This window comes from Phyllostomus discolor, chromosome 10, assembly GCF_004126475.2.
Source record: "Phyllostomus discolor isolate MPI-MPIP mPhyDis1 chromosome 10, mPhyDis1.pri.v3, whole genome shotgun sequence".
NCBI lineage: Eukaryota > Metazoa > Chordata > Mammalia > Chiroptera > Phyllostomidae > Phyllostomus > Phyllostomus discolor.
The window spans coordinates 69,466,942-69,611,120 of record NC_040912.2 but is presented as its reverse complement, the minus strand read 5'-3'; the positions used below and the strand labels follow the sequence as shown (position 1 = coordinate 69,611,120).

The 144,179-nt window shown below is 37.8% G+C and overlaps 1 protein-coding gene across 4 annotated transcripts; it reads left to right on the top strand.

The window, feature by feature from the left end:
* The first annotated feature begins 36,243 nt into the window (after positions 1 to 36,243).
* On the top strand, positions 36,244 to 102,349 carry AASS (aminoadipate-semialdehyde synthase). 4 transcript variants are annotated; one of them, XM_028525742.2, is made up of 24 exons: positions 36,244 to 36,349; positions 44,534 to 44,758; positions 50,695 to 50,871; positions 53,801 to 53,885; positions 56,974 to 57,041; positions 57,143 to 57,289; positions 58,161 to 58,239; positions 58,364 to 58,491; positions 59,899 to 60,047; positions 61,268 to 61,390; positions 62,000 to 62,111; positions 69,523 to 69,582; positions 69,765 to 69,832; positions 72,595 to 72,716; positions 72,890 to 73,016; positions 78,179 to 78,289; positions 78,382 to 78,490; positions 79,526 to 79,666; positions 85,415 to 85,582; positions 89,524 to 89,619; positions 97,492 to 97,607; positions 98,205 to 98,293; positions 98,726 to 98,902; positions 100,330 to 102,349. In XM_028525742.2, exons 2-24 carry the CDS (start codon positions 44,549 to 44,551, stop codon positions 100,446 to 100,448), a joined length of 2,781 nt encoding a protein of 926 aa, XP_028381543.1. In that variant the 5' UTR covers positions 36,244 to 36,349; positions 44,534 to 44,548; the 3' UTR covers positions 100,449 to 102,349. The 4 variants fall into 4 exon arrangements, with proteins under 4 accessions (XP_028381543.1, XP_035866747.1, XP_028381542.1 ...); XM_036010854.1 differs by having other exon boundaries at positions 36,250 to 36,349; positions 44,541 to 44,758; XM_028525741.2 differs by lacking the exon at positions 36,244 to 36,349 and having other exon boundaries at positions 41,762 to 44,758.
* Positions 102,350 to 144,179: the final 41,830 nt, after the last annotated feature.

Genomic DNA, 144,179 nt, shown 5'->3' with positions numbered 1-144,179 from the left:
GGCTATCATCTTGAGATGGCCGCGGCAGCTCTTCCTTCTCATTCCCCCCTGAAGAGGCCAGGGACATCTGTTTTCGGTAACTTCTGTGGCATTCTGTGAACTCATGAGGAATGGATGAACTTGGGTCACATGCCTATCACGCCTAAACCACACTTCATAGTTACTGAGATGAAATTGTAATAACTGGGTTCATGAACCAGCCACTGAGATAAAAGGAAGCTGGTATTCTGATACTGCTTTTTCTCTCTCTTCATTAAAAAAAGATTTTTAAAAATTGAGGTATAATTGACATATAATATTCGATCAGTTTAAGGTGTACAACATAATGATTTGATATTTGTATAAATTATGAAATGATCACCATAATAATTCTGTCCCTTTACATAGTTAAAAAACTTTTCTCTTGTGATGAGAACTTTTAAGATTTCTTTTCTTAGCAACTTCCAAATGTATAATACAATATTATTATCTATACTCACCATGTTGTATATTGCATTACCATGACTTATTTATTTTACGACGGCAAATTTGTACCTTTATGTCCCCTTCAGCTATTTCTCCCTACCCTCCACTTTCTTATTCCCACCTCTGGTGACTACCAATCTCTTCTTTGTATCTATGAGCTCAGTTTTTTCAAAACAGATTTTATTTATTTTTTTTAGAGAACAGGGAAAGGAAGGGAGAAAGAGAGGGAGAGAAACATCAGTGTGTGGTTGCCTCTCATGTGCCCCCCACTGGGGACCTGGCCTGAAACCCAGGCATGTACCCTGACTGGGAATTGAACTGGCGACCCTTTGGTTCATAGGCCAGCACTCAGTCCACTGAGCCACACCAGCGAGGGCTTAGTTTTGTTTTTATATTCCTCATGTGAAATCATACAACATTTCATTTTTATGGTTGAATAATATTCTAATATACATATCACATTTTCTTTTTCCATTTGTGCATCAATGGACACTCAGTATGTTTCTGTATCTTGGCTATTGTAAATAATGTTGCAGTGGGTTGTATATATATATATTTTGAGTTAGTGTTTTCATTTTTTTTGGATAAATACCCAAAAGTGGAATTTCTAGATCATATGGTAGTTTTATTTTTAATTTTTTGAGAAACCTCCATATTGTTTTCTATACTGGCTGCACCAATTTACTTTCCCTCCAACAGTGCACTAGGGTCCTCTTTTCTCCACATCTTCACGAAGACTTGTTATTTCTTGTTGTTTTGATAATAGTCACTCTGACAGGTTTGAAGTGATACCTCTTTGTGGCTTTACTTTGCATTTTCCTGTTAATTAGTAATTTTGAATATCTTTTTATGTACCTGTTAGGTATCTGTATGTCTTCTTTAGAAAAATGCCTATTTAAGTACTCTGCCCATTTTTTAAATCAGATTTTTTTTGTTACTCAATTGCATAAGTTCTTTGTATGTTTTAGGTATTAACCTCTTATCAGATTTATGATTTGACAAGATTTTCTCTGATTCAGTAACTTACCATTTTTTTGATGGTTTCCTTTGCTATGCAGAAGATTTTAAGTTTCATGTAGTCCCATTTATTCGATTTTGCTTTTGGTGTCAGATTTAAAAAATCATCACCAAGACCTAGGTCAAGAAGTATACCACCTATAGTTTTCTCTAGGGGTTTTATAAATTCAGGTCTTATAGTCAAGTCTTTAATTTATTTTGAATAAATCTTTGTGTATGGTTTAAGATAGTGATCCAGTTTCATGGGGGTTTTTTTGCATATGACTGTCCAGTTTTCCTAGCACCATTTATTGAAGAGACTATTCTTTTCTCCATTGTGTATTCTTTTTTTTTTTTTTTTTTGTAGTGTGATTGACTATATATGTGTGAATTTACTTCTAGGCTCTTCATTCTGTTCCACTGATCTATGTGTATGTTTGTATGTCAATACGATGCTGCTTTAATGACTATAGCTTTGTAATAAACTTTGAAATCAGAGCACAGGATGCCTCCAGCTTTGTTTATTCTCAAGATTATTTTGGTTATTTGAGGTCTTTTGTAGGTCCACGCCAATTTTAGGATTGTTCTCTTTCTGTGGAAAATGCCACTGGAATTTTGATAGGATTGCACTGAATCTGTAGATTGCTTTAGTTAGTATGGACATTTTAACAAATGTAATTCTTCTAATCCATGAGCAAGAAACATCTTTCCATTTATTTGTTATCCTTCAATGTCTTTCAATTAATGTCTTATATAATAGGTTTTAGCATACATGTCTTTCACTTCCTTGGTTAAATTTATTCCTAGATGTTTTATTCTTTTCTGATGTAGTTGTAAATGAAATTGTTTTTTAAATTTCTTTTTCTGATAGTCCATTATTAGCGTCTAGAAATACAACACATTTTTATGTATTGATTTTGTATCCTACAATTTTACTGAATTCTTTTATTAGTTCTAACAGTTTTTGATGGAGTCTCCAGGGTTTTCTTTACATAACATAGTGTCATCTGCAGATAATGACATTTTTACTTCTTCTTTTCCAATGTAGATATCTTTTTTTTTTTTGCCTAATTTCTGAAGCTAGGACTTCCAAACCTATTCTAATAGGTTTGATATGAATAACATTGAAATCCCTGGAACTTGAAGTTGGGCACCATCTTAGCTTCCTGGACTAACAGTGGGAAAAGTTGAGCTCAACAAACGCAGTTGAAATGATGTTCTTGGAACCATGGGAAATGTGTATGAGATGGCAAAACATAACTAATTGAAACTCAGGCATTGATTCTTTTCCTGCCTTATATTTCCTCATTGGTCTTCATTTACAAGTCATATATTCCATCATTTTTCTCCCTTCATCTAAATAACTACAATGGACAAAATAGGGTGTTCTATGGGATTCTGTGCAAGGGCTTGAATGCCTGTCTTGGGCTGTCACTTTTAATGTAATAAATTTATATTTGGTGTCTTTCTATAGGACATTGTATTAGTTTATGTGACTATGGAACAAGAAGACCCATAAATCCTACTTTTTACGCATGATAAGCATTTATCTGTTGGTAACATAATAATAATCATGTGAGGAAAGTGTTTCTAGTTGGCTTTCACTCAAGCAATGAATCAGGAAGCCAGACTGCTTCCATCTTGAGACATCACCTTCCCAGTGACTAATGCAAATTTAGCTGACAGAAGTTAAAAAACAGAAGACACAGGTGCTTCTTAAAAGTCTGGTGCCCCAAGTAAGGCTCTTCCACTTGCATTTCATTGGTAAGAGCTAGTCACATGGCCACGTGTAAGTGCCAGGGGGATTGGGAAGTATAGTTCCTACCCATCTCAGCCATAGGCACTGCACAAGCTACAGTGTGAAAAAATGTGAAAGAGACCAACTGATTTTTTTTAGAAGGGGAAGTTGATTTCTATAGACACAACTATAGCATATTGCAGGTAATAAAATATCATAAAAGGGTCGAATGATCATGGAAACTCAGAGGAGGGAGAAATATTCATTCTGAAAAGCTGAGCGTTTTGATATTGTTTCAGATTTTAACTTCCTGAGTGCTGGGTGTTAACTGTATTGAAATTTCTCATCATACTGCCAGTCCTCAAACTTTGCATACACTGAAGCTTAGTACATTATGCTTGAAGGTGATGCAGTTCTGCTTGCTTAGGGCAGGTACTGTTTCCTTTGAAATTCCCTACATGTCTGGTACAATTGCCTGCTCACAATAGGTATATAGGAACACTTGATGAGGTACACCTGAGACAGATTACCTCCATAATCTTAACCTCTTAAAGTTTGCTTCCTGACGTTTTCCTTTCTCATCTCCTGGAGCTGTTCTTGGTCTTCATCATGAGCCTTGCACCTCCTTATTCACAAGACTATCACTCCTACTCTGGTTTCACTTTTCTTCTTCTCAGAGCAGTCATTCAATGATACATATAGTACCCCACTCAGATCCACCACTCCCTTGAATAAACCTTAGTAGCAAGACAATATTGCCTACATATTATTTTGAATTGTAATGGAGTGTAGGCTTAACAGGGTGTAGGATGAGAGGCCCCAGGGTCCCCACCCCTACCCAACAAGACTAGCTTGGGGGCTGGGGAAATCAGCAGCACAGGGATTGAGGGGTTTTTTTTTGCATATCAATAACAGCAGTCAAGTTTCCTAGCCTTGGTGGATCCAGATAGGTATGCATGATTTTGACCCCTGAGGTAGCTGGGAGGCAGCTTTCCAGGTTAAAGAGCCTGCTAGAGAGCTTGGAGATGGTTCACTCCATGCCACAGGGCCACACTTGCTGGGACCAGCAATGGCAGAAGAAACCAGGCTACTGGCAGGTGTAGCCAATTGTGGGAGGGGTTAGAAACAGGGTTACAGAGGAAGATCTGCACCAGAAGTTAAACCCAGGCACAGCAGCCTTGTAGGGGTTTTAACCACACAGTTTTGGGAGTGGAGAGGGGGCTCTCTAGACCATGAGATTTCGGATGCAGGAAAGTTCGATGTAGCAGCCATGTGGAGTTCTCTTTTTCTCTCTCTCTCATAGGTTTGAAAGAATGCAGAAGGACTCCCACCGGCCCACCATGAGGATGAGGTTTTGGATTAAGAATGGGAGCCTAGTTGAGCTATGGACTTCTACTTCTTTTCCTGAGATACGGTACCCCTGACTGGCCTGGTTGGGCAAGGGGAGGCAGGATTGTGGGTGTTTGTGGGTGTATCTTCATTTCTAAAGGGAGTGGGATTTAATGGTGACATTCCGTCATTACTCTAAACTTTTTAATAAATAATTCCTTTCCTTTCTTACCAAACTCTGGCATTGAGAGCCATAGTTCCTAACACAGCAGTGGGCAAAGACAAAACACAGAACAAAAGATCCTGGTGCAGGGGGTTGTTTCTGTAACAGAATGAGATTAAAATGTTGTGTAAAGATCTATCCCATTATAGTCAAACAGGTTGACTTTTTAGTACTATATCTGTTAACTATTTGACTATCTCCACTAAGATTTTGTTTTTAAAAACCCCAGAGAGTATATCATTTCAGATTTTTGCAGGGGTGTCCAACATTTCGGCACCTCTGGGCCACACACTAAATACATTGCTACACGTAATTGCAAAAAAATCTCATAATGTTTTAGGTAAATTTATTGTTGTGTGTTGGGCCACATTCATAGCCATCCTGAGCTGCTTGTGGCTGCAGGTTGGACCCTGTGTGAGGGTTTTCTCTCTGTTTTCCAAGTGAAGCTCAGCTGCTAGCAATTTTAATGAGTTGTGCCCTTCTCTACTGCTTACGTTTACTTTGGGATTTGCACAAAGTAAACACATGCTTAGAAGGATCTCACTCTAGAATAGGAGCAGATATCCATACCTTAATGTGATCTGTTTTCAATGTTATGTTAACAGAATACACTGAGGCATATTTAGCCTTAAGCCTTTGCTCAAAGTATTGTATTTCATAACCTCTAACAAAGAAGAGAACCCTAAGAAGATGTATATTAGAATAAAGAACAGGTTCTTGTAATCATAGAAATCTCAAGGTTGAAAAATCCTTTTGTGTGATTGAGTCCAAACACCTTATTCAATGCTTGATTGCCTGATTGCATGGCTCTCCTTTATAACCATCTTTTCTGCGATTCCAATCCTGTAATTTTTGTTGCCAAGAGATTTTTGGTAGTGGTATGAATATTGACAATTCCTTGCTGGGAAGAAAGAAAGTGAGAATTGGGGAGGCGAAGGCATGCTCTTAATGGGAAGCTCTGTGTAATCTTACAAAGTGTAAAAAATATCGAAAAACACCAAAAACACACACAGAGCAGTAAGTTGGGAAAATCCTGATTTGTGGGATCTATAGCTTATACAGTTTGAGGGGCCCTCTTTAAGGAAGAGAATAAAACAATTAGGTACAAAAGTGAATATCTAGAATGAGAAAAGAAATTACAAGTCACACGTTTTTTATTTTTTTAATGTTTTAATTACAGTTTACATTCAGCATTATTCTGTGTTAGTTTCAGGTATACTGCAAAGTGGTTAGAAAATCATGTACTTTACAGAGTGGTCACTCTGAGCCTTCAGGTACCCATCTGGACCCATACGTAGTTGCCACAATATTATTGACTGTATTCCCTCTACTATAATGTATAATGTACAATCTACATCTGTGCAACAGATCACACATTTTAAAAGGTGGTAAATATCACAAAATCAAGAAAAATACCATTATTATTATCTGTATTTTTGACCTTTGACCCTCTGATCACTTCTTCACAGGAAATGACATTTGGTAAGAAGAGAATGGAAAGGTAGTTCTGCATTTCCTCTAGCATGGTTAGTTGAAATTTATTTTTATTTATTGGCTCTTGAGAGTCATATAATGTAACATTTATAGTTCTGCTACAAGTTTGTACTCTATAATCATAGGAATTGTGATAGATACTATTTCAGATAATTTCCATGAGAAGATAAAAATTGTGTAGTGCATTTATGATTGTCCATAAATGTTTTATTAATTATGTTCTTCACAGAAGGCAGCTTCTATTTCCAAAGATTTCAATGAGAATCATCTCCTTTGTTTAAATTTTACATGTCTAAAATTAGAACAGTTTCCCATTGACTGGCTTTTGGCTCCACATACTTCAGCCTTTTAACCTCTCTGCTGCTCACGTATATCTGGTTCCAGACGTCGTTCACGTCCTGAACGCTTTGTGTCAGATGGCAGGTGTGTTTGCACAGTGGTAGTGGGATGTTCTGGAAGGTGTTCTTATGCTGTGCTAGCTGGAAACAGCTATTCATGGACGTGCTTGTGCACCATGAATATATTTGCTAAGCCCAAACTAAATATATTTCTAGCTCCACTTCCCCTTGGCAACATCTCCAAAATGCTTGTGGCTATTTCCACGTGACTCCGCCTGTGTGGCAGGGGTCTAGTCAGACTGGAAGGAAAGAGTTGTTTCAATTCATTACATTTAAAACTTATTTTTTGAATAAGAAAAAACATGCACATATTCTTCTATGAAGTTCAATCACAGAAACAGAGGCTGTGACAGTGGTACATATGAGGGAGAAAGGCTGAAGCTTCTCTCACTTCAGATAAATCTGTGCCTGAAAGGACACAGACAAGGAGAGAAGGTGTGGAGGAACGTATCTAGAACTGCTTCATAATTTTGGAGCAGATAGGTCTTATAACCTCATTCATTTATCCTGGGCTATTCATTTCACAAATTTCTAATAGTCTTCAGGAATTTATCTAGTTTGAATTCACATAAAAAACTGCATTGAATTCCTCAGGGTGATGTAGGGTCTGACCTCTGAAGAATGGGAAATTCATGGTTGTATTAAGCGGCACACCACAAAATAGAAATATAAAGAGTTCCTTGTTTTTATTACTATATATCAAAGAATAATAATCGTCAATGCCTACGATTAGCCACCTTATGAGAAATTCTATTAGTTCTAAATGCTCACTAAGTTATATACTGGGGTCTGGTTTTTTTTTAAAAGGACTTTCAATATGGTGAAGGCAATAACAATGACCAGGTTTTTAAAAATAATGCTCTTTCAAAACCAATCTATTTGACTGCATTTTCTCATTGAATGGAAGAAAAAAAGATTCTTTAGAATAAATACTAGAGGCATGAATAGTGGTTTTGAAACACCATGCACTTGGGATAAGGCACTGAATATATGTATTTTTGTCTTGGTAGAGTCTAGTCAGAGTAATGTTTTGTAAGAATCATGGGAATGCTTATAAGTGACAGTACTCAATATATTTGGACTTTAGCTTTGAAATGTTGGTAAAAGTATTTGAAGGATTATATTTGTGCCTTTTGTTCAGGCTCTGAGGCTGCTATTGCATGGGATGAAACAGTTTCACTGTTTTGTACAAAATGTCAGTGAATTTTATGTGCATTTGTGTTACCAAAGAGCAAATAGGGTCCTGCTGCCTGCCACCTGCCACCCATAAATCCTGGAGGCAGAGGTTTGGTGAAAGATGAAGTCTTTTATTCAAAAGCTACACAACTTTGGAAGAATGGGAGGTTTCTGCCTCACGGCCTGTTCCCTCTAAAACATCCACAGAAAAATAATCCTTTCACCCTCTACCAGGCCAGAGCAGTCCTAGCCTACACCCAGAGTTCCTTCCCCCATTTAAAAATACCATCCTTTGGGAAAATGCAGGAAGCTGTAGCACAATTGTCCAGGGAGATCCTGGAGGAAGATAAAGAGAGCTGAGTCTCTGCCATTCCTTTGCTTAAGTCTTCCAGTCCGTAATTTCATCGATGCTCCCAAACCATCCAGCTTCGCAGCCAATCCTGTTCTTTTCAGGCTAGACTGGCAGGTCTGCACCTCCCCCTGCCACATCTCCACCTGGGGGTAGGGAGATCTGCCACAGATACGTTGCCTGAGTTAGCTTGTTTACCAATGCCTCCTCTTTCTTGTAGCCCCTTCTGCCTTCTCCCAGCATCATGCCAGTATCATTTATAATATCATTATTGTTTTTCAGTTTAGAGTTTATTCAGCTTTTGCTTTGGGTTTATTTGACCAGTGCTGACTTTTAAATATTAGGCTTTTCTTAAGTCTATATGGGTATACACTTAAAACTGTTTGAGGAGAAAAAAGTACACAGATGTCTCTAAGTCCAGTTTAAGATCTCTTAAGACATCCAGATTCTAAGCCTTTCTTACACCATGACAACTCAAATACCCCAGATAGAGAAGGCACTATTTGCCTCTTTTGCAAACTCTCAGAACTTATTACATGTCAGGTTAAATTTACCAGGAAGACAGATACTTCCCAGGTAAAAAGACTAGAGTGAGTAGAAGTGGTAGTGATAGACAGTGCTGTGCTGGTGAACCAGCACCCCACCCTACCCCCACACACATACACACACTCTTCTCTCGAAAAAGCCCTGATTTCATAGTGTTTGCTGATTTTTGTGGTATACAAATTCTCATCATGGTGACTGGCTAACAATAACCAGATTTCAAAACTCATAAATATTTAACAGAGTCTGAAATATCCAGCTCTGTTTGATTACTGTACATTACTATTTATTTCTTCCTCTAATTAATTCAACAAATGTGTCTTGAGTACTTGCCACTGTGCTCGATCTTAATGGGAATGGAGAGATTAGTTAACATGACCTAGTCTACAAGGAATTTATCATCCATTCTCTTATTACTTACAGTTACCGTGCTGTACATGACATTTCCAGAACTCTTGTATTTTGTAACTGGAAGTTTGTACTTTTCACCCTGTTCATTCATTTTTTCCCACCCTCCACTCCCTGCAATTCTGATCAAAACTGCAGCAGGATTTCGAGATATAAACATTTATATGTGAAGGTCAAAGAACTGGCATAGCCAAAACAACTGTAAAAAGGAAGAAAAAGAGGAATCACAATACTTGATTTTAAAACCTATTATAAAGCTACAGCAATCAAGATTTTTATGATAGTGGCAAAGAGACAGATATGTAAATCAATGAGACAGGGTAGTCCATAAATAGAGCTACACAAATGTGGCCGATTTATTTTTGATAAGGATGCAAAGGCAATTCAATGGAGAAAGGGTAGCCTTTTCAAAAATCATGAAACTACCATAGGCAAAAAAAAGTGGCCAAAATATGTATCTTGACATAACTTTAAATCTTATCTAATAATTAATTTAAAATGGATCATAAATCTAAATGTAAAACTTAAAATCATACAAAGTTTTATAAGTAAGCCTGAAAAATATCCTCGTGAACTAGGGTTGAACAAAGAGTTCTTAGACAAGGTATCAAAAGCACAATCCATAAAAGAAAAACATTAATACACTAGACTTCATCAAAATTAAAAATGTTTTCTCTCTGAAAGATATTCATGAAATTTAAAAAAAAGTTGCAGGTAGAAAGAAAATATTTGCACTCCAGATATTTTTTTTTTAAATATCTTATTTATTTATTTTTAGAGAGGGGGGAAGAGAAGGAGAAGGAGAGGAAGAGAAACATCAATGTGTGCTTGACTCTTGCATGCCCCCTACTGGGGACCTGGCCCAAAACCCAGGCATGTGCCCTGACTGGGAATTAAACTGGTGACCCTTTGGTTTACAGGCCAGTCCTCAATCCACTGAACCACACCAGCCAGGGCTACATTCTAGATATTTTACAAAAGACTTCTATCCAGAATATATAAGATCTCTCAAAACTCAAGAGAAAGAAAACAATCTGATTAAAAATGTGAGGAACACTTGAAAAGGCACTTCATCAGAGGTTATATACAAAGCAATAAGCAAATAAGCACATGAAAAGATATTTCACTTCATTAGCTATCAGGAAAACACAAATTAATCACCCAACTTTAATACCACTTCTATATATCTACTAGAATATCTAAAATTAAGATGAGTAAACATACACACCAAGTACTGGTGAGGATACAGAATAACTGGAACTCTTCTGGGTTTCTGGTGGTAGTGAAACATGGTAGAGCTACTCTGGAAAACAGATTGGCAGTTACCAAGTTAAACTCTCCCAAAACCTGGCAATCACACTACTAGGTAGAAAAAACCCACAGCAACCTGTACACAGATATTTATAGCAGCTCTATTCAAAATTGCCAAGAGTTGGAAACAACCAAAATGCCCTTCCTTTAGTGAGTGAATGGATAAAGAAACTGTACAACCACACCATGGAATACTTCTGCACAATAAGAATGAACTATTGGCACATGACAACTTAGATAAATCTCAAAGACATTATGCTGAGTGAAAGAAGCAAGTCTCAGGATTACATAGTGTATAATTCTATTTATACACTTATCTTAAAAAGATTTTATTTGTTTTTGGAGAGAGGGGAGGGGATGGAGAAAGAGAGAGAGAGAGAGAGAATGAGAGAGAGAGAGAGAAACATTGATTGATTGCCTTTTGCACACACCCCTACAGGGGATGATCCTGTAACCCAGGCATGTGACCTGACCAGGAATTGAACCAGTGACCTCTTCACTTTGTGGAACAATGCCAAACCATGTGAGCCATACAGGTCAGGGTTGTATGCCATTCTTGAAAATATAAAAACTACAGTGACAGAGAACCAATTGGTGGTTTCCAGGAGTTAGGAATGGGAGCAGGATGTTACCAAAGATATTTTGAGCTTGAGGGAGTTTTAGGGTGATATAATTGTTTTGCATCTTGATTGTGGTGGTGGCTACATGAATCTATACATGTATTAAAATTCACAGAACTGAACTAAAAAAGGAATACATTTTATTGTATGTTTATTTAAAATAACAAAGCAATGGTTATAAAAAGTTTTTATTAAAAATTTTCCCCAGTCAGGTGAAACACCTATTGATCTTATTTCGCTTCTCAAAAGGATATTGGACACCAGAGCTTCCCAAACCGGTTTATTCAGGGAAATTGTTCCATGAGGAATGAATAGTTTTGATAGAAAAAAATTTTCTCAACTCAGTCAACAATTATCTTTTCTTTTTTGTTACAAGAAATTTCTTACATTCTTTAATGTGCTATTTGTTTATTGTGAAGTTCTTAGAGAATAATTTATGACATGACATTACCCAAGCTTCCATAACCAGAAGACCTGTTGTTCTTGGAATAGGGATTAATCTCTTCCAGAGTTACCAGTTGTTTTAGTCAGCTAAGTTTACTATAGTGAAATATCATAGACTGGGTGGCAACAGAAATTTATTCATCATGGTCCTGGAGACGGGGAAGTCCAAGATCAAGGTGCTGGCAGATGTAGTTCATGGTGAAATTCTTCTTCATAGAGTGTACACACCCTCCTTTCAATGTGTACTCACATAGTGTTTCTTTGGTGTGTGTTTCTGGAGAGAGAAAGAGATCTCCCTTTTTCTTTTTTATAAGGACACATATCTTATCATGGGGGCCCCACCCTACTGACCTAATAGAAACCTAATTACCTCTCAAAAGCCCATCCACAAATACCATTGCATTGATGGCTGGAGCTTGTATGTATTAATTTTGAAGGACACAAACACTCAGCTTATAACTCCAGTGTCCTTTGGACCACAATTTGGAAATCTTCTGTTTATGTTCTTTGAAATCATCTTTATTGAAGTTTAATTTACAAATGATAAAACCTTCTGATTGTAAGTCCATATCTCAATGAGTTTTTACAAATGTATATAATCATGTAACCACAACTGAAAGCAAGAAATAAAACACTTGCATCAAATCAAAAAGTCTCCTGATGCCCTTTGCAATCAGTTGCCTTTCCTCAATCCTGGGACCCTAGAAAACATCCACCTGCTTTCTGTCACTATAGTATTTCCTATCTTATGATTTCATATGAATTAATACTACAGTATGCAGTTTTACATGTTTGGCTTTGTGGGAATTCAGAATAAATCACCCCAAGATGTACTTCTGTGATACACAGATTGTTCTGAGCTAAGGGCAATTTTGGCTTCAGGCTCCAAAGAAACTTGGGGTCTTTCCTTTTATTACCTAGAGGAATTTAAATTAGTGGCCTTGCATATGACAAGAGATTATCAGCAATTATCTCTTTTGACCTACCTATATGGCAGGCAAACCTCTATTTAGTAAATATCTCTCCTTATCATTCTGCAATGACCACAAAGTCCAGAAGGTGCATTACCTCATCTCTAGCTCTGAATGTCTTATATACCTAGATCCTGATTTCTATTGTGTGCATATAGGTCTCTGACTTTCTCATGTATGTCTTGGTTATTTTCTCTTGTTAATCTGTCTTATGTCTATTTGATTATTAGACCAACCAGAAGATTCTTGAGGGTAGGGGAAAATTTGTTCCTTCCCTATAGTTAGTTGGCTTTGTGAGCAGGATAACTCACTGCCTAGAACCCTGTGTTTACACACCTGGCTATTGCAGATGAGCAGATCGTGGTGAAGCCAGAGAGCTTGCATTCATGCTGCCTGTTACCTGCCAGACCCAAGAAGCAGAGACAGGGATTGAATCTTTATGGGCACTTTATTCAGACGGCTATGATCTGAGAGGATGACTGGTTTGTACCCTAACAAACCATCTTAAATTCCTAAACCATCTCTTTCTATAAGGAAAAGAAAATTGTAGGTAAGGGGTTTGGAATTCAGGGAACTTGTCAATCAGGTAAAAATCTGCAGCATTCTTTATCTGTATCCTGGGCGGTAGGTATCTCATTCTGGAGCACAATGGCTCAGATACCATCTTGATTGCTTGCAGTCCTTCTGAGACACAAAGATGGAACTCCTTATGATCTCCTAGAGTCAGGGTGGGTCATACCTTCTACCTGAAACTAAAATTTTCCAACATTTATTCCCACATCAGTGGGACATCTGACATAGGCCAGCAGAAAGTAAGGGTTCTTACCATGTCAGCATGCCTCCAGATTTCTGTCTGTAAGATTTGATGGAAATAAAAGTGGTGAGAATCTTTTTCTCTCTTCTAAATTTGGATTGGCTTGAGAAAATATCTGTTTAACCAGTTTCTTGGGTTAGTGATTCTTGGTTACTTGGTTACTTGGTAACTCATGGATTTTGTTTTTCTCTGATTCTGTCTGATTTCTCTTCTTTTGTCTTGTTATATGTTCTGAGAACTTGGACCTAATGACTAGTGAGAATATTTTCTCTCTGGCTTCCACCATCCAGAGGATACACTTGCCAAGGTGTACCTTGCTCTCCATCCAACCATGACAAGCTCTCAAGGAGTTTTGTGAGTTTATCCTGTTCCTCTCAGAGTAACAGACCTGAAGCTACATCTCTAATGACTGGATGATGCACATGCATCTTGGGGGTAGGCAAGTGGGCTGTGGATCCAAGCTTAGAGAATCTTAAGCCTTATTCTGTTAAAAAGGGGAAAGCACATGATTCTCTGTGTTTTGTAACAGATGTTTAAAGACAAGACCTCACATATTTTTTAGACAAACTTTCTTGGAAGGGTTGCATCTTTTTGTTCTCTCTTTTGGGGATATTTCTTGCATTTTAGTATTGGTTTGAGATCCTTTCCCTCAAGGACAGACAATGATGGATCCTTTTAATTGGAAAATCTTCTAAATTGAAAAACAAAGATTTTTTTTTACAGAGCTCTCACATTGTTATAATAGCCAGTCATCAAGATTCCCCGAATAAGAGAGAAGGACAAAAATTAGAAAAAAATCAAAGTCCACTCAAACCCCTTCCTATTTGCCTTCAGACATTCAGAGATATTGTAAAAAATCGGGATTTTGGAAGTACAATTGTCCTGTACTTAAGAAGAAAATAGAAGAAAAAGAATGATTAAATCCTACTAAAAACAATCTAAAACTTTTATATCCTAAGAACTTGGTTTGGTAGCTGTCAGGTTGGAAGTTCCAAAATATGGCCAAAGAAAAACACGGGCTTAACTCCATATATAGCCAGAGTCCTACCAAACTACTACCTAAAATTACAATGACTATTACAAGGAATGTTCCAATTAGATTAGGTCATTTAAAAGTGCACTTAAAAAGCAATGGCTTCTAGAGTTCCAGACAAGATGGAGGGATAGGTAGAAATACTTTACTCCCTTGCACAACCAAAAGAAGGATAACAACAAATATAAAAACAATAAACAACCGGAAATGCCAGAAAATCAAACTGCATGGAAGCCCAACAACCAAGGAGTTAAAGAAACATTCACCCAGATTGATAGGAGAGGCGGAGATGGGAGATAGGCAGTTGAGTGGAGAGCATGCATGGCAAGGTGGAAGACTGCGTAGGCAAGGTGGGGCTGGCTGAACCAGACACTAGAGACTGAAAGCTAGCTGCAAACTACTGTGGGGGTCGCCACGGTGGGAGAAACTCATAGTCTCACACAAGAGAGTTCGTTGAAAGGGGGGCTAGTGTTGCGTGGGTCACCGGCCAGCAGTGATCACGGAATGCTGCGGATGGCTCAACAAAAAACACGCGAGAAAAAACATGCACAGAGACAAACTAGTTTCTGTGGAGAAGTAGGGATGAAATGGCCACCCCTTCTAGTGAGGAGAGTGCCAATTTACCATCGGTACCTGCTTTTATTGGGCTCATTTTGCATAATAATTCAGGTAAAGTACAGTACTTATCAGGGGGAAGTAAGGAACTATAGAAAACAAGGAACTCTGCTGGTCTATTGAGTCGGGGTCAAAGAGCTGTAAGACTTTTAGGAACAAACTTCCTCCTTGGACCCCTCTCATTCAACTGAGAGCATTCCAAACAAAGAAGGTTTCACAGTAATTTACATGTTCTTTCTTAGGCCTGATCACCTGGGGAATCCGCCCTTTTCAGCACAGAGCTACACCACCCTGTCATTGTTTCAGGCTTAGCTGGAGCAAGGGAACTAAGGCAATAAGGAGATTTTCTCCTAGACGATGAGAACTCAGGCTATGTCAAAGCCGAGAAGCAAGGGTCCATCACCCCCTTTTGCTGCAGCCCCCAAGTCCTTCTTTTGGGGGGCCTCCCAAAGTGATCGTGCCTGTCTTAGGTCATTCTCCCCGTGGGGAATCTTACCTGTCTTTGGCTAACCGACCAAGCTTTTGGGGGTTCAGTTATGAGTAAAGCAGCAGAAGCAGCATTCCTGCCAGGGAGATAAGCTTTTGTCTCCTTGCTGGCTTACGGTTCCAAGGGCGTTCCCTTAGCCTTAGCGTGGGGCGCGGGGGTTCAGCTTCTGATACCAGTCAGGGCAGTTCCCAACAGGCTAGAGCAGAGTAAGCAAGTAGCATTGCTCCCTCTCTGACCCCTCTCCCACAGACAGTGCCACAATGCAACAAAGAGGGTTGCCTCACATTGGCAAATACCTAAGATCCTGCCCCCTTACAACATAACAGGTATACTGAGACAAAGAAATATGGCCTTAATCAAAGAATAGACCAAAACTCCACAATAAGAGCCAACAGATGAGAAGATAGACAACCTATCTGATGGGCAGATGCTCACAGAATTGGTTGAGCTCAGTCACAAAATGAAGGAAGAAATGAAGGCTACCCAAAGTGAAATGAAGCAAAATATGTAGGGGACCAACAGTGAAGGGAAGGAATCAAGACTCAAATCAAGGATTTGAAACAAAAGGAAGAAATAAGCATCCAACTGGAACAGAATAAAGAAACAAGAATTCAAAACAATGAGGAGAGACTTAGGAACTTCTGGAAAAACTTTAAGCACTCCAACATCAGAATCATAGAGGTGCTAGAAGGAGAAGAACAAGAGCAAGAAGTTGAAAACTTATTTGAACAAATAATGAAGGAAAACATCCCCAATGTGGCGAAGGAATGGACTTCCAAGAAGTCCAGGAAGCCCAGAGAGTGCCAAAGAAATTAGACCCAAGGAGGAACACACCAAGTCACATTATCATTGTTACCCAAGATTAAAAATAAAGAGAGAATCTTCAAAGCAGCAAGAGGAAAGGAGACAGTTACCTACTAAGGGATTCCCATAAGACTGTCAGCTGATTTCTTGAAAGAAAACTTACAGGCAAAAAGGGGCTGGAAGGAAGTATTTGAAATCATGAAAGGCAAGGACCCACATCCAAGATTCTATCCAGCAAAGCTATCATTTAGGATGGAAGGGAAGATAAAGTGCTTCCCAGATAAGGTCAAGTTAAAGGAGTTCATCATCACCAAGCCCTTAGTATATGAAATGTTAAAAGGACTTATCTAAGAAAAAGAAGATCAAAACTATGAATGGTAAAATGACAACAAACTCACAACTATCAACAACTGAACCTAAAAAACAAAAACTAAAACTAAGCAAACAACTAGAACAGGAACAGAATCACAGAAATGGAGACCACATGGAGCATTTTCAGTGGGGATGGTGAGAGTCAGAATTGAGGGGAAAAGGTACAGGGAATAAGAAGCATAAATGGTAGGTACAAAATAGACAGGGAGAGGTTGAGAGTGGTATAGGAAACAGAGAAGTCAAAGAACATATATGTACAACCCATGGGCATGAACTAAGGAGGGGAATGCTGGAGGGTTGGGAGGTACAGGGGAAGGGGGATAAAGGGGAGGAAAAATTAGGAAACTGTAATAGCATAATCAATCAAATATACTTAAAAAAATAAGCAATGGCTTCCAAATCAATGAAACAAAATGAGTTATGCCAAAACCCATTGGTGAAGCCCTGACTCAGACTATAATTAGATTTATAAAATATGGAACTGTAAGGATTGATAAAATTATAAAAATTGTAATGTTTAAACAGGATTTATGTAAAAAAAAGTTGTGTCACTTTAATGAATTGCATCTCTTTTACCTGATTATATTATGAAAATAGATGGTGTGTTTCATTGGGGATCTGGGACATGAAGGCTGTCTCTTCTTCCTTTTGGCTTTTAGAGGAAAAGATTCTAGAAGGTAGTAACCTTTGTGACTGCTTGGATCCATGGAATTAAAGCTGAAGATTTGGAACCTGATAGGAATATTTTTTTTTGCATCCCCGCCTCCCTCTAGCTAAAAATAACACTATATACCCAGAAGGAAAAAAGCAAATTAGGGATTATGTATTCAGACAGGTACATTAACCTATGATGTCACTTAAGTTATCAAAATGTGAAAGCAATTGCTCTTATCTTACAAATCTTTGATCGTAGAGCCAAAAGTATAGCTCTAGAAGCAGCTCAAAGCCATTATATTTGTCAGTCCCATTTCCTAAGACTAAAGAAAAAAAGTACTGGGGTAACTAGGGTGTTTTTGAAAACACAAATTACTCCTACGGCTTTAAGGATCCCGTGAATGGATAAAGAAAAATCCTAAGTGTTTTCTCCACAAATATTAATAAGAAAAAGTTTTAGCCATCTATATGGGTAACTTTATTCTGCTTGAAACACAGAATGGATCTAGTTGTTCTTTTACATGATCTCACCAGTTCTATGGCAATAATTTAAAAGAGAAAGCTAGGAAGTTTCTGTTCATGTCTGTATGTTCATGTGTGTGGTGCATTATTTTATACCTTCAGATGGTTTTGCTAACTTTATAAAAAAGGAGCTCTGTTAAATTGGCTGAAATAAGTGCTTATATAGAAATCTCAAAAATATAACAAAAAGTAATCTAAATGCTTTTTAGAAGCATATAATTTGGGAAGACATGATATTAATGCTGGTTTGAGTTTGGCTTTATGAAATAAGCATATCTTTAGAATCATCAGTGTTAAATATTACTTTTTTTTTAACCTGGGTTTATTAGTCAAATAACTTCGTTATCTCTGTCGTAAAAATTTATTAGCAAAAATTTACCTTGGTATGATGAAATTTTTGTAAGTAATCTAAACTTAATTGTTAAAAGCAAGTCAATTAAATATATGTAAATGGGAATAAAGAGTTTATTTTCAGTTAACTCTAGCAATAATTATATGTGTAATTAAAAAGTGTTTTTCTAAATCTCTTTGGTAACTTGAAACATTAAATTTTATGATACATATTCATAATCTATTTTTCAAATAAGATAAAATTATGAAATATTAACTACAGAACATGGTTTTATCTTCTTTAAGAAAGATATTTGGGTTTATAAGTAAATTTGCCTTGTGCCATGTTAAAAATTTTATGCTATGAGAAAATATATGTATTTGTAGAAATTATTAAATGTGTTCATAGAAGTATCAATCAAAAGAATACTGGTGTAAAAGTCAGTTCACAATTGCTTACTTCTTAGTTTTCACTAGATAATAAGATTTTCAAATTTAAGAATTCTTTTCTATGTAGTCAAAGCTACAAAAATTAGCCTGGCTGGTGTGGCCCAGTGGATGGAGTGCTGGCCTGTGAACCAAAGGGTTGCCAGTTTGATTCCCAGTCAGGCCACATGCCTGGACTGCAGCTCAGGTCCCCAGTAGGGGGTGTGCTAGGGGCAACCACACATTGATGTTTCTCTCCCTCTCTTTCTCCCTCTTCCCTTATCTCTGAAAATAAATAAATAAAGTCTTTATAAAAAAGCTACATAAATTAATCATAATAGGGAAATAATAGTATACACAAAAATAAAATCATATCAACAATAACAAATAAGATGTGAGAGAAGGGAAATAATTTCATAATAATGTGTGTAGAGACTAACCGTACCCAGCAAATACATGTGGCAGAAAATGCTATATTTCAAGATACAGAATACTTTCTGTTTCAATCCTCAATTTAAAGACACTTATAGGTTTTCACATTTTTCTTCCAGGCTAAAATTTCTGAGATTATGCCTAAGAATGTTTGGGATATATTACCAAGGAAATGGTTCCTTATCTATTTCTTAGCAAATAATAAGTCATGTGTATAGAGAGCATGTATTCACAAACTAAAAGAGTTGAACTGTCAGATTTAAAAATTCAGCCTGTTAAATTCAACCTGTAAGTCTCAGTACATTTCTGATAAATTTGAAAATAATTTTAATACAATAAATACAATAAATTTAAAGAACATTAATGGATTGTAAAAGAAAAAGGGTAAGAGATATGGAGAGGGAAAGGAAATTAAGTTTTCCTAAATTGAAACTCATTGCAGCAGAATGAGAAAGAGGAAAAAGAGGCAGAACTACCTGAATATAAAAAGGAAACATAGAAGGTTTATGAAAAAGAAACCTTGATAGAAAAAATTTTAAGAGTGGTCAAGCTAAATAAGACTAAACTAAAATAATCAAATAAGTTAATTTAAATATCAAAAGTAAACTAATGCAAAATTAGATTTTTCTCTTTCTTCGAAAAAGGACAATTGATCTGCTACTGATAAAGTGAAAAAGTTTTGTGCTTAGAAAGCAATAATTCTGTGTTTTTTTAAAATGTATTTTATTGATTATGCCATTACAGTTGTCCCATTCCTCCCCTTTATTCCCCTCCACCCTGCACACCCCGTCCCACCCGCATTCCCCCACTTTAGTTCATGTCCCTGGGTCATGCATATCAGTTCTTTGCTTCTATATCCCCTATACTATTCTTTACCTCCTCCTGTCTATTTTCTACTTACCATTTACGTTACTTATTCTCTGCACCTTTCCCCCCCTCTCTTCTCCTCCCCCTTCCCCGCTGGTAATCCTTCATGTGATCTCCATTTCTGTAATTCTGTTCCTGTTCCAGTTGTTTGCTTAGTTTGATTTTGCTTTTGTTTTAGGTGTGGTGGTTAATAACTGTGAGTTTGTCATCATTTTCCTGTTGATATTTTTTTATCTTTTTCTTAGATAAGTCCCTTTAACATTTCATATACTAAGGGCTTGGTGATGAAGAACTCCTTTAACTTGACCTTATCTGGGAAGTGTTTTATCTGCCTTTCCATTCTAAATGATAGCTTTGCTGGATAGAGCAATTTTGGATGTAGGTTCTTGCCTTTCATGACTTCAAATACTTCTTTCCAGCCCTTTCTCGCCTGTAACGTCTCTTCTGAGAAATCAGCTGACAGTCTTATGGGAACTCCTTTGTAGGTAACTGTCTCCCTTACTCTTGCTGCTTTGAAGATTTCCTCCTCATCTTTAATCTTGGTTAATAGAATTATGATGTGTTTTGGTGTGTTCCTCCTTGGGTCCAACTTGTTTGGGACTCTCTGAGCTTCCTGGATTTCCTGGAAGTCTATTTCCTTTGCCAGATTGGGAAGTTCTCTTTCATTATTTGTTCAAATAAGTTTTTGATTTCTTACTCTTCCCCTTCTCCTTCTGGTATCCCTATGATTCAGATGTTGGAATGTTTAAAGATGTCCTGGAGGTTCCTAAGCCTCTCCTCATTTTTCGAGTTCTTGTTTCTTCATTCTGTTCTCATTGAATGTTTCATTCTTCCTTCTGGTCCACACCATTAATTTAAGTCATAGTTCCTTCCCTTCACTGTTGGTTTCCTGTACATTTTCCTTTATTTCACTTAGCATAGCCTTCATTTTTTCATCTAATTTGTGACCACATTCAACCAATTCTGTGAGCATCCTGATTACCAGTGTTTTGAACTGTGCATCTAACAGGTTGGCTATCTCTTTGTTGCTTAGTTGTATATTTCCTGTGGAGCTTTGATCTGTTCTTTCATTTGGGCCATTTTTGTGTGTGTGTCTCAGCACACCTATTATATAGTAAGGGATGGAGCCTTAGGTGTTCACGGGTGGGGGGGGCAACCCACTTTGCTGCACTGTGACTCTGTATTTGGGTAGGGCTGAACAGTGGCACTTGCTCAGCTCTCTGCTGGCTTTGAGTCACTTCTTCCGCTACACACAAGGAAATTGGACCCTTTTGGTGCTGATTTCCAGGTGGGTGGGTTTGTGTGCATTCTAGGACCCTGTGAGTCTCTCCAATGAACTCTACTCTGAGGCTGGGAGTTTCTCCTGCTGCCACAACCCTCACAGATGTTTTTAATCAGAGGTTTCGAGGCTTTATTTCTCCACACTGGAGTTCAGGGTTGCATAGTTTGTCTTGCTCCCCTGTTGTTCCTCCCAATTTATCTGCCAGCAAATGTGGGACTGCCCAGTCCACAATCTTCTTCCTTGCCATGTCTGCCCGCTGTAGCCTTGCCACAAGTCCTCCCTCCTCCGCTGCCCATCTCTGCCAGTCCTACCGGTCTGGATGAATGTGTCTTCTTTAACTCTTTGGTTGTCAGACTTCCATACAGTTCGATTTTTCTGGCAGTTCTGTTTGTTTTTTGTTTTTAAATTTGTTATTGTCCTTCTTTTGGTTGTGCAAGGAGGTATAGTATGTCTACCTAGCCTCCTCTTGGCTGGAAGTCTCTAGTGTTCCATTTTCCTTTGTGTGTTTGTGTATGTGTGCCCCTGTCGAATACTTCTGGAGGCTGAGAAGTCCAAGTTCAATGTGTTAGCATTAGCAGGTAAAAGCCTGGATCCTGATTCATAGATTTCAACTTCTTTCTGTGTCCTTACACAGTGGAAGGAGCTAGGAATCTCTCTCTAATTCTGTGTTTTATTAAAATAATTTTCTGTGTTTTATATTGTCTTAATCAGATCTTTGATTACTTGAGAAATCAAATTTCCTCAATAGTAAGAACTAAGTTTTGCTAGCAATTATGAAGACTTAGATATTTGTCTTTGAAATCTTTTACTATCACTTTAGTTAAATATATAATTATTGGTTCATAATGAATTATATTCTAATTAATCAAATGTCTAAATTTCCTAATATATTTTGACAAACTTCCCCAAATTTAAGTTATAAGTAGAGTCTTGATCCGGAAATAACTATGAGGTATTCCAGAAGGACCTTTGGAGTACCTCAAAAGATTTGTTTTTTCTTCTTACAAAAGAGAAATATTAAAATTTTCTAGTTTCTTTAATTGTAATGTTAGATTTTTTATTTAAGATTTTCCTTGTTTCATGAGTTAGGCCTATATTGCTGTGAATTTCCCTATTCAAACTGCTTTGGCTATATCCCATACATTTTGGGGTTATTGTGTTTTCATTTTTATTTTTCTCAGGGTATTTTTCCATTTCTTTCTTAATCTCATTTTTGGCCCATCCTTGTTTAGTAGCATGTTATTTAGCCTCCATGTGTTTGTTTTTCCATCTTCTTCTTGTAATGCTCTCTACTTTCATACCATCGTGATCTGGGAAGATGCTTGATATGATTTCAATCTTATTAAATTTGTTTGAATCTTGTTTTGTTGCCTAAAATGTGTTCTATCTTGGAAAATGTTTCATGTGTGCCTGAAAATAATGTATATTCTGTGGCTTTGGGGTAAAATGTTCTAAAAAAAATCTATTAAATCCATATTGACTAATGTGTCACTTAGCACCACTGTTTCCTCGCTGATTTTTCGTCTGTATGATCCATTCACTGATATCAATGGGGTGTTAAATTTTCCTATTATTATTGTGTTACTGTCAGTCTCTCCCTTTATGTTCATCAATATTTGCTTTATATATTTAGGTTCTCCTACATTGGATGTATAAATGTTTATAAGAGTTTTGTTCTATTACTGGATTGATCCCTTTATTATTTTAAAATGCTCTTTGTCTTTTGTTTTAAAGTCCATTTTGTCTGATAGAATAACATTGCTATCTCAGTTTCTTTTTTATTTTCATTTTCATGAAATATCTTTATCTATTTTTAAAAAATTTTTAGTCTGTGTGTATCTTTCAGTTGGAAGTGGGTCTGTTGTAGGCAACATATGTGTGGGTCTCATTTCCTGATCCATTCAACTATCTATGTCTCTTGATTGGACCATTTAATCAATTAACACTTATAGTGATAATTGACAAGTAAGTAGTTATTGGCATTTTATTATTGACATTTAAATTTTTTTTCCTTCTTGTTAAAGTAGACCCTTTAGTATTTCTTATAACACTGATTTAGTAGTGAAGAACTCCTTTAGCTTTTTCTTATCTGGGAAGCTCTTTATCTCTCCTTTGATTCCAGATATTAGTCTTACAAGGTATAGTACATTTGGTTGTAGATCCTCATGTGTGTGTGTGTGTGTGTGTGTGTGTGTGTTTTTAATCACTTTGAGTATTTCATGTCAATCCATTCTGGCCTGCAAAGTTTCTGTTGAGAAATCAGCTGATAGTCTTATGGGAGTTTCCTTGTAGGTTACAAACTGCTTTTCTCTTTCTAGCTTTATGATTCTCTCTTTGTGTTTAACCCTTGGCATTTTAATTAGAATGTGTTTTGGTGTATGTTTCCTTGAGTTGATCTTAGGCAAACTTCTATTTACTAAACATTGCTCTTATTATTCTGCAATGACCCTTTGAAGGCCCATTACCTCACCCTAGATCAGAATGCCTTGTATCCATAGATTGCCCCTTTCTATCTCTAAAACTTTGATGCATGTGGGAACTCTGTTTTATATATGTGGTTTCCCATACATCTGTATGTATTAAATTTGTTCATTTCCTCTTGCTAATCTGTCTTATTTGATTATTAGCCTAGTAGGAAATCCTTGAGGGTAGAGGAAAGTTTGTTTCTCTTCCACAGCTTTGTTCACTTAGCATAATGCTTGGGGAATTCATCTATGTTGTATACGTCAGTATTTTATCCCCCCTTTTTTAGTTTATATACCACAGTTTGTCGATCCATTCATCAACTGATGGACATAGGAACTCTTTCCAGATTTTGATTCTTATAAGTAAATCTTCTAGAGTCATTTACTGAAAAGGAATGAGATTGCTAGGCTGTATGATCAGTATATGCTTAATTTATAAGGAATTGCCAAACTGTTTTCCAGAATGGCTGTGCCATTTTGCATTTTCATCAGAAATATTTGACTGTAATAATTGCTCCATATCTTTACCAAAATATAGCATTACAATTCATCTCTGTGTGTAATGGTTTTATTTTACATTTTACTGATGACTAGGGATATTAAAACTGGAAAAGTCGATATTCATGCTTCCTGTCACTACTAGAACCCATAATTAGAGACAAAGATTGAATCTTTATGGGCACTTTATTCAGATGCCAGTGATCTGAGAAGACAGAGGGTTATTACCCTCAAAAACCATCTTAACATCTCATCTTAAGCAGACCACTTTTTTAAAACTTTTAAAAAAGATTTTATTTATTTATTTTTAGAGAGGGAAGGAAGGGAGAAAGAGAGAGAGAGAGAAACATCAATGTGTGGTTGCTGGAGGCTGTGGCCTGCAACCCAGGCATGTGCCCTGACTGGGAATCAAACCTGCGATACTTTGGTTCACAGCCCGAGCTCAATTCACTGAGCTATGCCAGCCAGGGCTAAGCAGACCATTTTATAAAGAGAAAAAAGGGTAGGTAAGGGATTTGGAAAAAAGGCTAAATAAATAAGAGTGGCAGTCTGGCAGTGATTTTCCTAGTACTTCTTTATTTGTTGATCGATAATTATTTATCTGTATCAGGGGCCTTCCATCCCTAAAACACAATGGCTCAGATGTCATCTTTAGTCCTTCTGGGACACAAACATTGAAATTGTTGTCAAACTCCTGGAGTCATGTGGCCATGCATTCCCTGGAATAACAGCTTTCCACATACATTAATAGCATAAGCCTATCAACTATGAATTAGGGGAACTTGTGAGCTCCCAATAAATACTGAGCATATTTTTATGTTCTTATGTGCAATACATGTATGTTTTTTTGTGAAATGTTTGTATAAATCTTTGTTCTTTTAAAAACTCTATCTCTTCACATATTTGTTATTAAGTTGTAAGACTTCTCTATATAGTCTACATACAAGTTCTTTATTAGTCATTTGTTCTGCAAATATTTTTTCCCAAGTCTGTGACTTGCCCTTTCATTTTCTTAAAAATCTTTCAAAGTTAAAGATTCTTAATTTTGATTGTTAGATTTATCAATATTTCTTTTATGATTCATATTTTTTGTATCCAATCTAAGAAATCTTTTATGAATCCAGTATCACAAAATTTTCTCTTATGTTTTTCCTAGTTTTAAAGTTTTAGTTCTCATATTTAGGTATTTTACATATGACCCCCTTATATTTTGAAATCCCCCACTTTGTCCCTTGTGATATAGATATTCTTTTGATTAGTATTTATATAGTATGCATTTCTGCATTCATTATTTTAAAATCTATCCATATTTTTATATTTAAAGTGAGTTTCTTTTAGGTAGCATATTGGTATATTTTGCTTTTTTTGTTTTAATTTTATTTTAATCATTGTTCAAGTACAGTTTTCTCCCACTTACTCCCATTCCAGCCCACCCACCCAACCCTCTCCTCTTCCCCCCATTACCCCCCACCCCTAGTTTTTGTCCATGTGTCCTCCAAATTTGTTCCTGTAAACCCTACCCATTCCCCCCTGAAATTCCCTCTTCTCTCCCCTCTGGTCACTGTTTGCTTTTTTTTAAAAGATTTTATTTATTTATTTTTAGAGAGGGGAGGGTGGGAGATAGAGAGAGAGAGAGAAACATCAATGTGTGGTTGCTGGGGGTCTGGGCTTGCAACCCAGGCATGTACCCTGACTGGGAATCAAACCTGTGATACTTTGGTTCGCAGCCCATGCTCAATCCATTGAGCTATGCCAGCCAGGGCTTATATTTTGCTTTTTTTATCCAATGTGATAAGCTCTGCCTTTTCGTTGGAATGTTTTAGTCATTAACATTTAATATAATTATCAATATGGTTGGATTAAAATTTACCACCATGTTAATTGTTTTTTATTTATCACATGTAATCTTTGTTCCATTTTTCTCTTTTCTGAGACTTTTGGATTGATTATCCTTTTACAATTAATTTCCCCCTCCTTTTGTCTTAGTAGCTATATCTCTGTTTTAGTGCTCTAGAGTTTACATATGTACCAACTTATCACAGTCTTCCTTCAAATATTATTATACTATGTACTCCATATGCCTGATTCCTTCAAATATTATTATACTATGTACTTTATATGCCTGAGTCTAGAGAAGCATATCTGAAGGTTACTTAAAATCTATTTGTGATAATCCAAATAAAACCTTTTCTATGGAAATGGTGATTCTTAAGCCAGGATGCTGAGCCTCAATAATATCTTATCTTGGTTACTAGGTAGCTCCTACAATCAGAGTATCTCTCTCCTTTCCAAAACTTCTGTGTTCCAAAACCTCCACTTCCCAATTTCTCCACTCCATAGGGATGTGAAATATAATCAGTGCTGTTAAACTTAATTTCCATCCGTCAGTAGCAATAGCTCTGTTCTCCAGTAGAAATACATTAGCATCCATAGATATTCCTTCTATGGAAGGAATTCTATCTACATTACACTGAATTTTAATATTATTTACATAAATTACCCATACCTATGTTTTCCAGTTTTGTATCCATCTTGGTAGGTCACAAAAAATTCAACAAAAAGAAAAATATCAATTCCAGGGACTTTATTATTAAAAAGATAAGACTTGGTATTCATTAGTGCCAGGAAATAAAATATTCATACATACTCTGATAATTTTGTTTGTGCCAAATGACATTAGCAAACATATATATTATTACTGAAGAATGTTTCCGGTTATAATTATATATGAAACTGATAAATTTCATTTTAACAAAATGAATCAGCCAATTAGTCAAACTCATTAAACCATAAAAGAAAATATAATTAAAGTAAAATATTTATAAGTATGTTGACATTTGCTGAGTAATCTTTCCATTTGGAAACAGATTTAGATAGTGGTGTCTCAGTTCTTTAGAGCAGAGAGAGTCTTACACATACAATTTTAAATATTCTTTTATAACAACTGAGTTAGAGGGACAAGTGTTGCTATTTTTATTCTGTAGATCTAAAAGTCTTCTCAACCTTACAACTTATAATTCAGGAGTTATAACTTAAAAACCAGTTGTTTTTAAAATGTCAGTGTGACCAAGTATGCAGATTGTTATTTAAGTGCTCTACCACATCCATTCCGCAGGTTTCTCTGACTTGTTTCATGCCCCAGGAGGTGGATCTCTACAAATTACATCCCCAGAGTTGGCTCTAAAATTTCTCGTTGAGCTGGGCTGATGAGATATTCTGGTAAAAGTTTGGAATATGGTAAGGAAAAGAAGCCAAGGGACTCTTTAGTGAGCTATCTTTTCCCTTCTGAGACCCTGGCTAATATTGGTCCCAGAAGTGACCCCAAGAGGTTGATACTCAAAATGGGTTTCTAGGATTGAAATGCTCACATATTCCAGTGCATAGATAACTTCCTTATTGGTAGGAAATGGGATACAATGTATAATGTGGTAGCATCACATCACTCAAGTTATCATTGAAGGAGGCATGCGATGGAGTATATAGAGAGAACAAAGTAGTGAGAGGGCAAATAGCTGTGAGATTTAGTTGCTATGACAGCCATGATGTAGCTTGTGGAATGTATTGAACACTTCTGGCTGCTCTGGAAAGTAGACATATAGAATAAACCTAAAAGTCTAGAAAGTACTAGGCAATGAAAAATTCCAATAGCTTGATAAAGTCAGAAATACCAAGGGCTCAGATTTTGTAGAAAAGAAGTTTGTGGTAGCTCCAGGACTGCCTGCACAGCCAGCAGCCCCCCACCTGCCCAGCCTGACTGCTTGTACTGTTTGGTCAATTGTACTCCTTGCACTGTTGTTGAATAATACTCTTTGTATTGTGATTGTGTGATCAAAGTCAACCTTTTCATCCTGCAGCCCTGGGCTGAAGCTAGAACTTGAAAAGTAAGTGCTTCATCATGTATCATCCACTGTTCTTACCTCACAACCCACTTGCTTGATCACTGAGTTGTCCTCACCAATCAGAAAACAAATGATGCAAATTTATGCTTTCGTTTCCCCTAACAACTCATCTCTTTGATCAACAGCTCTTTGCAACTATAAACCCTGCCCTATCCCCTCCATATTGGAATGTATTCTCAGTTCATACTGAGGACCACATTTCCCAGTTTGCAAATAATATGAATAAACTCTTTTTAAATTTCTTTTTTAAGAGAGTATCTCTAGACTTTCATTTACATGACATTTTATAAAGAGTACTAATGTTGGCTAACATTACAATTTAGGTTCCAGTAGGAAGTATGACAGAATTGGTATCAGTCATATTTCTCTGTACAAGGAAATCTGTTTCCTGTACAAAGAAATCTCTATTACAACTACAATGATGGTGTGACTGATAAGATTTTGTGTTTCTCCTGTGTTAGGGTCTTAAGTTCTTCACCCAGGCGAAGGTCAAGAATGAAAGCTGAGTAGCAAAAGGGAAGGCCTGTACTGGTTATTCTATTTGCTTCTCCTAACCCCTACCTTGATCAACACCATGCCCCTTACCCTGTGTGCCACAGGATACTACCTCTGTGAATTTCATTTCCAGGCTTTCCTGTCCCTTTGGCTTCCGGGTAGTTTTGGCCAAAAGGAGGCCATAGCAGGGTATGGGAAAATGGAAGGAGAAAGGTGTTGGGGTTATGTATTCCTCTTCACCCCCACCTTTGCTTGGCCATACTTTTTGGCAATACTATGGTTAAAGCTTATGTCCAGTAGTTCTTTATCTAAGACTCCAAACGTCTCCTAGGCTCTCAAAGCACTGTTCCTTACTCTAGTCTCTTTATTTGGGGATGGCAATAATTTCCCACCATTGCTAATCCCTGGGCCTTTTACTGGGTCTTTTGGTTCTCTTACTCTTGCCCATACCTCTTTAGGTAATACTTACACTGAACTCTCTCAGTTACAGCCTTTGTGCTTGCCCTTTCTTTTCTGCTAATACATTGACACAACACAGAGGAAAGGACAAATTGGGAGGAACCAGGTAAGGACAGTCACCGGGATGCCACAACAAGTGGTAGGGAAAATGCAGCTAGGAAGGCAAGACACAGAATACTGAGAATGTGAGTGCAGACAACAGTTGTTATTCTAAGTGAGCAATCAGCATTACAGAGTAATAGCAAGGAGTGGTGACATGAATTGTCAGGCATGTGGAGTAAGAGAATCAAGAGTCCAAGAGAGTAGTCTTTGGGAGAATCTGGTAGGCAAGTGGGCAGAAAGAGAGAATCAGAACCTCCAGGTGCCGGGCCTTCAGGTATAAGCATTCTTGTCTCTGTTTGGGACTTTGCAAGTACGCAGGAAAGCCTCTGTCTAGATGATTCAATTTCTGAACAGATTATCAAACAGTGGTTTATTTGCCGCACACTTTTGTTTATTCATCCATTCATCAAATATTTATTGAGCCCCATCTATATTATAGGCTCCAAGTTGGACACCAAGTATAAACAAGTAAATATGAATAAGATACATTATCTACCTGGCGGGTGTGGCTCAGTGGATTGTGTCCAGCCTGTGAACCAAAGGGTGGCAGGTTCAATTCCTGGTTAGGGCACATGCCTGGGTTGTGAGCCAGGTCCCCAGTTGGGGATGCACAAGAAAAAACCACACATTGATGTTTCTCACCTTCTCTTTTTTCCTCTCTTCCCCTCTCTCTAAAAAGAAATAAATAAAATCTTTTTTAGAAAAGATACATTATCTGACTTCATGGGGCTCACAACCTCAGGAATTAGAGACATATATGAATGTAATTGTAGTGAATGGTTACTAAACATCTTATCTGGGCATATTCTGCCTGTTCCTCAAAGTACACATGCATAGAACTTAAGTCATTATCTTCTAGCAAATACATCCCACCCTCCAGTCTCCACTCCATGAGCTGCACTACTATGACCTTGCATCAGGGAAACATGATGAGACTCTTTTTAACTAAGGCACTGGTTTAATCCATTCATTCAATGGAGTTGATCATTCTTCTTTAAAAAAAACAACAACAACCCTATTTTGTATATTTTAATTAGAGTGTTTTTCTTACTTGTGATTCTAATGCACAGCCAAAGTTGAGATATAAATTCATCCTAAACTGAGGTCATAATTGGTCCTTGGAGAATAAGATGAGAATATACATATCGTGTGTATGTCTGAGAAGAAGAATCTTAACATTTTAACTAAGTGTGTGTGTGTGTGTGTGTGTGTGTGTGTGTGTGAAGGGAAAGAGTATTAGTATTTCTAGCTAAGAGAAGCCAGGTAGTCCTTGGAGATGTTAAAAATATAGTGTAGCTGGTTGTTTAACCAGGGATTTTCAGGATGGCGTTACTTGCTTGAGTCCCCACATTTAAGCTTCCTCATTGTTACTTATAGTTTTAGTTCTTAGGGACCGATTTGTGCTAACTGAACTTAAAAGAGATTGACAAGCCAAAATATCAGTTTATTATTCATTTGCAATGAGGGATACAGGTCACTGCTTGACAGTGCACTATTCCCTATGCAGGGAAATCTCTGTTACAACTGCATGCAGCCTTCTCTCCAGAGGTAGATGTAGCACAAAGTAACAAGGCTTCCGCTTCAGGCCCTGGCTTTCATGAGCGGTGAGTACTGGGAGGTGCTGGGAACTATAGAGTGTTGTAGGTGGAGAGGAGAAGTCAGAACTGCATCTTCTAGTAAGCATTTTTGGTAAATTGCCTAAGATCTCATAAAAATGGAATCTGAATTTTCAAGCCTCTAATAATTCACTGTACATTCTTCTCTTAGTATAAATATTTATTTTTGTACCTAATTTTGAATTTACAATTTTGCCTTTTTGAATAAATAAAATAAGGTCCACTAGACAGTATTTCAACCCCCCACCTACACCCAAATCTGGATATGCCCCTTTGTCTCTAATGTAAAGACAGTGACATGCTGGAGGCATGACCAAGGAACCCTCTGTCACGGTCAAGACTGTTTACTTTTTTTTAGGTTCCACGACTCTCATAACTCTTCTGTTACCACATCATTGTTCCAGATAGAATAGAAGCAATTAAGTTACAGTTTATATCCCTGTAACCCACAGGGGTCTTTTGAGAAGATGATGGGCACTCCTGAAGGAGATATGGGCAGCTCCTTAGGACCTTCCATGACTCACTTAAAAACAGGTTTTGAAGTTGGCCACTCGTCTCTCCATTTTGTTGCTGTTCATTTTGTTTGAGAGTGATACTTTTTTGACTTTTTTCTTTCTATTCTGGGGGTTATTGTGCCCAGTTTACCATGTGTAATAATAATAATGAGGCTGTTTTCAAGTAGTTTTCACCAATTCTCTGATAATGCTTTTTGTCAGTCTACCTAATGAGGGAGCATGAGGAACCATAAAAACTTATCAGGGATGAAGTGATTAAAAACAAGTTTGTTTCCACTACTCTCTTCTCATGTATTTTTTAAAGTGAAATACACTTCCTACATGGCCCTGTAGAAATTGCAAGTATAAGGCTGTTTATCCAACATCTATAAACATAGGTCTTTTAAAAGTAGAATTAAACAGCTTCAGTGTAACGATATTTCACACTGACTTCAGAGCTCACAGTGAAGCTGTAGCTCAGCTTCAGTTTCTTCAGACATTTAGGGCAGTCTTTTATTTACTTATTTTTTTGAGAAGTCTTTTGAAGATCAATTTAGAGTAATGATGTTGATTTTAAATTTCTTCCTATTCAGTAAGTATGTGTTTCCATGTTCTTTGTTCATTGTGTGATTTAATTTTGCTTTGTGTCCTCAGACAGTGATACATGATGATCACCCAACATTGGAGGGCATTCTGGATCTTTGGTGATATTAAAGGCTGTATCAATTTCCTCAGGTTGCCATAACAAAGTATCACAAGGCAGCTAAGGATGAGCAGTTTCATTTTACAGTTCCGGAGCTCAGAGGTCCACTGTGAAGGTGCTGGCAAGGCCCTGCTTCCTCTGTAGGTTCTAGGGAGAATCATTTTTTGCTCCATCAAGTTCTCAGTGGTTTTTGGGTTTCCTTGGCTTGCGTCAGTGTAATGTCAATTTTTTGCTTCTGTTGTCACAGGGCATTCTTCCAGGTGCCTCTGTGTCCTTTTCTGTCTTTTCTAAGGACATTTTTAATGGATTCAGAACCCACCTAAACCCAGTGTGATCTCATATTGATTTTTTCCTTAATTATATGTGCAAAGACTCTATTTCCAAATAAGGTCACCTTCTGAGGTTCTGGGTGGACATGAATTTGGGAGGACATTATTCAATCTGTTTCAAAGGCCATTGAACTTCATTAGGTGCTAAAGACAGAGTTCTTTTCATGTCTGGGAGATGGTATTTCATAGTTGTAGGCTCAGCAGATGGCCCATTCATGCTTTCACCAGCCATGGAGCTTTTGCAGCAGTCAGGAAGCAGCTGAGGATGTAAAAGGCAAGGTCACCTGTGCCTGAGAAAGAGAGGTGGGAAACTGAAGTTGTTTGTAGCTGTCAAAGTTTTCTTGAACTTAATGTCCTTCTTAAAATTCAACAGAGGATAGCCTGGCCAGATGGCTCAGCTGTTTGGAGCATTGTGCTGTACCCAAAAGATTGCTGTTTCAATCCCTAGTCAGGGCAAAAACCTAGGTTTTGGGTTCGATCCCCTGATTGGGACACCTTTGGAGGCATCTGATGTTTCTCTCTCACATGGATGTCTCTCTCTCTCTTTCTCAAAATCAGTAAGTATATCCTCAGGTGAGGATTAAAAAACAATACAAAAATTCAACAGAGGCATTCTAAGATTTGGGTGTTTCCACAAAACCTTTAACTTCTTTGCTCATTTGAAACATTTTTGTTTTCTGTTCTCCATGGTGGCTCCTTCTCTGTTTCTCTTTCTCTTGCTCTGGAGTCCAACACAATGAGTAAACTTGGCCTCAATCCTCCTGCTATTTGTTTCTCACCCTCCACTTCATTCTTTATCCTTGTTTTTCCCACTCTCCTTCATTCTTCTTTCTTTCCCACTCTCCTTCTTTCTTTTTTCATTCCCCTGTTTTACCTGTGACCAGATATATTTCTCTCATACGACGGCAGAGGTGCGCAGACACTAGTGGATTCCAAACACACACGCATAGGTCTGTCTCTTAGGAGTTTGCACATTGCTGCAGCCTTTGTCTCGACACACCCTTGTCATTTTAGGCATTTAGCTTTAGGGAAGTGTTGATTTCAACTGTATTTACAAACTAGCTAACAGGCACTTATAGTTTATTTGTGTATACAAGCCCAGGAAGTACTCTCTGTATTTTGTAAATTCTGGTATATTAGGCATTTTGCCTTTGTTCTGTTTCAGGGGTTGGGGGTTGGATGCTGGTCAATAATAATGAATGACAAACACAGAATGGCCTGTGCGTATCGTGGGCAGTGTCAGCACCACACGTTCCAGTGGAAACATCTGCCTTTGAAGTTCTTTTTCCATTCCTTTCATATTTCACTTGTTTCTGAGAAGCTGTACAGATAGCAATTATAATGAGAGTCATTTCAATGTGATGGATACATTCTCTTTTAATTTTCTGCTCTGGCTGCCACCTTGCCTATGCTGTGATTACTTTTCCTAGTTGCTACTTTTTACATTGCAAAAAACAATTTTTATATTCTATTTAAAAAAATTTTTTTATGTATTTATTTTTAGGGCGAGGGGAAGGGAAGGAGAAAGGAGAGAAACATCAGTGTGTGGTTGCCTCTTGTGTGCCCCCTACTGGGGGCCCAACTTGGCTTGCAGCCCAGGAGTGTGCCCTGACTGGGAATGGAACCTGCGACCCTTTGATGCACAGGCTGGTGCTCAACACACTGAGCCACACCAGCCAGGGCCAATTTTTATATTATTTTTTCCTTCCTTTTTCTATAGCTATATGAATACTGTAAAAGATTGATTTCATTCAGTACCTGACCCAGACAGAGACTAGAAAAAGAAAATCCTGAGTTTCCTTACCTCTAGCTCAATTACACTTACCAGTTATTACAGAAAAATTACACTTGTGTTTTACTTCCACTTTAATTATTTTGTCTCTCTTGTCTCCAGTCTTTTTCACTCCTTTGAGGCATCTATTTTTTTTTGATGTTCATTTAAGAGAAGCTGAGAGGAGGTGAACTGGCTTTACTACCATTTATTTGACTATATTAGATTGATCATATGTCAGTGAGATATATTACAAAATTTGCATTTCCCAAGTTTCCTTATGTTATTTTCTGAATTTGCTTATATTATAGCATATAACTCTCATCCAATTTATAAAATACAGTGATGTGTAACTAAAATTGCTAAGTCCTGGCAGACTTAGAGCAGTAACTAAGCAGGAGGTGAGGGGCAGTCAGCTTGCCCCATGAGTTATACACTGCACATGTGACTAACTCTCCAGGGGTGCCACAGACCCTTGGGGACTTTGTAAAACATTAGAAACCAACAAACGTTGCACCTGAAAATGTCAAGGGGCTTGGAATTTTCTCAAATATTTTTCAGGAAGGCTCTTTAAGTACTGATAATAATAGAGGGGGTAAACCAGTGTTTCCAGTAATAAATTTTCTGTTTCTTTCACCTAAGAGTGGGGGCGGAGTCCCCCAGTACATCATTATCTCAATTTAGAACCTGTTTTCAGGAATTGCAACTTATCTGTGAGTGGTTCTTGTGCTTATCTTACCTGATCAGATTTTTAAAATCCTTGTAGGTAAAGAATGTATGTTTCATTCCCAAGTGAATTTTAAGTTTAGGCAACACAGGAATTGTCATTTAGAAACTTTTCTTTCCCAAACTAGTTCTTATTTTATACAACATTTGACTTTGAACTTTCTGGCTATAAGAAATTTATACTTATAATGAATAGAATAATTTTATTAGGGTGGGCACATTGCAAATGATATCTCAAAAATTGCTGCTCATGTAGGAAATATGAAGTCTTGAGAAATCATTAGAACAAACTTAGGAGTGTTCCTCATTCCTTCCTCCCCCCATATGCCCACCTCTTTTCTCTTTATGGCAAAGGTCATTTAAGAATGAGAGTAAGTTTTGAATACAAAGACAGTGGAGGGGAGGATGAGAGAGAATAAAATAATAAGCCTCAATAATAGCTTACAAATATTGACAACAAGTTTTCTTTTTGAGAACTTAATTTCCCATGTCTCCCATTTTCCTGGTGGGGAAAATGCAGCTTAAAGAGACAAACTGACGTGCTACGAGTTGGCAAAAGAAGGATTAAGTCTAGGCTTGTCTCATTCCAATGCCCACATGCATAACTACCAGCTTCATGGTCTTACAGGAAAACGATATGTAAAGGAACAACTAGGGAAGAGAGAAAACAAAGAAGGTGGGAGGAAGAGAGGCACAACGAGTGGCCCAGAATCTCAGGAGTGCCGACCCAGCACCCCGTATGTGTGGAATGGCTCTTTCACATTGAAGGCATCGGAAGTGACTGTGGGAGCTTATAAGCATGGAGTTTATAAGAATATTCTAGGCTTTAGATCATTGGCACTAGAGTTGAATAGTTGAACACCTTTGTGCAGGTATGAGAAGGTAAAAGTGGAGAAAGTTATAAAAACAGGAGAGGGAAGATTACCCTCTGGTCATTGACTCCCTAGAAGGACCAAGATGGGCTTCAGACATTCCTTCAGCTTCTTGAGCTGAGGCCAGTTTTTATGCATTTTCCCTTGTCCCTCCAGGGCCAGTTAGTGCGGACTTTTAAAGAACATTGGACTTTTGCCAGATACACATGGACTGTTAATTTTAGTTGGGTGTGGATATGCTAGCTTTTTCAATCTCAGTTTGCTGGACTCCAACAAAACTGTTCTAAGAATTGTCATCTTCCTTCATAGGCCTGCTGTGAAACTGTGAAAGTGCTTTAAAACGTGTATTTCGCTAAACAAACACTATTTACACGAGCTCACAAAATTTTTTTTTTCAGGAAATACATCTATTTAGCATGTAAGAACCAGGCTATTTTCATCTCTCTCTGTGTCTCTGCCTGTCCTCTGCTACGGACAGTTACGAGCTTGGTCAATAACTGTCCTGGGAGGACGACGTGATGCCAGCAGCTAAGGACGTAGGTCAGCGATGGAAAAGGCAGAGGATTTTCGGGGAGGAGCAGGGGCCGGGCATGACCTAGTACCTGGTAGCGCAGCCGATTGGCGGAGGAGAAGGTTGTTCCCTCAGGGTGGCCGCTGATTGGCTGCGGGAGGAGGAGGACTGACGTCCACAGAAGTTGAGCAAACACCTCCTCCCTCCCAGCTCCCATCCCAATTCCTGCTGAGACTTAAGGGCCTAACCTCCTGAGACCGGGGAGCTGGGAGACCGTGGGGACCGGTGGGTGCCACAGAGGGCGAGGTGAGAAGGGGCTCCTGGAGGGGCTAAGCAGAGTGCAGCGGTTTCAGCAGAGGAGATGCGCTTGGAGATCGCGGACGGGACTCGGGTCTCCCTCCCAGCCCCGCGGGGACCGGGTCGAACCGCCCCCGCCCCTCCCCCCCACGCCCCTGTACCCACCCTTTCCGTGCCGCTGCCCTGAAGAGCTAGGGAGAGAGGGTGTTGAGCATTAGGTTCTCCCTCTCAGGCCTTCCCTCCTAGCAAGGGAGAGCAGCTGGCCTGGCTCCAAAATTTCTGAGTGGGAAGGGGGAGGGATGCAGTTAGGATTTCTTTCTTTCTTTCTTTCTTTTTTGGGGGGCGGGGAAGAGGGTGCGCTTGCGGAGTAAAATACTGGTGTTGAAGCTTCAGAGCTAAGAGCCTGCTGTATCTTGGACTGTATGGCTATCTTTAGATTGGCTGACTTGCCGGGGTGGGTAGTGGAGATTGTGGGGGGCACCGCCCACTCCACCGCTTTCCTGCTGTGCGGTTGTTTTCCCGCTGGCATTTCCAGCTCTGGCCTTCTTAGACAAACTCTGATCACAAACTTCTCACTCTGACAATCTCGGGCTGACCATTCTCTTGCTGGACAGGGAGTGCCCCGCCCCCGCCCGGTCCCTGCCCAGCAAACTGCTACTCTGTGCCCACACTCCAACAGAGACAGGAGGTGCGAGGAAGTTGGGTACCTTGGATCTCAGCGTCTCTGAACTCCTGAGATGCTGCAGGGTCTGTGTGGGCCAGGGTCTGAGAGAGACCGCTGGGCGAGTGGGTGCGGGTAAAAGCAGCTGTTTACCTGCTCTCCTTGACTGAACAGGGCTAAAGTGCCCTGACAACTTTCGGAAGACATGGGATTTTCAGACACTGATTGTAGGGCAGTGGAAGTGGGGTGGGGGCTTGGAGAAAGAGAGGGCGAGAGAGTTCATTAAACTGAACAAAGGTGACCTTTTTTTGATATGGTAGATCATCAGTTATCCGAATGCGGAGCTGGAGCTGCGATTATGCCGATGCAACTAGTTACACAGGAGGAGATTGCTGACTCAGGCGGTGGCTCAGGCGGCTTTCATGTACTTTATTTTTAAAAAAACCAAACCACTGATAGCACTTTGTGTAGAAGTGTTTATGTCTATGCGAGTGAGTTTACTTTGATTTTGTCACTGTACTTTTCTTCCTCTCTGTTCCCCATAAAGACGCCGGGGAACCTAGGGCTTCACGCCTGGTGCTGTAAACTGGTGGCCTTTCTGCCAAGCGACTTGGGAGGACAAAGGTTTTAAACCAACTTTCCTTAGTCAGTTTTCCACTCTCCAAAACTTGTATTTGTTACCAATCTCACTTGTCATTGGTGACAGCATCATCAGAACTTTAATTTGAATGATTTACAATTGAAAATTTCCACCTTAACTAGCTAATCTTTTATTTAAGCCTTAACAGACCTTGGCTTAGTATTTTGGGAGAGATCTTTCTGTGTTTAGGCAGTGTCCATTTAACAAAAATGTTTTCACTTTTGCAAGTATTCCTGATTAACTTTTTCATAGAAATAATACTATGAACAGGGGTAAGTTTCCCTTGTGAGGCCACAACAAATTCCTGAAATTCATGTAATCACAGAAACACTGTGAATTCTGAATGGGAAGTAACCAACAACATTGTTACCATATTAATCTCAGATACCATTTTTAAAGATACATCCCTTTTTCAGGGATGCTAAAATGTAAAAAAAAAAAGTGTCTTAAATCTGGTGAAAGACACTATTAAAAGGCAGTATTAAAATGGCAAGCTGTTTATCTTGAATGCCTCTGCCTAATGAGTGAAGTTGAAGAGAGGGCTTACTGGGCTCACCTCTCTTTTTTTTGGATGTAAGACTGGGAAGTTGTAAGGGCCACGGTAAAGGCCTCACACAGTGTGGGAAAGAGGAAGGAAGACAGTGTTTTCTGTTAGTGGTGTGGCTGTGCTCATCTTTGTGGAGTGGGCAGGCTCAAAGACTTTGTTTCTTAACATTTACTGAGTGCTTACGACATGTAAGGCAGTGCTCAGCACTTTTTGTGTATTAGCGTAAATAAGCTTCACAACACACCCAACTCCATTTTGCAGATAAAATACAGGCAGGTTATGCACCAAGGTCACAATCTAAGTGGAGCTCAGGAGCCCAGGCCATCTGTGGGGGTGAGGAGTCATGTTCCTTTTAGGTGTCCTTACTGTTGTAAGCTCTGGGCTCCCCAGTAGCCAGAGTTAATACAAGTAACCTCTGTGAATGCTCTGTCTCCCCAGTCTTTTTAGTAATTTTGTTTCCTTCTTTAGTATGTTTTAGCTGCATCTTCATGAGTCAGAGTGCCTACTTATGTTCTAAAATTCTAATGATTTTGTAATCCACAGTACCCAGGCACTAATATGCTTAATAGAATATTAGAGCTGAAAAGGACTTTATTATTATATTGCAGTCTGGATGAAGAAACTGAGGTCAAGAGAAGAAACCCTACAACTACTTAGTTTCAGCTCCCAGGTCTGGATTTTTCTACTACATTATAGTGCATTTCATAACACTTATTGGTCTATGAGATCTTGTCAGGGAATAGACATTTTTGTTGGATGTTGTGCCAGAGTGGGAGTGAGGAGGGGAGCTATGAGCCCCTGTTTGGTGTGTCTATTTTGTTCTCTGCTACATAGGTCTTTATGATGTTCACTTAAAATTGCTCATTTATTCATTCATTATTTTTTGAAGCCTTTCAGTTCTCCTATGCATCATTCACAATGATGAATAAAATACAATTTATTCCCTCAGAGCATTTGCAGTTTAGCAAAGAGACAGACAAATAAGCAGATAAACATTTTGGATTAGCCTCCACTTCAGGGCTAACTTCGCATTCCATCTCAGTGAAACAAAATCTGTGGGCTAGAGACTAGGGGAATCGTGGGTCTCATATCTGTGGATGATGTGCGTAGCTGATGGACTTGAGAACATGTGAATATTCTTACCAGATTTGCTAATACGAATAGAGTCCACCCACCCAAGTCTACATGGCTTTTGTTTTTTTGTTGTTGTTGTTTTTTTACATTTCTAGGTGACTAAAAGGGTTTTAATGTGGAAGCATTAAAGGATGTACCTATGCAAGCAACAAGAAGTACAAGTATGGAGAATGGTGTTACTGCATGCCTAAGACTAGTTCTAGCAAGCTTTGGGGTTGGGAGGTATTTGGATTAGTTCTAGTCCATCATCAGGTGTTCCATCAATTTGTAACTATTTTGGAGCTCCCCCAAAGATCCGGGATTATTGTGGTCTGGATAACAAATACTATGTAGTGTGGCCCGAGACTTATGCTCAGGGAGCTGTTCTCATCTACAGTCCCAGGGCTTCCTGGGAAACCGTGGTTTTAAAAATACGCTTGCAGGTTTAGAATGAACTGGAAGGGTAGGTATGAATTGTTTGCATTACTCATCTATTACCTTATTTTGTTCAGCTCAAGGCTATTCCACCCTTTGTCTCTCAATATTTAATCAACATGTGTGCCTTATTAGTACAAATAAAAGGCATTGAGAAATCTCCACCTGTGATTTAACAGTTTTAGTTTGAATCACTGAATTATGTTCTAGTGGCATTATTTTACAGCTCTAACATATAAGGACAATAAGCATACCTCTGACTATGGGGGCTAGAGATGGGAGATTTGGATTTAGTTTGTTTATAAGGAATTCGTAATCCTTTATACATGTCCCACCAGAAAGAACAGAAATTAGGAGGCCTCTTTTTTTATGCTTAAGTTCTTGTATTTGTTTAAAAATTGTTCTGGTTTATGTAGGTGGTTTCTGAGTTTTAAAAGTTTTTTGATTAGGTTAATGGTATAGAAAGGATTGAAGAGATTTAAGAGATTTTTGAATACTGGATGAAAGGATAAAAAACTTTGTGTAGATGGCAGTTCTATTAATCTACCTACCAGTCTCACTCAAGGAAACAAGCACAAATTAAATACATTGTCTTATGGCATAAGCAAATAAATGTAAACCTATCCAGTTACACTTAAAAGTTATGCTTACCAGAATTGTAGACTGTTTGTATTATGATTCATCCATAGAGGTTTGGAAAGTGATTGTTATAAACCATAGAAAATCCCTTATTTCTACAGCCCTCACTCCTGTCATTTGCATTATCAGTTTTAGATGACCTTCTCTCAGGGTCATTCTGACTCTAATATTCAGTTATAATCAGTAATTGGTAATTCATCACCTGATTTTGATGGGCCACTTAATTAGATGAAATAGTCACATCCTGCCCCTGTTGGATACCATGAGAGTGAGTGGAAACTGGATTTCTGTTTCCTCACAAGCACCCCCAAATTGCTGTGCACATCTTAAGTACCCCCCACATTTTTTGATTAAAGAAATAAATCAAAACACCTCTTCTGTAATCAATAGGCAAAAGATAACTCCATCAGGAGAATTTTACTATATTATACATAATCGTACAAAGACCAGTCTGCTCATCATGTAAAAGGGTCTTCCCAAATACATGTGGGGTCCTCTGCCTGTGAATGCGACATTTCTTCAGATAGAATCTTTTATACATAAACCTCACAAAATTTCCTTTGTTTCCTTTTTGTGATTTAGGGTGATGATACACTCAGTGACCGTGGTTTATTCATGGCTACTGAAAGAAAATGGTGGGATGTGTATGGAGTGCTAAGCTCTATCTGTCACCTACCTATTATCTATCTACCAATTATCTATCTATCTATCTATCTATCTATCATCTATCTATCAGTCATCTCTCATTTCTATCTCTAATCACCATTTTCCTTCTCGTTTCTCTGGAAAAGGATAGAAAGTACCAAGAATATATAAGCATGTTCTCCTTGCTTTGCCTGATTCTCATGTGTACATTGCAAAGCTATATAATTTGTAAATGAAAAGAAATTCTTAAGTCTTCCTCCCACTGAGAGATGGAAAAGGAGCTTGGTGACATCATATCTTACGTTCTATTGCTAGTGTCCATCCACTCTGGTAACAGAGTGTCTTCTTGTCTCTGTGTGAGTCTGTGCGATTAATTCGCTGTGCTACTCCCATGGCTTTTAGAGTCATTTCAAATTCCTGATCAGTCCTAGGGAAGTAAAATGTGTACCTTAGTGCTCTTCTTGTTTTACAAAACATAGGGGAGAATCTTTTAAACTTTATTTTTATGCTATATAAAACACTTGCCCTTCCTGTGTTGAAGGAAAGACTTTAGCAGTTGTAAGAAGGATCTTAATCTCCTACCCTGACTAGGTGACATTTCTCTTTCTCCTCTTTATTCCTCTTTTTCTCTGCCTTCTCCTTATTCTCCACGGTTCTTTCTTTTTCTTCACTCCTCCTCCTCTTGCTTTTCCACATCCTCCTTGCCTATCGTACAGGCTGTCATCAACCCCTGGCACTGTCAGGTGACCTCACAGGAGCCAGTGGTGAGCCAGGAGTCTTCCTGCTTTGTTTCACTGAAGGCATTGCCAGAAATAAACATCATGTTTACTTCCTGATGTTCTTTGGAAAACCCACGTAATCTAGCACAGGGAAATCCAGAACAGCCCACTTGGGCATTTCTGTGAAACACTAGAGACCCACACTGCCCTACCTAAAAGCAATTAAGAAATCTGGACTGTTAGATGTTTTCTGATGACGTTAGAATAAAATGAATGGTGGTCCTGGAAAGTTCTATGCTAAGACCAAGTTTCAGGTTCAAGCACTTACAAATACAGTAATACCTGCTATAAGCAAATCTTTTTTCCTAAGCTCTCAGAAACTTAGACTTTACCTTGGCAAAAACTCAGGAAGTGTTTTTGGTGGCACAGGGGAAAGAGGTGGATGGAGGCAGCCGGTCTGGGGGGAGCACTGGTCATTTACTATAACTATTAAAGCCAATGCCATAAGGATCTGACCAATTTCTGAAACACGATGGAAGCAGGAGCAACAGGTGTCAGATCAACACAGTGTGCATCTGCAGGCTTTGGCAAAGAAGAGAAAATCCCGAGTGTTAAATGTTAACCTAGGAATCCTGCTTCTGCTAAAAAGCAGCAAGCAGCTCTACTTGGACTCCAGTTCAGTTTCTTCACCTGTAAAATGGGGATAACATCTACTTAATAAGTTTTTTGCAGGAAAAAAATGAAATATTATCTGTAAGGTGTATTATGTGTAGTCAATGGTAACTATTGTTACATTTGTTTAAAACAGAGTTACAGGACATATGATTTGGGAATTCCTTACAACAAGTGAAAGTGAAAGCAGTTTCTCTAATAAACTCCAAGGGGTCACAATGCTGCTTTCTTTTCTGAGTCCCCACAGAAAGCTTGCCTTTGCAAATACCTATGTGTGTATTACCAGTCTGTGAGTCTGTGTCTGTCCTCCCATACCACACCCCCCGCCCCAGACCGGGGAGGTAGGAGGAGGTGGTGGATGGTCACTGTGGGCGGGGTGGCTGGGATCACAAATCAAGTTGGGCTGAGGGGAGAGGCTGTATTATCTGAACATGTTCCCTCATGTTAGCCCCAAGAATTGCTACAAAGAACAGAGGATGTCCTTCTCTATGAAATACAACTTCTGCTGGGAGGATGGGACCATTTCTGGACTTAAAAGAATTGAATGTCTTCAGAATTGGTTTTATTTGAGAATATAGGGATTCAAGTGCTAAGGGATGCTGCAGTTTTTTCTTTGGCTTGAGTTTTGGGCCTAACGTTGTCTGTTTAAGAATGAAAGTATTTAAATAAATTAAGCATTAAATAGAATACATAAGAGTCTTTTATTGAAATGTTGATCATCGATATGGCTCCAACCATCCATGTGTTCAGTTGCGGTGTGCGGCCCTTTCTCTTCGTGCCCCTCTCCTTCCTGAGGCCTTCTTAGAGGGACTCCTTGCTGTTTGGTCTGTTGTGTTGTGAATTGCCATTTAAGTTTTCTGTCTCAGGTGGCAAGGACCTGTGTGCCCCCGGTTTGGACAAACCTTCCCCATCTATGCGGTAGGTCTGATGCAGAGGTTGCAGTCTGATATAACAGAAACGCATTCCATACAAATTTTGATAAATGCTAGCAGTGATTGGTTGAGCATTTCTGAAAGGTATGAAATCATTTAGTCCCTATATTTTGATGCCAACCTTAAACATAAAAAACTAAGGTTTATCATCCAAATGATATAGCAAATTATAATCTGAAATGACATTTGGCTTCCAAATATACTTAGCCATATGAAGAAGGATCGAATACTGTTTGATATTTATGCTTTAAAATTTTATATACAATTTACAGTGAGCCTCTCATCCACATTTCATAATTCAATAAATGAGTGGAATTGTGCAACCTGGAATAGCAGTTAGAAAGCTGGCTGAGACAGGTCCTGGTTTAATGTAACAGGAAGATGTGTTAGGGACAGGAAACCCTGGGAAAGGGAACAGCATGTTTAAAGTAACAAGAGTCAGGGAGGGTGAGGTTGGGGCATGTGGTTAGGACTGGGCTTCTTTAAACCTCTAACAGCTGTGGTGAAGGAACCTGTGTGTTTGTTTTGCTTTCTTAACTTTCCAGTCGGTCAGAACCAACACTTTCATACAATCCAATAACAATGAATTACTAGAAATGCCATCATGTGATATAAAGGTCTCTAAGTGCTAACATTCTATTTCTGTACACGTCTCATCATGGACCAGTGAAAAGCAGTTCGCCGACAGACCACAGGCTGCCCAACACTCTGGGTAGCACTTGTAAGGAATGGTCAGAGATGAAACTCCAAAGAGGTCGGAGCTAGATTGTCAAGAATCTTGTACATGTTTAAAGAATTCCAAACTTTATGCTCTCAAAATTAGCATAAATTATCTCATTGAATTTATTTGCATAGCAGGTTAACGTGCTTAAAACATTTTTGCTGAATAGTTGCTTGATAAAACATATATTTAAAAATCTATTCTGGCTTCTCATATATGGGTTAGTGTCCCATAAGTTGTTCAATACATTTTATATTTTAGAAATAAATAACCTTGTTTGTGGAAAATTGGGTTTATTTGGGTACAGGAACCCGTTTTATCACCCAGGTTTCCCCATTCTCGTTTCTCTGTCTTGTATCTGTTATCATCTGAGATGGCTGGATTTTACAGCAGATTTCTTAGGACACCAGAACTGTTCTGTGAGCCCACCTGCCTTTTGTTGTCCTGTGCCCTTATGATGTCATTGCAGTCACCAGGTTTCAAGATGCTGCGCGTACATAGGACCAAACTGGGCAGGCTGGGGCTCAGCCTCTCCAGAGGGCTTCACCACAAGCCGGTGATGGCCGTGAGGCGGGAGGATGTGAACGCCTGGGAGAGGAGGGCACCTCTGGCTCCCCGGCACATCAAAGGGATCACCAACCTGGGTTACAAGGTCTTAATACAGCCTTCCAATCGGCGGGCCATTCACGACAAGGTAAATATTTCCAATTTCTTAAGTATGTGGGAATAAAATGACCCTGTAAATGAAAACTACAAAGCATCTTGGTGAAAAGAAAATGTTTGCTAATGTCACTGAAATACCACATGGCAATATTCCTTTACTTGGGTTATAATGAGATTGCTAAATTAGAATCCTTGAGTCCAGAATTCAACCAGTAAGTATTATTTTTATTCCATTTCATGCTTTCTCTAGCTAGAAGATAGAGGGATTGTTTTTAATTTTAAAACTTTTTTAGCTCTTTCTTGTTTAAATAATTTTTTGTTGAATTTACTGGTGTGACATTGGTTAATAAAATTATATAGGTTTCACGTGTACAGTTCTATAATACATCATCTGTATATTATATTGTGTTTTTACCACCCAAAGTCAAGTCTCCTTACGTCACCATTTATCCCCCCATACTCTCTTCTACATCCCACCTACCACACTTGCCCTCTTGTAATCACCATTCTGTTTCTGTGTCTATGAGATTTTTATGTTTTAATACCTTCACCTTTTTCACCCAGCCCTCTACCCTCTCCCCTTTAACAACTGTCAGTCTCTTCTCTGTATCCATGAGTCTGTTTCTATTTTGTTTGTTAGTTTATTTGTTCATTAGATTCCACATATAAGTAAAATCATATAGTATTGGCCTTTCTCTGACTGGCTTATTCACTTAGCATAATACTTTCCAGGGCCATCTGCGTTGTTGCAAAAAGTAAGATTTTCTTCTTCCTTATGGTGTGGTAGTATTCCATTGTGTAAATATGCCATGGCTTTTTTATCCACTTATCTACAGATGGGCATATGGACTGCTTCCAAATCTTGGCTATTATAAATAACCCTGCAACGAACATGGCTGTGCATATATTGTTTCAAATTAGTGCTTCAGGTTTCTTTGGATATATTACCAGAAGTGGAATCGTTGGGTCATAAGGCAGTTTTTTTTTTTAATTTTTTGAGGAACCTTCCTACTGTTTTCCACAGTGGCTGCACCAATCTGCATTCCCACCAATAGTGCACAAGTGTTCCCTTTACTCCATGTCCTTGCCAACACTTATTCTTTGTTGATTTGTTTATTTTTAGAAGTTTATTTTTATTATATTTTTCCATTATCATTTATCCCCCTCATACCTGTTCCACCTCTACCCGTACCCCTCCCCCGACATGTTAATTTATTGATGATAATTATTCTGAGAGGTGTAAGTTGATATCTCATTGTGGTTTTAATTTGTATTTCTCTAATCTTTAGTGACATTGAGCATCTTTGCATATGTCTATTGGCCATCTGTAGATTCTCTTTGGAGAAGTGTCTATTCCAGTCCTTTTCCCATTTTTAAATTGAATTCTTTGTTTTCTCAGTGTCGAGTTGTATACATTTTTTATATGTTTTGGAAATGAACTCCTTATCAGATGTATTATTGCTGAGTATGTTCTCCCATTGAGTGGGTTATCTTTTCATTTTGTTGATGGATTCCTTTGCTGTGCAAAACTTTTTAGTTTGATGTAATCCCATTTATTTTTTATGTTTCCCTTGCCTGAGAAGACATATCAGAAAAAATATTGCTATGAGAAGTGTCTGACATTTTACTGCCTATGTTTTCTTCTAAGATATTTATGGTTTTAAGTCACATTTAAGTTTTTAATCCACTTCAAGTTTATTCTTGTATATGGTGAAAGGTGATTTAATTTCATTTTTTTGCATGTTATTGGTCCAATTTTTTTAATAAAAAGATTTTACTTATTTATTTATTTTTAGAGAGGGTAAGGGAGGGAGAAAGAGAGGGAAACATCGATGTGTGGTTACTTTTTGAGCGCCTCTCTACTGGGGACCTGCCCCACAACCCAGGCATGTGCCCTGACTTGGAATTGAACTGGTGACCCTTTGGTTCGCAGGTCAGCACTCAATCCACTGAACCATACCAGCCAGGGTTATGTCCAATTTTCTAAAAGACATTTATTGAATAGACTATCTTCAACTCACTGTGTGTTCTTGCCTCATTTGTTGAATATTAATTGACCATAAATGCATAGGTTTATTTCTGGGCTCTCTATTCTGTTCCATTGATCTGTATGTCTGAGTTTATGCCAGTACCATGGTGTTTTGCTTACTGTGTCCTTGTAGTATTGTCTGATATCAGGTAGTGTGATTCCTCCAACTTTGTTCTTTTTTTCTCAAGATGGCTATAGCTCTTCAGGGTCTTTTGTGGTTCCATATACATTTTTGGAACATTTGTCCTAGTTCTGTGAAATTGGTGTCTTGATAAGAATTGTGTTGAACTGCAAATTGTTTTGGGTACCATGGACATTTTAATAATGTTAATCCTTCCATTCCATGAACACAGTATATGCTTCCACTTATTTGTATCTTCTTCAATTTCTTTCTTCAGTGTTTTATAATTTTTTGAGTATAAGTCTTTTCATTTTTGGTTGGATTTATTTCAATATTGAGGGATTGTTTTTAGAAGGAGGTAATATCTTTTAGTCATTCTCTCCTTTCCTTCATGATGGGACCTCATTATGGGAGTGGGGGACAAGGCCAGTAAGACATTACTGTGTTTTGTCTCATAAAACATCCCTCAAGGAAATGCTTCATTAAATAGAGGTTGTTCATGGGAGTTTGCCTTGCCATCCATGGTGGGATGCCCTTTACATTTATCATTCCTTTTATTCTTCATGATAATCTTATAGGTTTGACTCTTATTTTTATTTTAAAGATATACATATACTTTTTCCCTGGACCATTTGAAAATATGTGGCAGACATCATAGCATTTTACTACGAAATGCTCAGTATGCATTTCATTATCATTTTTCTGAATAGCCATCATATAATTTTCTCACCTAAGAATCATTTCATGATATCATCTCGCATAGTCCACTTCACATTCCCCATTTGTCCCAAATGGCTTTTATGGTCTTTTATTTTAACCGAGGTTTAATTAAGCTTTCTTTAATTTACCTTTATGTCTTTGTAGTTCTTTTAATCAAAAATGGGACCCTCCCCTTTTGATTTTTGTTTGTTTCAATGACAGTAACACTTTGGGAACATTGCAGGCCAAGTGACTTGTAGGATGTTCCACTTCTGGGTATAACTAGTTTGTTTTTTTACCTTGTGATAGTTCAGTTTGTATACTTGTGACATAAATATTTCATAAGTGACATATATCCTTTCCATTGTATAACATCAAAGCCACAAAAAAACCACAGTTATTACATGGTGAGGAATGTATGATCACTTGGCTGAGGTGATTACTATCAGGTCTCTCCCTTGCTAAAATACCATTCATTCTCTGTATTTACTGAGTCATCTGTGAGATGCTGTGTTGAGACATGTGAATTTTCTGTTGCTCAACAACCTTTCAATGAATAATGTTAGCATTCATTGATAATTTTTATCTGAATTAATTTTTCCACGGAGGCTAGCAATATGATAATTTTGTTTATCTTTTCAAAAAAATTTATTGTAGTTTTTCCATTACCATTTACCCTCTATATCCCCTGTTCCACCTCCACCTATCCCTTATCCCCCCCAGTCACCACACTCTTGTCCATGTCCATGAGTTCTTTCTCTTCCCTTTCTTTTCTTTTTTTGCTTGATCCCTCCATACCAACCTCCTTCCCCAACAGCCTTGCCCCAGCTCTCAGCTCTATGCTCTATCTATCAGTCTGTCTCTCTCTTGCTTGTTAGTTCATTTTGTGCATTAGATTTCACATATGAGTGAAATCATATTGTAATTTTCTTTGGCTTATTTCACTTAGCATAATGTTTTCCGGGTACATCTATATTGTTGCAAAGGGTAATATTATCTCCTCCTCCTCCTTCTTCCTTCTTCCTTTTTTTTAGGCCAATATCTCTGATGAACATAGATGCTAAAACCCTCAACAAAATATAGCAAATCAGATCCAGTAATACATTAAAAAGATCATACACCATGGTCAAGTGGGATTTATTCTGGGGATGCGAAGTTGGTACAATATTTGCAAATCAATAAATGTGATACATTAAATAATGAAAAAGGTAAAAATTAAATGATAATAACAATAGATGAAGAAAAGCATTTGATAAAATCCAGCACCCATTTATGTTAAAAATTCTCATCAGAGTGAGACTCAAAGGGTCATACCTCAACATAATAAAGGCCACATTTGACAAATCTAAAGCCAACATCTCACTCAATAGGCAAACACTAAAAGTGCTTTCCTTAAGATCAGGAGCGAGGCAGTGATGTCTGCTTTCACCTCTCATATCCAATGTAGCACTGGAAGTGTTAGCCACAGTGATCAGACAAGAAGAAGAAATAAAAGGCATCAAAATTGGAAAGGAGGAAGTGAAGCTGTCATTATTATCAGGTGACGTGATATTGGATGTAAAAACCCCTAAGACTCCACCAATAAACTACTAGATTTAATGAATATATTTGGATAAGTAGGAAGATAAAAAATTAGTATCAAGAACTTGGTGGCACTTTTATAAACCAATAATGAACTCTCAGAAAGAGAAACTAAAAAAACAATCCCATTTACCATTTCAATAACAACAAAAAATAAGGTACTTAGGAATAAACTTAACTAAGAAGGTAAGAGACCTGTACTCAGCAAACTGTAGGACATTGAAGAAACAAATAAAGAAATACAAACAAGTGGATGCATATACTGTATTCATGGTTGGAAAAATTAATATCGTTAAAAATGTCCATACTACCCAAAGCAATCTATAGGTTCAATTCAATTTCTATTAAAATACCAGTGGCATATTTCACAGATCTAGAAGAAATATTGTAAAAATTTATATGGAACCAAAAAAGATCCTGAATAGCCTCAGCAATCTTGAGAAAGAAGAACAAAGTAGGAGGGATCACAATACTGAATATCTAACTACTATACGCAAAGCCATTGTAAACAAAACAGCCTGGTACTGGCATTAAGAGTAGTCATATCAATCAATGGCACAGAACAAATGCCCAGAAATCAGCCCATGCCTATATGGTCAATTAATATTTGACAAAGGAGACAAGAGCATACAATGAAGTAAAATCAGTCCTTTCAATAAATGATATTAGGAAAATGGGACAGGAATATGTAAAAAAATAAAACTAGACTAATTGTTTAAAAAAAATAATAGACCACTTGGCTATTATTTACAATAGCCAAGATCTGGAAACAGCCCAAGTGCCCATCAGTAGATGAGAGGATTAAGATGCGGCACATTTACACAATGAAATAGTACATGACTGTCAAAAAGGAGGAACTCTTACTTTTTGAGACAATATGGATGGACCCAGAGATTGTTATGTTGAGTGAAATAAGCCAGTCACAGAAAGACAAATACCATATGATCTCACTTTTATGTGGAATTTAATGAACAAAATAAACTGATGAACAGAACAGGTAGGCCCTGAGTTATGGGTATGTCAAATACACTGACAGATCTCAGAGGGGAGGGTGGTGAAGGGACTGGAAGAAATTAGCCAAAGAGCTTATGTGCATAGCCTATGGAGAGAAAACAATGTGACAAAGGCTGGGGTTGGCATGGTGAGTGTGGGGACTGGGTGGGAAGGGAGAAAAGGGGAAAATGGCAGACATCTGTAATAGTGTCAACAATAAAAATTAAAATAAATAAAGTAAAATATTTACTTCACAATTATATTTAAATCACTTGTGTGCTAGTGGATATGATCAAACTATTAATTGTTCTTAAATAGGAGTATGTGCTGAATTTCCTAATTTTTTTGCTATAAAAGTCAAACATATTAGATTGATATTTTGCTAGTAAATAAAAATATATATAGTTATTCTATTATTTGTATTTAATCATAAAGATTTTATTCCTTCAAAAAATTGTGGCTTTAATTGCTGTACATTTTACTTATTAAAAAATATGAATACAACAAACCAAGGGATAACTTTTAACCAAAATTACATTCCCAGGAATATGTCAAGGCTGGTGGCATCCTTCAGGAGGATATTTCTGAAGCTTGTCTAATTTTGGGAGTTAAAAGACCCGCAGAGGATAAATTAATGTCCAAGAAGACTTATGCATTTTTCTCCCACACAATAAAAGCTCAGGAGGCCAATATGGGCCTATTGGATGAGAGTCTAAGACAGGTAACTGGTGACTAACAGTTATTTTTTTACTTTTCATTATTGAGTAGAGTTTTAGTTTTCTTTCCGCATCTAGGAAATGTGTCATGTTATTCACAATAGGAAAAGTAATCTGTGGGTTAGCGCTTGAATAGTTCTGCTGCTCTTAAGGCTCCTCTGCTGCACCAGTTTGGAGTTTGTTATGAGAAATCAAACATTTTATTTTTTATTGTAAAATGGAAAGAATAATAGAAGTGTTCTCCCAAATGATTCATTATTTATAAGGCCAACTGGTTAGATATTAGCAAGTAGAATTTTTGAGCTGAAAAGAACCTCAGGGATGATCTAGTCCACCACCCTAATTTTTCAGATGGAGCCCAGAGAAGTAAAATCACTTGACTGAGGAGGCACAGCTCTGTAGTGCCAGAACCAGAATGGAGACCGTTTTTACTTTTATTAACACTAAGGGAAAAAAATTTTGAGATACGAATATTATTGAAAAAACTATTGGCTATTTAAAATACAGAGTTTTCATCCAACCAATATTTACTGAGTACCTACAACGTGTCCAACACTGTTCTTTGCAATGACAATAAAATAACCCTGTCTTTGGGAACTTATATTCTAATGGGATGAGACAGATGACTCATCTGTCAAATAAATGACTCTTCATACGTCACTCGGTGATACGTGTAATGGAGATAAACAGGATACAGAAGGAGAAAAGGAGTGCTGGGCACTGAGAGAGGTGGCAATGCCAGTTTAAATAGGATAATCTGGAGAGTCTTATTGTGAAGTTGGCATTGAGCAAACATTTGAAGGAGATGAATGATCAAGTCTTATCCATCTGTGAAGTCTTGCAAGCAGAGAGAATGGCAATGGAAAGCCCTGAGGGTCTTTCTGAGTGGAGGGTGAGAGTAAAGCATGTTCTAAAATGCTTTATTCTGCCTGCTCTGTGGAAGTGAGAGGTAGGAGGAGGAGAATGAAGCTGGTGAGAAGATTGCAAATCTAGACCAGTCTGGATGCTAGGCTACAAATGATGGTGACTTGCATGAGGGTGGTGGAGTTTGTAATGCATGGGCAATTCCTGGATGTATTTTAGAGATCTTACTTGGCAAGATTCCCTGATGAAATGAATGTGGAATATGAGAGAGAGAGAGAGAGAGAGAGGAGAGACAGATGTCATTGAGATTTTGGTCTGAGCAACTTTAAAGAGTTGCCGGAGATTTAAGATTATGCTACTGCACAAGGGGCAGTCTTGGATGGAGGATTGAGAGTTGAGTTTAGGGACTGTCAAGTTTAATTTGTTTATGAGACATTTAAATGTAGGTGCTGTGTGGGTTGTTGGATATGAGTTTGTAGCTCAGGAGGGCAGCTGCTTCTGATGCATATACTGTGGTTATCAGAGACTAGCAGGGAGGGGTGTCCAATCAGTGGCCTGGGACCAAATGCAGTCCAGGATGGCTATGAATGCAGCCCAACACAAAATCGTAAATTTACTTAAAACCTTTTGTTTCTCATCAGTTTTCATTAGTGTTTGTGTATTTAACATATGGCCTAAGACAGCTCTTCTTCCAATGTGTCCCAGAGATGCCAAAAGGTTGGACACCCCTGGACTAGATGGAATCTAAAGCCTTGAGAGAGGATGTGGGTAGGAAGTGAGCATAGAGAAGTTCAAGGTCTAAGTCCTAGAGTAAGGATTTTACAACATTAGAAACTAGACTAGAATCTGAAAAGAGGCAGAGAACAGGAGAATTCACAAACAGTAAAAGCAATGGAAGTATTTTATAAGGTAATTGAAACACATTTTTAGTAATTTGGAATATGTTAAATTTGGGCTGTAGTTAATTTGCACTGTTTCTGAAGAACAAATTCAAAAAGTAATTAATGGAAGTGATATTATAAGAAGAGTCTTTCACCTTAAGCAGATAAACTCCTTAAAAAGCACTTTAGAAACTTTTTTGTTATATAAATTTTCATCCATTACAAGAAAATTAATAAAAACAGACCCAGCAGGGCTTCTTTTTTTGGCAGCAGTTTGTAACCAATTACTTGAAGTTGGATGCATATTAAACATTCTTAAATTCATGAACATTATTAAATCATATGATCTTTGAGAAAATACAATGCCTGTTTCAAACATTCATAATTACAATGTGTCAGTAGGTCTTAACCATGAATTAGTAAGATGTTTTTAAGAGAGGGAAGATTCCCAAGGAAATAGGAAGACTGTGATTTTAGTGCAGATGAAGGGGTAAAAAGCAGGCAGTCTGTACTATTTTTTAAATGAAGCTAATTGTGGAGGGATGGTGAGAGAAAAGGAGAGGAGAAAGAGAGGAAGAGAGACTGAGATAGAGAGGGACAGAAAGAGGGAGACAGGGAGAGGGAGAATGAGAAATTTGTGTGTATGGACTTGGGAGGGAGTGGTGCTATTTTTTTAAGGTAAAGGAGACCTGGGTGAATGTCACTTAGAATGGCTGAGGGGAAGGAGCAGTGCAGAGAGGGTGGTGCAGGAAAGAGACAAAGCTCAAGAGTGGTCTTGGAGGACATGGGAAAGAACTGGCCTCTATTTAGCTCAAGGGCGTAGTCTCAGGAGGGACTTGTCTTCCTTGAGACTAGAAGGAAGTGAGGATAACCGAGGTTGTAGATATATTTGTAGATGGTGCTGGGCTAAAATTGAAAGGAAATCATGCCATTATTTGACTGACTACCACCAATGGGCATTTAGCACCCTGGTAGAACCAGTCTTTCATCTCTAATCACAACCCAATCATTGACTTGTGACCTGCCTTTTCTAAATGTTTCAGGGTGTACCTGACGGTAACTTATGTTGGCAAGTCAAGATATATTTTATAAGAGGAAAAAAGTGTGAAATGTTGACCTGCTCATATATGTGCTTTACTCATTGAAATTAAGTTTGATGTGACAGAAAAATTTTTTACTCTTTTGCCAGGGAATCAGACTTATTGATTATGAGAAAATGGTGGATCATAGAGGAACTCGGGTTGTGGCATTTGGACAATGGGCCGGTGTGGCAGGTAGGTGTACTGGGGCTTTTACATAACCCACTTTGAAATCTGCCTTTGGTGTGACTGTGTGTTTTCTCTTTTCTGTAGCAAGGGGATGGGAGTGTTCACCTCCCATCAGTAAAAATAAACATGCAGGTGTGACTAAGGGTGATGAATATCTGAGGCTAGAATAAGAAGGTAAATCATTAAAATATATTTATCAAAAAATTAAAAAGAAAAAGAAGACAGGGAGAAGTATAACAACTATAGTTAGGCTCTGACTTTTTAGAGAGTTGTGTTTGGACAAGCAGAAGGAGAGGTTAGCTTGGTAATGAGAGTTTAGGGAGTAGAAAAAAGGGGAAAAAGGAAAAAGGTACAGGGGCAGGAGCAACAGAGGAGCAATCTAGAAAGGATAGAAGCTGGAGTTGGGAAAAATATATTTTTTACTCCTCAACCAAAGATATATTTATTGATTGATTTTAGAGAGAGAGAGAAAAGGAGTGTGGGGAGAGAGAGAGAGAGAGATCTATGTCAGAGAGAAACATTGATCAGTTGCCTTCCATAAGCTCCCTGACCATGGGTTGAACCCACAGCCTAGGTATGTGCCCTGACTGAGAACTGAACCTGCAACCTTTTGGTGTAGGAGATGACATATCAACCAACTGAGCCACCTGGTCAGGGCAACTCTGCTTGATTTTTGTCTTAGTACTTTGAACCTTATTTAGCTGAGAAACACCATATGTTATAACTCTCAGATTAGACTACATGAAGGTCTGTAATTGTCAGAACAAGTAGCCAGAAATTTGTATGGAATCAGGACACTAAAACGCTATCACCCACCCTGACATAACTGAGCACTCCTCCCAACAGCTGCGGAATACATGTTCTTTCCGAGTCACTTAGAACATTCATTCAAACGTTCCATGTGCTATGTCACAAGACAATTCTTCATACATTTAAAAGTTTTGAAGTCATACAGTATGTGCTCTGACTATAGTAAAATTGACTTAGAAATTATAATAGAAAGATGTCTAGAAATTTTCCAAATATTTAAAAGATAAACAATGCTTTTTGAATAACTCAAGAGGAAATCACAGGAAAAATTAGAAAATATTTTTAGCTGAATAAAAATTTAAAACAGTATACCAAAATTTATGGGATATAGATAAAGTAGAGCTAAGAAGAAAATTAATAGCACTTAATGCTTTTATTAGAAAAAAAAGCAAGTTCTCAAATTAATGGTCTATACTTCTATCTAAAAAAGGTAGAAAGTGAACAAGAAATTAAATCCAAAACAAATAGAAGGAAGGAAATAATAAAGGTAAAAGGGGAAAACAATAAAATCAAAAGTTGGTTCCTTAAAAAAATCAATAAAATTGATAAATTTCTAGTTAGACTAATAAAAGAGAAGATATTATTTACCAATATTAGGAATCCAAGGGAGGTCACACAGTATATCTGACAAACATTAAAAGGATAAAAGAATATTATGAATAGGCCAATATATTTGACAATGTTGATAAAATGTACAAATCCTTGAAAGACACGAATCACAAAACCAACTGAAGAAAAAAATGAAAAACTTTAATATCAATGTATAAGATAAATTCCACAAATAGACATTTATCAAGAGAAATGAATTCTTTTTGGTACAGACATAGTTATATATCTTTATTCATAATAATATAGAAACAGTCCAAATGCCCATCAGCAGAAGAATGGATAAATTGTAGTAGTATATTTGTAAAATGGAAAATTCAGCAATAAAAAGAAGCAAACTACTCATAAATGCAAAGTATGTATAAATCTCAAAAATATGCTGAGTGAAAGCAGACACACAAAAAAGAGTATATACTTATAATGTCATTTATATGAAACTGTAGCTAAGAAATTCATTTATATAGAGAGAAATAAGATCAGCAATTGTATAGGGCAAGGGTTGGCAAGGGTTACTGGAGTGATAAAAATGTTTTGTATCTTGATTATATTAGTGTTAATATGGTTGTATACATTTGTTAACAGTTATCAAACTATGTACTTTAAATTGGTGTGTTTTTTGTGTATAAATTATCCCTTTAAAAGTTGACTTCAGAGAAACCATAAAAGAAAGTTAGGTAGGGGTCTGCACAGGACAAGTTCTACCCCTGAAAAGAAGAGAATGGATGCTGAGGCCTTTGCTATAGGCATGCTGAGTTTTTTCTGTTTATAGGGCATTCAGATGGATAAATCCATAAGGTGGGCAGTTAGATCTTGAAATAAAATATCTGTGGTACAGACACAGATTTAGGGTAATCTGTATACAGAGAATACTTGAAATTTGGGACTGGATGAGCTAAGAAAGAAAGAGAGAGAGAGAGAGAGAGAGAGGGAGAGGAAGAGAGGGAGAGAGAGGGAGAGAGAGAGAGAGGGAGAGAGAGAGCGCGTGCGCGCAGAGATTGACGAGAATGAGGCCTGGGACAGAATCCTGAAGCTGACTAATGTGTAAGGAAAGCACAGAGGACACTAATATGAAAGGAATGGGCATATGAGGAGGTGCCTACAGAAATGTAGGATGAAAATATTAAAATCATAGGTACAGAGGGAAGAGTGTTCCAGCAAAGAAAGGCCCTGTGTTGCCGAATGCTTCTGACAAGTAAAGATCTGAAAAGTATCTGCTAAGTTCAGCTATTTAGGTTACTGAAATTGCTGACGGGGTTCCTGGGGTTAATGGTGACTTCATTCTCGTTTGTTCATTTTTATTTTGGTATGGGAGGAATGGAAGATAAGAATAAGCCAATACAGGGGGATAGGGAAAGGAATAATTTAAGAATGGGTTTGTTAGAGAGGCAGGAAGGGGTGGGATGTGAGGCAAAGGCGAACTTTACCCTTAGAGAAGAAGGACACTCACTCCATTTTAGCAGGATTGAAAGTGGAAGGAATACATGGGATGAAGCTGGTGTAGTGCTTTTAATGGCAGAAAGGCGAGGAAATGGATAAAATGACAGCGAGGAGCCCTCCAAATGTGAGAAGAGGTGGTCTGTGCTTCTTCAGAGCCCTGGGCAGGTTGAAGAATGGGCAGAGGGAACAGCTTCAACTCCTCTGAACTAATGGTCTTTCTATTGGTCTGATTCTGCAATAGGGATGATCAACATTTTACACGGAATGGGTTTAAGGCTCCTTGCTTTGGGACATCACACACCTTTTATGGTGAGATTTTTATTTTATTTTTTAAGAAATACATATCACACTTTAAGAATAGAAAACTGTCTCAGGTTGTAGACTAACTTGAATTGTGTGCTTGCTTTCAGCACATTGGCATGGCTCATAACTATAGGAACAGCAGTCAGGCTGTGCAAGCTGTCCGCGATGCTGGCTATGAAATATCTCTGGGTTTGATGCCCAAGTCGATAGGGCCCTTAACATTTGTGTTCACAGGGACTGGTAATGTATCTAAGGTAAATCCCACCTGTCTTGTTTCTGTAAAGCAGCCTGGAACTCTGAGACTAACCCAAAGGATGTGGGCATTTTGTGGACATTTCAGAGCCCTGCTTTTCCATGAATGTGCATTCTGTTTGGGGTACTTTTCTTACCTATGTACCTTTTCTGTAGTAAAGAGCAGTCATGATCCAAACTTATGTTTTTTGCTTTTAGTTGATTCCAAGCTGTGAGAGGTTTTAATTTTTTTTTTCTTTTTCCTTTTTAGAGGAATAACTCATTTTTAATGGTGTAAAGCTCTCTTCTTAGGGTGATGTTTTACCTCCATCACTGAGATATTCAAAAATTTGGAAGTTACCCCAGGATGTACTTTTTTAAGACAGATGTTAAGAAACTAAATTTAAACTAGAATTGGTATTTTTTTTCTTTCTGGGGTGGTTTTGAGTACACATTTGTGACCTCTATCCCCCACTGAGAAACTTGTAATTACAAAATAGGTCTTTCTTCAGCAACAATATTTTACAAAAAGGACATCACTATTTGTATTATGCTGTGAGATAAGCATCTAATTTTTTGTAGGAGATACAGTTTCCCCACTTGAAATAGCTTCTGCAAGGAAGCAGAAAGTAAATAGAAATATTTTATTGTGCTCTAATTTCTAAATGCTTTTGTTGCTATGCTGAATAAGTTAAGTAAAAACATTAAACCCCTTCCAATGCATGGTGTTCAAATTGCAGGCTATGAGCAAGAGCCTCATCTGACTTTTGACTGTGCAGTCCTGGTTGCAGGGGGCTGTGTAACTGTGGGAAAAGTTAATTAGAATCTTTGTAGGAAATCATATTGGCTCTTTTCCTATTTATTTTTAGAGTTTTACTCATGTGTTATTTACAGGGAGCCCAAGAAATCTTTAATGAACTACCCTGTGAATACGTGGAACCACATGAATTAAAAGAAGTTTCCCAAAATGGAGGTAAGAGGGGGAGGATGACTGGATGTTTTTTACTGTTTTTTATAGTTTCTGTGTTATAATATTTCATCGCCATAAATCTTTATCATTTGTCATCCACTTTACCAATTTCTTTCTCATCTGCAAGACCTGAGGAAAGTGTATGGAACGGTGTTAAGTCGCCATCATCATCTTGTCAGGAAAACAGATGGTGTATATGATCCTGTAGAATACGACAAATATCCTGAGCACTACAGAAGTCGTTTTAACACTGATGTGAGTATTGCACTCAGCTTTTGAGTTGGTTCGTGAAACAATATAGCCAGACTCTTTCCAGGAGAGAAATTCTGAATGTGAACATTAGTTTTCCGTCCCCCATATTTATTGACTGTTGTGAGTCCCTTGGATATTATGAGTTGGCCTAAGGAGTTATTGGCTTTTATTGATGTTTGGAGTGGCCTTTGCTGAGTGGTTTTGTTGGTTTCTGTGGCTGTGCCCTTTGCTTCACTGTCTTTGTTTGTACTGCAGGTCTGCGTGTGCCCGGTAGCTCTAAAACATTTCCTGTGGATTACTGCTTTCTGTATTTATCCTGGATTAATTTGAATTGTTGGCAAAATGCAGTGTCTACGAGGTTGTATCTCAACATAGATTTATGCCTTCTGTAGCCATGAATTGCAATTATAACCTCAGCTAGCTCTCTTGAAATGCATACCATTGATTATAGGGCTCCAGGGTGATATAGTGAGGCTGCCTAAGCACAGGCCCATGCCCACTGTACAAAACAGTTACTTACGATTAAAATCCTTCTGAGGAAGGCACAGGGCCCCATCTTATAAGAAGAACAATATGTTTGCGTGCTCTGAAGTCATTGGTCATGCAACAGTCCCCCTCAAAAGAAACTGACAAAAACAAAACAAAAAATGCAAGCATATATGGTGATAAGAAATATTTTGAATAATTTCCATATGTTTGAGCAACATAGTATGTTTAGATTCTGATATGAAATTTGGTGTTTAGCATATAAAGCATGTTATAGAAAAGGACTTTTACCTGTAGTTTGCAAATTCTTGAGATACCTGAGAAAGAAATAATATGAAACTAGTCCCAAACTGAAACATTTTGAATCTAGTAAATTTCCATCCTTCTTTTTCCTCCCAGTCACAGAAGTACTGGTGATTGGCTATGTCCTTAAACTTATCATGACCTAGTTACCATGTATGCATGTTTGTAGCACATTTGTCTATGGAGTTTACTGACATTATTTAATCTCCCCAGTATTGCTTTGAGGAAGGGCTACATATTATCCCCATCTGGCAGGTAAGGAAATGGCCCAGAGAAATCCAGGTAGCCTGCCTTAGGTCATGCTGTACTGGTTGCTGAGCTACAAATAAAGTGCTAGGTCACCTGATTCTCTGTCCTGCCTTTTTCTGGTCTAGGCACCACATTAGAGAGCAAGTATATTAATATGTTTATGTTCACATATTGCTCTATCATGGGGAATTTTACACTGACTCTGGGTGGCTATTTTTTGTCTTTGACTCAGAAGACAGCCACTGACCTGGCAAATAAAGTCAATTTGAAATAACACTAAATATTTCTCATGGAATTTACTGATAGCTCTCTCAGCACACTGCATCAAAATACTCTGTTTCCTAGCTATTGAACTTGGAACTTGCTTTACAGATTGCACCCTATACAACTTGTCTGATTAATGGGATCTACTGGGAACAAAACACCCCTCGTCTACTAACCCGCCAAGATGTTCAGATTCTCCTGGCTCCAAGCAAGACTTCAGCTGTTGGTGTGGAAGGCTGCCCTGCATTGCCACACAAGTAAGGATCTTCCTTCAGCAATGACGGCAGTTTTTAGCAGCAGGGCCCACTGTTAGGGCATCACACATAGGGGGTCCACATATCACAAAACTTGACTGTTAATGAGGACTTGTCTGCCTTATCTTAGTTGACCTTTTGAGAGCATTTAACAGTTAACCTTACCTCCCACTTGAAATCTTCCTTAACTTCTGTGGCTCCGTATGTAGCTCAGAAGTTATCTCCTCAGTGAGGTGCTTTTCAGCTTCTCTGTTTCCATTCTCTCTAGTCTGTTTGTCTTTCTGAAACCCACCATCATTTATTTTCTGCCTCCCACTTGAACTTAATCTTCTTCAGGAGAGAGCCTCTATTTCTCTTGGCCACAGGTACTTAGGACATTGCCTGAAAACAATATACTTTCAAATCATTGTTAAATGTCCAATTAACTAATTAGTCAATAAGTATTTATGGTATATCTCGTCTCTCTGGCACTCTGCTGAGCTAAAGGATGGAGAAGAGTATGGGTATGGTTGCTACCCCGAGGCATGTAGCTGGCATCAACTCAGTGCCAAGGGAATGCTGAAGCAACCAGTATTCTCCTCAAACAGACTTGAGGAGAAAGTGGGAGCCTGGGCTTAGCAAAGCCTCAAGAGAGAGGAGTGAGGAGAATGAGAATTGCAAGTGGCAGTATTGCCGCTGGATACATATGGAGCCTCCAAAGCACAGCTTAAGACATAGTAATGGGATAGTCTAGTTTCTAGTGTAGGGTTTATATGCGTAAGAGGTAATTGGAGATTAGGCAGGAAAATTGGGGTCAACCTCTAAAGGATTTCAAATGGTGGGCTGAGACATTGATTCATAATTCCAGAGATTCCCATGCAATAACATGTAAAATTATGCAGTACTAAGCAGGGTGGAGGGAGTTGGCTAAGTAGGTTAAGTTTAGGTTGTCATCAATGATATTTCTAGGGAAGGAATTTTCCATTTTTATTTCTTTCCTCCTTTTCTTCCTGTTCCTCCTTCCTCTCCTTCTCCTCATCTTCCCTCTGTTCTTCCTCCTGAAACCTAAAACTCACAGTAGGAAGATTCTGGTTTCCCAGAAGAACTCAGTAGGGGGAAAAAGCTAAGAGCCTAGGCAGGCGTCCTGAATGTTGTTCCAAGCACCCTTCATTTTTACTCATTTTTAACCTTGTTGGAGACTTCAGAGTTCTGGGCTCTGATCTAAGTATTGATGTTATTTTCAGACTTGTAGCAATATGTGACATTTCAGCAGACACTGGAGGATCTATAGAGTTTATGACTGAGTGCACAACAATAGAGCATCCCTTCTGCATGTATGATGCAGACCAGCATATCACTCATGACAGGTGAGTTTGCTAAAGTGGTCCAATGGTGGCAGATACATAAAAATATGTCATTTACCTAATTTTATATACTAGTCTTAAAATACTCAATACATCATTATGAAAACTATGCAAATTTTCAGAGATATGCTGAAACATATTTAAAAATTTGGGAGAAAACTTGACATGCAAATATTTTCTTTTTTAAAAGATTGTTTATTTTTAGAGAGAGGGGTAGGGTGAGAAAAGAAGGAAGAGAAACACCAATGTGAGAGAGAAACATTGATCAGTTGCCTCTCTCATGTGTGTAGACTGGGGGCCAAACCTGCAACCCAGGCATGTGCCCTGACTGGGAATCGAACTTGCAGCTTTTCACTCTGTGGGACAATGCCCAATCCATGGAGCCACACTGGTCAGGGCCCCACTGCAAATTTGAACATTTAAATCCATATATTCTATATTAAAATGGGAGATGGGTTACCCAAAAGGAAAAAGTTTTGTTTGAAAACTCTTGTTTATTTTGTTACAATATTACAAATGATAAGAAGCAAGTACAATGGAATAGAACTCCGAAAAAGTTAGAGCTATGAGTAATATTTTGTACATCCAAATAAAGCATGTTGCTTCTTCTAGCGTCGAAGGCTCTGGGATTCTGATGTGTTCCATTGACAATTTGCCAGCACAGCTTCCAATTGAAGCTACAGAGTACTTTGGGGACATGCTCTATCCTTATGTTGAAGAAATGGTAAGCAAACCCGGAGCTTCACAACAACTCCAAGGCTTTCAACAGAACTGTGGCATAATTTTATCCGTGTTCTGGTCTTTGGTATTAAGAAATCTGTTGTAAAATGAAATACCAGCCCTTCCATGAAATACTGACTATTATTTTATACATTCTGCTTCCTTCTCTCATGGGGAATATGGTTGTATAACTGTTTCCATGCTTAATTACAATTTGCATTTGCTTCTCATTATGCGCATTTTGGTAAGAATGTTCATGACATGAAAGATAAGATTCTCTTTGTCTTCAATTCTTTCTTTTCTCTAGGTCAGTTCATATTGAGGTATTCTTAATGTGCTGTGATTAACAGATTTGAAAAATTAGAAATATAGGAAATTTTATTAGATTTTAGTCACTAATGCTTAGTTAAGGACAGCTTTTCTTGAGGTCATATATTTTTCACTGTGATCGGTGATTGACTACTGAAATACTGTGTTTTTTAAATTTCATTTATTTGCCAAAGGTAAGGTTTTTTCTTCCAGTATTTATCTTCAGCCTTCATGCTAAACCTGGTTTATTTCTATTGCTGACGGTTGTCTGCCTCTGGCAGTGAGTCTCAAGGTATGAATCAGTGGCCGTTGTTCTTTCCCTCCATGGTTTTACTCTGCAGCTCTCACGCTACAGTGTGACAGTAGTTACGGGACATGGATAGATGAGACTTTGCCTGTGATTTTCTTTTCTTTCACATATTATTTCATTTTGAACCTTTGTTTTTCCTCCTGGGATATGTCAGGAGGGAGATGTAACAGGCTTGAGAAAATGCAGGCAGCAGGCACTATTATAATTGGCATGATATTATATTGCATCTACTGTGTGCCAGGTAGTATTTAAATTACTTAATGTATTTTAATTATTAAATACTCATCAGAGCCCTATCTGGTAGGTACCATAATTCAATCCATTTTACAGATGAGGAAACTGAGGTATGGAGAGGTTAAGACTGAGAAGGGTTGCTGCTGCCGTGTTGGATCTGTAATGCTCCTGGAATTGGCAGCATGTAAAACAGGTGACAAATGTCAGGCTTTCCTGGAGACGTCAACTTGCCTTATGGCCTTGAGCAGGACGCTTACTCTCTGAGCCTCAGATGTTTCACCTGTACGAGAAGTGGTTGCTCTTTAAAATCTTAATGGTCCCTCCAGCTCTAACATTCTGTATTGTAGATGTCTCAGTGGCTCGAGGGTATGTATATAAACAAATAGTAAGTTTACCCAGATGTTTACCATTTTCGATGATCTTCATTCACTTTCCTCTAGCATCATTCCCTGCAGACCTGGTAACTTCCTTTAGCACGATGAGCAAATTTAAAAGTTTCAGATATTCTCTTTTCAGTTCTAAATTTTCCATCTGGTTCTTTTTTTTCTCTTTTTCTGTTGAGAATTTCTATTTTTAAATTTGTTTTGAGTGACTTTCCTTTGTCACCTGGATATTTAATACAAGCTACTTTACACTCTTTGTTTACATTTCCAAAATTCTGAATCAACTTTGGGTCAAACTTTTCTTTTAAGAATGGGTCAGGTTATCGTTTTCTAGTTTTCTTATACTGAATGATCTTTCAATTGATTTTGGATGATGTGGATAGTTGTGGAGATTCTGGGTTATTATATTTCTCTGAAAAGTATTGATTTCTAGGATCTAGCAGGCAATGAACTTTGTTAGACTTAAAGTAAAAAGTCTGTCTCACCTGAGTTAGGGGTAGTACCAACAAAAGTTCAGCTCTTTCATCTTTACCTGGGCTCCTGGGTATTATAGTCTGACATGCACATGCTCAGTTCTGGGGTCATCGAGACTTGGAAAAGAGTTTACATGGAAGCTGGACTTCCCTTTTTTTTTCTGAACCTGTCCTTTCAGGCATTTCCCCCTCACACTCCAGAGCCTGTGGTTGCTCTAGATTCCATTCCTGTTTCCTTTGATCAGAAAGTCATCAAGTTTGCTGCATGTTTTTTTCCCTCCTCCTACCACACGGTCCATCCTCATCCTCAGGGCAATGCCAAAAGAATGGGAAAATCAACCACTGTGTTAATTATTTCTTCTAAGTTTTGACACTTTTCCCATAATTGCCTGCTTTTCTTCATTCTCTGAAGCCCCCATGTAGATAGTTTTGTTTGTATTTTGTCTAGAGTTTATTATCTGTTGGAAGGATGGAACCTAATGTCCATACGTACCCCCCATCATAACACATTGATTCAATCAACTTGACTCCAGCATAACACATTGATTCAATCAACTTGAGCCTTTGGTTTTAGTTCACTGTTTTAAATATTAAGATTATGTCTTTCTGCGCAATTCTTACCTTATTAGGCCAGGTTATGGAAAATGGTGAATATTGATTTGCTTTGTGGTTGAGTTTGACTGTAAATTTCTTGACAAGTGTTTTTGTTTGGCTGCTCTGACTTCAGTTATAAGTTTATTTGTTTTGGACTTTAGAACACAGCTTTTCATTACTATTCATCCTTGATCAACATTGCCAGTCATGCAGTGCACTTGACCTCATGTAGCTGTCAGGAGAAATGCAAGCTGGGTCAATGACTTCTCAGGAGGGTGTGACTGAGGGTTAGCTTAAGCAACCAAATAGGAATAAGGACATTTCTTAAATAAAATTTTTATTAAAGAACACAATATAATTTTCACAGTATATAATACTACAAAATATTAAAGTGTCACAGATAAGTGACCCATAAGTGTACAGCTCGATAAATTATCACAAAGATGCCAAGTGAACGCTGAATAAGTGAAAAATAGAGCAGTGTTAACAACACAGAGACTCCCTTGTGTCTCTCCTAGCACTATCTCTACTTCCCTTCCTATAGGTGCCTGCTATCTTGACTTCTAACTATGGATTAGTTTTGCTTTAGGGGGGGAATTTTATTTTTCCAACATATTAATTAGTATTCAAACTCACTTCTGATAATTCCAGTAAACTTTTTGGATCTATGTTCTGTTTTACTCTTGTCTTGGTTTTCAGTCAATTCTTATTAGTTAATGTTCCCATTTATTTTTGATTGAATGCTGGATACTGTGTATATAAAATTTTAGAGGTGAATCGAGGTTCTGGATGTTGTGGCAATTTTCTCCAGAGAAGATTTCCTTTGTTTTTGGCAGGAATTGAATAGCCTAAGAGAAAAGCCTTTCCTCCTTTGGAGAATTGATAGTTTTCAGTTTACCATTTATTTTAAAATGTAGTCTTTCAGTAGCTGAAATGAAAATCTGGCATTTATTAGGGTCCCCTTCAGCAGAACTTAAATTCCAATTTTTGTTTTTGTTTAGTTGACAAACTCTCCTCATTTTCTCAGTATCTCTGCTGCTTTCTGCTCAACTTTTTGACATCCCAGTCACTGCACCTGCATGGACAACTGCACCTAGGAACGGTGCCTAATGGGATAAACACCTTCACAGTGAGGACTTGCCTCTCTGGGTAACCTTCTCCAGAATGATGGCGCAGCAAGTCTTTCCTGTCCTTTGAACCTGAAAACAGGCTTTTCCTGTTTTACCTGTTGAAAGGATTGGTCTGAAAAGAGCAAATTAACCATTGCTAGATGGAAATATACATTAAAAATATGATGTGTTTGTGCCTATGTAGATAGATAGCTGATAGACTTCTATGCAGTGCAGCAAGGTGAAGGATATCAGGATGTGAAGTGTTGGTTAGCATTGGGGCATGTGGTGTTGCTTAGATGTCTGATGAGTAAGCCCACTCCTCTAAACTGTCATACCATTTTTACTTATATTAACCTCACTGTAGCCCTCTAAGCACCTTAGTGGGATTGCCTCAGGGGCATTCATCTCTACAGAATCTTTAAGCACTGAACGTTTATGAAAGTTGATGAATGTCTGTTTTGTAGTCTTGATATATATGTCTGCTTACTACTAAAAAATTAATATATTGTCTCTGATCTCTTCTGATGACTACATGGGAGCTATACTTAAAAATACATGCACTATCCTGTTTTCTCTAGATTTTCCTTTTGACTTAAGGTCCATATAGCTTCTATAGCATTGCAAGGCATGCACTATTATTTTATAATAACATAGAATATTAGTTTTAGTTGGAGTTGATATTCATTTTCTATTGGAACAAGACACACACACGGGTGGCAAAAATGAAAACACAGCTTTTGACTCATAAGAAGCATGAGGTCCAGGCAGAGGCTGAGACAAGTATGCAAGTGAGGTGGAATGTGACGTCCATTAGAAAGATGCTAATGAGGTTGTGTAGGGAGAGGCTCTGGCCTTTGGGTAACATTAGGAAAGGTTTTATGAAAGAGGTGACATTTGAGCTGGGTTTACATAGATGTATAGGATCTATTCATTTGCATGGGAATAAGAGGCACACTGTAATGGAGACGGGAGAGTGAAGGTGGGAATTAATTTAGTCTAGGGATTTCGATGAAACAAATGTATGTTGGTCCCATATCGGAAAGGGTCTCAACACCAGAATAAATAGCTAGCAATTAATTTAGGAGAGAGTGATGAGCTCCCAAAGGCATTGTACATAAAAGTGGCATATGCTTCAGAACTCCTGTGGTTGTACTTCTGTATTGGCTGAATTCTAGCAAGGAAAATAAAAATCAATGTAGAAACTGAGCAGTCTTTTGTCTTTTATGTGAGCCTTTCTTTGGAATTCATGATAGTTTTTTTAGTTTTCTTGGAAAAAGTCCACTGAACTTTCAATAATTATTGCGTGTATTCACTAATATATTTAGTTCTATGTTTACCATTTAATGTAGTAGGCACATGGCAAGATGCCAAGTGTAGTTTCTACCTTCAAGGTGTGCTTGAGGGCAGATTTTAATACAGTCTTCACAAAGGTGGCAATTTTTCAGCTGTACCTTGAAGAATAAAGAGTGGGAGTTCCAGGTAGAGGAACAGAATGTGAGGCATCCACCTGGTGTAGCCCAGAGGGATATGAAAGCATAACACAGATAAGTAGTTCCACACTGTTTGTAGATCTAAAATGTTGGGTATGAGGCTCAAGGGAGGGCCGAGGCTGGAGAGGCAGAACTGAAAGCCGGGAAATGACCTGCAGGCCTGGCCGCCTGCCACCACGAAAGCCAATACTCATGACACAGATACGGAGAATAAGGAAAGAAGTTTATTCAGGTTGCTGGTGACCTGAGCAGATCACAGGCTCCTGTCCTTGAAACCCATTTTAACCTTTCAGACATTTTGGCCCGATTACATGGGATATCATGGGGAAAGGGGAACTGTGAATTTCTGGAGATGTGCAGTTCTTGCTCAGGCTTATTCTTTCTGTTCCAATGTTGTCTTTCAATGAGTGCCAACCGCACACCTGCAGTTTTACTGGCAGCATCAGTGTTCCTTACTCCGGAATAGGCTGTTCAGCTGTAATGAGAACTTGGCCAGAGGTGGAAGTACAGGATTCATTATATCCTAGGATTTGTTACAGAATACATAATTTTGATCACTAGATTGGTAGCATTAAATCATGATTACAGAACCAGTCTATAGAGAATCTTGTAGGCCACCCAAGGAGCTAGAGGCTTTATCTTCAAGACATGAGAAAGATACTGAGTTATTTTAAATAGGCACAGGAGAAATGATCAGATTTGTGATTTAAATGAAAGATAGCCTAGGTGTCTTGTGTTTTAGATGTGTGAAAGTAGTTTTTTGTTTATTTTAATATAGTAAATAAATACTCCCCTGCCAGCCTCTGGTAGGGTGAGTGGCTAGATTTTAACCTATGGATAAGAGGGGGAGGGGACTGATTGTGTTATTGACCCTAATGCCCCCACGATTAGAAGCAACAATACTGGTTTATATGACCTTTACCCCCTGGCAGTCTATTCAAGAGATGGATACCTTGATAAAAAAAAAAAAGAGGGAAATGAGGAGGATGTTGGGGTGTTAGTATGAGAGATGTGGTTTTTGTTGTTTGCCTTTGACTTATTCTTGCAAAGAGATAAAGACTGATAAGAGTGTGAATAACTTTCTGTGATCTACTTGGTGAAGTCATTTTCCCTGACACTTTTGAAATGCTGATGTGTCTATACTCAGAACTGATACTGACCTGCAGGAGATTTCCTACTGTGCCCTTGTGGGGGGCTGTTCTCTATAAGACCTGTAACAGATGCTGGCCTATGCAATTCTGAAACAGAAGTGTGGGCTTGATTGCCTTCCTCTGAGACTCGCAATCCCAGAGTTTGGTGAAAGGGAAAGGAATTATTTATTTAAAAGTTATACAGATTTAGAACAATGGTGGAATTCTGCCATTAAGTCCCACTCCCTTTAAAACACCCACAAACACACAAGCCCACTCCTGCCTCCCTTTTGCCATCTCAGGTCAGTTTCAGAACATGCCAGTCAGAAGTACTATCTCTCAGGAGAAAAAAACCAGAAGTTCACCACTCAGGATTCCCCCATTTCAGTTCAGCATCTCAGGCATCTCCCACTAGTCCGTCGTTGGCTGGACAGGTTCTATAGTCCTCAGCATCATCAGCCTTGTTGCCATTTTCTCCAGCTCTTAATCCAAAACTGCATGACACCTCATCATGGTGGGCCAGTTTGGGGTCCTTCTGTGCCCTTTCAACCCACATGGCCAAGAGCTTGAATGGTTGCCACGCCTGGTTTACATCCCGGCTGGAGCTTCCTAGTAACCCCATTTCCGACTCCTCCCACAATGGCTTACCTCTGCCAGGTCTCTGTTTCCATTGTTAGTCTGGTCAGGTATGGCCCTGTGACACAGAGTGAACAGATTCTAAGATCTTATGCAGGCACAGCAAGCCCCGCCCCCCCTCACCCTGGCTACATCATGGGTTAAGGTCTTGCTGATCCTTGAGCAAGACAGGCACAGCTATTTAGCATACCTATGAATCTAGCCAAGTTGCCACAGATATGCAAAATCTTCCAAGTGGTGCCCTGCTTCCCCCACCCCTCAAGCCATGGCTTTGGAGGTTTGGGGGGTTTTTTTCTCTGACCCCTGCTCTACCCCCATTATGGGCCCATTCTCTACTTATAAAAGAATAGCACAAACCCTTGGAATGGGATAAAAGGCCCTAAGAATGAGCACTGTAGCTATAAAGCTTGTGGTGATATTTGACATCATGCACAGTATGACACATTGAACTGGTGAGGAAGAGTAAATTTTTTTATGTTTCCAGCAAGCAAAATTTGATTTCATGACTGTAATCATGACTGTAATCAAATTTTACTTTTAAAGTTGGAACTTGTTTTGAAACAGTCTGTCCTTCAGGGCAGACTTCATTGCTTGTAGAAGACTTTTATTTACAATTATTTATGGATTTTCAGAAACTTTTCTAAGTTCTTTTCTCTTTTGACTAATATTTTAATATGAATAAAAACACCAAGAAGCCTTCTTTGCAATGTCATTTGTCTCTTACCGATCTTATTTTCCCTGCAGATATTATCAGATGCAACACAACCTCTTGAAAGTCAGAATTTTTCTCCCGTGGTACGAGATGTAAGTTATGAAATTACTTTTCTCTATAAGTGTATTTTTTTTCACTACAATTCTCTCTCCCCTCTCTCCCTTTTCCTTCTCTCTCCCCATCTTTATCTGTCTCTTCTCTATCAGTCATGAGCCCATGTTTGTGGGACTAAAATGTGGATATTAAAGAAATGTCTTGTGTCATATACATTTAGGCAGTGATTACATCCAACGGTACATTGCCTGATAAGTTTAAATATATCCAGAAACTCCGAGAGAGCAGGTAAGCATTGTTCTTATCTTGGATCTGATGAGTATTTTTTTATATTTCAATGTGAGTTCATGAAACTAAGTTTATACAAGATGTAAATTTTGAAAATGCCTATAAATATAGGAAATCCAAAGTAAGTGATTAGCTGGAACCAGTGTGAATTATTTCCCCCTGAACTGTATGGCAGCATTATTTGGGCTTTCTAATACCCTGCGTAGGCTTGTGTGTAAACCAACACAAGTCCAAAAGGCTGTCCTTTGGGGCGCCTCTCTCTCCAGCACTTTGCATTTTGCCCTGCCTCTGTTACTTTGTCAAAGGAAATGAGCACGATAACCCTTTCTGTGGTGCTTTCAGGCTGGTTTTTAGTTGAGGTTTTGGACTCTCTTTTATTTCGTGTGATATTTAGGAAAGTGAGCTCTTGGTTAGAGATTAAGGGAAGAAAGGAAATGATTAGAGGTCACTTTTCCCTGGAGATTCTTATTAGGAGGAAGGTGTCAAAAAGTTTCATGGGAAATCTACCCAAGAGAATAGTTCCCACAGAAAGGCACTAAGCTAAGGTCCTTGTTTTCTTAATTGATTTTGTGCTCAAAGTTTGAAAACATTGACATTTCTTTGGAGTGTTTCAGTCCACTTCAGCTGATTACATTTGATTTGTGTTTATATCTGCTCCAGGCGTCTATTCCTATCTAACAAAATAACCCATGCACTGAGTTCTCAGGAGAAACCAGAGTGGGAAAACTAACAAGCACCCAACAAGCAAACAGACTTCTTTCTCAGTTGTTGTCCCTGTAAGAAGTAGATGAAGAGATCTGCAGAGATCAAGTACACTACTGTTATGTTTTTCCATATGTATTAGTTTGCTGTTGGTTACTTTTTATGTATTGATGAAATGTTTGGGCAGAAGACAGCAAAAGTGTAGAATTTGTTTTCTTTCTTTCTTTTTTTTTTAAAAAGCAACTAGCTGTATAACTTTTTAGAAGAGTTAATTATTGGGGAAATATGACATGTATTTGTTTTTCAGAGCACTCTGTATCTTTTGACGTCATTACCTGATGTGATGATCTCTTAGGCTAATCCTAGTGGCATATCTAACATGACCGGTTAGACAATAACATCTTCACTCTCACGTACCATGTTTTATGAACCAGCAAGTCTACTTGGCTCCAACTACTAGGATTTCCTGCCCTTCTTCCCTAGCAAAATCTTGTGCCAAGACAGTGATACAAAGATTGCATTTTTGAAAGGAAATTTGTTATGCTGCACCCTGCCTTATTCTTATATTCTCTGTGTCACTTAGCACAGTGATGATTAACCTGGGGTGGTTTTAGGTGATGATGAGATGGGCCATATTAGAATCTAGGTGTAATTTTTTTAAAAAATATATTTTGAACAATATATTTAGATATCAAAATAATATGTTTTAATTATATATCTATAGAAAGTGTTATTAAGAAGGACATACTATAACCAAATTATAGTGGGGGTTATTTTTGTTTCTTTTTTTTGTTTCATTTTGTTTTTGCTTTTGTTTTTTGGTTTTGTTTTTTTTTTGCTAGGTGGAATGGGATGGGGGTGAAAGTTAAAGGTGACCTCACTTCATCAGTAATATAAATGTTGGGGGTAAAGAGGAACAGGAATATTTATTTATTTTTTAAATCCCCACCTTAGGTTATTTTTATTATTGATTCAGAGAGAGGAAGGAAGGGAAAGAGAAGTATCAGTGTGAAAGAGAAACATGATTGGTTGCCTACTGCACACACCCTGACCAGGGATAGAACCTGCAACCTAGGTTTGTGCCCTGACCAGGAATCGAGCTCAGGACATTTTAGTGTAGGGGATGATGCTTCAATCAGCTGAGCCACCCGGCCAGGGCTACAACAGGGACATTTTATACTTATAGATATTTTTGTTTACTTATAATTAATAAAAAGGTTAAAGTTTGAGAAATGCTCTGGTCTAAAAGATCCCAACAACAGGGCCTGATGCTTAAGTCCCTGGCACCAGGCTGTTTCCATGGTTTTGCATTGATACCTGGGAACTTGATTCAAAATGCATTTAATGAATACTTTCTATATTATAGACAAAATAGACTGAGCATTAATGGGTTTATAAAGATGAGTAAGACTCAGTCACTATCTTGGAGGTAATAATTTGTTGCAAAGACAGAGTTCTCTGTCAGAAAGGTATAAATTCTTAACAGCATAAACATGTCAAGAATTAAATTCCTGCCTGGTAACTTGTCTCAGATTTCTATATGTGACCCTAGACATTTGTGATTTCAAAGTTATGGTTCAACTGTCCTCAAGTAATCCAAAATATAAATGACCAAACAAATGTCTAATGTGAGTAATGATAATCTCAGACTGTATGTCAGATTGTTGTGCAGAATGATACAGTTTCTGAAGTAAAGCCCCTCGTACAATTTTGAATCATGTCCTCTGGAAGGAGGCAGTATGAGACCAAGTTACTGAGTGGTGAATAAGACAATCAGTGGACCAGCATCTGCACCTCACTAGTCAAATCCACGACAGTCTGTGGACACCTGCCTCAGAGATGTCAGGGTCCATTGTCCACTGTACAGAATCTAACATAATAAAAAATGCCAGTACAGGGAATTCTCATTGAGGCTCTTATTATGAATAATGTGGAAAAGATCATTGCTTTATGATTTTTCATGAAGTTTTAGTTTGGCTTGGGGACAGTAGGATTCTGTTATTTAAATTGTTTTTGGTTAAATGATTCCTCCCCACCTGCCTTTTTATTCTTTTTCATAGAGAATATTCTCAGTCGCTATCAATGGCCACCAAGAAAAAGGTCTTGGTCCTTGGAACTGGTTATGTCTCTGAGCCTGTTTTGGAATACCTGTCACGAGACCGTGATATAGAAATAACCGTAGGTAAAGGAGCCCTAATTTTTGAAGAAGGAGAACTAATTTCATATGTTTACTCTGTGAATTTTAAATGACTGTGTTTTTTAAACTGTGAAATTTATTTTGGAGATGTTAAAGTGTCTTGCTTTCTGACTAGGAGAAGGAAATCTAAAATATGGGCTTCTCTATTCTTGAAATAGGCTCTGACCTAAAGAATCAAATTGAACAGTTAGGCAAGAAATATAATATTAATCCTGTTGTCCTGGACATTAGTAAACAAGAAGAGAAGTTGGGCTCCTTGGTGGCAACCCAGAATCTTGTCATCAGGTTAGTATTTAGCAAGACATGATGGCTGTATATTTTGTTGATATTGTTATTTTTATTTCCTTATTTCCCCCCTTCTGTTTTCCTCTCTTCCTTCTCTAGTAAACTTTAGTTTTAATTATGTATTGAGAAAAGTGCACAAACCATAAATGTATAGTTCAATGATTTTTCACACAGTGAACATACCATACAACCATTATTCACATCCAGAAACAGAGTACGTACCCCAGAATCCCTCTTGGTGCTCCCTGTTACTAGCTGTGTCCCCCAAGGTTAAGTGCTATCCTGGCTTTTAACATATTCATGTTTGCTAGTTTTCAAATTTACAGTTAGAATTATTTCATATGTTCTCATTTGTGGCTGCCTTCTTTCATTTAATGTTGTGATTTTGAGAGTTATGTTGTCTGCAATTGTAGTTAATCATTCTCATTGCTGTGTAATATTTCATATGTGAATATATTATTATCCATTTGACTGTTGATAGGTATTTAGGTTTGTCTGGATTTGGCTATTATAAATCATGCTGCTGTGAATATTTTATTATTTGCCTTTTACGTATCATATATACACATTTCTGTTGGGTATCTTCCTAAAAGTAGAATTGCTGTGTCATAAGATACCCATGTATCTTGTGACATATATTTTGGTAGCTATTTTATCCTTTGGATTTATAAAGTTTAATGAAATTGTGTGAATTCTTTAGCTTTATAACTCTTTCAATAGGAACAGATCTTGAATTGCTGTGCATATTACTGCCAAAAATTTTAGAGATAACTTCTAAATATAGAGCTACATGAAGTTCACTCTATAATTAAACTTGATTTTGAAATAACAAAGTGATGAGAATAGTAATTTATTCTTAGAATATACTGTATTTTTTGGACCATATTATGCACCTAGGTTTTAGAGGAGGAAAATAGGAAAAAAAATTTTGAAGCAAAAAAAGTGGTAAAATATTTAATAACATAAATAACATAATATTTCACCAATGTAAATGTAGACAGAACTCAACAGCAGCATTAACAACCATTATTCCTCCCAAATTTGGGGATGGGAAAAAGTGCGTATTATAGTTCAAAAAATATGGTAATAGTAAAAGAAAGAAGGTTACCTGCTCATTCAGAGTTATATCAATTCATAGATAAGATTTAAATGATATCTTTACAAAAGTTAGATAAGATTTAAATGGTATCCTTGGAGGAAGTTCTAAGATATCTTAAGAAAAACAGGCTTGGAGAACAGATACAATGAAAGGTAATTCTAAGAGGGAACTTTTGTGTTGTCTCTGGATTTATTTAAACATAAGCTCATTTTGGTCACTTAAACATTATTCAATTTACACAAATTTAATGTACACTAATTTTTATTATTTTATTGATTATACTATTACAGTTGTCCCATTCCCCGCTTCATTACCTTCTACCCTGCACACCCCCTCCCACCCACATTCCCCACCTTTAGTTCATGTCCATGTGTCATAAGTTTTTTAGCTTCTACATTTCCCGTACTATTCTTGCCTCCCCCCTATTTTCTACCTACCATTTATGCTACTTATTCTCTGTACCTTTCCCCCCCTCTCTCCTCCCACTCTTCTGTTGCTAACCCTCCATGTGATCTCCATTTCTGTGGTTCTGCTCCTGTTCTAGTTGTTTGCTTAGTTTGTTTTTGGTTTTACTTTAGGTGTGGTTGTTAATAATTGTGAGTTTTCTATCATTTTACTATACATGTTTTTTTTGTATTCTTTTTCTTAGATAAGTCCCTCTAACATTTCATATAACAAGGGTTGGGTGATGATATACTCCTTTAACTTGACCTTATCTGAGAAGCACTTTATCTGCCCTTCCATTCTAAATGAAAGCTTTGCTGGATAGAGCAATCTGGGATGTAGGTCCTTGCCTTTCATGACTTCAAATACTTCTTTCCAGCCCCTTCTTACCTGTAAGGTCTCTTTTGAGAAATCAGCTGACAGTCTGATGGGAACTCCTTTGTAGGAGTCCTTATCTCTTGCTGCTTATAGAATTCTCTCCTTCATTTTAATCTTGGCTAATGTAATTATGATGTGCCTTGGTATGTGTTTCCTTGGGTCCAACTCCTTTGGGGCTCTCTGAGCTCCCTGGACTTCCTGGAAGCCTATTTCCTTTGCCAGAATGGGGAAGTTCTCCTTTATTATTTGTTCAAATAAGTTTTCCACTTGTTGCTCTTCCTCTTCCCCTTCTGGTACCCCTATTATTTGGTTGTTGGAACGTTTCAAGATGTCCTGGAGGTTCCTACACCTCTCCTCATTTGTTTCAACTCTTGTTTTTTCATTCTTTTCTCTTTGGTTTCTTTCTTCTTTCTGGTCCACTCCATTGATTTGAGTCCCAGTTTTCTTCCCATCACTATTGGTTCCCTGTGCATTTTCCTTCATTTCACTTAGTGTAGCCTTCATTTTTTCATCTAATTTGTGACCAAATTAAACCAATTCTATGAGCATCTTGATCACCAGTGCTTTGAACTGTGCATCTGATAGGTTGGCTATCTCTTCATTGCTTAAAAGTATTTGCTTTGGCGCTTTGATCTGTTCTTCTCTTTGAGCTCTTCCTCTTCCCCTTCTGGTACCCTTATTATTCGGATGTTGGAACGTTTCAAGATGTCCTTTTTTTCTTGTCTTGTCATGCCTGTTACGTATGAGGGGCAAAGCCTTAGGTGTTCACTGTGGTGGGTCAGCCCAGTCACTGAGTTGTGATGCTGTCTGTGGGGGTAGGGTTGGAGAGGGAACAATGGCACTTGCTTCACTCTCTGCCAGATTTGAGTCCCTTCCGCCATTTCCCCGAAGCCAACTGGGCCTTTCTGGTGCTGATTCCCATGTGGGTGGGCTTGTGTACATTCTAGGACCCTGTGGGTCTCTCCAAGGAACTCTCCTGTAAGGCTGGGAGTTCCTCCCGCTGCTTCAATCCCCACAGGTGTTTTAAGTCTGTGTTCTGAGGCTTTATTTCCTTGCACTGGGGTCCTGGGCTGCTTGATCTGTCTTGCTCCCCAACTTCACCTGGTTTGTCTGCACACGAATGTGGGACACAAATGTGGGACTGCTTGGTCAGCTAGCTGCCCTGCATGCCTCACTGGGTCTGCCTGCCACCACCTGCGCGCCCGGGGTCCATCAGCTGCTGTCTTGTGCACTGGGGTCTACACGCCACCGCTTGTTTTTTGTTTTTGTTTTTGTTTTTTTTTGCTGTGACCCCTCTCTGCCTGACTCTGCCTGGCTGCCCATCTCCACCCCTTCTACCGGACTGGTTGAATGTGTCTAACTCCTCAGTTGTCAGACCTCCATACAGTTCAATTTTCTGTCAGTTCTGGTTGTTTTTTGTTTGTTTCTAAATTTTTGTTGTCCTTAATTTGGTTGTGCGAGGAGGCACAGTGTGTCTACCTATACCTCCATCTTGGCTGGAAGTCAATGTACATTCATTTTTATTCAGCAAAAATTTACTAATGACCAATAGACCTTGTTTGCCACTAATATGATTATGAATATAAGTATGATTCAAAGCTGAATGTTCTAGCCTCTGGATAAAACAAAGAGAATTTGCTTATACATAGGGACCTAAGTGTAACATTGTTTTTTTGATAAAAAGCAACATTCAAAATACATTTGGACCTAAATTTGAAGCAAAATATGAAAGATAATAAAGACAATAATCTATTAATAAGTTAAAATTTTCAAATTTAGCAAATGGGTGACCTTTCATAAGTTAGCATTAGCAAAATCTCTTTTATATTTAATTTTTCTCAGTTGAGATTTTTTGCTGAATAGTGAAAATGCTGTTAAGCATTGTTATCCTGTAGTTTTTCTTAAATATTTTTTTAAGCTGGGGAAAGAGTGTTTTGATATAAGCATAGTGATTAGGACTGCCAAAGTTAAATGAGTAAGAAATATGTCTTACAAAAAGTAATATAATAATATGTCAAATGCTCATAGTTTGAATTTTTCAATTTTAATTTTTGATGATTTAATGTAAATATTAATTGAGTTTGAAAATTACATTTGTATTTTGTGTATGTTTTCACAAGAGGCATTTGTAAGTATTTGTATTTGTATTAATTGGGTTGGTGCCAACTGAATTCAAGAGCCACAGCCCCTTGGCTAGTCACTATATCACAAGCACAGTGAGTTATGGTTCTAATCACTTTCCTTTAAAGCACCATTAATCAAAATCCTATCATTCTACATTTCAGTGTATTATTAGGTTTGTGCAATTAATGCCAAATTAAAAAATATATTAGATCTAGATAACATGTTAGCATGCAAGTTTTCAATGTTGGGAAAGTGACAAAAAATCTCCACTTAACCTTGAAGATGATGTCATTTGTATATTTTCTTTTAATAGTTTTTTTAACAAAAATTTTGCAAGTATTTTGTTCATTGGCTTTTAAACAGTTACCATATTTAGTAACAATCTTTTTAGATTAAAAAAGCCAGAAAGCAGAGGTCAAGAGCTTTCTTATTGATAATGGCAAAACATGTACTAAGTTTTATTCTGGATAGTAATAAATTTATTAAGCAACATTTATTCTATTGATCTTAGAAGGAAGAAGAGCCTAAAAGATTTTTAAAATATATATATATATTTTTTATTTTAATTGTTGTTGCAGTACAATTTTCAATACAGGAAATCATAGAAATATAAGAATGGATGGAATAGATATCATGAAATGTAAAGAAATAGCTGGATACCTGAAGGTGGAAGAAAGTCTGCCTTTGGGTAAATCTGGGAGAGCTTCTTAGAGGAGATAACTGTTCAGACATTTTTTTAAGGAGGGTGTGACCTGGGTAGGGGTGGGAAGGTGGAGGGAGCATTCCCTGTGGAATTCACAGGGATAGTAACGGTTCAGAGGTGGTAAAGTAAAGGCTGGGAACAGAGTTAGACTGGCTTCTGTGCTTCCCACATATGGTTTATGGAGGATATCAAGGGATAAAAATGGAAAGGCTAGGTGAAGGTTGTATTGTGGAGAGTTTTAAATATGATTACAGGGTGCAATTATCCCATAGTCCTCAAGGAGCCTCATCTGAGATGATTATCTCTGAGAGAATAAATTAATCAGGGCAATGTCTCAGCCTTAGTGCAGTTCAAGATACATTAGAAAGCAGGGTTGGACAAGGTTTCTGATTAGCTTCTCTCTCTGTTTTAAAGCTTGCTGCCTTATGTATTGCATCCTCTTGTGGCAAAAGCATGCATCACAAGCAAAGTTAACATGGTCACAGCGAGCTACATCACACCGGCGCTAAAGGAATTAGAAAAGAGGTAAGTTGCAGTCATTTTCAACTAGGAAGCTCCATGGCATTATTTTTACTTTACGTACACCTTTTCCTTCCTCCTCTTTTCACCTGTTGTAGTGTGGAAGATGCTGGCATCACTGTCATCGGTGAACTGGGACTGGACCCGGGTCTTGATCATATGCTGGCAATGGAAACAATAGATAGAGCCAAAGAAGTGGGAGCCACGGTGAGCCCCAGGGACACGCAAAGTTTCCCTTAGCAAAACATTCAAAGGTCCAGGTTACCATGCTCAGAAATAAACTTTGTATAATTTTGACTAAATGTGTTGCTGTAATCTAGCTCATACTTTTGAGCAGAAATTTCTGTGTGGTAAAACCATGTCCAAGTCTTAGCAGTAAATTTTTATAGACATAGATGCTACTGTAATGTTTTGGTTGACTAAAGGACTTTTGAGTGCCTTAAATATTCTGTAATAAGATCTGACTTGTAAAAGTGGAAAAAGTTCTTTACAATATCATTTATCTGTTGGTACATGGAATGTTTTTATACATGAGAAGGAACTTTTGAACAGTAAATGTGAGGAATCAGATTAAATGGTTTAGGTTTTGTGCATGTAATATATATAATGAAATATAGATTTGAATGAATTGTAATTAGATATTAACTATATGTCATGTATTGATGAATTTATATAAATTGCATATTATAATATATGTAATAAAATTATAATCCAACATACAATTTGAATGCAAAATTTAGGAGGAACTGATAAGTCAGAACTGAATTAATAGTTACACTTTCTAACTGAATGAAATGGTAATAGCAATCTCTAAAAGGCTTTTTAAAAATTAGTTTACACAAAATATAACTGTGGTTTGCCCTGGCTGGCGTAGCTCAGTGGATTGAGCTCGGGCTGCGAACCACAGTGTCGCAGGTTCGATTCCCAGTCAGGGCACATTCCTGGGTTGCAGGCCATAACCCCCAGCAACCGCACATTGATGTTTCTCTCTCTCTCTATCTCCCTCCCTTCCCTCTCTAAAAATAAATAAATAAAATCTTAAAAAAAAAAGTAAAAAAAATATAACTGTGGTTTAATCATATGGTGTTTGTCTTTAAGGACATATTTTGGGAAGTCTTAGAAAGGAAAAACTGTTGCAAGTTTACCCCATGCCTATCATTACACTCAATTAATTACTTAGATACATTGTTCTCCCTAATTTATTGTTAACCCTCCCTAATTTATTGATTGTTTATTTTACAGATTGAATCTTACATTTCCTACTGTGGTGGGCTCCCAGCCCCTGAACATTCAGACAACCCTTTGAGATACAAGTTCAGCTGGAGTCCAGTGGGAGTTCTGATGAACATAATGCAGCCTGCCACCTACCTGCTCAATGGAAAGGTGAGGCATTCCCATCAAAGTTCTAGATGCAAATCTTCAGTAACCACCTGATACAGTACTGTGGTCCTCTAGGACTGGCTACACTGCCTATGCTCCACCCTCATTCTTTTGATGATTCCCAGTGTGCATTTTCTGTTCCATTTGGTCACCTCACCATTCCCAGCACGGCCTGTGCTCATTTTTCCTCTTCTTGTAAGTTGTTTCCGCATTTGGAAAACTCAGTTCTCAACTTCTCTGCATGTGTAAATACTGGTCATCTTGTGGCAAGCAATTTCTGAGTCCCTACTGTGTGCTGGCCTTGGGGCAAGTCTCCAAAGGTTGACTCCTGCAGGAAGTTCCTGACCTCAGAGAATTTGCAGCTGGAATGGGGGTGACTCTGGGAATGGAGGGTTTTGTGGGTCAGGGAAAGGATCTTTTATTTCCCCAGCTGCTGTGCACCAGAATGTAAGCATTCTCTGAGTTTAGTGCTATTTTCATCATTATAAAATGATGGAATATAAAATAAGGAAACTATGGATTAATAAAGCAAATGTTAAGATCATTCAGCTGGGGTTCAAACCCAAGTCTAACAAATCAAATTCCTTCTTTCCCCTTTTACCACTCGCCTCATGGCAGGAGAGACAGACGCTGGAATGACAGCTACTATCCCGTAGGGCAGTTCCAAGGTGTGCTGAAGTGCTACACACAGCAGATGAGAGGACAGTTGATTTGACCTTGGCACGAAGGTGCAGAGAAGAAAATCAACAGAGAAAAGACAATGTGCTTGACCTTGAAGGATAAGAAGCTGCCAGCCTGGCAGGTGGGCTGCCCCTCCTGACTGTGCTAAGCGGTGCCTTCATTTGATTCTTACAACAAGCCTGTCAGGTTTATAAGGCAGAAAACAGGCATAAGAAGCTTAGCTTACAGCCCACAGTTAGAGAGGTTGCAAATGAAACAGCCAGTGTCCACATCACATCAGACTGCCTTGTGGTTTATTTTCTTAGCCTAAGGAGAGCCTCAGACTTCGGAAAGAATGTGACTAGACTGAAGGATTCTCTTTACATTTTGTGATGAAATGACCTCCCTCTGTCATCTCTCCCTAGTCCTGGCCCTGCAGGGAGAGATGAGTTATGTGATCACATGTGTGTCTTAAAAGCATTATTCTGACAGGAGTATTATAAACTCTCACTGTATCTGTGAATCTAAATATATTTCATATACAAAAGGGAACAGTGAAAGTTTCTTCAGAAATGAGGTGGATGTTGTTACTAGCTGTGGTCTTCTGAGCCTATGGTGGAGAGCGTGGCTCACAGCCTTTCTGCTCATTGGAATCACCAGAGATGTTTACAAAATCCCAGTGTCTGGGCCCTGCTCACAGAGCCTCTGATTCACCTGAGTTGTGGGAGCCTTAAAAACTCCTGAAGTGATTCTAACGTGCTGCTGAATCTGAGAACTGACTTAGTGACCAGAGGACCACAGTTTCACTTAAGACCCTCCTAAACAGACAAGACGTTTAAATTTGTTGCTGGGAAGATACTCTCAACATGTTTCGGGATATGAAATGGGACCCCTGAGTTCTAGTCCAAGAGGTGGCATCCCAGACAATGTCACCAAAGGCCAGACAATTGTTAAGGTCCTCTGGGTGTCAGTCTCCTGATGTGTAATGTGAGCACCAATATTCCTCTAGTTCCCTAGTTCTGTGAATCATGAAGGTTTGGGCAAGAAACCCAGTCTGATGTTCTACCCACATCTTTTGCTAAAAAGCACACATCTTTTATCTGCCACAGCCTGTCTCCTGATGTCCCTTTTACCTCTGCTGTCCTGGAAAAGACATTGGCCTAACATGCCAATGCAGGAAAAAGTTTTGCTTCATTTTGGCAAAATGCTTATTTTCAAGAGGCCATGTAAGTGATAAAGATGGTAACAGTGAGAGGGTCAGCAGGGTGCAGCCCATAGGACAAGGGATTCGGTGTCCATTTGCCTGGCTTTGCTCTCTAGCTCTGCCCTCACCAGCCGGAAGCACGAGAGCAGTCTGTTTCTCTCTCTGAGCTTTGGGATCCATGTCTGGAGATTAACACCATGACTCCAGTCCTGCAGGGTTCCTGCTGTGGGCTCCAGGAGGTCACATAGACTATAGTCTGCTTAACAGCAGATTGTCAGGCATGTCGCAAGTCCCTAGCAAATATCAGTGACCTAAAAATATTGATGGTGAGGAGAGCTCAGGGAAAGCAGAAGTTTATATTCAGGCAGCAGAATTTGTATTTCTTGAAGTTTCGCCCTTTCATCCTAAGCTCCTTTTGTAAAAAGGTGCTTCTTTGCATTGCCCTGCCTCTGTGGAGACACGGAGAGAAAACATGTTGCTTTTCTCGGCTAAAATGATATATTTTCCACTTCCTGCTCAAGCTTCCTCTTGTGGATGCAGCTTTCCCTGACCACTTCTGCCCCGATTCACTATCCTTTTGTCTGAACTCCCACACTTTGTCTGTGTCTAAGAATTTTCCCGATGCTGTATTGTTCACTCAGTAATTCAAGTGCATCTGTCTGTCTCGCAACCCAGAAGCCTCCTTTGTGTTCGGGTCCCTCCATCCCCCTGTGACTGTGGAGCAGCCCTTACCTGATTCACAGAATCATAAAGGGGAGTCAGGGGTCCTCTGGCTTCTGCTTAAAGTGGAGCCTTAAACTTTTCCAACGATGTAGACAATGGCCTATGAATTAGGACATGTCTCCCTGCCCTACCGCCTTGCAATAATTTCCAGCCATTACTATTTCCAACTTCTAATTGTTTCTAATAATGCTTGATTTCCTTCCACATCTCTGGAGACAGGGACTGTGTCTTCTCTTAGTCCTGTCCCCTTTGTGAGTGATGGGACACTTTCCTATAATGGTGGCACCTGGGAATGACATGGCAGAGCCTCTCCATCACCTCTGTCACAGCTTTTACTTTTAAGCTACTGCCAGCTAAACAAATACTCTGAGTCAGGACCGTGCTTGCTCTGCAAACACAGCTTTGAGATAGGTTTTCTAGCCCTCAAGTTGGCCTGAAAGTCAAGTTTACCTTGAAGGCCACACCCAGCCCCTCCTTTGTAGGAAATTCAGTTTCAGTAAGTGTTGTTATAAAGTTGTATGTAAACTAAAACAAATGTTTTTGAAAAGAAAAAAGAAAAAAACAAGAGTTGCCACTGCTTTCCATTGCCTGCAACCATGCTTGCTGTAATGCTTAGACCTAAAACTGGCACAATCTAGAATGCTATAGCTTGTCAGTCAGTACCACCTTTAAGATATTGATCCAGAGCGAGGCACGAGTAAAGGTATAAATATGGTTTAGAAAAAATAACATGGACATTGGAGTCATGTGGACCTGAGTTCTTCTGTGCCTCTGGGTGACTCAGCCCCAGTTTTTACCTGTGAAAAATGGGTTATTGTGTGGGTTAAAGGTAAGGTTTATAAGGCACCTAACACACAGTGGGTTGTGAGTAAATGATTGTCTGTAAATTTCCTGTGTTATATTTTTTGTTAGTTTAACAATCAAGCTTATCATCAGCCCTCATTGGTTGGGAGACGTGTGTGTAAATGAAAGAGAATTGGACATAGAGCAGATAGCAAGAGCAGTGAGTAGTGAGCTACTGTTTCTGCCGGGAGACGGTCTTCTATGGGAGCATTGCCGAAGCAGAAAAAATGTCTATTCTCTGCCAAATAGATAAATCTGCCCTACCGTCTTCATCCAAGTCATTAATAAAATACTAAACAAGACAGGGCTTATTAACGAAGTGCATGCTATGCCACTAGAAATAAAACTCTGAGTTGATATCAAGTGGTAATGATTACCCAGTGCTTTTTGGGTCAAGTTGCTTCAGCAGCCTTCAATGTCACTAAAGGAGCATTACCATTCAGCTTACATTCCCATGTTTTGTTCACAAGGATCTCATAGTGGACTTTGGCACCGATTGATTTATTTCTGACTAGTTAACTGCTGGAGTATAGTGGTCTGTATTGAGTTTTTAAAAAAATTTCCATAGGTTATAGAAATGAGTAAGTGTGGAGGCCCTAAAGGTTAATAAGTACCTTTGTAATTGCTTTTCCTTTAAAATTTGTAATCCTGATAGAAGAAATTTGTTTTAAAGAAAGAGTGCAGAAATGGTTACTGTGCAGTCCGAGTTTCATAGGAACACTAAATAAAAAGCATTTCTCCCTTCCTTTAAATTCTCACTCCTGGAATTTTAGATGGTGTTGGGCATTCTGCAGAGTGAGCCTTTGAAATGGAGAGACCTGTGAGGCCTGCCTCTACAGTCAGCCTAGTGCATTTCCTTCTGGGGCTTCAGCTGTAGAGAGGCATGCATTTCCATTTTGTCAATCATACCAAGGCACATGCAGAGTCTGTCTGCAGATAAACTCTGAAATCCTTTAGGTTTAGCTGGAGATTCCTCAGGGTGAATCCCTCGGAATCCACCTGAAGGCACATTGATGGCTCCCAGGGGAGGGGTGTTGCTGTGCTGCTGTACACAGGTGAGCAGGGATTGTTTCCCGAGGGACAAGCAGGACAAAATCCAGTTCCACCAGAAGTCACACCCTCCCCTGGAATCTCAGCGCCATCTTCCGTTATCTCAAGGATGATCATATACTTCACCAGCTAAAACAAAAACTTAGTTCTTTAACCAAACGTTTTAACAAATGCTTCACTGCATTTGGAGTGTGTGCTAAGGGGAGGGATGTGGGTAAGAGGATTAATGAGAAATCAAAATAGCTTGGGAATCAGGGATTTAACTTCTTCCCAGCAGTAAGATTATGGGTAGCACTTTCTGGTTTCACTGTATGTTCACTGGGTTGCCTTTCTTGTGAGGGGTCACCTCTCCCATTCGTTGTCCCCAAAGTGCACTGTAGGTCGACTAGTCTAGGCTGGGTGGTCCTTATAACTGTGCCAGCACAGCTCCTGGCACTGCGCCTATGTTCAGGAAATGTTTGTTCAATGAATAAAGGGGTGAATGGAGGCAGGAACTGTATCGTATTCATCATTCTTTTCCCTCTGCAATGAGTGGGATCTGGGCACACAGATAGCTGGTCAGTAAATGCTAGCTGTGAGAATCCAAGTGCAAGGCTGGCGCCTGATGTGGACTCAGTGGTGGGGGAGGGTGGGGAGGGTGGGGGTGGGGGGTGGTATGAGTAAGAAAAAGAGCAGTGAGAATATTGCCATTGCTCTTTGAGCACAGAAGTCATTTAAATGATTGTTTGTTGGTTTTAGATGATTTTTTTTTAAAGCTCTACTGGGACATAATTCAGTTCCATCTTATCCAGGGGCAAGAAAAAATAGAGAAAACAAGATCTTAGTACAAAACTAAATGCTTAAGTCAGATTTTCAAGTTTGAGAGAAGAGGGGAAGGTAGTTGTGGTGAGGGTGGATTGGATAAAAGGAGTAATATATGTGCTAGCGGAATAAAACTAGGCTTTTGCTGGTATGCATACAATGGAGGACATGATATTGAAATAAAATGTTATAAATCTGAAATTTATATACTGTTATTTACCAATTGTTACCTCAAATTTAATAAAAATTAAAAAAATAACATAAAGCTTGGGAGCATGATAGCCTTGTGAATTATACTAGTGGAAAAGCTTGAGTATGGAATATTGATTAGTAGTTTCAGTAAAAAAAATTTTTTCCAAATCCTTTATTGCTTTCTTTTGAAAGTTGGATTTCTTTATTATGCAAATAACAGAGAAACCTAAGGGGAATACAGCATTGTAACCCCCGTGTGCCTTTTCAATGTTCCTCAGGTGGTGAACGTTGCCGGGGGCGTCTCCTTTCTTGATGCGGTCACTCCCATGGATTATTACCCTGGATTAAATTTGGAAGGCTATCCCAACAGAGACAGTACAAAATATGCTGAGGTTTATGGCATTCAGTCTGCTCACACTTTGTTGCGGGGGACACTGAGATATAAGGTAAGTGGCTGTATTTTAGATGAAACATGTGGCCTGTTTTGGTGTAAGTGATTATTTTTCTCAGTTTAAAACAATTAGGCCCTGGCCTGGTGGCTCAGTTGGTTAGAGTGTCCTTGTCACCTGCCCCCACCCTATCCCCTCTATACTCCCAGCTCCCTTACCTCAATGCACCAGAAATTTGCGGGTTTGATTCCTGATTTGGGCACATTCCTAGGTTGCGGCTCCCATCTCCGGTCTTGGTCAGGGTGCGTACAGGAGGTGATTGATCCTTGTTTCTCTCACATTGATGTTTCTCTCTCCCCCATTTCCTCTCTCCCTAAAAAGTAAATAAATAATTAATGAATATGATAGTCCAGGTTGGAGTCTGTTTCCTCAGGACTCTTGATTGGGAAACATTAGGAGACAACTCAAAATGACTTGAGCAAAAGGGAATTCTTGACTCATGAGCTGTGGGGACAGGCAGAGGACCAGCTTCCGTGTAATGAGCTTGGGGGAGGGGGTCAAGTGACCTCACTGGGACTTGGACCCTCTTCATTTCTCAGCTCTTCCTTCAAACAGTGGCTGCAATCCCAGGCTCCCACAGTGGCAGGATGGTCATAGCATCTCCAACCACTTAGGTTTTCATTCCAGTGAGAATGAAAAAGTGCATCTTCTTTGTAGGTAAAAATGTAGTTTTTTAACCCCTGAGATCAGTGGGTTAAAATGTGCCATCAGCTTTGCCCTCTGCTTCTGTCCCTAAAGCTGTAGATGTATTCAGCATCACATTTCTCAAAACAACATCTTTTTAACACAAAATGAGGTGTAGATTCCAGATGTATAAGTACAAATGTCAACTACACATTTATTAATCACAAAAGAGAAGTTACAAGTGTGATCAGATGAAGACAATCGGTGAAAGAGTCTCCCAGAGTGTTTATAGCAAATTAATACAAACTGAGTGGCTTAAAAGAACCAAAAAGTATTTTCTCATCATTTAGGAGCTCAGAAGTATGAAATCGAAGTTTGGGCAGGGTTGGCTCTTCGGGAAGCTTTTAGGGACAAACTGCCCCACGCCTGTGAGGCTTTCCATACCATGTTATTTCAAAGCACAACTCCGTCATACAGGACGTTTCCTGCCCCTTCCCTGGGTGAGGTGGGCACCAGGAGTCAGGCAGTACTGGCGGTGTTATGCACATGTGTGTGAAAGAGAGTAACTGAGAAAGTTAATGTAAGACCCAAGGTCATTTCCACGGTGCCAGCACAGGAAGACTGGCTTCTGGTTTGTCTGTTTCTCTATGTCAGACACCTATTTATTCTTAAAGAGATGACAACCACTATGTTTCTTACTCTTTAGAGCTCCTGTTTCATTTGCTGGCACTTAGCATTTATGGCCAGCATTTCTAGGTATATTTTCTGTGTATATTGCTTATCTCCTGAAATAGATTTTAAGCCCCTGGAGGGCAGGTATGTCCTGTTGTGAATGTGAGGTCCACAATGTCCAGGATTCAACTGAGCAAGTGTGGTGCTCCACACGCCTTTAGGCACAACAGGAAATCTAGTCTGAACTGAAGCCAAACCAGCCCCAGCTCGGGCACATTTCTCAGTTGTTTCTTCAGTTTTTTTCTAAGAATATAAGTAGGAACTTTTGGGGTTACTACTGCAGGTCTGCAGGAATTAGGATGTTATGCTAGCTTTATCTATAGTCTCTAAAATCTTTCAGCTAGAAACAGAGGATTTTTAAGATATTTAAGAATTGAACCAAGCACTCGAGTGTATGGCTGAGAGCCATAGAACCCTGAACCCTGAAGGATGAAATGTGTCACGGTGTTCAGACCCATGAGGGCCACCATCCTGACCAATGTCAGCAATGCTTTCACAGCCTGGCTATTCTTTCCAGTATTAGAGATGAGACACTATCATCCCAGTGTGACAGGGACACACTTGGTTACTCTCCTGTACCTGCCTGTCAACTCATTGTTCTTGCAGACTCAGCTTGGGATCTTAACTCCTTCTCTTTGAGTCCCCTCCCCACATCTATGTGAGTGTCCCCTCCTCTGAGCTCCCATAGCCCTGTGTTTACCTCTGTCACAGCACCTGTGATGTTCTACTGCAGTGTGGTCAACCCTGGTCATGCAGCTTTGCTCACTATGTGCCGGGCAGTTTTTTCATTTGACTTAACCTGACTTTTCTACTGCCTGCAGTTTCCTCATGGGTGAGGACTGCATTTTTCATCTCTGTGCACAAGTCTGACACATGGCAGCTATTTGCTCAGTGCTCATGAATGAATGAATATGTGCGATAAATTCACCTTTAGAGGTTAGCATAAAATATATTTCTCAGATTAAGAAATAGCTCAGAAAAGTCTCAGTATTTGATATGCTAGATGAAGGAACTGCTGCCACCGATCAGATTCAAGAAGCAAGCTTGTGGTTTGCTTTTTTGTTTCTCCTCTTTGAAATATATTTGCATTGGATTAAGCCACATAAATGTGAATTGTTTTACTAGTAACCTTTGAGCAGTTTGAATCACATAACCTTTAAGAAAGTGAAAATTACTAGTTGGTCACACATTAAATGGTGAACTATCCTATGACCACAGAAACTCATGTATTAATACATTTCTTCTTAAAATAATTTTACATGTTTTTCTTTCTCTTTCTGCTCTATGTCTTCTACCTCTTTTGGTCTTTCTCTGTCTCTGTAATTTCAGCAGATACAAAGTCCCTTATTTTGCCCTCCTCACCCAATTTGCTCACAGGAGAACCTACCCTTACGGTCTTCAATCACTACATCATCATTCGGAATCTATTCATTCAGTCATTTGCTCTCTTTATGTTTACTGGAATGATGGATAATTGGGCAAGGGCATGGATATAAAGGACACACACACACACACACTTTCTATACTTACAGCCTGATAGCTGAATAGATTATTACAATTTGTGTCAAGTCCCATAATAGAAATATGTACAAAGTGCTACTGGAATACAGAGAAAAAGGCAGTGTCCATTCCCATAGGGGGCTCAGTAGCTACACTGAGCTGGGTCTTACCAGGGAAGCAAACATTTCACTGGTGATGAACACTGGCTCCCATATTCCAGACACAGGGACAGCACGCTCGGAGGCCCAGGGCTCTGGCAGAGCACAGCATGCTTGCAGAATGGTAAGTGGTGGAGATGAGGATGAGTGAGTCAGGCTGGGGGCGTATTGGGATGGGTTTATATAATATGCCAAGGACTTCAGACTTGTCCTATTGACAATGAAGAATACATGACTAATTTTTATTACATTTATGAAATTTTAGAAAAGCCTTTCTGATCTACCTTTTCCTTTCTTGCTCTCTACATGCATTAGAATAGTGGCTCTTAATCACTGGGATGGATTGTGTGCTTTTGGGGGCTATTCTTACAAGATTCTGCTTCCATTATGAGAAAGAACAACTGCTCTATTGAATGCTGCCTGCTGAATTGAAAGCATATGAGAAAAATGAAACTTGCCCCTATGCTGCCAGAAAATACCACTCGATGAACCCAGAAACAGAAATAAAGAGCCACGTTTCACAGGGTGTCTTATGTAAACCAGTGGAATTGTTGTGACACTATTGATTTTGTTTTGAACTTGAAGGAGGTTTTATTCACAGAAGCAATGCAAATAAATCTTTCAGCCTGTTTTCTAAACAACTTATAAAGATAGACCTCTCTTTCCAAACAAAACAAAACAAAACAAAACAAAACATTCTGCTAGACAAAGAACACATATGAATGACCCATGGACATGGACAACAGTGTGGGAATTGACTATGGGAGTTGGGGTTGGGGTGGGCAGTGGAGGGCAAAGAGGAAGAAATTAGGACAAGTGTAATAGAATAACAATAAAAGTGATTTAATAAAAAAAGAAAAAAAACAAAAATATTTTTCTTTGAAGAGAAAATTTTAGTATACTGCTTAATTTTTCTCATTCCAGGGATATGCCAAAGCCTTGAATGGATTTGTAAAGTTGGGTCTTATAAACAGAGATGCATTTCCCGCCCTTCGGCCCGAGGCCAAGCCCCTCACCTGGGTGAGTGACCCCAGAATTACACATTGTCTGCTGCTCTGCAGAAATGTCATTCGGGTTTGGATTTTGGTTTGGACCAGTGAAAGAACCCATTCTGCAGCTGCACACAGGAAGATAAACCTTAGTCCCAAGTCCCCTTTCCCTTCCCTGTGTGGGAGGATGGAGAGAACATGGAGGCTGGCTCCCCGGACCTATTCTCTCAACAACTTCTACCACTTGATGGCTCCCTCAGCCTCAGGAATGGACTTGCTTTCTACACCCGTCTCTGTCTCTGCTACTGGCCCATGTGGTGACCCAGCGAGAGGAGTTAGGTTTGGGCCTCCTGAGACTGGTAACACAGGACAGCTGCTGGTGATATCACAGAACTGGGTTCCTAATCTGTAGATCCCATCAGTTCTTTCATTCGGCCATCTGTAACCATGAGTAATTTGAGTTTTCAGTTTCTGAGTTCATCCTCCTATCTGTGTTGTATTAGTATCCTAGAGGCTCAGGGTTGGAACGGACTTGGGAGTCTGGGAGCTAAATGTAAAGTAGATCTTCCACTATCTGCTAGAAATTAACTTGCTATTAGCTGGTCATACAACTTAAATTAATGTGCCCACATTCCAATGGAAAATGTCAGAAATTTATCACAGGGAGAAAAAAAAAATCAATATTGCTAATCCCAATTAGTTTCCCAAAGAAACTTTGGTTTTCTTGCTAGTGAGTTGCTTTATAATTCAGTTTTTATTTTCTGAAAGATTTTGCAGTCCAGATTTTACCTTCTATAAATATACTTGTTAGACAGAAGTGAATAAGTATCTATAGGCTGAACCTTGGGGTGAGGCAGCTGCATTGGAATGGCTGGTAGAGGGCTTCTTATGGCTGGCCCTTGTATCTTAGTGGTTACCACATAGAATAGTGGTTTGCAAACCTTTTTTGTTTTAAAGACTGATTGAAAATGTATTAGACTTTATGGGCCATTTTGTGTAAGACCACTCAAGTCTGCCATAGACAATACATAAAGAAATGAGCAACTTCCAATAAAACTTTTTATTTGCAAAGCCATGTGGTAAACTCAATTTGACCTGTAAACCAGCTTGATTATCCTTTAATTGAGTATAACTTTTTCCTTGGGAGCCTGGAAAAAGTCTTGTTTACAAAGCAGAAAAAGCTATGACCACTGTTTTAACTTTTTTCCTTTGAGGTTTTTTAAAAATTAAATTTATTTGGATGACACTGGTCACTATGGTTATATACATTTCAAGTGTATGTTTCTGTGATACATGACCTGTATATTGCCTTGTGTGCTCACCACCCAAAGTCAAATCATCTTCAGTCATCTTGATTTGGTCCCCTTTACTCTTTACCATGCCCTTTCCTTTGGTAACAACCATACTGTTGCCTGTGTCTGTGACTTTCAGTTTTATCTCCCACATACGAGTAAAATCATGTTTCTTAGTTTTTTTTTCTAACTTATGTTGATTAGCATAATATTCTCAAGATCTATCCATGTTATTGCAAATGGCAGTATTTCACCTTTTTATGACTGAGTAGTATTCCATAATATAAGTGTACCATATCATATTAATCTAATCTTCTATTGAGGACATGTGGGTTGTTTCCATGTCTTGGCCAATGTGAATAATGTTGCAAAACATAGGGGTGCATATATCTTTGCAAATACATGTCTTTGAGTTTTTTGTGTAGATGCCCAGAAGAAAGATTGTGAGGTCCTATGATAAGCCTATTCTTAATTTTTTCAGGAACTGCCATATATTTTCCATGTTGGCTGTACTAGTTTACATTCCCACCAGCAGGGAGTGAGGGTTCCTTTTTATCCACAACATTTCTAACACTTGTTATTACCTGTATAGTTGATGGTAACAATTCTAATAGGTATGAAGTGGTATCTCATTGTTTTGATTTGCATTTTCCCTATTAGCCAGCAATGCTGAACATTTTTTTCATATGTTCATTGACTGTTTGTATGTCCTCTTGGGAAAGGTGTCTCATTCAGGTCCTCTGCCCATTTTTTAATTGGATTGTTTGTTTGTTTGGTGTCAGTTATGATGAGTTTGTTATTTTGAATATTAATACCTTGTTGGAGTTGTTGTTTGCAAATATCATCTCCCATTTTGTTGGTTACATTTTTTTTTGTTGGTGGTTTCCTTTGCTGTGCAGAAATTTTTCATTTAATATTGTCCCATTCATTTATTTTTGCCATTACTTTTGCCTTTCGGGTCAAATTCATAAAATGTTCTCTACAACCAAGGTCCATATGTTTAGTGCCTATTTTTTCTATGCAGTGTACTGTTTCAGATCTTATATTTTGGTATTTCATCCATTTTGAATTAATTTTTATACACAGAGTCAAATGGTAATCTTGTTTCATTCTTTTGCATGTAGCTTTCCAGTTTTCCCAGCACCATTTATTGAAAATGCTTCCTTATCTCCCCATTGTTAGTTTTTGGCTCCTTTGTCAAAAGTTATTGCCCATACACTTAAGGTTTTCTTTCTTAGCTCTCAGTTTTATTCCATTGGTCAGTGTGTCTATTTTTCTTCTGTAAATTCAATGCTGTTTTGATTATTGTTGCTCTGTAGTATAATTTTTAGGCAGGCAGTATAATATCTTCAGTGTCATTCTTTTTTTCTTAGGATTGGTTTGGCTATTTGAGGTCATTTATGGTTCCAAATGAATCTGATAATTTTTTGTTCTATTTCTTTAAAAAAATGACATAGGGATTTTGATGGCTATTGCATCAAATCTGTATATTGCTTTGGGTAACATAGCCATTTTAACTATGTTGATTCTTTCACATAATGAACACAAAATATCTTTCCATTTCATTGTGTCTTTTTAAATCTCTTTTAATAACTTTTTGTAGTTTTCAGTGTATAGGCCATTCATATCCTTTGGTAAGTTTATTGCTAGGTATTTTATTTTTATGGCTGCAATTGCAAAAGTAATTATTTTTAATTTATTTTTCAGAAGTTCCATTGTTAGTATATAGGAAAACAGTGAATTTTGTATATTGATTTCACATCCTGCAACTTTATTGTGTTTGTTTATTTCTAATTGTTTTTTGGTGGAGTCTTTAGGGTTTTCTATGTACAGAATCATGTACTCTGCTAAAAGTAACACTTTTACCTCTCCCATCTCAATTTGGGTAATTTTTATTTGTTTTTCTTGCCTTATTGCTCTGGCTATGACTTTGAGAACTGTGTTGAATAAAAGTGATGAGAACAGTCATCCTCGTCTTGTTCTTGATTTTAGAGGAAAAACTTTCAGTTTTTTTGCCATTGAGTATGATACTGGCTGAAGGTTTGTTACATACAGCCTTTACTATGTTGAGGTTCTTTCTTTCCATACCCATTTTATTGGGTGTTTTAATCATAAATAAATGTTTTATCTGTACTACATTGATTGATTCACGTATATTGAACCATCTCATGTTCCTGGAATGAACCCCACTTGATCATGATGTATTATGTTTGCCTGTATTATTGTATTCAATTTGCTAGTATTTTCCTTAGGATTTTTGCATCTGTATTCAAAAGAGATACTTAAGTATAGTTTTTTTTTTAATCTTTTTTGTTCTCTTTGCCATGTTTTGTATTAGGGTTATGTTGGCCTCATAAAATGTGTTAGGAAGGATTGTATCCTCAGTTTTTTGGAATAATTTGAGAAGGATAGGTTTTAAATATTCTTTTAGTGTTTGGTAGAATTCACTGGTGAAGCCATCTGGTCCTGGGCTTTTAGTTTGGGGACGTTTTTGATGGTTGTTTCAATTTCCTCACTGTTTATTACTCTATTTAGATTTTCTAATTCTTCATGATCAATCTAGGAAGTTTATATATTTTTAGGACCTTATTTAATTTTTGTAGGTTGAATTTGGTCACATATAGTCTCTCATAGTGTTTTAGTTTAATTCTTTGTATATTTGTGATGTCTGTGGTAACTTCTCTTCATTTCTGTTTTTGTTTATGACTATTTTTTCTTTTTCTTTTAGTGAGTCTAGCCAGGGGTTTGTAAATTTTATTAACCTTTTAATATTTAAAAAGAACCAGCTCTTTGTTCTATTAACTTATTGTATAGTCCTTTTGTTTTCTATTTTATTCAATTCTGCACTTAAATAATAAATTAATTTTCATTAATTCTTTTCTTCTGCTGACTTTGAGTTGCTTTTGTTCTCCCTTTTCCAGTTCTTTAAGATGTAATATTAGGTTGTTTACTTGGGAGTTCTCTTGTTTCTTGAGATAGGCTTGTAATGATATAAACTTCCTTCCTATTACTGCTTTTGCTACATTTCAGAAGTTTAGATATATTGTATTGTCATTTTCATTTTTTTCTATCTTTTGAGCTCACTTGTTATTTCTTTTTGGTCCATCATTTTTTAGTAGGGTGTTCTTTAATTTCCATATATTGGTGGGTTTATTTATATTCTTTTTGCAGTTGACTTTTTATATCAAAGCATGTGGTCAGAGAATATGCTTGGTATATTTTCAATTTTCTTAAATTTATTGAAGCTACTTTTTTGACTCAATGCATGGTCTATCCTTGAGAATGTTATATGTTCACTAGAGAAGAATGTATAATCTGATGTTCTGGGATAAAATGTTCTGTCGATGTCAATTATGTACATTTGATCTGGTGTGTGAATTAAGGCTGATATTTATTTATTGATATTCTGTTTGGATGATCTATCTAGGGCTGTCAATGGAGTATTAAGGTCCCCAATTGTCATTATGTTCTTATATTTATCTCCCTTTAGTTCTGTTAGTAGTTGCCTTATGTATTTTGGTGCTTCCTGATTGGGTGCATATATTAAGAAGTGTTATGTCTTCTTGACGTAGTGGTCTTTTTATCATTATAAAATGTCCATATTTGTCTCTTGTTACCTTTATCTTGAAATCTATTTTTACCTGCTTTTCTGTGGATGTTATGTGCTTGGAGAGTCATTTTTCCACCCTTTCTCTTTGAGTCTAACTTTATCTTTGCAGCTAAGTTGTATCTCCTGAAGGCATAATATGTTTGGGTTTGTTTTTTGATCCATTTTGCTACCCTGTATCTCTTTATTGGTGAATTGCGTATATTTACATTTTGGGTAATTATTGAAGTGTGAGGATTTCGTATAGCCATTTTATCTTTTGTTTTCTGGTAGCTCTGTGCCTCAGTTGATTCTTTCACTTTGTATTTCCATCTGTTGTTGTTGTGTTGGTGGTATTGCATATTTCCTCTTTTTTAAGGCAATTTGTCTCACTTTTGGGTTTTTGTGTGTGGTTACAATTAGGTTTATAAAAAAGAAATTTGCACAGATAACAGGAGTTTTTTTTTTCTTTTCAATGCATCTGATCTCCATCCTCCCTTGCAAATTCAGACTTTTACCCTTCCCCCTTTTATGCTTTTGTTGTCACACATTATTCTGTTTTGTGCTGTTTGTTGTTGATCTTACTCATATTTTTGTTACCTTTTGTTCTTTGTTTTCAGGAGAATAACCTAAGTGTTTCCCACAGTGAAGGTCTTCTGGTGATAAATTCTCTCAGCTTCTGTATGTCTAGAAAGTCATTTATTTCTCCTTCATATCTAAAGGATAACTTTGCTGAATATATTATTCTTAGATGGTAATTTCTCTCTTTCAGCAGTTTGAATATTTGGTTCTACTCCCTTATGGCTTGTAAACTTTCTGCTGAGAAGTCATGTGATAACATAATGGGCATTCCTTTATAGATTATTTTCTTCTTTTCCCTGGTTGCCTTGAGAATTCTTTTTTTGTCATTAATTATTTTACAGTTTTAATACAATGTACCTTGAAGAGGGCCTCTTTGGATTAAAGTAACTAGGTGTTCCATTTGCTTCTTGGATTTCAAAATCTGTCACTTTCCATAAGTTTGGGAACGTTGCATTATCTATTTGTTTGAATAAGGTGTTTGTTCCTTCTCCCTCTTTTCTTTTTTTGGTATGCCTATTATTCTTATATTGTGTTTTCTGATGGAGTCGGTTATTTTAGAAGCTGTTTCATTTTTTTAATGCTCAAGTCTCTCTATTTTTTTCCTCTGCATCATTTTTAGATTCCTATCTTTGATATTGCTAATTATTTCCTCCAGCTATTTCCTAGCAGGTTGATTCTTGATCTCTTTTATTGGATTTTTCATTTCCAGAATTTCTTTTGGTTTATTTTTAAAGTTTCAGTCTCTTTGGTAAAGTACTTATTTTGTTTATTAATTTTTTGAGTGCATTAAATTGCCTGTCTGGCCCTGGCTGGCGTAGCTCAGAGGACTGAGCATGGGCCTGCAAACCAAAGGTTTGCCAGTTTGATTCCCAGTCAGGGCACATACCTGGGTTGTGGGCCAAACCCCTGGTTGGGGGCATGTGAGGGGCAGCCACACATTTATTTTTCCCTCCCTCTCTTTTTCCTTTCCTTCCCCTCTCTCTAAAAAATAAATAAATAAAATCTTTTTTAAAATTCCCTATATGTATTCTGTCAAATATCATCAATTATTTTCAGAACTGCAATCTTGAATTCTGTGTTATTTATATCACATATTTCTATGTGTTTAGGTATGTTTTCTGGAGGTTCATTTTCTTTCTTAGCTACCTCACTACCTTGGCTATTTCTTGGTATTTGATGGGTTCCTTCTCTGCCTAAACATCTGTATATAAGTGGTACTTCTTTAGAAGATTAAAACAAAGAGGTCTTTTTATACTTTTTCAGTAGGTGGTGCTGAATCACAAGATTTTTAACTCTGTGAAATCCCAGTGCATCCTTGTAGCTAGATGCTGCCATCACTGTAGCTACAATGCATGTGTGTGGTTTGGACTGGGGAAACCAACCAGCTTCCTTGTTTTTTTGCCCTCTTGGTAATAGTGTCCTTGGACATCTTGGGGTCCCCCTGTGCCCCAGCCCTGAAACTGTTCACAGTTGCACCCTTTGCCCACAGAAAAAAAATATGATCTGTAGTACAATTTCTCAGGTTTGCAGATAATTGCTCACAACCTGACACCACGGGAAAAGGGAGGCAAGCTCTGAGAGGCTATGGGGGTGGAAGGGTGTAGTGGCTTTGTTTCTTTGTGTGGAATGCTGACCACCTGACAGATGCACTTCCATACTGTGTCCTTGCCTAAGTCTCTGGGCTCAGTGGCAGCTTGTGCTGCTTGCACTTGTAGGAGTGCCAATGAGATCTCTTTGCTTGTCCCAGCTGAAGGGAATGCTAGCCATAACCAGATTTCTTCCCTGGCTATAGGGCTGCATCAGTGGATCATCTCAGCCCTGCTTACCTCCCCTTTTCGTTCTTACTTGCTTACTTTTAGATGTTTTAATGTCCAGATGTCTCAGCCGTGTTTATGGGTCGAGCAGAGAATACTTTGTTAAGTTATAGCTGTTCAAGTTGTTGAAACTTCAAGAGGAGAGACTGACGGGATCTCTCATGCTGCCATTCTTTCTGATGTGACTCCTAAGTTTTCCTTTTGAGATTTTATTGTCTGCAAGGTCTTTCTCATCTCTTGAACCTACAAAAGAACTCTGGTTGCTGCTAGCAACCACAGCAATCAGCCCCTTCCACTTTTTCCTGGCTAAAATGGACTGCTGGAGGGTAAGGGAGAATGGGTGAAAAAGTGATACAGAACAAAGGCAGAAAGTGTGATGTTAATATGATACCATCTGTTTAGTATTGATTTAATGTTATGGCCCATTTTTATTGCTGAAATATTATTCTGGAATATCATGTATTTATTGATATGTAAATGTGCAGACACATGTGTATGCATATGTATGAGTTATAATTTATAGTCTTCTAATTCACCGTCCATTTGAGGTCCAATGTCTGAATAAAAACTTTCTCAACTTACTTATTTTATTACGAACTTAGAATTTTTATTTTCATTTTTCTAACCAGAAAGAGCTCCTTTGTGATCTAGTTGGAATTTCACCATCCTCCAAGCATGATGTGCTTAGGGAAGCTGTCCTTAAGAAACTAGGAGGAGATAGTACTCAGCTGGAGGCTGCTGAACGGTAGGCACCCACTCATCAGTTTAGAGCAAAATATTGTATCAATGATTGTTTAGTCCTTTTTCATCAAAGAAAGGTCAAAAATAGAACCAAGCATTTTACATCATCTTTTATTAATTTTCTACTCTATTGTTGTGGAGAGATTACCATATACCATGTTCATGTGGGGATGAAATAGAGAAATTCAATGGCAATTACAACTTGGGAAATACTTGAGATACTTTACTACTCAATTCCCAAGAAAGGTGGGTTTTTTTTTCTCCTGTAGGACATTCACCCAGTCTTTTTCCAGCCATTTTAAAACACTCATTCACATGACTGGCACATTTTGTTGGTATCCTTAATGCAGGAGAACTAACCTGTTGGTTAATCTCATTGGAACACTATGGAGTACTTTCCTGGAGAGTCAGGGGATGATTCTACCAGTTAAAACATCACTGTTGCTATTGTTATTTTACAATTGAGGAGGGTCTTATAACTTGAACTGTCATTTTGTTATTCTACCCTTGAAGAGTATATCCAAGGAATGTTCCCTTCTGCTTCCCAGGTGAGAACATGTACAGGACTTGAACTAATGCAGCCACCTCTTGTGCTTCTCAGGTTGGGATTACTTGGGGATGAACAAGTCCCTCGGGCAGAGTCTGTGGTGGATGCCCTTTCCAAGCATTTGGCTATGAAACTCTCCTATGGTAGGCTATGGGCTATTAAGAAAATGTCCCAGAAGAAAAAACATGAGATATTGTTAGTACAACTAGCAAATTAGATTGGAGGGCTGGAGCCAAGCAGTAGAGGTGGGGATGTATAATATGAGGGAGAGAACACTGGGTTATGTTTTCAGAGGGAAGAATGAAAGAACTGTCGATTAAGAATGAATTTGGGCCTGCATGTCTGTGGCCAGGCTGTCGTGATAGCAACTTGTATAGAAGGGCATGATTGGAGTTATAATTCCTTGAGTTTTTCAGTTGGTCTTTGAGCTAAAAAGCAGTATAGATCATTGCCTAAAGGGCTATATACAATGGGAGGGAAACTTGTGAAAGCAGAAAGGCAGCAGCAGGAGATGAAATAGGACGCTGGAGGTGTAATGATGATGACACTTTAAAACATCTGTTTATTTTTTTAAGGTCCTGGAGAGAAAGATATGATTGTGATGAGAGACAGTTTTGGAATCAGACATCCTTCTGGACATTTAGAAAATAAGACTATTGATCTTGTGGTTTATGGAGATGTGAATGGCTTTTCAGCCATGGCTAAAACTGTGGGGTTACCCACTGCTATGGCAGCCAAAATGTTGCTTGATGGTAAGTTCCTTTGTCCAAGTCATCGAGTGCCTGGACATCAAATAATTATTCTTGAGTATAACACTGGCATTCACTAGAAGTGAGCCATCTCTGTAGGAGTTGGGGGAGATAGAAGAGGGTATGGGGGAATAAATGGTGATAGAAAGAGACTTGAATGTGCAATACAATATACAGATGGTGTATTATAGAATTGTATACCCGAAACTGATATAATTTTATTAACCAATGTTATCCCAGTACATTTAATAAAAGAGAAAAATGAATAAATAAATAAAAGTGAGCCATCTCAGAAGATCCAGGTGCTAAAATGACTGGGACATTGATCACTCTGTGGTGAATAAAAGTCAAGGGCTTTAGAGTTAGACCTGCTCTGTGTCCCAGCTGAGTCACAAGACAGCTGAGTGATAAGATACAAGCTACTCAGCATCTCTGAGCCAGAGTTTTCTCATCATTAAATTGGGAAATGTCATCTCTAATTCATAAGGTTGTTGTGACACCGAAGTGAAATAATACATAAAGCTCCTGCCACACACATGTTAACTCCCTTTTCTTGTTTATTCATATTCTGGGGGTGGTAACACTGAAATAGCAGAGGGTATTCACTTCTAGATTTCAAAAAAGGAGACCATTTTTAATTCTGTTTTTGCCTGGAACACATTTTTTTTGAGACCACTTTTTATCAATCTTTATATCTCAGTATATTATCAGTACTCAGTAAATATTTTGAACCAAATTAATTCAAATTTCAACTCTCCACTCTTTCCTTGTGATTACATATATGTTTAAACAAGCATTACCTCTGAGTATAATACCCTATTTGGCCCTTGTGAAAGTGTGAGGAAAGTAGAAGACATCAAAGGATATTAATATTAAATAATAAGAAAACATATCTACATATCAGCTAATATCAAATTAAAACATATACTTAGTTACTGAGGAGCCAGAGTGGTGAAGTGATGTATGAAGAGGTCATCATGGCATTTAAGGAATGTGTCCAGACTTACTGTTACAGTGATCCTAGCAGATATATGTGCCCCAAAAAACATGGGTTTTAATTCATTCTGTTGGTGTTATGCTTTTAGATAAAATGACATTGGCAAAAGAAAAAAGCAGACCAGTTTTATTTACTTTACTTTCTTAATATACTTTATTGTCTAATTATCTTAGCAGGAGTTAATGCAGTTAAGTATAAAAATTGTGACCCTGTCCCTAAGGGCAGATTGTTTTGCTATATAAAATTAACCCCCCCTTTTTGCAGAGTATTGATTAAGTAATAATTTAGCGGGGGCATTGAACAGGTATTTTAAAGATGGTCAGGCCTCCAACAATGGATTGACTCTGAGTTTAGTGCTATGTAGAGACTTGCTGTAGAAATTAAGCTTTAATACCACCTTTAAAATGGCAACTATAAATTTATTTTCTTTCAGGTGAAATTCAAGCTAAAGGCCTGATTGGACCTTTTTCAAAGCAGATCTATGGACCAATACTGGAGCGAATTAAAGCAGAAGGCATTATTTATACAACACAGAGCACAGTCAAATCTTAATTAAGAATTATATTTTGTTTTTATCTTCCTATACAACACAGTTATGAACATTTGTGCCACAAACATATTTGCTACAGTACTATTTTCAAATATAAAACATGTGTTTTGATTAAGTCACTACAATGTGTTTTAAAAGATAAATCTTTTTTTCATGTGAAAATATTTGGAACAGAACATGCCAGTAATTACCAGAGAACTTTAATGTTCTATAATGTATTTTTTTATGTGTATGTAAGAATGATAATGATTGTGCTATTTGTTAATTTATTGTGCAACTGTTTTCCTACAAGAATATTTTTTACTATACTCAGCAGATGAAGTTTCATCTTTTTAGATGGGAAATATTTCCTCAACACCACAGAAATAGAAAGGATCATGAGAGACTCCTACAATCATATGCCAGCAAATTGAAAACCTAAAGGAAGTGGATAAATATTTAGAACCACCCACCCAAGACTGAATAATGAAGAAATAGAAAATCTGAATAGACTTGATTTCAAGTAATACAATTGAATCAGTCATTTTAAAATTTCCCAAAGACAAAGTCCAGGATCATATGGCTTTCCTGGTGAATTCTGTCAATAATCTAAGAGTTAACACCTATCTTTCTCAAATTATTCCAAAAAATTAGAGAGGAAGGAATACTTCCAAACTCATAGGACTAGACTGACAGTCCAGAAATAACCCTCACATTCATAGTTAACTGATCTTTGAAAAGGGTGCTAATACAATTTGCTAGATGAAATTAGTCTTTTCACCAAAGGGTGCCGGGACAACTGAATATTCATATGCAGAGGACTGAAGTGGGCCTTTATCTCACAGCACATACAAAAATTAAAGTGGACCAAAGGCTTAAATATAAAAGCAAACACTATAAGCTTTTAGGAAAAATTAGAAGTGTAAAAGTTTATGACCTTGGTTTTATGGCAATGGTTTCTTAAGTAAATGACAATAAAAGCACAAGCAACAAAAGAAAAAAATAGATAAATTGGACATCAATGGAATTAAAAACTCTTGTGCTTCCAAGTATACCATCAAATAAGCAAAAAGACAATCCACAGAATGAGAGAAAATTTTGCAAATCATATATCAGGAAAGGGAAGAACTTGTATTTAGAATACATAAACAACTACTATACTCCAATAAAAAGAGAAAGATCCTAATGTAAAAAAATTAACAAAGGATCTAAATTGACAGTTCTCCAAAGAAGATAAACAAAAGGCCAGTAAGTGCATAAAATGATGCTCAACATTATTAGCTGTCAGAGAAATGCAAATCAAATTCCTAATGAGATAGTACTTCATACTCATCAGGATAGTTATAATAAAAAAGACAAAAACAGTGCTGCTGAGGATGTAAAGAAATTGGAACTTTCATAAACTGCTATGGGAATGTAAAATGGTACAGCTGTTTGGGAAAATGGTTTAGCAAAAAGGTAAACATAGTTACCGTATCTATCCAGCCACTGTTAGGTATATACCCAAGAGAAATGAAAACATGTGTTTTTATGTAAAAACTTGTAAGCAAATGTTTATAGCATATTCATTCTAGCCGAAAATGAAAACAAGCCAAATGTTGGTCAACTAATAAATCCATAAACAAAATGTGACATATACATACAATGGAATATTATTTGGCAATAAAAATGTATAGATTAACAGTGGTTTAGGACTTCAGGTTTGCGGGATGAGTTGGAGTGACGGCCAGTGGGTTTAGGTTCCGTTTTGGGGTGATGGACATAGTGTGCAATTGATTGTGATAATGGTGGCATCTCTGAATATACTAAAAAAAAATCACTGAGTTGTATACTTTGTGTGAATTGTATGGGGTATGAATTAAATCTCAAGTTGTTACAAAAGAGAATCAATTACAAATAAAATTTTTTGGCTCCTTGGGAAAAATACTATATATAATTAATTATTTTTTTCATTTTCACCAATAACTTTATTGATTTGGATATTTTGAGTATGTCGGCTATCTCCTGCATGATATAACAGTGATTGTTCTCACTTGATGTCTCAATTTGATCACTATCAACTTCAACTACCCAACCATGGAGTATTGTCTAGGGAGAAATCTCCAGCATGAAACTTTGCAAACCCCTTTTGACATGTTCCATCAGTAAAAATGTTATGTATATAGACTCAATACCTGTTTGCTTTCATGGGCTGTGCTCATAACCTGGTATATAAAACTAATTCTTTTTTCTTACTGAATTTGTTAGAGTGACTTTGATTAATGAAACCAGAGGTTTTCAGTTGCAACTCAATAACATATGATCTGCATACTGAATTCTGCATTCACAGCCCAAAGTAAAGTCTTTTTCAGCCTGAATTTATGCCTCCTTTGCACTCTTCCACTTCCCTCACCTCATTCCTCTGGCAATTACCATACTGTTGTCTGTGTCTGTATGTTGTTATTATTATTTTTTTGCTCAATCCCTTCAACTTTTTCACCAAAGCCCCCAATCCTGTCCCCTCTGACAGCTGTCAATCTGTTCTATGTATCTAGGCTTCTGTTTTTATTTTGTTTGTTGGAATATTTGGTTCATTAGGTTCTACATATAAGTAAAATAATAAATTATTTGTCTTTCTCTGACTGGCTTAGTTCACTTAGCATAATACTCTCCAGGTCCATCCATGCTGTCACACAAGATTTTCTTCTTTTTTATGGCTGAGCAGTATCACATTGTGTAAATGTACCAAAGCATTCTTTTATCCACTCATCAACTGATGGACTCTTGGACAGTTTCCAAATCTTGGCTTTTGTAAATGACACTGCAGTGAACATAGGGGTGCATGTATTCCTTTGAATTAGTGTTTCAGTTTTCTTTGGATATATTCTCAGAAGTGGAGGAATCATTGGGTCATAAGACAATTCTATTTTTAATTTTTTAAGGAAACTCCGTACTGTTTTCCACAGTGGCTGCACAAATCTTTATTCCCAACAACAGTGCCCAAGCTTTCCCTTTTCTCCACATCCTTGCCAGCACCTATTGTTTGTTAATTTATTGATGACAGCCATTCTGATAGTTGTGAGGTGTCATCTCATTGTGGTTTTAATTTACATCTCTCAGATAATTAGTGATGTTGATGAGCATCTTTTTATAAGTCTAATCTCCATCTGTGTGTCCTCCTTGGAGAAGTGTCTATTCGCGCCCTTTGCCCATTTTTAAATTGGATTGTCTTCTTGCTGTTGAGTTGTGTAAGTTCTTTATGTATTTTAGAAATTAACTCCTTATTGGATGTATCACAGGCAAATATGTCCTTCCATTCAGTTGGCTATCTTTTCATTTTGTTGATGGTTTTTTTTTTTGTTGTGCAAAAACTTTTTAGTTTGATTGAGCCCCATGTGTTTATCTTTTTCTTTTGTTTCCCTTGCCTGAAAAGACATATCACAAAAATATTGCTAGGAGAGATGTCTGAGATTTTACTGCCTGTTTTCTTCTAGGATTTTTATGGTTTTGTGACATACATTTAAGTCTTTAATCATGGGATGAGTTTTGAGTTTATTCTTGTGTACAGTGTGAGAAGGTGGTCTAGTTTCATTTTTTTTTTTTTTGGCATGCATCTGTCCAATTTTCTTTTTTTTTAAAGATTTTATGTACATATTTTTAGAGGGAAGGGAGGGAGATAGAGAGAGAGAGCAACATCAATGTGCGGTTGCTGGGGGTTATGGCCTGCAACCCAGGCATGTACCCTGGCTGGGAATCGAACCTGGGACACTTTGGTTCCCAGCCTGTGCTCAATCCACTGAGCTATGCCAGCCAGGGCTTGTCCAATTTTCTTAATACCATTTATTAGACAGACTGTTTGAACCCCATTCTATGTTCTTGGCTTCTTTATCAAATATTAAGTGACGATAAAGATGTGGGTTTATTTCTAGGCTCTCTATTCTATTCTATTGATTTATGTGCCTATTCTTATGCCAGTACCATGCTATTTTGATTACTGTGGCATTGTAGTATAGTTTGATATCAGTTATGTGATAACTCCAACTTTGTTCTATTTTCTCAAGATTACTTGAGGCTATTCAGGGTTTCTTGTGGTTTTATATATACTTTTAGAGTATTTGTTTTAGTTCTATGAGATGTGCCATTGGTATTTTAATAGGAATTTCTTTGAATGTATAGATTACTTTGGGCAGTATGGACATTTTAATGATGTTCATTCTTCCTCTCCATGAACACGGTATATGCTTCCACTTATTTGTTTCTCAGTGTCTTTCTTCAGTAGCCTAAATAATAATTTATAGCCTAATAAATAATTTCTTTATTTTTAGAGAGAAGGGAAGGTAGGGAGAAAGGGAGGGAGAGGAAGACCAATATGGATGCCTGTCATGCAACCCCTACTGGGGACCTGGCCCACAACTCAAGTATGTGCCCTGACTGGGAATCAAACCCATAACCCTTTAGTTCACAGGCTGGTGCTCAACCCACTGGCCACACCAGACAGAGTGGTATTGGACTTCTTGATTATATTTATTCCTAGGTAATTTATTTAATTTTGCAATAGTCAATGAGATTGTTTTCTTAATTTTTCTTTATGATAGTCATTATTGATATATAAAAGTGCCACCAATTTCTGAATATTAATTTTGTATCCTGCTACTTTACTGAATCCAATGATCAGTTCTAGTAGTTTTTTTAAGGTTTTCTATGTATAGTATCATGTAATCTGTAAGTAATAACATTTTACTTTCTCCTTTCCAATTTGAATCACTTTCTTCTTCTTGTCTGATCACTGTGGTTAGGACTTTCAGTACTACATTTAATAAGAGTGGTGACGGTGAAAATCCCTGTCTTGTTTCTGATTTAAGGGAAACACTTTCAGTTTTTTGTCCATTGAGTATGATGCTGGCTTTGGGTTTATCATATATGGCCTTTAGAATGTTGAGGTATGTTCCCTCTATCACCACTTTACTGAGAGTAATTTTCATAAATGGGTGCTGGTAAAACATTCTAGTCCTTAAATAAGCTGGTATTATATGTTGAGTACATGGCAGTTCAGAAAGCATCTATGCTCTTTGAAAAGGATCAAAGTTGATTAAGGTCTTGTCCTACCTGTCACATATAATATATGGAGATCATTAATCTATTAATAAGTGAAGGCATTTCTTTCGTGGCAGTTATTTACCACAACATTGTGGTTTACATAATCAATTTGGAAACACGGCTTGATTCCACCTTCAATCTTGAAGAGTGCCCTGATGGAATGGGAACTAGGAAACTAGCACCTTGGGTGAAAGTGGGAACCTCTTGAGAACTTGATATGATTAACTGGTTTCAGCTTTATGATCACAGTGGTTTAAGAGTTGGTTTATGGTCAGTGCTAAAAAAGGAAATGTCAGTAAGCCTGAGTAAAGACAGATATAATCAAACACTACATTGGCTGTCAGTAACAAGTTTTCCAGAAGAAGTTTCAATAATAAGGATTGTGTTGGTAGAATCTGGAGATGAACAGATAGGTTGTGGTTATAAGCGTAGAACTCTATCAGGGGTCAAAAAACTTACATAGTACATATTTTAAGCTTTTAAGGCCAAAGGGTATCATAACTGCTTATTTCTCCTTTGTAATACGAAAGCAGCCAGTGATGGTACATAAATGAGTGAACACGACTGTGTTCCCTTAAAACTTTATAAAAATAGGTGGTGGGCAGACTTGTTCCTTGAGTCATAATTTGTAAACCCTGGTCTAACCATTTTGGTAGACTGAATATCTACATCTTCCAGATCTTTGCACCTCTTTTGGCTTCTTTCAGATAGTATCAATTTTCTATTTCCCAGTTTTATTTGCTCTAGACCCTTGAGATAGTAGACCTTGGCCTTTGAGAAGCAGTGTGATAGGCTATGCAATATACTACCTGTTTTCTTCTACATAAAATGGGGATTACTTAACAGGATGATTTTAAAGGTTAATGAGATGATATAGAGAAAAGCTTGATAACGTAGTTGATGTTTGAAAACATCAGTGTTCTCTCTTCAGCAATAACAGTTTTTCCTGAAGTTTATGTTAAAGTTAATGAGATTTTAGCTTTCAGATATTTTTTATATTTTGCATACATTTGGAGGACTCCTCAAACATCCATACTGCTCAAATAGACCATGTATATATCTGCTCCACAAGAAGAATCTTGAAGTGGTAGTAGAGTAGAAAGGGCCAAAATAATTTGACCATGACCCTGATATCACAGAAGAGAAAATGTGTCTTAGAAAGTTAAATGACCTGCCTAAGGTGACAAGAGTTAATATTGAAATTTGATCATTATTTGGAGACCCAAAATACTTGATAAAATTTAGGAAACACTCTGATTTATAAAACTTCTTTTACATGGGTTATTAGGGCCACCACAAACCCATACAATGCCTTTCTGAGAATTGGAGAAAGGCACTATTTTTTTCAAGAACACTCCTATCTGTCAAATAACTATCAAATATAATTTTTTCAACACAACAAACACACATTACCACTGTATTGAAAAGTTAGCATTATAAATATTAATCATATTAAATATATCATAATAAACATTTAGTGCTGTGATATGATTAGCTTTCTCTTAAATGCAGTACACAATTTGAACATGGATGAAAAGCAGCTAATCTTATCCCTATGTATATAGATTAACTTTCTTTACAATGATTGACATTTCCTGATTGTTTGCATTGGAAATACATTTACCACACCCAAATCCTACTAAAAAGGATCTAGTGAGAAAAAACTGCCTGTTTTGGAGCAATACTTGTTAGTCACTGACAGCTAATCTTATACCTTCCTATTTCCAATTTTCTTTTTGTACTAACACTCATTCTTAATATTTGTTAATTAGCAAGAATTACAAACCACAAGGCTAAGGACACTAACTTGGAAATGTAAAGGTTCTGTTTTTCCAGTTTAAATTGGTGAGGAAAATAGAAGGTTTCTAGTGTCTTCCACTGTTGTGTTTATTGGTAATGTGTACCACATCACTGGATAAAAATTCATAAACCCTGCAGTTAATTCATAAATCTCACCCTCGGCCTGAGAGCCTGAAGAAGCTGCATTGATGGTGCTCTCATCTTTCCTTCATTGAAGGTGACTGTGGGCTGTGGCCAGGCACAACTAAAGCAGGAGCCCAGTCCTTGGCCTCAATAACCTGGGCTCATGTCTTTGAGCCAGGTTCTTGGTGAAGCTGGCACAGGGTGGCCCTGGTGCCTGTTCAGAAACCTGATGGCTCCAATGAAGAAAATACACGCTTGCCTTATTGGCAAACTATTGATAAAGGAGATTTATCCTTAACTTTAAAAAAATGCTTAAAAGGAAGTAGAAATGAAATGGGAGTTTGGGAGAGAAGAGATACTGAAATAAGTGCTGTAAACCACGGAGAAGACCAAGAAGAGGAGAGGGCAGAGCAGCTTGCAGCGGCATGGATTGTTAAAATACTCTAATGGTGTTGAAAAACTTAAATATTATGTCTGGTACAGAGTGTGGTTCTATTTAGGTTCGGTCTATGAAATTTGAGATCTAACAGGTGAAGTTGTGCAAGTGGTTCAATATGTAAGATGCTTAATGAAGATGGTGGTTTGTTTCAGCCTCTTATCTGCTCATATGTTAAATGACAATAGTCTTCAAGGTTCTTTCTTGGCCTCTATTTTCTTTGTATGTGTTCTCACTGGGTGCATGCATCCCATCCAATGGCTCCAAACATTATTTATATCTCTAATTTACCCCAAACATTCTCATCTGAGCTTCAGATTATCTATGCAATTACCTCTGAACACTGGATATTTCCCAGACTTTTAAAACTCAGTGTAGATTTAAGAGTTTATAGTATACACTAGTGTTTCTCAAGAGGGCCACTGTAGGATTTTGTTTCCAATCTGGTTCTTCCACCTGATTGTCCATTTCAGTAAATGGCAAACACTATTCTTCGTGTAATCCTTGGTGCTTCCCTTTGTCTCATGACCACATTTGACAAGTATAGGTGGCCTTTGTCTTCTAAATCTTGTGTGAGGCTATCTACAGAGTGGCAAAAATTTCAGGAAATACAAGCAAACAGATATGGTTTATTATAACATTACAACACATGTTAAAGTAGTATCTATATTTCCAGACTATATGGCTCCCTATATTTGGTAGGGCATAATTCACCTCCAGAACTCCAATTGCAAAGGATTCCAGAAAATATAGTTTTTTACGTTTTTAAGCATAAAAAAATCTTATTAACTGTGTAACTACTAGAAAATACAGTGGCTTAAAATGAGTCATTTATGTTGTGCATCAGTGTACAGTTCAGGCATGGCTCAGTGGGAACATATCTCTGCTGAACAATCTCACTTGGGCGTGTTGGGTAGGAGCTCAGGGATCCACTTCAAGTCAACTTGCTCACATAGGTGGCAAGTTGGTTCTGGTCTCAGCTGGAAGCTCAGCTTGGGCAGTGGACCAGGACTTTGGTTTCTTTCCACATGAGTCTTCCCATGTGTGGGTTTTGTCACAGCATGGTAGCCCCGTTTTAAGAGTGAATCTCACAAGAGAACCAGGAAGAAGCTGAACATTATTGCCTTTTATGACATAGCCCCAGAAGTCACATAGCATCATTTTCTCTGTAGCTAAAAGTCAACCCAGATTCAAGGAGAGAGACCCTAGCCTCACTTCTCAAAGGGATGGGTGTCAGAGTCACCTAGGAGATGACAGATATTGTTGGACTATTTTTGGAAAATACAATCTGCCACTGGGAAGCACCTAGAAAGAGGGAGGCATGCCAGTGGATTTTGTGAGTACATAGTAATGACGCCAGTTCTCAATTTTTTCTCATTGGGCTTAATTATTTTCTAAGCATTTCATTTTTCTCTAGGTGGTTCTTTCAAACTTTTATGTGTCACCATGAGCTTTGCACTGGACAGACTATAGAAAGCATATGAGATTTTTATAATTTTTGCTCTAAAAAGCCCATAAAGTGTTGTTTTAGTTTCCTGAGTTCATTTAAACACTTGAGCTAAACGTGCTATAAGAGACTTTAATACTTTTCATTAGGAATGCCATAGTTTTCAATGCATACCTTCATTAAATAAGTTAGCAGCAAGGAAAAAATTACTCGAATCAGTTTATTTCTCTGTGTGGATAATTCCGAAGTGAGGCAACTCCCCAGAGGATTGAAACAAGGTATTTAGGAATCTCAGAGATGCGAACAACATGCCTAAAGTTGCAAAGAAAAGTATTGCAAATTAGCATATTTGGGAAGTTTTTAAAAGGTCTGTGTTTTTGTGGCCTGCTTAGAACGTGTCACAGCTGACAGGCTGAGTAGAATTACTGTCATTTATATAACAAGAAATTTTGATCTCATACCTACAGTTTTTCTTAATACCCACTTCCACATCTTGTTTTTTAAAATAATTATCTTGAAGAAACTTGTTAACTATAACTTAATGCCAAGGATGTCTAGATTCTGAAACTGGTATAGTGATTTTCATATACATGCCTTGACATGACAATACTGTACAAATGAGGGAGACCTCTAATGTGCCAGAACTTGCAATTAGCAAGTAAGTGGATAATATTCAATCATTTATAATTTTATAATAAAAGTAAGTTTTGTTAATTTTGAGAGTACAGGTAAAATTCATCAGTTATTATTAGGCAGTAAGGATTAAACAATAGATAACATACAAAGAACTACGAGGGCTTATTTTGAGTCAGGGTCAGTTAGCTAAAGGGTTATAAAACTTTGGGAAACAAATTCATTTCATGCTTGGACACTTATCAGAAAATTGGCATTCTTAGCAAAGCAGGTTTCACAGGATTTTATGTATTCTTTCTTAGGCCTGATTGCGCAGGGGAACCACTTGTTCCTGCCCAAGGCTGCGCCACCCTCTGGCATTGTTTCAGGCTTCAGTCAGGCAGGGGAAGTAAGGGAGCCAAGAGATTAGGAGACTTCTCTCAGACAGAATGAGGAGTCAGGCTATGTCAAAGCCGAGGCGTGAGGGTCCATCACCCCCTTTTTCTGTAGCTCCTCCAAGTCCTTCCCTGAGGGCTCTTTCATGACCACGCCTGTCTTAGGTCATCCCTCCCTTGAGGAATCTTGTCACTGGCTAAACAGTCATCTGCCTGGGGCTATGCAGGGTGAAGTAAAAGGGGGCAAAGGCTGTTCCCCTGCCAAGGAGATAAGCTTTGTCTCCTAAGTGGTTTATGGTCCTAAGGTCTCTCACTCAGCCTTAAGCCATGGGGGTTTACAGCCTCTGAAACCATTCAGGGTGGTTCCCAACGTCCCTGTATATTTTGTATGTACCAATTATGCTTTTTATTCCCTGTACCTTTTCCCCTGTTCTCCTCCCACCCCCTTCCCACTAACCCTCCATGTGATCTCCATCTCCGTGATTCTATTCCTATTCTAGTTTGCTTAATGCGTTTTTGTATTTTAGGTTCAGTTGTTTCTAGTTGTGAGTTTGTTGTCATTTTGCTGCTCATAGTTTTGATCTTTTTCTTAGGTAAGTCCCTTTAACATTTCATATAAGGGCTTGGTGATGATGAACTCTAAATTATCCTTATCTGGGAAGCACTTTATCTCCCCTTCCATTCTAAATGATAGCTTTGTTGGATAGAATAATCTTGGATGTAGTCCCTTGCCTTTCATGGTATTGAATACTTCTTTCTGGCCCCCTTTTGCCTGCAAGATTTCTTTTGAGGAATCAGCTGATAGTCTTATAGGAACTCCTTTAGAGGTAACTGTCTCCTTTTCTCTTGCAGCTTTTAAGATTCTTTCTTTATCTTTAGTCTTGAGTAATGCAATTATGATATGCCTTGGTGTGTTCCTCTTTGGGTCCAACTTCTTTGGGACTTTCTGAGCTTTCTAGACTTCCTGGAAGTCTATTTCCTTTGCCAGATTAGGAAAGTTTTCCTTCATTATTTTTTCAAGTAAGTTTTCAGTTTCTTGCTCTGTCTCTTCTCCTTCTCCTTCTGGCACCCCTATGATTAGGATGTTGAAATGTTTAAAGTTTTCCCAGAGGTTCCTGAGCCTCTCCTCATTTTTTTGAATTCTTGTATCTTCATTGTGTTCTGTTTGGATGTTTATTTCTTCCTTCCATTTCAAATCATTGATTTGAATCCTGCTTTCCTTCCCATCAATGTTGGCTCCCCATATATTTTTCTTTATTTCACTTTGCATAAGTTTCCCTCCATCCTCTATTTTGCATCCATACTCCACCATTTCTGTGAGCATGCTGATTACCAGTGTTTTAAACTCTGTATCTGATAGGTTGTCTATCTCCTTATCACTTAGTTCTTTTTCCGTTCTTTCATTTGGACCACATTTCTTTGTTTCAGCACAACTGTTGTGTTGTAATAGGTGGAGACTTAGGTATTCACCAGGGTGGGGCAACCCTTGTCACTGTGTTGTGGTGTTGAATGTGGGGGAGGGGTCAGAGAGGGAACAATGCTACTTACCTGGCTCTCACCCTACTTTCAGTCACTTCCCTCACTGCCCACTAGCAAATTGAGCCTTTTTGGTACTTATTCCTGGATGGGTGGGTTTGTGTGCATCTAGGACCACATAAGTCTCTAACAAATTCTCCTGTGAGGTTGGGATTCCCCCCCACCCCCCAAAACACCCATAGGTTTTTACAGCAGGAGGTTTTGAGGCTTTAGTTTCCTGTGTGCTGGAACCGTGGGCTGTGTGGTCCATCTTGCTCCCCAGTTGTTCCTCCTGGCTTATCTGCACACAAATTTGGGACCACCTGGTCCACCAGCCACCTCTTCACCTGCTCAGTCTGCCACCTTGCTGTGTGTCCTCTGCACCCTGGCTGCCCATCTTCACCATTCCTACTGGTCTGGATGAATATTTGTTCTTTAACTCTTTGGTTGTCAGACTTCCATACAGCTTGATTTTTTGTAAGTTCTGTTTTTTTTTTCCTTTTTATTTTATTTTCTTGCTGTTCTTCTTTTGGTTGTGCAAGGAATCAAAGCATACCTACCTATGCCTCCATCTTGGCCAGACATATTTCTAATTCTATGTGCTACTTGTGAGTGGAGTTCAGTTGTAAAAAAATATTTTAAAATGTACTTGTTTATAGTAGATCCAAGGGTTGTATATTAGATAAATGGTCTAAGTCATTTTAAATGCTAAGAAATTAAGGGGTTTCAAATCAGAAATATGAAAATTAAGTAAGACTTCTATGGTGTAGTATTAAGTAGAATATGTATGTATGAAGTGTATTCATTTATTTGAAGCAGCCACTGCCATAAATTCTCAGGGAGTATAATACTAGAACAATGATGGAGTGTATGGTTCTAGTGCATTTAACTAAATAGATGGATTATGTTCATCCTTAATACTTTCATGAGGTTACAAAACTATTTTAAATGATTTAAAATTAGAGATAAAATTTGTATAGTACACCTTTTCCAACTGGGCTAATTTACTAAGTTGCTACAGAGAAAAACTAAGGATAGATATGTTTTGTCAAAATTGAGAAACATTAGTTATAGAATTTCAGGTTTCCCAGGACTATTAAGTAGATTATTTTTGCTCTAGGTAAAAATCAACTGATTTATTCATTCTTCATTCATTTGCCTAATGTATTGAGTACTTTTAATGTGCCAGGTAGTATTCTACATGTGGGAATACAGATTTTTTAAAAAGGAAGTAAAAATTTATTTTCCCATGGAGCTTACATACTAATAGAGGAAGGAGACAGACAATAAAGTGATATAAAATATGTCAGTAAACAAAATCTGCTACTGAGAAAATTAAAGCTGGATAAGGAGATGAGGAGGTACTGGAGACAAAGGGGGTACAGAAAAGTGGGCTGACATTCAGCTGGTACACAGAGGACAGAGTGAAAATCCCTCTCTTGTGATGACCAGTGCTAAATATTTTGAGTATCTTCCTTGGGAAGAGGGGGTGCTGTTCAGACAGGCTGATCTGGGAGTGCTGCTCTGCGGAGGAGATTTCAGAAGAGGCCTGAACCCATGAGTGGGACAATAGGACCCTAATGCATTGCCTGTGAAAGTGTTAAGTGGAAAGGGAAGGAGTATTAAAGCAAAAATATTCATAAAATCTGCTTGCCAAAATGACACTTACAGAAATCAGTACTAAGGAATAATCCTAAACATAGTAAAAAAGAAAACTTTGTTATAGTGCAGTAGGAAAAACTTGAAAAGAGCCTAATTAGCTAACATTGAGAAAATGATCACAGAGCAGTGATCATTTTTAAGAGTGGGCTTCTCTTCCTTGGGACAACTAACTTTTTGTGTTGGATCATTGTAGCAGGGGCTGTCCATTTTGTGATTTGTAACACTCTTTTTGTTTTCCTATTTAAAATCTCTTCATAGCTATTGCTTTAAAAGTAACTTTAAAATAGAAAGAAATAATTAACTTTGGTTTTATTTTAAAGATTTAGTAAAATTTCCTGATATATTTCTTGAGGAAACTGGAGGCTCCCTAAATAGTTGATAAAGAGCAGCAGCTCTCAAACTTGAACATGCAATAGATTGCTAAATCCCAACCTCAGTGTTTCTGCTGTGGTAGGTCTGGGGTGGGAATCTAGGATTTGCATTTTTAACAAGTTCCTAGCTTTTGCTTATGCTGCTGGTCTGGGAATCATACTCTGAGAACCATAGATTTAAAGGAGACTTTTGCCCTGACCAGTACTGCTCATTGGCTGGGCATTATCCTACAAAGTGAAAATTCACCCATTCAATTCCCAGGGAGGTACATTCCTAGGCAGCAGATTTGGCTCCTGGTTGGAGAGTTTATAAGAGGCAACCAATCAATGTTTCTCTCTTATACAGATGTTTCTGCCTCTCTTCCCCTCTCTCCAAAAATAAAATAAAAATTAAAAATTAGTTAAAAAAATAAAACTTCCTGGGCTGTAGATCCTGATCTGGGCATTCTTGGGGATTACTGCCCTCTTCAGCATGTTATAAAACACTCCTGGATGAAGCAAGGGACTGTTTCCAGTATCAAGATAGGCTGATTAACCATGATTCCCTGTTGTCTGAACTTAGGCTCCATACAGCTTGTGGATCCTGACAATTTGCTTTTAATATAGGATTTCTTACTTTTTTTCCATCCTAGTACTTATGACCTTCTGGTCTTTATCTGTTCACTTGGCTTCCAAACCAGTTTAGCTTGTCCTTGTCTGGCAAATCTGCCTGGTTCTAATCCCAGTTTGGTTTTCAACCGAAATTTCCCAACATTTCTTGGTACATGGTTTCTCAGAGACATTTTTGTAGCTCCACTGAGCCCAATGAAATACATAATGTTTCTGTTTATTAAGTAATTATATCTAAATAATTTAATAGTATTAGTTGGGTAGTGTCAGTACATAAGAGAGTGTTGGCCTCAAAAATGTAAAATTTTGTGAAATCCCTGTGTGGTTCAGTGCAGTTTGGGAATCCTAGTTCCATACACTGTCCAATCCCATTAAGCTCTTTTATTTCAGTCACCCCAGTGGGACCCATGTCCACAATTCGCTATGTGCCAGCACAATGCTCTACAGGCAAATGTAAGTTGATGGCAATATTTATATTTAATTTTTCAATGCCTTGGATTAACCATTTAAACAATGTTGGGTAAGGTGTTATTATCATGAAAACATCTTTCAAAACAAATGTATTTTTGTTTTCCATAAAAATTAAAATTAAAGGCCCTGGACAAATTGTTCAACTATTAGAGTGATGTCCAAATACACCAAGGTTGCAGGATTGACTCCAGTCAGGGCACATACAAGAAGCAACCAATAAATGCAATGGGAAAATAAATGGGAAAACAATTTGATGTTTTCTTTTTTCTCTCTAAAACCAAAAAAAGCAGAGTGACTTCATTGGAAGGGTGGCTTGAGAAATCTCCTTTGTTTCTCTTCTGAAATTTAAATAAGTTTATCAGCTATAATTCAACAAAAAAAGCCCTGCTCAACGTAGACATGCCTGAGTAATTTGCAAATTAAAACATCTAATGGTGGGCAAACAGGAGCAAACAGTGCAGGTAAGAAGAGAGGAAAGCTCAGACAAGCCATGAACACAGCTCTGCAACCCAGAGATTGCAGCAGGCTTGGCTGAAAGGGAAAGGAAGCTGGCTGTAGCAGGTGTTTCCTTCAGCCAGGAGATCCAGAGTGTCTCCTGAGGGCATACCTGCAGGAGTGAATGGTGAAAACTGCAGCTAAGCCAGGTGAGAGGCCTGGACAAGGACACAGCCCAGGGATTCTGCCGCAGCTGTCCTCTGTCAGACGGTCAGTGTTCCAAACAAAGAAACAAAGCCACCAGAACCTTGATGCTCCTCAGACTCTAAAACTAGTCTCCCATCTTTGTTGGTATCAGTTTCAGAGCATTTTACCTGAAAACTCAAGAACTATTACTGCAGAGTTGCTATTTCCCTCTGTGACTGATCCCCAGAAGGGGTGTGAGGTAGGGGACAAGTGGAAGTCTGAGGTCACCATTACCAAGAGGGCAAAACAAACCCCACCCCCAAGCATTGTGTCTATACAGCTATACTGAGGGCAGCTGCAGAGGTCAGCTTTTGGATTTCACACAGCTAAAAAAAAAATCTTATGATTCAGAGCCACCTGCTGAAAAAAAGTAGAAAGACTGCTTCATGGAAATGTATACTAGTGAAGTGACAATACAGAATGCTAGGTGGAGAAAGAGCCCATCAAATATAATAAATAACGAAGGTAGTGAGGCAGCTCAGATAGAAAATGAAAACGCTCTAGAAAGCACACTGGAATACTGGGAAGGGTATGATAAAAATGATAGAGAATTAAAGATTGCAGTTCTGAAAATACTCAATGAGATATAAGAAAATACAGACAGGCAATTTATGCACTCGGAACACAAATTAACAAAATGAGTGCTTTCCCAAAGAGATTTAAACAAACAAAAAAAAGAAATAAATGCTGGAGATGAAGCATTCAATAAAGGACACCTGGAATGAACTACTGAACATAAAAAATACAGCCAATCAGATGGAGGAAAGAATTAGTAATTTCAAGGATAGGAATTTAGAAATGACACAGAGGGAAGAAGAGAAACCTGAGAATAAAAACAAGAATGAGCTTTGCAATAACTATCTGACTCCATCAGAAAACATAATATAAGAATAATAGGCATACCAGAAAAAGGAGAGAGGGAGAAGGAATGAAAAGCATACTCAAACTAATAGTGGATGAGACACTCCCAAACTTATAAATAGAACTAGATTCTCAAATCCAAGGAGCAAACAGAACCACCTAGTTACCTTAATCCAAAGAGGCCCTCTTCAAGGCACATATTAAAACTTTCAAAAACTGATGAAAAGAAAAATGCCCAAAGTAGCCAGGGAAAAGAAGGATGTGACCTACAAAGGAAAACCCATCAGGTTTTCATTGGGCTTCTCAGCTGAAACTTGAAAAGCTAGGAAAGAGTGGAACCAAATATTCAAAGCACTGAAAGGGAGAAATTACCATCCAAGAATAATATACCCAGCTAAGTTATCCTCTAAGGAACCTGAGGAAATTTATCACCAGAAAGTCTCAACTATGGGAAATACTCAAGGGGGTTATTCTACCTGAAACAGAAAAAAGACCACAACACTATGAGTAAGATCACCAACAAACTTACAGCACAAACAGGAATAATTTGTGACAGCAAAAACATAAAAAGAGAGGGTAAAGGTCTAAATTTGCAAAAAAGGATGAGGATCAGATCTACTCAAAATAAAAAAAAACAAGCTACCATATATATGTAAATTTCTTTTTCTTAAAGCTAGTGGTAATCACATAGAAAAAACCCCAAACTGAGACACATAGCTTAAAAAAAGAGGAATCAGAGGAAGAAAATATGGAACACCACTTAACAACAACAACAACAACAACAACAACCAGAAAGAAAACACAAAGGAAAAGATCAAACAGACGCAGAGAGCTGCCAGAAAACAAAGGATAAAGTGGCTATAAGAATTCCTCATATAACAAAAATCACCCTAAATGTAAATGGACTGAATTCACCAATAAAGAGGCACAGAGTAGTAGATTAAATAAAAAAAAAAAAAACCCAACCATATCCTTCCTTCAAGTGACACATCTAAGCTTCAAAGGCAAAGGTAGATTTAGCGTGAAAGAATGAAAAATCATTCTCCAAACACATCCACAGAAAAGCAGGTGTAGCTCTACTTATATCTGACAAAACAGATTTTAAGATAACAAGGTAACAAGAGACAAAGATGAGCATTTTATAATGATAAAGAGGACACTACATCCACTGTGTAAATGTACCATAGTTTTTTGATCCACTCATTTACTGATGGGCACTTGGGTTGCTTCCAGCACTTGGCTATTGTAAATTGTGCTGCTGTGAACATTGGGGTGTGTAGGATCTTTTGAATTGGTGTTTCAGGGTTCTTAGGATATAATCCCAGCAGTGGAATTGCCAGGTCAAAAGGCAGTTCCATTTTTTGTTTTCTGATGAAATTCCATACTGTTTTCCATAGTGGCTATACCAGTCTGCATTCCCAGGATGTGTGCTAAAATGTTATATGTATGATTTTACAGGAAGTGCAGAGCTGTACTGTTGACTTAGGTATTATAGCGGTCAGCTCCAATCACCCAGACAATGAGCACAAGAACCGATATATAGACTTCCAGCAAGATGGAGGCATAGGTGGATGCACCGTACCTCCACACACAACCAAGATTAGAACAACAACAATTTAGAGGCACAATAACACCCAGAACTGAGAGAATTTATCTGAATGGAAGTCAGACAGCCAAGAAGTTGAAGTAGACCCGTTCATCCAGACCGATAGGAGGGGCGGAGAGGAGCAGCTGGGCATGGGTTACGGCGCACGGAGAACAGGGAGAACTGGACGCATAAAGCAACCAGGAGCATGTAAGGCATCTGGGGCACACAAGATCGCAGCGGGTGGACCCTGAGTATGCTAGCGGCAGCTGGTGGACCCAGTGAGGCAGCGATTGTGGACCAGGGCACAGCGCACAACCCAGGATCCCAGAGAAGGGGCTGAGGTCCCAGGAGAACAGAGCTACTGCCATCATTCTCTCCCGCCCCCGCCCCTGCCCCTGCCCCCGCCCCACATACAATGTCACAATCTAGTGACTGGGGTGCCCAGCCCCGGTGAACACCTAAGGCTCTGCCCCTCACCGTAACAGGAGTGACTAGACAAAAAAAAAAAAAAAAAAAAAAAAAAAAGAGAGAGAGAGAGAGAGAGATGTTTCAAACAGAAGAACAGATCAGTGCCCCAGGACTCATCCTTTTGAGCGACTAAGAGATAGCCAATCTATCAGATGCACAGTTCAAAACACTGGTGATCAGGAAGCTCACAGAATTGGTTGATTTTGGGTGCAAATTAGATGAAAAAATGCAGGTTACCATAAAAGAGATGAAGGAAGATGCACGGAGAACCAATAGTGATAGGAAGGAAACTGGGACTCAAAACAATAGAGTGGACCAGAAGGAAGAAAAAAAACAACCAAACAGGAAAGAATGGAGAAATAAAAATTCAAAAAAAACGAGGAGAAGCTTAGGAACCTCCAGGACATCTTTAAACCTTCCAACATCCGAATTTTAGGGGTACCAGAAGGGGAAGAGGAAAAGCAACAGATTGAACATGTATTTGAACAAATAATAAAGGAGAACTTCCCCATTCTGGCAAAGGAAATAGACTTCCAGGAAATCCAGGAAGCTCAGAGAGCCCCAAAGAAGTTGGACCCAAGAAGAAACACACCAAGGCACATCATAATTACATTAACCAAGATAAAAATGAAGGAGAGAATCCTAGAAGCAGCAAGAGATAAGGGAACAGTCACCTACAAAGGAGTTCCCATCAGACTGTCAGCTGATTTCTCAAAAGAGACCTTATAGGCAAGAAGGGGCTGGAAAGAAGTATTCCAAGTCATGAAAGACAAGGACCTACATCCAAGATTACTTTATCCAGCAAAGCTTTCGTTTAGAATGGAAGGGCAGATAAAGTGCTTCTCAGATAAGGTCAAGTTAAAGGTGTTCATCACCACCAAGCCCTTATTTTATGAAATGTTAAAGGGACTTATCTAAGAAAAGAAGATAAAGAAAAAACATGTATAGTAAAAGGACAGCAAACTCACAATTATTAACAACCACACCTAAAGCAAAACCAAAAGAAACTAAGCAAACAACTAGAACAGGAACAGAACCACAGAAATAGAGATCACATGGAGGGTTAGCAACATGGGAGTGGGAGGAGGAGAGAGGTGTAAAAGGTACAGAGAATAAGTAGCATAGATTGTAGGTTGAAAATAGATAGGGGGATGGTAAGAATAGTATGGGAAATGTAGAAGCTAAAGAACTTATAAATATGACACATGGACATGACTAAAGGTGGGGATATGGATGGGAGATGGTGTACAGGGTGGAGGGGAGTGAAGGGGGGAAAATGGGACAACTGTAATAGCATAATCAATAAAATATAGTTTTAAAAAGTAGAAATGAAAAAAATGATATATAAATGTGGTTGCCTGTAAGTATGTCCTTAACTCAGCCCTGACTTTGTTATCATTGTCATTGCTGTGCATTGAAACATTGTGCTGAAGTCTCCTGAGAGCAGACTCATTGTAGCTGGTTTAGGACTTTTGTGCCAGGGAATAAGATTTGTGTTAGATAATACATCACCTATATCACTCCAATTTATTTTATTTTTTAATCCTCACTTTGGGATATGTTTGTTGATTTTAGAGAGAGAAAAAGGTAGACAGAGTGAAAGAGAGCAAGAGAAACATCAATGTGAGAGAAACACCAATTGGTTGCCTCCCATATGGGCCCAACTGGGGATCGAACCCACAATCCTTTGGTATATGGGATAATACTCCAACCAATTGAACCACATGGCTAGGGCTATCACTCCAATTTAAGTATATTCTGCAATTAATGACACCTGTTTCTTTTAAATAAAACAAACTCAAATTTTAAGCCAGTCCTATCTTCAGGTCTCATGAACTATAAATTTGTTCTTATGGTTTCTGTCATTACTTATGTTCCATGGTCCTATTTGTGCTTCAGATCTACTTACCATTATGTGAATTTATTAAGCAAGTAATATTTTCTTTAGACTTTACTTTTTCCTTCCATCTTTTTCTCTCTCCCTTGCCTTTCTCCCTGGGTTCCTAAGAGGGTTAGTTGGATTCCTTCTTTCCCTTTATTTTCTTAGCTGTGTCTCTCTTTTTCTTCTCAATGAACAGCTAGCAGCCTGTTTTCCCTAATGTAAGTTTACCTGTTTTTTCCTATGAAATTACCACCTTTCTTCCATCTTCTTCAATGGAAGTATAACTTACATACATTATATTAGTTTATTAGCTGTATAGTGCAATCATTAAATATTTGCATATAGCACCTCTGTTTATATCTCTTCACTTTTATTTTCTTTTATATCGCCTCTTCTCCAACTCTTGCAATCCATCTTTATTGCCCCTGAAACTTCTACTGATATTCCTTTTTTTACATTCCATGTGCTTCCCTAGATTCATGTAAACATTGTATTACAAGCGTGGTTATTGAAATTCTGGTTTCATTCTAGTTTCTGGAAGTCAGTGAAGCTCCCCTCTCTTTAATTATTACAGTTTTCTAAATAATTTGCTTAGGTGCTGCCTTCCTTTCCACAGGGCTTACGCTAATTTTTATTTTGTGTTTTTAGTAGAAGGTTTCACTTCATGTTTACCTTCCTCAACTGAACAACTGTTTTGACTGCACATAAAAACTCAGCTGCTTCTTGGAGAGGGTGAAGTTGTTAAACTGTTCCTGCTGAGTAGAAAATGCCCAGAGGTAACTAAGAAGAGGATGGAGATGATAATTTTTTTTTGACACAATTATGTGCCTGGCACTGTAAACACATTATTTTGTTTATTCCCTGAAACAACCTGGCAAAATAGGTAATAACAGTCCAACTTTAGAGATGAAGAAAAATAGAAAAATTACCCGGTAACATCCATTAAAATATACTAGAATCAAAATAGAAAATTAGGTGAGCCTGGCCTCACACCCCTTGTTCCATTGCCATACATGATTTCTGCATATAACCCTGCACCTCTGTGAGCTGCTATTGCCACAGAAGCATTAATATCCCTGCATATCTCTTTTACTTTGTCATGGGTTGGTCTGTACTCCTTCATCCTTGAAAAGAACAAAGAGCCTATCCTGTGAAACCACCAAGTTTCCTTCCTGTAACACTTTCCTTTTTCATTCTGTAGTTCCTCCAAATAATTATGGTTTTTCTGTAGAAGTGAAGTCAATCTCAAACTCCTCATTTCAACATATTTGAATTGCCACATTATACAGTGTGTAAGTTACCATAGGTTTTATTCCCTATACTGACAGGGCAGGATCCAAGTCTGTTGTTGGGCAACCTTTCTCTTATCTACCTTTGACATAGTTTCTCTTTGAGCTTCTTCCCTTGAAAGAGCCGTTTGCTGTAGCCATTCACAGAAACTTCCTAGGTCCTTTCTGCTTCCTTAGCTCCATCAGCTTCATCTCCAGAGCATATATCCTGCCACCCCTCCTCAGCTCTCTGAGATCCCCATCATTCTTCTCTCCTGCCAGTGCTCTCCCCAGTTCACAGCCCCAGTATCTACCTTTAGATACCCAGCTAAGATGCCAAGTTCAGGTTCATCTCAGCAAAAATGTTTCTTATCATCCCAAACCAGTACAGGTTTGTCCTTCATGTCCCCCTACTACTTTTCATCTCTCTCTTGACAACTGAGCATCCTTTTCTGTGTATATGTCCATCCTCAGCTACTATGCTAGAAAATGTCTTGAAGGCAGAAGCTCTTGTTATTTTATCTTTATCTTTGTCATCGCTGTACCCCAAAAAGCTCACTAAAGTAAATTATATTTGCATTAATTTTAATTATACTGATAAATTGTTTTATATATATATATATAAAAGGAACTTTATGCTGAAAAGTAGTCTGTGCCATAATGAAATATATTCTCTTCCAGAAACCTCAGCCTGCTCTTTAGGCCTTCAAGTAATTGAATGAGAGCCACTCATATTAGGGGCATAATCTGTTTTACTCAAAGTGTGCTGAGTTAAATATCAATCACATCTAAAAATATCTTGAGAGCAACATCTGGTATAACTGGTGTTTGACCAAACCATAGGCCACTATAGCCTGGCCAGGTTGCCACACGAAATGAATCATCACAAATGAGTGTGCATTTGTGCTTCACTGTGGACTGCCAACATGAAGCTCTGAGTCCTCAGTTGCTGTTTAAGAGCTCTGTGTGTGTTTGCCAGTATATTCCTGTTACTAGCCATCTGGAGTCTTTCAGGGCACCCAGAAAGGAAGACCCAATGGGCGTGTGGTCACGCAATACCACTACACGCAGTGGCCTGACATGGGAGTGCCAGAGTACTCACTGCCTGTGCTGACATTTGTCAGAAAGGTGGCCCATGCCAAGCACTACGCAGTGGGGCCTGTTGTTGTCCACTGCAGGTGAGACTCACAGACGGGTGTCTAACCCATGGAATTGCTTATGCAAATAACAAGGGAAGCAATGGAATCAAGAGTTTGCCAAAATGGGAATGATTTCATGAAGTGTTTTTTATGAGGAGAATGAATTTCCATGCCCCGTTTCATAAGTATTGATCCCTAGGAGATGAGTATGACAGACTCAGAATTTGATTCTGAATATTTTGAAGCACCTGGTATTTTTATTTAAAGATTTAATTTTTTGTGTTTTTAGAGAGAGAGAAGAAGGGAGGGAGAAGGAGAGGGAGAGAAATATGTGTGGTTGCTTCTCATGTGGCCCCCACTAGGGACCTGGCTCGCCACCCAGGCATGTGCCCTAGACTGGAAATCCAACCGGAGACCCTTTGGTTCACAGCCCGCGCTCAATCCACTGAGCTACATGAGCCAGGGAGCACCTGGTATTTTTATATTTATTATCCTATTTGATTATTGTATTGGGTTTCAAGTTACTATATGAGGTAGACAGAACAATGGTGTGTTATTAAACAAATATTTATTACAATATAATGGCATGGGATAAAAGAACTTGAGAAGCAATCTATGTTTCTAAGACTTAATAATCTACCATAGAATTTTTATGACAGGTTTGCATTACAGCGACAATTTTCAACTGGTGTGCTGCAAGAATTCTTAAATCATGCAATACCTGACTATTTAGTCAGGGACACTGACCCCTTTTCCCTTAGATTGTCAAATTAAAAACATGTCAACAGCCAACACAACAACTGCCCAGTGTGAATAAATCAAAATTATTCCTATTTTTGTCAAATCAGCAAAATATATATTTCTGGTGTGCCACAGAATTTTAGTAAATTAGTCTATGTCCGAGGAGGTGAAAAGGTTGAAAATCACTGTATTGGAGAAAGCAAAGCACATACAGTGTGAGAATTTGACAAATTCTTTTCAATTGTTTTAAAATACTTTGAAATTTAAAACCCTTTCTCATTTGTAAAGTTTTTTTCTGATACATCCTATTGAATGGGTTATTAATTAATTGTTACCAAGTATTTTAATTCTCAAGATGGGGTTGGTGAACAGAAATAATGATAAATGAAAGACAGAAGAAATATGTTAGAGATTTCAGGTAATATATTTCAGTTAAATAAAAGTAGCAGTAAATGTTTACTAGGTGTTGACTCTCTACCAAGCTTCATGACCACAGCAATCAAATTCTTTTCTATGTGCAGTGTTTCTGTAAAGCAGTGTCTGTGTTTTTGTACAAACAGGTATTTTCCTTTGATATGCAGCTTATCTGACATATTCTAATTACCTGCCTCAGGAGTTATCCTCAGACAAAGTTTGAGAGACCTATCTTGAGTTTTTTAATCTGTTAGCCTGAAGATAAACTGAGGGAAACAGGAACATGCAAGAAAACGAGCCCTGAAGGTCAGGGATTGTTTCTGCGCAGATGGAGAAAGAACAGGGTATTGTGCAGCGCAGGTGCTTATTTTCCACTCCAGCACTTTCTACTCGTCAGAGTCTCTGAAAAGAATCCCTGTCTCTGAATCCTGTCCCTTCGGTAGAGTCTTTGAAGAAGTCAGTAGATAATGGCCCTTTAGAAATGACTGAAGTTATTCTTTATACCTCACGATCTCACTGAAATGATATTTTCAGCTCTAAGCCTTATCAAATTCTTTTTCCCGTGAATGCGGAAAGCTTTACAAACATGTCTACCTGGCAATACAGACTCAGGGACCTTTTCTTTTCAGAATTTGGTGAAGCTGGTGCTTCAATTTTTCTCTGATTATTGTTTATATGCTATGCTCTGATGAATAACATTTTCATTGTATAGTATAAAATGAATAATAAATGTAATTACTGAAAATAAAATGTCCCTAACAGAAATAGTCATATTGTTTTGCAGCTTGACAGTTGACAGAAATATAAAAAAAGAAATTTTTTGTTATTTGAAGCATTATGCTTAACAACTAAACTGCTTACAGTATGGGATTGCTAATTGTTATATCTCATTTGCTTGAAAAAAGAAATTTGCTTGAGGGACCTTTAATATATGAGACAGCTAATAGTAACCTATTTTCAAATGTATTCTATGATTCACATTCAAATAGTCCTTTCTTTGTGCTCTCTTTAGTGCTGGAGTTGGAAGAACAGGCGCATATATTGTGCTAGACAGTATGTTGCAGCAAATTCAACACGAAGGCATGGTCAATGTGTTTGGCTCCCTAAAATACATTTGTTCACAAAGAAATTATTTGGTGCAAACAGAGGTATGACAAAAGGGATAACTATTTAGCTAAGGGTTGTAAAGGTCACTAAAATGCTAAAGCTGGATAGACCAGAGTTTGTATTAACACGTGATTAGTTTGGTAGGGCTGCCATAATAAAGTACTATGAACCTGGTGGTTTAAAACCACACATACGTATTGTCTTATAGATCTGGAGGATAGAAGTCCAAAATCAAGATATTGGCAGGGTCCTTCTGCCTCCTAAACCTCTAGAGAAAGATCCTTTATTATCTCTTTAAGCTTCTGGTGCCCCATTCCTTGCTGGAATGGAGGAGCATAATTTTACTCTCTGCCTGTGTCTTGAAAGGCTGATTTCCCTCTGCATCTGTGTCCATATTTTTCTCTTATAAAGACACTAATCACTATCCCATTCTAACTAATTACATCTGCAATGATTCTATTTACAAATAAGGCCTCATTCTGAGGTAAAAGGGGTAAGGGCTTCAACACGTCTTTTGTGGGGACACAATTCAACCCATAACAGTTAAATACACATGCAACGTAAGTCATGGATAGGCCAGCTAAATTTTGTCTATTTTGTGACTAAATGGAAAATATACTTAAAATAACACTGGTGACAAAAGAGATTTAGAAAATGGGTAAGTGGATCAATTATCACACATTTCTGCTAGGAAAATCCTCTTTTCTTCTGCATATTGTGAGTGAATGGATTCATTTTCATATTTTAAAAGTGTGAATTATTCTCAGATTCTATCCCTTTTGAGCCCATACCTTCTACCCATCTATGACACAGGACAAAGTCTACATGTCTGCATTTGTTTTCACTATGTCTACATAAAAATGAATGTGAATTGAAAATTATGGATGCAACTTGAAAGTTATCAGAAACATAACTGGTTGATTTTAAAACAAAACCATATTTCATTCCATGAAGGAAATGACATTCTAGTCACCTAAGGCCAGAGAAGAGTCCTGTAGGTAAAAGAGAAGATAACTCTTAAAAACTGTACAGATCACTGAGCTAAATTTTACATGACTGGCTAGCAGGAGGACTGGAATGGGCAGAGGGGAAGGCCCATCCGAGGTGCAGAGGGCCAGAAGTCCTCAGGCACAGTGTGGAAGTGCGCCTCACTGAGCAGGTTGAAGGATGGGCAGAAAGGCATTGCTCTGCCTCCCTAAACCTTCCTGCCTCCTTCCCACAAATGTCAGTCCACCAGAAATGAAGAGATGAGGGATAAGAAGAGCTGTGTTCTGTCTACATGGCCTCCTTCCCGCTACCTGACTTCCTGCCAGCCTGATAAAAATCTTTCATGGGTTTCTCTCTACCCTTTGTAAAACTCTTTCTGTGTGTCAGTGGAAGGTACTGCTTTTATACCTAAATACACACAAGAAAAACCAGAAGTAAAATTCTTTACTGTCTTTGTTTTACCAGGAACAGTACATCTTTATTCATGATGCGCTGGTTGAGGCCATACTTAGCAAGGAGACCGAAGTGCCAGACAGTCACATTCACGCCTATGTCAATGCGCTCCTCATTCCTGGACCCACAGGCAAAACAAAGCTTGAGAAACAATTCAAGGTGAGTCCTCTCAGAAGCCTCTTGGGTGTTATTGCAGGATTGAATGAGCCTGCCTCTTCGCATTTGAGTGGACAAGGCCGCAGGGATGGGTTGAGAGTGCTGTTGGCACAGTGGCTTGTATTGTTCTTTACAACAGGCAACGAGGCCAAGCCACGTGGTAAATTTCAAGGAGAACCTTAATCTTGAGTGGCAAGAAGAAAAATTCTCAGAAACCCTAGGATAACTTTGAAAATGCAGACTTGGTCTGGGAAAGGAGGGCGCAGAGCCTAACAGAATGAACAGACAGAACTTATAATACAGACAGTACAAGTGCTTTTCTTACTTTGAAAAATCCAGACCACTCAAGCCTGAGTGCTGTGGCTCAGGCTGTTTGTGCTGCTCTTTAGAAAAATCTCCCTCACTTGAAGCCCCTGAACTAGAATAGGCCATACCACAGCAAGAGTTTCTTCAACCCCATTTCTCCCACTCACCCTGGCACAAGGCAATGAACTAGGGAGGAGGGTGTGTTTTTTGGTGTTGTTCTTGTCCAACAATATTCCTCCTGCAACGCAGTTCTTTGACTTCCAGTAATCAGTCAGCAAAGAATTCAGAAAGCAGATGTGACCAGGCCTGCCAGCTGGGGAGGGGCGTTTGAAGAGATGAGGCTTCCGGTGGAGTGGAAGCTGTTATTTTGTTCAACGTTATTCCTGTACTGACCTCTTACTTCCCAGGATTCCTACAAACAGGGCCAATGTATGAAGAAGACATTTGGGAAGACCTTGACCTTGGAAGACCAAGGAAGAATTAGGAAGACCTTGGAAAAAGCCAGGAGAGTTAGTTAACAAACTCTGTGATTTCAGTTTTTTTCTGTTTCCCCAGCCTACAACACAGAAGATGTTATAACTATTAATTGTCTCTGAAGTGTTGCCATCCTAGCCACCCTTTTCACTTTGAAGGAGTAAGATAAAGACCAGGGGAGAATATTAACCTGCTGTCAGTAAAACATAAATGTTTTACTCAGCCATGCTTACATGAGTCATAATGGATCATTTTAGGAAAGAAAACATGTACAGTGTGGTTTTCAGAAACAGACAATAAGGAAATATAAAATGTCAACATTAGGTTGTTAGGATAACTTTTCCCTAAATTAAAAAAATATATTTGTATTACCCATTTTCAATAGAATACCTACTTAAGTATGATTACTGCCTACACAGTCACATAAGAGGATTGATATGGCTTACATTGGATAACCCATGATCAAAATGGAAAGGTCAATTATGCTGTCCAAATCCAATTTAAGAGACACATTTGACTCTGTTTCCTATTAACATTATAACTAGAAAAATGTAGGGTGTGTGTATGTTATGTATACACTGTCATATAAGAAAAGGTGTTTATTCAGCCCTGGCTGGCGTAGCTCAGTGGATTGAGCACGGGCTTGAGAACCAAAGTGTCCCAAGTTCGATTCCCAGCCAGGGTACATGCCTGAGTTGCAGGCCATAACCCCCAGCAACCACACATTGATATTTCTCTCTCTCTCTCTATCTCCCTCCCTTCTCTCTCCAAAAATAAATAAATAAAATCTTAAAAAAAGGGAAGGTGTTTATTCAAGTTTCTCATAGAAAAAATTCTTTGAAATAAATAACATGCCCATTTATTGAAATATATATATATCAGACACCTATTACATGCCAGGCTTTTGTGTTTCATACTAATTTTAAACTTAATATAGAAGCTTTTCAGTTTGGTATTGTCCCATTCTTTTATTTTTGCTTCCACTTCCCTTACTTTTGGGAGCAAATTCATAAAATGTTCTCTACAACCAAGGTGCATAAGTTTAGTACCTATGTTTCCTTCTATGTAATTTATTGTTTCAGATCTAATATTTAGGTCTTTGATCTACTTTGAATTAATTTTTGTACGTGGGGACAAACTGTAAACTAATTTCATTCTTTAACATAGGGCTTTTGAATTTTCCTAGCATCACTTATTAAAGAGGTTTTCCTTCCTCCATAGTGTGTTTGTGGCTCCTCTATCAAAAGTTACCTGCCCATAATGTGACAGAAAATGGTTTGACTTTGGGTGGTTGGCACACAGTGCAGCTTATACTTCAGACCTACATGATCCTATTAACCAATCTCATCCTAATGATTTCTCTAAAAATTGAAAAAAATTAATATAGAAAAGTAAAGAGCTAAAAACATTCAAAGCAATATACTATAAAATAAAGAATACAAAGGTATTGTATTTTATTGCATATGGAAGACTTATGTAAATATTATAATTAATAATTAAAAACATGCAAATAAACCAGAGAAGCCAGGCACATGTGGAAATTGTTATGTGATATTTTTTTTATTGTTTTCAATTACAGTCCCCATTTTTCCAACATTACTATCCCCCACCCCACCCATCCCCAAACCCACATTCAATACTATCCCCCACTGTCTTTGTCCATGGGTCTTTTATACATGTTCCTTGATGACCCTTCCCCTTCTTTCCCTTGTGATCCCCCTTCACCCTCCCTTCTGGTCACTGTTGTTTGTTCTTATTTCCATGTCTCTGGTTCTATTTTGCTTGCTTGTTTGTTTTGTTGATTATGATCCACTTACAGGTAAGATCATGTGGTATTTGTCTTTCACCTCCTGGCTTACTTCACTCAGCATGATGCTCTTCAGTTCCATCCATGCTACCATGAAGGTTAGGAGTTTCTTCTTTCTTTCTACTGAATAGTATTCCATTCCATAAATGTACCACAGTTTTTCAATTCATTAATTTACTGATGAGCACTTATTCAAATTGCATTGTATGAACATCGGGGTGCATAAGATCTTTTGAACTGGTGTTTCAGAATTCTTTGGGTATAATCTCAGGAGTGGAATATCCAGGTCAAAAGGTAGTTCCACTTTTAATTTTTTGAGGAAATTTCATACTGTTTTTCACAGTGGCTACACCAGTCTGCATTCCCATCAACAGTGCACTAGGGTTCCTTTTTCTGTATAATCTCGCCTGTACTTGTTGTTTGTTGATTTGTTTATGATGGCCATTCTGACCCTGGTGAAGTGGTATCTCATTGTTGTCTTAATTTGCATCTCTCTGATGGCTAGTAATTCTGAGTATTCTCTCACATGTCTCTGGGCCCTCTGTATGTCCTTCTTGTAGATGTGTCTCTGTACAGGTCTTTTGCCCATTTTCTAATACAATTGTTTGTCTTCCTGAAGCAGAGTTGTGTGAGTTATTTATATATTTTGGAGATCACACCCTTATCTGAGATATCATTGGCAAGTATATTTTCCCATACAGTTGGTTACCTTTTCATTTTGCTGACGTTTTATTTAGCCTTGCAGAAGCTTTTTATTTTGATGAGGCCCCATTTGTTTAATTTTTCCTTTATGTCCTTGCTCTAGAGGACATATAAATGAAAATATTGTCCCATGAAATATCTGAATTTTCCTGCCTATGTTCTCCTCTAGGCCTTTTAAGGTATCATGACTTATATTTAAGTCTTTTATCCATTTTTATGTATGATATAAGTTGGTGGCCAACAAAAAAGTTTCATATTTTTTTGCATGTAGCCATTCAGATCTCCCAACACCATTTGTTGAAGAGGCTATTTTTGTCAAAGAGGATATGTATACTCCATTTTATACTCCTGCCCTATTTGTCAAATATTAATTGACCATGGAGATATGGGTTTATTTCTGGGGTCCCTATTATATTCCACTGATCTATGTGTCTGTTCTTATGCCAGTACTGGACTGTTTTTATTACTGTGGCCCTATAGTATGGTTTGATATCAGGTATTGCGATCCCTTTTACTTTGTTTTTCTCCCTCAAAATTGCTGAAGCTATTTTGGGTCATTTGTGGTTCCATACAATTTTTTGAAGTGTTTGTTCTGTGTCTGTGAAATATGCCATTGGTGCTTTAATAGGTATTGCATTGAATCTATAAATTGTTTTGGGTAGTATGGACATTTTGATGACGTTAATTCTTCCAATCCATGAACAAGGTATATGCTTCCATTTATATGTGTCTTCTTTAATTTCTTTCTTCAGTGTTGTGTATTTTTCTGAGTACAGTTCTTTTACCTCCTTGGTTATGTTTATTCCTAGGTACTTTATTTTTCTTGTTGCTGTAGTAAATGGGATTTCCCCCCTGATTTTTGTTTCTGATATTTCATTGTTTGTGGACAAAAATGCCTTTGATTTCTGAATATTTGTTCCTGCTGTTTTGCCATATTCACTTATTAGGTCATGTAGTTTTTTGGTGGTGCCTATTGGAATTCTAGGTATACTATCATGTCATCTGCAAACAATAACACTTTTACTTTCTTTCCAATTTGGATGCTTTTTATTTATTTTTCTTGTATGATCAGTGTGGCTAGGACTTCCAATACTATGTTGAATAGGAGTGGTGAAAGTGAACATCTTCATCTTGTTCCTGATCTTAGTGGGAAAGCTCTAAGTTTTTGCCCATTGAGTATGATGCTGGCTGTAGGTCTCTCATATATGGCCTTTATTATGTTGAGGAATGTTCCCTCTATTCCCACTTCACTGAGTGATTTTATCATAAATGGGTGCTGTACCTTATCAAATGCCTTTTCTGCATCTATGGTTATGATTATGTGAGTTTTGTCTTTGGTTTTGTTTTTGTGGTGTATTATGTTTATTGATGTGAGAATATTGTACCATCATTGCATCCCTGGGATGAATTCCACTTGATCATGGTGTATGATCTTTTTAATTTATTGCTGTATGTGGTTTGCCAATATTTTGTTGAGGATTTTAGCATCTATGTTCATCAATGATATTGGCCTGTAGTTTTCTTTCTCTGTTACGTCCTTATCTGGTTTTGGGATTAGGCTGATGCTGGCTTCATAAAAAGAGTTTGGAAGTCTTCCCTCTTCTTGGATTTTTTGGAATAATCTGTGAATGATAGGAGTTAGCTCTTCCTAAAATATTTTGTAAAATTTTGTGAAACCGTCCCATCCAGGGCTTTTATGTAAAGAAAGTTTTTTGATTAGTGCTTCAATTTCACCTGCTCTTATCAGTCTGTTTGGGCTTTCTGCTTCTTCTTGATTTACTTGTGGAAGATAATATGTTTCTAGAAATTTGTCCATTTCACCCAGGTATTCCAATTTATTAGCTGTAGTTGTTTGTAGTAATTTCTTATAATCCTTTGTATTTCTATTGTCTCAGTTGTAATTTCTCCTCTTTCATTTCTGATTTTATTAATTTGGATCCTCTCCCATTTTTTTTCTTGATGAGTTGGATTAAAAGCTTGTCAATTTTGTTTATCTTTTCAAAGAACCAGCTCGTGGATGTATTGATACCTTGAATTGTTCTTTTATTCTCTGTGTCATTTAATTCTGCTCTGATCTTGATGATTTCCTTCCTTCTGATTTCTCTGGGCTTTGTTTGTTGTTGTTCCTTCAGTTCTAATAGATGTGGGGTTAGGTTGTTTATTTGAAATGTTTCTATGTTTTTTCAGTAGACCTGTATTGCTATGAACTTCCCTCTCAGGACTGCCTTCACTGTGTCCCATAGGTTTTGGACTGCTGTGTGTTCATTTGTTTCCAGAAAAATTTTGATATCTTCCTTCATCTCATTATTCACCCATTCATTGTTTAATAGCATGCTATTCCATCTCCATGAGTGAATATTTTTTTATTTTTTTTCCTTGAGGTTGGTTTCTACTTTTAAGCAAGCCCATGTGATCTTAGAAAATGCTTGATGTGATTTCCATTTTCTTGAAATTGTTGTGGCTTCTTTATGTCTTATCATGTATAGTCTATCTTTAAAAAATGTTCCATGGGCATTTAAAAAGAATGTGTATTTTGCTTCTTTGAGATGAGATTCTCAAAGGTTCTATACATATCAGTTAAGTCCATTTGATCTAATGTGTCATTCAGTTTCACAATATCCTTGTTGATATTTTGTTTGGAAGATATATTCATTGTTGACAGTGGGGTGTTTAAGTCCCCTATTATAAGTGTGTTGCTGTCTATTTTTCTTGAATTCTCCCAAGATTTTCCTTATATATTTGGGTGCTCCTATGTTGGTGCAAAAATGTTTATAATATTTATGTCTTCTTGCCTTGGGTATTACAAAGTGTCCTTCTGTGTCTCTTTTGGGCCTCTTTGGGTTACTCTTGATTGGGACCCTCTCTGCTTCATGGACTTGTGTGATTTTTTCTCTCATCAAATTAGGTAAGTTTTCCACTATTACTTTTTCAAACAGGTTTTCTATCCCTTATTCCTCTTCTTCTCCTTATGCTATCCTTATTATATGGGTATTACTACTTTTCATTTTGTTCTGAAGTTCCTTTAATTCCTCTTCATTCTTTTTTAGTCTCTTTTCCTTTTCTTACTCTTTCTGGGAGTTCTTTTTCTACTGTGTCTTCCAGGCCACTGATTCTATCCCCTGCTTTATCTAGCCTGTTTTTGATTCCTTCTACTGTGTTCTCCAATTCAGAAGTTGTTTTCTTCATTTCCTCCTGAACCTTGTTGATTTTTTTTCTATATCATTTTTCATGCTGATGTACTTTACAGCAAGTTCCTGGTAGCTTCCATGAAGTTTTTGGTAATTCTCACTGAGCTTGTTAAGCTTCCTTATAACCATTGTTTTGAACTCAATATCTGATAGTTTACTTGCCTCTATTTCATTTGGCATTCTTTCTGAGGATTCCTCCTTTCCTTTTGATTGAGGTTCATTTCTTTGTCTCCCTAATTTAGGGGATATTCTTCTTGTTTGCTTCTGCTTCTTAAATTGATCTGTTTTGACTCCCTGAGTTTGTGATGTGTACTTCTATGGTTGGAGAACTTTGAGATTCAGTGGTGCAGTCTCATTGATCTCTTGAACTTGATGTTCTTGGGATGCCCTTTAGGCCATTTATGTTGGCTCTCTGGGTTTATTTGGGTTTTGATTGTTGTTGGGTATGTCTTTGGTGGGTCCTTCACTGCAGCTGGTTGACTGAGAGTCACTCTGTGTACCACGTCCTGTATGCTGTTGTGAATATGCTGCCAGAACAAAACCACAAAGCCCAAGATACAAACCCACACCTGCAAAAGTAACTCCCCCATTAATCTCACTGTCAACAGTAAATGAACCAGCATTAATAAGGGTGTAAAGATATTTAGAATATTATAAGTTATGGGAGTGAATATGAGAAGACCTACTGAAAGAAAGTGATTTTAAGAGGGTAGAGGGAGGAGCACTAGTCAGAGTTGGGAGTCAGAACAATGCAAAGAGAGAAAGTAAAATTTACATCATGAATAAAAAAGTGAAAGAAGAATGAGGAATGTAGTTTGAGAAGGGAAGCATATAATGTCAGCTTTAAACAGAAATTAAAAGAAAGTGAGAGACAGAAAAAGAATGAAAAAAGTAAATAAATAATAAAAATATAGGAGCTAAATTGGAGAGAAAGATCCACCATAGCACTGTCAACAACAAATAAGCTAAAATTGATATAGATGATAAAATTGATAGATGGGATGGGAATAAGAGAGGAATGGGAAGTGATTTTGAAATGATAGATAGGAAATACTAAGAATGAGGGACAAAAATCAGGCTAAGACAAGGAAAAATTAAAACTTGACATGAAAAGAAAAATGATAAAAAGGAGAATAAAGGAATGTAAAATGGCAGGGTGAAAGAGAAAAAGAGAAAGAAAAACAACAACAACAGAAAAAAACAGGGTAAGATAGGGCCAAATTAAAAATTTGAGATAAAAAAAAGAGTAGGAGAGGGGACTGATAAATTTTGAGATTTGAAATACAAAATTGTGTTAAGTGAAATAAGCCAGGTAGTAAAAGACAAATGCCATATGATCTCACCTATAAGTGGAACCTGATCAACAAAACAAACAAGCAAGCAAAATATAACCAGAGACAGTGAAATTAAGAACAAACTGACAGTAAGCAGAGGAGAGGTAGGAGGGTATAATGGGGGGAAAAGAGGGAAGGGTTTTCAGGAACATGTATGAAGGATACATGGATGGAACCAGCGTGGGGTGGTAGGTGGGGATAGCTGGGGTAAAAGGGAGTTGGGGGGAGAGTGGAGACAACTGTACTTGAACAACGATAAAAAATGAAATAAAAAATTAGTGAAGATCTGGGGATAAAATTGAAGAAATGCAACAATTACTCTATCTACAACCAATGAGCAAAGACTGCTAAGGTGCAGATTGAACACAAGTATCTTAGGAGTGGGGGAAAAGGATATGAGATGACCACTGACAAGAACATTGGTTTTGTGAGGCTGGACAGGGGAGAGATAATAAGAGTATGGAATGGAAACAAGTTGTAACAAGAAAGAAAACAAAATTTAAAACAAAAATGATGAGAGGAAAGGAGAAGGTAAAATGGGGTAAAAGAAAGGAGGGGCAAAATATCTGAATTGACAAAAACTATAGAATAAAGTGTAGTGATTTAATATGCACAAACTTGATGGGCAGGAATGATAAAAAGGTATGTGGGAAAGAAAATATCACTAATCATGGAGAAGACCACAGTGGAGTTTATCTCAGTAGCCTCTAGTATTTACTTCTGTTTTTTCTTTCTGGATCCACCTCTCGTGATGTCAGATGTTGACCTCATCTGACCTTAGGCAGCCTGTTCTAAGACTGCCAGGGGTCTACTGTCTGTGGCTGTCTCCTTCAGTTGTTAATCTAGTCACTTTGCATTCAGCAGTCAGGCTTAAGCACCACAGAGCAGGGGCAGAGTTCCTTTTGGGGCCTGGGGCATTGTTTCCCTTCAGGCCTATGCCAGCCAGGGGTGTTGTCTGCCTGAGAATGATGGCTGCTGATGTGTGGGGGTTGACTCAGCATCAGGATCCCAGTGTCTACTCTCTCAGTTCTCTCCCCAAAGCTTCTATCCACTGTCTCTCCTAAGGCATTTTCTGTCCACTCTACTCCCACCTTTCCAGGGTAAGTGGCTGCTACTGAATATTTGTGCATTGGCCCATCAAACAGCTCTTTGCGTCTCTAGCCTTTCATTTCTGGCAGAGAGCAACCCTGCTGCTTTTCACTGCTGTTGTTATCTGTGTACTTTTGGTGTTTTGGTGTTCTAGTCTGGGGATCCCAGCTTAGGATTGAAACCTCAAACTTCTCAAAGGGATCCAAATGGCCACTTAATTATCCCTCTGGTGCTTCAGCTGCCACCTGTGGGTGCTGAGCCAGCCCTCTCGAGTCTCCACCATACTCCTTACCAGGCAGGTTGTGCTAAAGCTGATTCTTCTCTCTGTCTGAGGTTATAAGGCCTCTCTTTCACTATTGTTCAGTTGTTTGTTCCTGGTGGTTTCTCCACAATTTAGTTGTAATTCCAGATTGGTCTGGGGAGGAGGTTAGTGTGACTTCACTTCTCTGCCATCTTGTACTCCATGAATTGTTTAGTTTAATAATATAGTTTATTATCTGGTCTAACTCTATGTCTCCTGATATTGTTTCATGTTATCTCAGTGATTAACTTTGTTTTAGTATATAATTTGAACTTTTTATATATGATTTGATATTTTAAATTTTTATGTAATTTATTGGGGTGACATTGATTAATAGGATCATACAGGTTCCAAGTGTACAATTCTATGATACAAGAGCTGTATAGTGCACAGCATGCCCACCATCTAAAGTCAGACCATCTTCCATCATGATATATTATGTGACTCCCACTCCCCTTCCCCCTCCCTGTTCCCTATGGCAATCACCACATTGCTATCTGTGTTCACAAGCTTTAGTAATGTATCACACATATAAGTGAAATCATATGGTTCTTAGCTTTTCCCTACTGACTTATTTTGCTTAGCATAATATTCTGAAGGTTGATCCATGTTGTTGTTAATGGCAGTATTTGTCTTTTCTTATGGCTGAGTGGTATTCTTTTCTGTATACGTAACACATCTTTATCCTATCCTCTGTTAAAGGATATCCTCTACGCCCTTGTTTGTCTCCATGTCTTGGTCACTGTGAATAATGTTGCAATGAATATAGGGGTGCATATATCTTTAGGAATGCATGTTTTCAAGTGTGGTTTTTTTTTGGTAGATACCACAGAGAGGGCTTGATGCTTCATATGGTAACTCTATTCTTAATTTTTAAAGGACCCACTAAACTGTTTTTCATAGTGGCTATACCAGTCTACATTCCTACCAGCAGCAAATGAGGGTTCCTTTTTTCTCCACAATAATACTTGTTATTACATATCTTGTTGATAAGAGCCATTCAAATAAGTGTGAGGTGTTATCTCACTGGAGTTCCGATTTTCACCTCCCTAATAGCTAGTGAGGTAGAAGATTGTTTCATATATTTTTGGCCATTTGTATGTCTTCCTAGGAGAAGTGTCTGTTCAGGTCTTCTGCCCATTTTAAATGAAATTGTTTGTTTGGTGTTGAGTTTTATGAGTTCTTTATATACTGGGTCCAGCTCACATAATATCCCTTTTTATTACATAAAAATATTTTATAACAAAATATTTTATTAAAAAATCATAAGCATGTAATTCTGTAACATAACAATATCACACTCAAGCACACCATATGACATTTTAGGTAAAATGTTCAAATTGCTATCCATCTTGTGCAAAGCATTCATATACCCTACCAACTACATTCAATGGTATTACTTCTACTGGACCCTGTATTTTGGATATAAGCCTTTGTAGAAGCTGTTGTTTGCAAACATCTTGTGCAATTTGGTCAGTGGCCTCTTTGTTTTGTTGCTGGTTTCTTTTGCTCTGCAGAACCTTTTCAGTTTGATATAGCCCCACTCATTTATTTTTGTCTTTACCTCTCTGGTCTTTAGAGTCAAATTCATAAAATATTTTCTATGAACAGTTCCATAAGTTTTATACCTATGTTTTCTTATATGTAATTTATTGTTTCAGATCTTATATTTTTGTCTTTAAATTAATTTTTGTACTTGGGTACAAACTATAATCTAGTTGCATTCTTTAGCATGTGCTTTTCAATATTCCCAGAACCATTTATTGAAGAGGCTTTCTTATCTCCATTGTGGGTTTCTGGCTGTTTTGTCAAAAATTATCTGCTTAGTACATGTGGTTTTATGTCTGGGCTCTCAGTTCTGTTGCATTGATTAGTGTGTCTGTTTTTCTGTCAATATCTTGCAGTTTTGATTATCATAGCTCTGTAGTACAATTTGAAGTCAGGTAGTTTAATATCTTTGTTGTTTCTTCTTGGAATTACCCTGGCTGTTCAGGATCATTTGCGGTTCCATATAAATCTAATGATTTTTGGTTGCATTTCTATAAAAGATGGCATTGGTATTTTGATGGGGATTGCATTACATCTGTATATTGCTTTGGGTAATATAACCATTTTAACTATGTTGATTCTTTCAATCCGTGAATACAAAATACCTTTCATTTCATTATGTCTTTTTCAATCTCTTTTAGTAATGCTTTATAGTTTTCAGTATATAGGTCTTTCACATCTGTTGTTATGTTTATTCTTAGGTATTTTATTTTTTTGTTTGCAATTGCAAAAAGAATTCCTTAATTTCTTTTTCTGAAGTTTTATTGTTAGTGCATATAAAAGTGGTAGATAGTTGTACTTTGACTTTGTATCCTGAAACTTTACTGTATTTGTTTGTTGTTTCTAATAGTTTTTTTTTTTTTTTGGTAGAGATTTTAGGGTTGTCTATGGCAGGCAGAATCATGTCACCTCCAAAAAGTGACATTTTTACTTCTTCCCAATTTCAGTGCCTTTTTTTCCAGAACTATGTTGAATAAGAGTGGTGTGAGTGGGCATTCTTGGCTTTTCCTGATTTTAGAAAAAACAAAGCTTTCAGTTTTTGCCATTGAGTATGATATTGACTGAGGGTTTGACATATATGGCCTTTATTATGTTGAGGTACTTTCTTCTATTTTATTGAGTGCTTTAATCACAAGTGGATGTTATATCTTATCAAGTACTTTTTCTGTATCTATGATAAGATCAAATAATTTTTATCTTTTGTTTTCTTAATGTCATGTATTACATTGATCGATTTGCATGTGTGCCCCTGGGATGAGCCCCACTTGATCATGATATATTATTTTTTAACATTTGTATTCAATTTGATAGTATTTTATTTAGGATTTTTGCATCTGCATTCATCAGAGCTATTGGTCTGTAGTTTTCTTTGTGTTATCCTTGCCATGTTTTGGTATCAGGGTTATGTTGGCCTCATTAAATATGTGAGGAATTATTGCCCCTTCAATATTTTTTGGAAGTGTTTGAGAAAAATAGGTTTTAAATCTTCTTTGAATGTTTGGTAGAATTTACTGGTGAAGCCATATGATCCTGGAACTTTGTGGGGGGGGGGGGTGTAGGTTTTTGATGGCTGTTTCAATTTCCTTACTGCTGATCAGTTTATTTAGATTTTCGAATTCTTCATGATTTAGTATAGGAAGGTTCCACATATTTTTAGGAATTATCATTTTTTCTAGGTTAATTTTATTTATTTATATATTTTTTAAAGATGTTATTTATTTTTAGAGAGGGAAGGGAAGGAGAGAGAGAGAGAGAGAGAGAGAGAGAGAGAGAGAGAGAGAGAGAGACATCAATGTGCGGTTGCTGGGGGCTGTGGATTGCAACCCAGGCATGTACCCTGACTGGAATTGAACCTGCGACACTTTGGTTCGCAGCCTGCGCTCAATCCACTGAGCTATGCAAGTCAGGGCTTTTTTTCTAGGTTATTAAATTCAGTGTCATATAGTCTTTCATAATATTCTAGTTTAATCCTTTATATATCTGTGTTGTTTGTGGTAAATTCTCTTTAATTTCTGATTTTGTTTATTTGAGTCTTATCTCTTTTTGCCTTAGTGAGTCTAGACTGGGATTTGTCAGTTTTATTAACATTTTCAAAGAACCAGCTCTTTGTTGTGTTAATTTATTGCACAGTCTTTTTGTTCTCTATTTTATTTAATTCTTCTCTAATTTTTATTATTTCTCTTTTTTCCCTTATAACAACTTTAGGTTGCTATTGTTCTTTTTTTTCCTGGGTCTTTAAGATGTTATGTTAGGCTGTTTACTTGAAATTTCTCTTGTGTCTTGAAATAAGTTAACAATGATATAATCACCCCCCATTATTATTGTTTTGGCTGCATCCCAAAAGTTCTGATATGTTGTATTATCATTCTAATTTGTCTCTCTATTCTTTTTATCTCACTTTTTATTGCTTCTTTGACCCAGTAATTTTTTAGTAGTAAGTTGTTTAACCTCAACGTATTTGTGGATTTCTTTACTTCCTTTTTGCAGTTGATTTACAAGTTCAAAGCATTGTGATCAGAGAATATGCTTGGTATAATTGCAAACTTCCTGAATTTGTTAAGACTAGTTTTCTGACCAAACATATAATCTAGCCTTGAGAATGTTCTATGTGCACTGGAGAAGAATGTATAATCTGATGTTTTGGGATTAAATGTTCTGTCAATAATCATGTCCATTTTAGCAAATGTGTCATTTAAGTCTGAAATTTCTTTATTGATTTTCTGTTTGGATGTTTTATCTTGAGCTCTCAATGGAGTATTAAGGTCCCTAATTATGACTGTGTTTTGGTCTGTTTCTCAATTTAGTTCTGTGAGTAGTTGTTTTATATGTTTTAGTGCTCCCTTCATTAGGTGCATACATATATATTAAGATGTGATGTTTTCTAATTTGTGTAAATTAATAGGGCACTATTAATTTCATTACAAGTAGCTTAATAATATTCAAGTGATTTTATAGTTGTGAAAGCTTTAAATCTGCTTTTGCAGGGAGGCTATCAGCAACTTTATTGAAAATTATCTATTTTTCCTTATGGTTTTTAATATTTGAAATTTAGACCTATCCTTGATACATTCCCCCTCTTTCAATTACAGTCGTGTTTAATGTGAGCCTGATAGTTTCTAGAGTTGACATCGTACCACCCAGTAACCTCTTTTAAGGTAAGAAAAGTTAAGTGGGTATTTTAAATATGTAATTCTTTCTATTATTCTACTTTACTTAGTCATTGTCTCACATTGCTTTATTATTCAATGTAGCTGTGATTGAGGTTTCTTTTGAGATTAAATGAATTAACTATTTTTAATTTAGTAAAACTGTATCACATTTCATTTCTATTTCTTGTCATTTCTAAATCTTTCTAATCTATACCATCTTCCTTCCCTAAACATACCTGGGTTGATGTTACTCTTGGGGAACAGTTCCTGGGTGCAATGGAAAAAGTGGAACACCCTCTGATCAGGATCAGAGTTAAAGTACTTGAAAGAGGGGCCCCAAGAGTACTTGGGGACTCAGGTGGGGAAGACAGAAAAGCAATCTGATATTTTCTAGAGGGGAGGGGATGAGGGAGATGGGGCTGGAGATCCCTAGCTTTCTGGAATGGAAAGGACATGAGCTTTAAAAGTACAAACCTAGGTTTGAATCCCAGCCCTGCTATTTATTAGTTGTTAATTCATGTTGTGGAAGTGGTTTTCATTGGTAATATGAATGGAAATGAAAACAAATAACTTCCAGGGTTGGGTGAAGGTTGAATGTAGTATCACCTAGTATAATAAGTTACCTTATTTTGAAAAACCTGCTAAACTTATAGTTCAGTGGATAATGATAAACTTATAAGCAATTTTACTTGGTTTGTCTAAGAGTATTTTAAGAGATATTACTAGAAAAAAATTTACTGATTGTAAAGTTTAAGTGTCTTTAGAAATATATATGTTCTTGAGAAGAAATTGGGACTTTACATTTTATAATATTTATTATAGCTGCACAAAAATGCTTCTGCATTTACATTGATCTAACACTTATAGTTAATAGTTTATGTGTCCTTTGGCTGAAAATCATGACATTTAGTAGTTTAGTATGATTTTTGTAACTTAGAAAATTTAAAGGAATTGGTGTTATTAATGAAGATTTAAAAAGTAATGCTGAAGTTCTGTATTTTATGGACCAGTGTTAACAATGTTTTTAACTTTCCCACTAGTACAACATGGCTTTTTAACATAGAAAACCAATTTTCTAAATTGTATGATAGCCATAACACATCTTCTAAATACATAAGTGATATTCTCACTAGAAGTAAAAATATTTTTGAAATCATTAAGTCAGAAATTGTGTACTACTGAATCATTTTAAGTTCTTATTTTCCATATTACTTAAAACAGATATAGTAAAATTTTACCTCAATTCTTCAATAAACCCACTACTTGCATGTAAGTCTGCAGCATGCTTTGGGAAGTGGTTTATTGGAATTTCTCCAATATCATATATGTGAATTTTAAAAATGTGGTTGGTGGAGGTGTATTCTTTGAGGCTTCTTTTGTCTGGGAAGCTCCTTATTTGGCCTTCCCTTGTAATTGAGAGCCTTGCTGGATAGAGTAATCTTGGTTGCTGGCCTTGGCTTTTCATTACTTGGAATATTTCTTGCTGTTCCCTTCTGGCTTGTAGCATTTCTGTTGAAAAGTCAGCTGCTAGACTTATTGGAACTCCCTTGTATGTTACTTCCCGTTTCTCTCTTGCTGCCTTTAAGATTCTCCCTTTGTCTTTGAATTTTGCCATTTTAATTATGATGTGTCTTGAGCAGGCCTCTTCTAGTTCATCTTGATTGGAACCCTCTGTGCTTCCTGAGCTTGCATGGTTTATTCCCTTTCCAGGTTTGGGAAGTTTTCTGTCATTATTTTTTCAAATAGGGTTTCTATCCCTTGCTCTTTTTCTTCTCCTTCTGGTATTCCTATGATTCAAATGTTGTTGAATTTTATGTTGTCCTGCAGTTCCCTTAAGCTGTCTTCATATTTTTTAGTCTTTTTTTTTGTGCATCTGCTCTACCTCCATGTTTCTTTCCATCTTGTCTTCCAGCTCACTAACTTGGTCCTCTGCTTCATCCAGCCTGCTTGTAATTCCTTCTAGTGTGTTTTTTATTTCAGGAATTGTATTCTTCTTTTCCTCCTGGTACTTGTTTATAGTTTCTATTTCCTTTTTCATACTGTTTTAGTTATCACTAGTTCTTTGTGTTTGTGAGCTCCTTGTCCATCTTTATAACCATTTTTTTGAATTCTATATCTGATAGTTTGCTTGCCTCCATTTCAAAATAAAAAGCTTCTGCACAGCTGCAGAAAACAGCATTAAAATGAAAAGAGAGCCAACTATATGGGAAAATATGTTTTCAAATGAGAGCTTGGACAAGGGTTTGATCTCCAAAATGTATACAGAACTCACATGACTCCACTCCAAGAAGACAAACAACCCAATTCAAAAATGGGCAAAAGACCTGAACAAACACTTCTCAAAGGAGGACATACAGAGGTCCTAGAGACATATGAAAAGATACTCAGAATCACTAGCCATCAGAGAGATGAAAATTAAAATCACAATGAGGTACTACTTCATACCAATTAGAATGACCATCATAAACAAATCAACAAACAAGTGTTGGAGAGGCTGTGCATAAAGGGAACACCAGTACATTGTTGGTCAGAATGCAGACTGGTGCAGCAACTGTGGAAACAATATGGAATTTCCTCAAAAGATTAAAAATGGAAATACCTTTTGACCTAGAAATTCCACTGCTGGGATTGTACCCTAAGAACCCTGAAATACAAATTCAAAAGATCCTATGTACCCCAATGTTCACAGCAGCACAATTTACAATAGCCAAGTGCTGTAGGCTCCCTAAATTTCTATCAGTAAATGAGTGGGTCAAAAAACTGTACATTTACATAATGGAATGCTAGGCCACAGAAAGAAGGAAGGAGCTCCTACCCTTCTTGACAACATGGATGGAATTGGAGAGTATTATGCTAAGTGAAAAAAGCCAGGTGGTGAAAGACAGATACCATATAATTTCACCTGTAAGTGGAACCTAATAAATAACACAAACAAGCAAGCAAAATATAACTAGAGACATTGAAATTAAGAACAAACTGACAGTAACCAGAGGGGAGGAAGGGAGAGAGAGATAATGGGGGAAAATAGGGAAGAGCCATGTATAAAGGGTACATGGACAAAGCCTAAGGGGGAAGGTTCCAGAGTGGGAGGCAGGGATGGATGGAGCGGGAGGGCCTTATTGGGGTGAAAATGGAGACAATTGTACTTGAACAACAATGAAAAAAATGAGGTTGGAAAGGACCATTCAGCTTACATGAATATGCCTATTTTTTAAAATAAAGATTTATTAGGTACCTTCTTCTAAAATAACTTCAAATTTCAATTATTCTTATAATCCCAATGAAACATTTAGCAACACTTTTCATTTTTTCCCTTTATTTACTAACAATCACAATCAGCATTTGAAAATCTAATTTGAGTAGGAACCTCTTTTCCAATTATACTGTAAATAAAAAAGAGTTAATTCTCAATGTTAAATTATAAACACCACCAGAGACTCACTTCTTATCAGTGAACTGCATCTCCTTATGGGTAATTCTAACATGGATTGGAGTTCATGTACATTCTAGGGAAAATGTAGAAATATTATACTTTCCATTTTACCATGGACTAAACATGATATACAGTATAATTTCAGTTTTATAAAATTGTAT

Bases quoted from the DNA above. Each gene is read 5' to 3' on its own strand.
- AASS (XM_028525741.2), top strand. From the start codon at position 44,438: ATGGCTGGATTTTACAGCAGATTTCTTAGGACACCAGAACTGTTCTGT. The intron at 58,240-58,363 runs GTAAGAGGGGGA...CTCATCTGCAAG, and splicing joins AGAAGTTTCCCAAAATGGAG to ACCTGAGGAAAGTGTATGGA. The intron at 85,583-89,523 runs GTAAGTGGCTGT...TTCTCATTCCAG, and splicing joins GGGGGACACTGAGATATAAG to GGATATGCCAAAGCCTTGAA.